This window comes from Camelina sativa, chromosome 3, assembly GCF_030686135.1.
Source record: "Camelina sativa cultivar CO46 ecotype springtype chromosome 3, ASM3068613v1".
Classification (NCBI taxonomy): Eukaryota; Viridiplantae; Streptophyta; class Magnoliopsida; order Brassicales; family Brassicaceae; genus Camelina; species Camelina sativa.
Genome location: NC_141882.1, coordinates 11,043,995 through 11,146,369, shown reverse-complemented (window position 1 = coordinate 11,146,369; position 102,375 = coordinate 11,043,995). Strand labels below are relative to the sequence as shown.

Below are 102,375 nucleotides of genomic sequence, written 5' to 3'. Positions count from 1 at the left end.
AATGTTCGATGTCCCAAATATCTGTTGTGTGCCTTTTTCTCTTTTCGAGGGATAATGCTTCTTCTCTTTTTTCTCAAGTAAGGTTGGTTTGGTTCTAACTTCTAAACCCTTTTTGTAAAAAAACTAATGGACATCGATAAGAAAAGTATATGAATTTTTAACACCCTATCCCTACTCATATTTTGGAATCCTATTCTTAAAAGATCACTTAAGATTAATATTAGCGTTAAGTTTGGAATAAAGAGCTATATGTATGACTTATTTTCATAAACATATTTTGTGTTTCAAACATACAATTTTTAAGTTCCTTAACAAAATAAATTGTTTTAAGTAATTGTAGTATAGTGGTGAATTGCAATGTGGATTGAATTTGAGTATTTTAGTTCGATTTTTTTTTCCTCTTTTTATTCTTTATCATACCATTTCTGATGTTGTATTGTATGAGTCTTGCATAAATAAAAACAGGGGGGGTTGTTATTTTGTTAAATCAAAATGGTTTTCTTAATAAATATACAAATATATAAAAACAGGATAATGTCTGAAACTTTTTCTTCAATTTTACAGAAAAAAAAAAGTAAAATAAAACTTTTGTCGTCCTTTTCCCCAGATAGAAGAAGTATACGTTAAGCAGCTTATACAATTTGATATTCCTCAGTCGGAAATTCTGCAATCTTACTTAACCGATAATTTTATTTAATTAGTATTCCGTACTCTCTCACATGCTTGGCATTACAACGAGACATGTCGATCAACTATATAGATCTATTAATATTATATATATATATATATATGGGTTTTACAATCCAAGGTAACGGACATAACGATCAGACTAATTATACGCGAGAAGCCTTGTTTTGTTATAAAGTATAATCACAATTTTGTGTACGTAATAATATGTAACTGGACACAATATACACAGATTAAATTTTTTTTAAAAAGAATACTTATAGCATCGTTACATATACTGATGATATACATAACCAAACGTGTGAATTTTTATGGCGTACGTGTGTAGTAGCTAAAATAACTAGCTGCACAGCCTGCACTGCACCGAACACATTATGACTCAAATACTGACATGTAGACTACTTTAGTACCATATGTTTTGGAAGGCTAAACTCGAGAGAGGTACACTTTCTTATGAATACAACATTTTAGGCATCATTTAGCTTAGGGAGAGAATGGGATGAACTCCATTACTCAAAATGAGAACTATTCTCTTACGTTTTAGAGACAGAAAATATTATAACACACTAAACTTAGTATAAACTAATCTTTTTAGTGTGATGGGTACGATTGCTAAATAGATGTCATGCATAATTTAGTGGTGGATTACGTACTTAGTTTTTGTATACCGCAGATTCGTTACTGTTTCTTGTAACCATTATTTTGTAGGTACGCAAACTATTTGTTAGATAGTAGTTAACAGATAAAAGCGGTCCATGTTTTACCGCGACGTCGTCACCAAATGATTTGAAAGGAAAGAATAAAATAAAGATGAAAAAGGGGGAAAAGGGGGGAAGCAAAGGGAAGAAAGCTGCGTGCACCCATGTGCCACTTCTTTGCTATGCCTTGAAGAATCAAACAATGAGTGGAGGCAGTCTTGTGAGACTTTGATCCTAATACCACTCACTCCTTAATATATGCCCATCATATTATAGATTTACTTTTGGTATATACTTTCTTAACTTTTGTTTTTAATATGTTTGTAACCTAATTTAGGAAAATCGGTAATTTCATATCCCAAGAGTATGTTCAATTCCTACGTGATGTTTAAACCTGTGTAAATCCATACATTAAGTTAAATAAAATTTAAATTCACAACCCCAACTCTTCAAACTGTGCTAATACATACCTAAGTCGTAACGGTGTTAAGAAATTGTTAACGGTATCTAACGTGGACGCCACATATGAATGACGTCGTTTAGAAAAACCAAAAAAAACTTCTTTTGGTCAAAACGATGTCGCTTCCTTCCTTCTTCTTCTTCTTTGTTCTTCTTCTTCCTTTTTTCGCTCGCTCGCTCCGAAAGCTCCTCCTCTGTTGCTTCAATTCCGATTAAAACCCCAAAGAAACGTCAAATCCGAGAAAAAGATTAGTGACAGTATGAACTTAGGGGTTTTATTTACCATTGCAAATCCAAGAGGAGGAGACATCGGTGATGGAGATATCAAAACAAGAGTGATGCCAAGAGCCTTTGACGAAAATTGGATCAGCGCCGGAGATTTCAAGGCGGAGAAGACAGTGCCGCTTCCGAGTTCAAAGTCACCAACGACGATTTCGGGAGTCAACTCCGACGATAATGATCTTAGGAAAAATTTAATAATTTCTCATTCACGCATAAAATTGGATTTGCAAAATTGAAACAAGAATCAAATCCCAAAGATTACAACCTATTCTAAATTCTAACGACAACCCTAGCGCACTCTGTGTTCTCCATCCTCTTCTTCTGCAGCCGGTTCAATCGCAGAAACCCAAATTCCTTGGGTATGGACTCAACAAAATCCCACCTCAATCAAAAACAAGAAAATGTAGATCCGAATATAGAAACGAAGGAGAGAGCTGGGTTAAATTCTCGAGAAAGAAATTCTCAGGTTTCTGATAAAATGAAAGAAACAAGAGTCGAGACTTGAACAAACGCGAGTGGGGAAAGAGAAAGAAGAAGAAGGAAGGAAACGACGTCATTTTGACCAAAAAAAGTTTTGTTTTTTTTTTCAAAACGACAACCTTTCATATCACCGTCAGAAGTTTTATTTCCAATTCAGAAGCCGTTAACGATTTCTTAACACCGTTATAACTTAGGTATGTATTAGCACAGTTTGAAGAGTTGGAGTTGTGAATTTTAATTTTATTTAACTTAATGTATGGATTCACGCAGGTTTAAACATCTTGTAGGAATTGAACATACCCCCTTAGCTGAGGTATGAAATTACCGATTTTCCACGTAACTTATAGGTTCCATTCTAATACCACTGTGATTAATTTATTTTGTCATGCATATGTAAGAATTCCCATTTTTATAAAAATATACTAGGATTTATTAATCTGGACAATTTGTTTTTGTATTTAGTGATATTTTTTATTATCAAGTTTTTTTTTGTTCATTTATTGTAAGATATATGTTTTTTTTTTAAATTACAGGTTTTGGTTGTTTGTTTCTTGTATTTGCAAATGAATTGTTATTATGTGTAAATTTGATTATTTTGAAATCAGTAGTTGTAAATATATAATCTACATAATACATTTTATATGAATATCGTTTTATATGGATTTCATAAATTGTATTACACAACTGTTTTCTTTTGTAGTCTTTATCTACAAATATAATCTGTCCTAACCGTATGTTAATTGTGTCATCAGAAAAACGAGTCACGTAAACAAAAGAAAGAGATGATTAGATCAGACAACAAGTCAATTTCTCAGTTTCGTTTCTATTAGTCAACTGATATCTAAAAATTGCTCCTGCCACATGTTCTTTTTATTCAATTGAGCATTGCACCTTCGACATGGGATGGGACTACCTTATTTGTTTCCTGTTCCCGGTTTAGAAGCTTACTCATACTTATTAATCCCGGTTTAGAAGCTTACTCATACTTATTAATCCGGTTTAGAACTCATACTTTACTTAAATAGTGATATCAATAATCCGGTTAAGTGAAGCTTACTCTTGATCCCGGTTTTAGCAGCTTACTGTACTTAACTTAAATGTTAAATCAATAATCCCTGGTTGGGTAACTGATCCGACGCCGAATCAATGAGACTCTCCGTCGCCGTCCGAGCCACTAAGCCGTCGTTTCTCAACACTTGGATCCGATTCTCCTCCTCCACCGCGTCGTCGTCGTCGTCGTCGCCGGCAGTCTCTTTGAATCCGGTACACCTCTCTCGCTAACGCTTTCATGTATAGACGACTTTTTTATATATCTATTGGAATCATTAAGAGTGTTTTTTTTTTTTACTTGTGGTTCGTTACTGTAGAGTGGACGATTACAGCAAACTCTCGCGGGATCTGTGGAGGTGAAAGGTAAAGCTCTGCATTCCGGTAAGATTTCGACGGTTAAGCTAATCCCGGAGATCGCCGGAGCTGGTAGATACTTCGAGTTTCGATCCAGAGTCATCCCTGCGTCGATTGAATTTGCTCAGGAGTCGCCTCTTTGCACTACGCTGTTGAAAGATGAGCTCAAAATCCGAACAGTTGAGCATTTGTTATCAGCTCTTGAGGCCAAGGGAGTTGATAATTGCAAGATTCAAATCGAAAGCCAAAGTTCAGATGATCAAGAAGTCGAGGTTTGTTACATGAATACACACATACATTTTGAGTAATCATAGGTTGACTTAATGTCTCCTGTTACTGCTTTGATTGGATTTGTATGCTATAGATTGGTTTAGAGACTTGGTCCATAAGATAGAGATGAGTGTAGGGAACACTAACCAAGTGAACAGGTCCCTATTTTTGATGGATCAGCTAAAGAGTGGGTCAATGCGATAGAAGGAGTTGGCATAAACGTGGCTCAAAACCATGTTGGGGAAAGTGTGGATAAGATGGTAGCACATGTGAACAAGCCTGTGTACGTTTTCAAGAACGATTCTTTTGTTACTGCATTTCCAGCTCTTGAGACTCGGATCACTTGTGTTATCGACTTCCCACAGGTTCGGTCTAATGGCATTTTTGAGGAATACAGAAGAACAGAATCTTCTATTTCTGCTTGTGCTTAGACTGTTATTGACTCGGTATGTTGTGTATGATGATGAACTTTATAGGTGCCTGCTATAGGCTGCCAATGGTTTTCTTGGAGACCTATCCATGAGTCTTCCTTTGCAAAGGATATCGCACCATCAAGAACCTTCTGTGTTTATGAAGAGGTAGGTTAGTTCCATTGTTGTTGCTTAGGAGCTTTAGAATCAGTAAACTGATGTTCCTTCTTCAACCATCTGTGTCTGGGTGTTCTTTTTTTTTTTTGCAGGTGGAGCGCATGCGTGAAGCAGGGCTCATTAAAGGAGGTTCTCTGGATAACGCCATCGTTTGTAGGTAAATAAGCTTGCATTTTGAATGGCCAAAGAGACAAAATTTTTAACTGAAGCCATCACTAATGCAGTGCCAAGCATGGATGGATGAACCCTCCTCTGCGGTTTGATAATGAAGCATGTCGACATAAGATCCTTGACTTAATTGGTGACCTCTCCCTTTTAGGACGAGACGGAAATGGAGGACTCCCCGTGGCTCACATAGTCGCATATAAGGCAAATAGTTTTTGTAAATTTTCTAGTTTTCTTGACATTCTAAAGAGATCAGTTTTCTAATAGAATATTCTCTTTCAAATGCAGGCGGGCCATACACTGCACACTGACTTAGCACGTCATCTCACCATTGACTGAAGAGTATGTGCTCGTTGTGAACCATAGTCTGCATAAGTTTTGATCCTTTCTGTTTAATTGTTTGTTAATCCTTTCGCAACCTTAGTTTGTTGGTTTGGGCTCTATTAAGCCTACTAGAATATGATCGTTGAATTTTGTTTTTTTTTTTTTTTTTTTTTTTTTTTTTTGTAATTTTTATTCAACCCACTTTATATATGGGTTTTCAAAGTTAGTCATTAACTGGATTATGACACGTGTCAAGTATACTGATGAGATGTTGATATTTGTCAAAAATTATTATTTTTTAAAAACAGCTAATTAAGATAAGAACATTAAAATATTATTTTCAAACAATTAATTAAGATAATAACATTAAATCTACATAAAATTTACATCATTGTATCTAAAAAAAATTCCTAAATCAAAAAGTAAAATTGAGAAAACTAATATATTTTCTATTGTATGCTAATTATACTACATATGTTTTCTCAATTAGATTTTGACATGTATAAACCAAAAAATAATTTATTAAGCATGTATATTATTATTAATAAAAAAATAGTGAATAACAAAATTAAAAAGAATAACATAAGTTATGTCAAAAGAATTATTATTTTTGAAACGTAATAGGAACACCTAATTAAGAAAATAACATTATATCTACATTAAATTTACATGTTTACATCAAAAGCTTTAATCTTTGATTTTTTTTTTCTGATATAATTTTGCTGATCTATTGTGGATCTTTTATTCGTGTGGGTTCTTTAATGGAAGCTATCAGATGCAATGAAATGAAATCAAAGTATATAAAGCCCGTTAAATTAATAGAGGATAGAGACACTGATGGAGGTTCCAAAAGTGATTGTATAGTTAGTAGCTTTATAAGTTTCAAAGATTAGTCGGTGGTTGATGTATTTGGTCAAAATCTAGAGTTTTATTTTCTAAATAATGTCAATGATTCTCGTAATGAAACAAGAGCTGCTTGATCGAGTAATTGAGAAGCAATTTTGAAATTTAGGAAGTTGGAAAGGTAAATCGTTTTAAAATTGGTTTTAAACCTGATTTATGTGGCTTTCTATCGAATTTGGTTCGTAAACCGTTTAAATCAAGGTATATAGAGAAATATATGAGAACTTTTGATTCAAGTAGAAATAAGTTGAGAACTTACTATTTGAGAATATTTGAGATGATGTCATAGTTATAAGTAATTTTGGTAAAATGCGATAAATAAGGCATCGATCTTTAACGTGATTATGACATATGTCATGTTTTAGATTGTTTATAAAGTCTTTATTTTGTATATCTGAATTATCTATGAATTTATATATACCATCATGATTATAATATTCAAAATTTTATTTCTATTATGTTATATATATTTTTTTTAATTTCTCAACTTTGATTGAGTTGGTCATAAAATCATTGTAATTGAGTAGATAATTTCACCAGTTGTTTATGGGCAGGATTTTGCAGCTGATGAAGATGTAGAGTTAACGGATATTGAAGATTTCTTTATCTTTTTTGATTTCACAACAGAGACATTTGGTCCGCGTATGTCTCTCCCGTTTCACTATAATATCAACGAGACTAGAAAATTCTACAATATGAGCTCTACAATATGAGCTCATATCATATCCGCATAGAAAATTATCAGCTGCTTGATTTCCACGACCCTCTGGGAAGAAAATCAAGAGGAAAAATAAATATATATTTACTTGAAAAATGTAAACACACAAAAAAAAACAAAAAAAAAATTCTTACGGATATTCATGTTATATATTCGGATGTCTTCATCCCATAACGCATTATGGATCCTAGAGGTGATGCGATCAGGTTCTAAGAAGCCTACAACTCCCAAGATGTAAAGGTCACCGAGCATTCCTCTTTGATGCAAAAAACGCATGAGTATTGGTTTAACGTGTTGACAGCTAAGACGTCTGGGAACTTGAACACCTTTGATATCCCAGAAAGTTAAATTATCATCAGGATCATCCTGAAAAAAAAACATTTAGAAAATATTTGGATTAAGAATCTGGATTACGAAAATCAAAAAAGATTCTATCAAGAAAGATCTCTATGCCTAATCTATCAACAAAGATCGCTATATCTAATCTGAATCTATAAGATTACGAAAATCACCAAAGATCTATAAAGATATAAGCTCTAGGAGAAAATTCAAAATACTAAACGATCCATTATTATAAAAGCATATATATATATATATATATGTAAATTTATATGATTATTAATTTATGATATTATTGGGATCATATTTCACATGAAATTTTTTTAAAAAATTATTAACGTATTACCTTCTTGAATTTTGTATTTTTTACATTAGAGGTTTTACTATAGACCTCTTTGATATTGTCTTATTGTTGCTTGTGATGCTTCTTTGATGATAATTCAAAGTTTTTTTTAGTTTATTGTGTTTTTCAATCTCAAATTGCACTACATTCACGCGCAATACAATGAAAATAGTCCAGATTAATGAATCCTAGTATATTTTTATATACACATGGAAATTCTTACATATGCATATGGAGAGAAAATAAATTAATCACAGTGGTATTGGAACCATAAATTACGTTACAACCTTTTGAAAAAAAAACTTATGAAAGTAAACCACGAGGTGGTGAGCTAGTAGTTTTATTTTGGAAGGAAGAGTCGCCCTGTTGGTCCAGGTCAGTGATCGATTATCCCTTTGGCCATATCAGTACGGGCCCATTGCTTACGATCCATTTGCAAACCTGGGGGACCCTACCTGTGGGATACCCTCTCCACATAGATTAGTCTTGGATCTTTCCATAGGTTTGGGCATTTACTCTGAGTTAACAAAAAAAAAAGTTATGAAAGTATATACCAAAAGTAAATAAAAAATATGCAATTGTGAAATAATGATGGGATGGATAGGCATATATTAAGGAAGGTTTTGGGGGCTTTGGTTTGGGCTTTATTAAGCCTGTTGGGTATGTTTATTTTTGATTGATTAAATGTTACCAAAAAACGAAAATACCTTTAAAATTTTAAAAATTACTAAAATAAAAACAAAAAATCAAATTCATAGGAATCGTTCCTCAGCGGGCACTGATGAACTAGAGAACATAACATGTATTGTTCTGTCTAAAGTCGGAGACTCTTGTCTTGTATAAGAGGATCAATCTAAATCAAGCAGACACTGATGAACTAGTGAAATCAATACTCTCTATATATAAATATATAAACATTCATAGTTTTCCCACACTTCTGTGTCCAGATAACATAATCTACATCATCTCACCAACCAATGTAACCGGTCGTCATTTTATACAAGGGGAAGTGGGTGAGGATTAAAATCTTGTGGAAAAATAATATTTTGACAAATTAAACGGTCACCTAAACCGATTTTTCTCACTCTTTTCCCTGTGAGACACGTGTACAAGATAGGTTATAGAGAATAGGTAGCTTTGGGGTCGTTGTATCTATAAGGATGTTATTGGAAGACGAAAACATATAACTAAAATGCAATTTTGATTTGATTTTCACTAATGATCTGCTCAGTCCATCTCTCTTCTGTCCACACGCTACGTTACAGATCTCGTCGACTATTCTCATCTCTCACTCTCGCCGATTTGATTTGATAAGATTTCTGTGAGTGAGATGATTTGATTAGAGTTATTGCTATTATTAACTTAAGAGAGTAAAGGTAGAAATACACAAAATCTAAGTCATGATGATATTTGACAGAAACACATAAAAATCTAATCGAGACATGCCACAAAAGACCATATAGACCTCTTTGATACTGTGTTATCGTTGCTTGCCTTGGTTGGGAGTGGTGCAACTGCACTAGATGAACTAGAAAATTGCTTTGATTTTACATTAAACTTGTTGGTAAATTAAGTGGTGTAGTGGTAATGAATGCACCACCTATTTGCACGTCACTTGTATATAAGTACTGTATGTTAATGTTAATGTTGCTCTGTCTTTAGATAAACATTTACATAAAATATCATTGTAACAAAGTTAATTATTGAAATCTAGATGCTAAGGAGTAAAGAAAAATGGAAAGAATTTGCATTTTTTTTTAAGTTGAATTTACACATACAAAAGTGAATAGAGTATATTTCGTTTTGAATACGAAACCTACTAAGTTAACATATATATATATATATATATATGTATATTGTCACCAAAAAAAAAAGACGAATCCCTAATTCATGTGTAGCTTCTTGTGTTCAGTCGAACAGTCGGAACAATGACGAGAGCCGGAAAAAAAGAATGAAAAGTATGCGCGATCTTCCACCGAAATTGGTATAGGAGAAGATACTCACTATTAGATTGTGGACTTCCAACTCAAAACCTTAATTAGCTATGAGTGGAGAGATCCATATCTTATATATACCACTTAAGATCATATGGATATTGTATCTCTAATACGCTCCCTCGAGATGATGGTTTTTCTAAGCATCAATCTCGGTATGTTCGGGCATGAATCGGCGGGCTCTGATACCATATTAGATTGTGGGCTTCCAACTCAAAACCTAGCTATGAGTGGAGAGACTCAGAGACCCATATCTTATATATACCACTTAAGATCCTATGGGATATTGTATCCCTAATACTCAAGAGGGTTTCGATAACATCTCTGAGAGCAGTCCGATCCACTTGCAAATTATGGAACGCTTTAAGCAAACAATGGATTTTGGGTAAAGCGTCAGTGGCAAGGCAAAGTTATTTAGGGTTCATGACGATGGATTCAAAGGTTTGTTCAATTAGATCCCATCTCTGCCGCAACAATGACAAGGAAGAGGAAGACTTGGTTGATATATCTATAAATCAGATATATTGGCTTAAACATGTGGAGATGTCTAAAGTGTATCACTGCAACGGGTTATTGTTATGCGTCACCAAGGACCACTCGAGGCTGGTGGTTTGGAACCCTTATTTGTTGCAACAATGGTGGATCAGCCCCAGAACAGATTTCCACAGGCTAGACAGCTATGCTCTCGGATACGACATGAAACGTAACCACAAAATCTTGAGGTTTTTGGATTGTTCGAGAAAGGCGTTTGCATGTACGAAATTTACGACTTTATGACGACCCGACCCATTTTTTAATAATAAAAAATAATTAATAATAATAAATAAACTACAACTAGTGGTCTCATATGCACTAGCCACCTAACCACAATCACAACCAACAACGGAAATAACCAATACCAATATCCAATTAAGATCCAATAATAAACCAATATTATAACATAAACAATATCCAATAATTCAACCAACAGGAAAGATAGAACCAGCAACCTAGCAATGTTTCTAATGACCCAACTCTAGCAACCTAGCAATGCCAGACAACAACCAATCGAGTCCCTAGAACATCCTCCTTTTCATCGTCTTGATTCCACGATCACACTTTGCATTTACCTGCACCATAAACACAAATTGAGATGCATAAGTATTTGATAAATACTCAGTGAGGCAATTCTCCCATCTACTGGGCTATACACGTAAGCAACAATGATTGCAATGTTCCAAACAAACAACAAACAAAACATACAAACCAGGAAAACAAATATCATCTCGCTGGAAGGGAGGTGTCGACCGACACTGGCATTGGTGTCGACCGACACTACCCCACAGTGTCGATCGATGCCATTTTGCTGGTGTCGATCGACACTCCACCTGCAACTGCGATCTGCTGTAAAGTCGAGAGTCGAATCTCGCTCCCAAACTCCACCAACTCGTCCAATACTCAAAACCTAAGCCGAAAACATCCTTAGAAACCTGTAGCAACCAATCCCCAACAAGAAAACATACAAGACAACAACAAACAAGCAAGAACAAGGAAATCAAAGGCTTAGATTAGCCATGGAAGTTTCTGACCAACAATGAACGAATACAAACTCCCAGCAAACTTCCCACACGTTTCTAGCCTTGAATCCTCACTCCCACAGCAAGATCTCTCCCAAAAAGCCTTAAAATCTCACAATCTCTCTCTAGAACCTCAAGAACAGATTTCTCTCTTTGTTTTCTCTCAAAGCGGCGTGAGACAAAACAAAACACGACCCTAGGTCGTTTTCTCCTTTTTAAACCTTGGTTCAATGGTTTCCTTAAACCAAACCGGTCCAAATCGATAATTAAATCAAACTGGTAAACCCAAAAAACTTTGGTGTCGACCGACACCACCATGAGTGTCGATCGACACCCACCCCCAAAACTCAGAGTTTTGGTTCGCGGGCATTACACTTTAGGTCATGGAGGGTTCTCGAGGTCATTCCCGACTGACAGATAGATCCTTTTCAAGGTGGTGTCTTTGTGAAGGGAAATACCTACTTTTATGCTCATGAGTCAACACGAGCACCTCGCTTTTCTGGTGGAGAGTACCTAGAAAATGGAGATTTTATGGTAGATGACTATGAGATTGAAGATTTCTTGCTCGGTTTTGATTTTACAAGAGAGATATTTGGACCGCGTCTGCCTCTTCCGTTTCACTCTTGGAGTTTAGAGGACACTGTGACCCTCTCATGTGTTAGAGAAGAGCAGCTCGCTGTGCTATATCAGGAGGATGAGGATTCTGGTATTCCATGTAACATAGTTCATATTTGGGTTACAACTAGCATTAAGCCCAACTCTGTGTCCTGGAGCAAGTTTTTGACTGTGGAAATGAGACCATTTGCCCGCACTGGTGTTCGCTTTGACCATTATATGGGTGGGACCTTCTTCATTGACGAGGAACAAAAAGTCGTTGTGGTGTTCGACATAGACGGATACCTACCCAGGGGTCCCAAGAGAGTTCATTACCATACTGCTTTTATCATTAAAGAAGATGGATACTTCAAATCTGTGAGTCTTGGAGTAGCTCCCAAAAACCCGTATAAACCTCCTTGTTCGGGGTATGTCCCAAAGATTTATCTTCCCCCACTTGTTTGCTCTTCTTCTTTTCTTCCAAGTTTAGTGCATCTCAACCAACAGCACAAAAGGAAAGAAAGAGATGCTTAGTCTTTGTTTCTTGCACATCTTAAAACTGCTCATCTGCAGATGAGTTAATCTCAGTTTCGTTTCTACTTAATTATCAGCTAATAAGTAAAACATTTCGGTTTTTGTCATGTATCTTTCTACCCCTTTTAATTGCTCGATCTTGCCACTTGTTCTTATCATGGTCGAAGATTCTTTCTTTTCGTACATGAGATGGTTAAGTGCCTTCTTTCTTCCTTAGCTTGTCCTCCTTCAAATCGTTAAGTACCTTATTTGTTTCTTCCCTAGCTTGTTCTAGTCACTTTGTTCACTTGCAAGATATACCATGTCGCATCCTCAAAAATATGAATTACTTTATAGCCGCTCTTATCTCAAAAATATGAATTACAAAATCATAACTCCTTATCTCGCCATACAATCCCAAACTCCAGGGTCCTGATTTGTGATGGTGATCAATTACTTTATAGCCGCTCACAAATGGATGATTTTTCAAAATTGTATAGTTTCAAATGCCTTGGTAGGTTAGGACATATAACAGATGTACAATATAAGTTAATAAATTTTACTAATCCCAAATGGTCAGTGTAAAAAATAACAAAATCGATAAAATAATAAGATAATAATTTTTTTGAAACCTATGTAAAATATTGATCCAATGATATTATAAATTAATAATCATGTAAATTTACATATTTATATATATATATTGATATAATAATGTATATTTCTTCTACAACTCATATCTATAAAACAATTGTTACGTTATATTTTCAAATTATAATAATATAAAATATTTTTTAACATGTCATAAAAAGAAATATTTGTTTTAAGTTGTTGTTGTTTGGAACCGCATTGTTGGTCTCCATGACCAGCATTGTAATTGCACGACGGAGGAGAGTGATATCTAAAATAAGTCCTTTATTAACCATAAAGCGAGCATAAACTATACTTCGCCATCCATAAGACGGCGAGTAAGATTTAATTTGACCCAAAGGATCAGAATACCGATAGTAACATCCTTTAAATACCCGTGCAAAAAGTGAATCCGGTAATGTGATCAAACGGCAAAGCTACTTCGCCAACAGAGCGGTGTTATAATCATCCAAACACCGGAAACTCAAACCCCCGACATCTTTACCATTACACAATTTATCTCATGCCACCGAGTGTAACCCTCTTGACTATGCAGACGAGCTCCACCAAAAATTAGAAATCGCACTAGTAACCTTCCACGTGAACTTCTTAGGTAGCCGAAAACACGACATTACAAAAGTAGGCACAGCCGTAGCAATGGATTTGATCATGACCTCCTTGCCGCCTCTTGATAACAGTCTAGCTGGCCACCCACTTGCCTTTGCTTGCAATTTTTCTTGAACAAACGAAAAAAATTTCGTCTTAGCCCCACCCATGGTTTCCGGGATCCCTAAGTAAGATCCCATCCCACCCAAATTTGTGATCCCCAAAACTCCTTTTAACTCCTCTCTCAACGCATTATCTAATGTGTGACCAAAGATTTCTGAAAATTGATTTGTTGGCCAGAAACCCGTTCATACTTCCTAAGAATCTCTAATACCACCTCGCATTGCTCCCTCGTGGCATGGCAGAAAAAAGACTATCATCTGAAAATAAGAGATGGTAGATGGTGGGACTAGCAGTCGAAACCATGATACCGGTGAGAAGTTTCATCTGTTATGCATTCCGAAAATGTGCGATAAGCACCACCGTGCAAAGAATGAAAAGATAGGGGGACAAATGATCCCCCTAACGCAGCCCCCGATAAGGAATAATGGAACTATATGCCTGACCATTGATTAAGACCTTGTATTGAACCCATGTGACACATCACATAATCCAGGATATCCACTTTTCACAAAAACCAAACCGCCATAGCAAATGTTCGATAAAAGACCACTCCACCCGGTCATAGGCCTTGCTCATATCCGTTTTTATAGCCATGAACTTCCCCTTACAAGAAGGGTTAGTCCGTAAGTCATGAAGCATTTCTTGAGCAATAAAGATGTTTTCCGAAATTAAACGACCCTTTACAAATGCTGATTGTGTTTCCAAGACGAGAGATGGTAAAATACAGCGGAGCCGCTAGCACAAGACCTTGGAGACAATTTTATCCCCGACATTGCATAGGCTAATAGGTCATAACTCCGTCATCCTAATCGGCTTATCCACTTTTGGAATAAGACATATGTTTGTCACATTTAACCGTTTTTCAAAATCCCCATTCTGCAAGAAGTAATTAACAACCAACACTAGATCTGCTTTAACCGTAGCCCATGCTTTATGGTAGAAAAGGGCAGTCACCCCATCCGGACCCGGAGCCTTATCCGGATGAATCATGGACAGTGCGTGTTTAATCTATTGTTCGGTAACCTCCCGAGTTAAAAATTCATTCGTTTCCAGAGTAATAGATGGTTGAACCTCTTCGAGCATCTCCACAAAATCCGAAGTGTCCAAGGAAGTAAATAAATCCTGAAAATAAGAGACTGCAATATTTTAGATATCACTCTCCTCCGTCGTGCAAGTACCATGCTGGTCATGGAGACCAACAATGCGGTTCCGAACTCTTCGTTGCTTTGTCTGAGCATGAAAATAGTTGGTATTATGGTCATCAAACCTCATCCACCGACTCCTGCTCTTTTGATACCAAGACACCTCCTCGTCCCTATACGCCTCCCGTAGCATCCAAGTAAGCTTCGCAACTTCATCAACCGAAGTAGCATCATTTTCCTTGAACACCGCTAATTTGGACTTAAAGTCCTCAATTGTCTCCCGCCTATAAGGTAATTGCTCTTTCCGCCAATGAGATATGGCTCGACGACATTTGGTAATTTTATCCACCAGAGTCGAAGCGGAGGCTTCCCATGGCGTAGACTCCCAACCCTCAGCAACCGCACCAAAGAAACTCTCCTTGTCCAGGCACCGTCTATCAAATCAAAAACCACTCTGACCCTGCCGAGTGTTATCCTCAATAACAGCCAAAAGGGGTTTATGATCCGACGCAATCATTGTTAGATGCTCCGTAAAAGAATCCTTAAACAAATCATGCCACTCCTCATTCGCCAAAAAAATTAGCGTTTAACGCTTTAATTGTCGTATTGTCAATTCCCTGAAAAACTAGAGAAGGAAAATAATTAGTTTTGTGTTAAAAAAAAAAAGAGAAAATATAGTGGTCTTTAAATTGTAGGGTTGTGAAAAGCAGGAAAAAGAAATAAGAAAAGTGGCATTGCCCAAAAAGTTTGGGACTGTAGATGGCAGTATTGATAAAATGGCTTCACTTGTGTAGGAGGTAGCAGCTTATACAGTTTATAGTTACTCTAATTCTAATTTGGGAGATGATTACGATTTAAGGGTGTTCATGTAATCTTATGTTACCTCCTTATCTCTCTCCGTACAATCCCAACCTCCAGGTTCTGATCTGTGATGGTGATCAGTTACTCTATACCCGCCAGAAAATGGACGATTAATTAGTTTCAAACGTGTATAGTTTTATATGCCTTGGTAGGAAAGGACATATAACAGATGTACTTTGTATTCGTTAATGCATTTGGAGCCAACCATTTTTTGGGACCTGGTTACATTACATTGCTTTCTTTGAAAAGACATACTGTATATAGTAATGTTTTGGTTTTCTAAAACACTAATACAGTAAAACCTATATAAATTAATAATGTTGGGATCAAGACATTTTATTAATTTATAGATATATTTTTAATAGTTTAACTTTTAAAAATTATGAATTGAGACAATTTTAACAATAATTTTGGATATTTAAGATTTTATGGTATTGAAATTGAATTTGTAATATTTTAGAAAACATTATTAACAATAAATTACAAATACAATTGACAAATTCACTTATATAGACATGACATACATAAAATTAAATGTATGAATAAGAATATAGATTGTTTTATTTTAATGGTCAATCAAACTATCAAAATGTAAATGATGGATATCTAAAAATTAAAAACTTAAAAAAATGTAGCTATATTTATGACATGTTACAAAATATTTTATATCATTATAGTTTGAAAATACAACATAATAGTTGTTTTGTAAATATGAGCTTCAGGAGAAACATACATTATTTTTTTCTTTACATACATATATATATATATATATGTAAATTTACATGATTATTAATTTATGATATTATGGGGACCATATTTTATATGAAGATTTCAGAAAAATTATTATGTTATTGAATTTTGTTATTTTTTACACTGGTCCGATTTGGGACTGACAGAATTTATTAATTTATAGTGTTTATTATTTTATAGAGTATTAAGTTTGGGTGGGGGGGACCTTCTTCATTGACGAGGAACAGAAACTCGCTGTGGTGTTTGACATAGACGGATACCTACCCGAGAGAGTTCGTTACCACACAGCTTTTATCAGTGGACAAGACGAATACTTCAAACCTGTGACTCTTGGAGTCGCTCCCAATCTCGGGGAACCTTTTCAGTCCGCATCCGGTCCTAGTTTTGCGAGTCGATATTGTCCCCCGGTTGTGTGCTCTTCTCCTTACCTTCCCAGTTTGGTGCAACTCAACTAATTAACTGCTCAAAAGGAAAGATAGATGTGTTTAGTTTCCTGTTTCTTTCATATCTCAACTCTCAAAACTGCTACTTCTCAGTTTCGTTAGCAAACGATTTCAGCTTTTTCATTATCTTTCTATTCTACCCTTTTTCATTCTTCCTTGTTCTTGTCATGGACCATGGTTGAAGTTTCTTGGTTAATTAATTTTTTTTTGTTTTCTCGCATTGTCTTCTGGTAGTCAATTTATCGTTCTACCCACTTTCTCACTTGCAATATTACTTTATATATACCACAACTTTGAATTATATTGCACCATCCCCACGCAAAGCATGACAGGGTTTTTAAGTATATATTGTCAGACCAATTTTGGGGTTAAACAACTTAAAATGTCTGTTTCTGCGTTTACTTACAAAGGGAATCCAGTTAGTATGTTATGTTTCCAACACCAGTGTATCAATACTATCGAGCCTTTTCAGGTCCGTCCTGAAGTGAAATTAGGTACTACTATACACATTCCAGGTAGGTTGCTGCTGAGCTAGGAACCAAATAAAAAACTGAAAGGCCCGTGGACATTTTTTTCACTATGCATGCTTGAAATCACCATAGTTTTCTCTTTTAAATTTCACAAATTAAGTAAAAAGTGGAGGAACAAATCGAATATTTATGATAGAAACAATGGGAGGCTGACCAAGCTTGTAGGAACATTTTGCATTGGCAAACATTTATTACAGGGGAGGCACTAATTCGAACAGCTGTAGATTTCCTCATTCAGGCTAAGTCCATGTCAGCTTCTCAGACTCCTTTTTCTCCACGAGTTTGATGAAATTGCGGACAATTGTCTTGCCTTCGGTTGTTATAATACTCTCCGGATGAAATTGAACTCCCTGTGGACAATTTTATAAAGACTTCAAGAATGTTCTGTTTTGAAATGGAGGAGGCAAGAAGAGATACATGAAAACACTGAGTGGGTTTCTTTTTACCTGTATATGCTTGTACTTCCTGTGACGGGCAGCCATAACCAGACCATCTTCTGTCCATGCAGTAACCTCGAGTTCATCATTGGGAAATGTATCTTTTTCGATCACGAGGCTGTGATATCTACCTACAAGGAAAGGGCTGAAAGCAAGAGACCAACAAGATTCGTTTTACTACACATTTACAGACTTATGATTAAACTTTTTAGCACAACACAGAAAATAATCTGATGATTACATTACTTGGATAATCCAGAGAACAAGCCTTCTTCTCCTTTCTCATCATAGTGAACCATTGAGCTTTTCCCATGCATAACACCAAACGGTGACCGCACAATCTTTCCTGATAAAAGTTCAAACAAAAATGTTGTGTGGATACATAACATAAAGAATAAAACCATGTTAGAACACCGACACGGGGAAATTAAGATGTCTTATTTATATGCAACTAACCTCCAAATGCTTCTCCTATACACTGCAAACCCATACAGACTCCAAATAAAGGAACACGAGGTCCGAGTTCCAAAACAGTTTGCAAGGAAATCCCAGAGTCTTGAGGGGCACCTATCAAATTCAAGAAAGGTGCTAACTTCTTCTCCAGGCATCTCAGAAAGATAGTCAGAAAAGAAATTTCAGAGGCCAAAAAACATACCAGGCCCAGGAGAAATCAATATCCCTCTTGGATTTTTACTGCAAAGAGAGGGAGAGTTATAATCAAGAAATCAACACCAGTTGAGTTAGTCAGATTACGTTATAAACAGAACACATATATAGTTTCCCTTTTCTTACCTTTTCAACTCCTCTACTGTAAGTTCATCATTGCGGTAAACTTCAAAATGGCATCCTAGCTCTCCCATATACTACAATAAAACGATACAACTCAAACTCTTGTTTGTACTAAAGCAGAAGAAACCACATCAAGCGAACTAGAACTAAGACATGAACACCAAATTGTATATTTGGGATCTAAGTGCATTATGTAAGATCTTTAACAACGAATAACCAAATCTAAAGTCAACATTAGCAACTCACACAGTCACCAATTCAAACTTTGAACAGGATTAAAAGATTCTACTTAAAAGACCAAGACTTTAGGCAGCAAAGAAAGTGATCACATAACAAGAGAGAATCTACATTACATTATAGTCTATTCTATGACCATGTCGAAACTAGATTGTATTGTGAAATAATGAGATTCTAACAATCAAATCAACATGCATACTTCAATACATTCCTATAGAATTGATTGGTTGACCAAAAACCAAAAACTATGAAATTGAGACTTGAGATAGTTGGAAAATGAAACCTGGCAGAGATTGTAAGTGAAGCTGTCGTAATTATCAATGACAATGATAGGACCATTTTGCTTAGAGGTATTGACAACAGCGGAAGGTGTGGTGGAGTTCGATGAAGCCATTTCAATCGAAGCTTTCGCAAAGACATCTCTACGACTCTTCCCCAAAACCGAAACTCCTAAAACAGAGGAAACAAAAAAATCGAAACTTTTTTTTTGATTCGGAATAAGGAACGCATCTATCCCGAAACAGCGAGAGAGAGAGAGAGAGAGAGAGAGACTTACTCGTCGGATTCGGAAGAGGGTTGAAGAGAGAAGGGTTTAATCGGCGAGTGGTGGAACCGGACTTGGGTTGAAGAAGACAAGACTTGTACAATGTAGTAGTAGTAGTAGCCGCCATTGTCTGAAAAAACAAAAGATTTTGGATTCCAAAAGAGAGAAAAGAGTCTTACGTTTTATATAAATTGCTCTGAGAGAGAGAGAGAGAGAGATTGGGGGAGTTTTTGACAGGTGAAACGGTGCGTTTTTGTTGGAACATGAACCACGTGCCTAATCAGTAGGTGAGTTTGATTAGTTTTGATTTCTTAAAGAATCTGTTTTTGGTTTGGTCAAAGTCAATATCTATATTTATCCAAATTGGCGTTTGGAATCAGTCTACTTCCAAAAAGGTACTATCGTCACTAACTACGATGGCTAACCTAACCTTAAATATAGTTTAGAGAACAAATTGTAAGCATTATTATAAATGTAATTCTTTTCTAAAATATATATAGGAAGTTGTTTCTTAATTTTAGATTTGTTTACCATCCTTACTTACGCTATTTTGTTTGCTGATGGCCTGGTTTCGTTTGTCATGTTGGTTTGAATTTTTTTTTTAAAACGACATCAAAATTGAATTTCTTTTTATCTTGACGATGGCCAAACATATTTATGGATCGAAAAAGAATTGCATTAAATTTACACCATGGTTTGGTTTAGCTAATTAAATCAGGTGTGATACATCCCATGATGAGGATGACCTCGTGCATAAATTCTCCATATTCTGCATGGACTTCAACGTATTCTCATAAGAGTCTTATTTATATGTAGAATATATATATGTGCTTCAATTGATTTTTTTCATGTGATTTACAAATGAGTTTATAATGGGAAATACAAATCAGTGTCTAACATTTTAGATGTGTCCCACTTGTGCAATATATTGCCGGAGACATCATAAAAAGCGATACCCATTTCGGTTCTAGTGATCGTAACTGACATGAAACCCTGTCCATCGTAGAAGAATTTCATATCCTCTGGTGTTGTCCAGTTGTAATAGCCTCTCCATGCCTTTGACCCACCACCACTCGTTAGAAACTGAATTGGACTGCAAGAAAGTAATACAAATATCATCCACAATTATCGGGCTTTATCCAAACACGCAACTGTAGTTTCTAATATATAACACATGATCGGTGTTACCTTTGAGATGTGCCAATATGTTGCAAGCAATGATCATGTCCGTTCATATAGAGATCAACTTTATTCGCCTGAAACAAATCCAAGAATCTTTACATGTTACTTTTATTTCTTTTCAGAACGAATTTACAACTTTAACTATTTTTTTTTCCATAAATTATTTGTTAATTGCAAAAATATTTAGTGGATTGAATAAAAATCTCAAAGTTTAGAAGTATTTTTTATATTAAAAACTAAAATTGTAAGTTCACTTTTTTCTTCTTTTAATTGCGTTTGAAACAGTGAAGATATAACTCTAATTATAAGAGTGAGAAGAAAATGAACCTCAAGAATGGGTAAGAGGAGAGATTCAAGCTCTTTTGTATTCCCATGAATAGAAGCACTCTTGATGGCATGATGACCCACCACGATTTTCCAGTTTGCTCTTGATTCTCTTAGACCCATTTCTAACTCCTACACATTATAATTAGTAACTGTACATGTGAGCGCCAACTTTATAATTAGTAGCTACAAAACTAATGGTTAAGACATATATGATGTATTCTCAAGTACCGTTAAAATGGTCTGGAGATAGGATTCTCGAGGTGATACTCCACTCCAGTCGTAAGTTTGACCATCTGGATTGAGGAAATAAGCGTCTACAAAAGGTGTTGTGTCGACAAAGAAGAGCTCTACGATCTCTGTCCGAATTTAGAGACAAGAAGTGAGAAATTAAACTCGTATATATGATTATGTAACAAAAACATGTAAGATATATATTCTACGTATTTATAAATGTAATGGCTAGTACCAGCGTCTACTATGAAAGATCTCATGCAAGTCCAACGGCTATCTATTGATTTGAGGACAGGACTCAACTGTGCTTCAACATCTCCTCTATAGTCGTGATTCCCCAACACTGAGTACCATGGCTTTTGCAAGCTAGGAGAAGTATATATATTGGTGAAGGAAAGTTGAAAGGCCGGATCGTCGATGCTTTTCATCCCACTATCGTAGATGTTATCACCCGTCGATACCACAAAATCGACATCCATCTTCTCTCCGATTCTACCCATCTATATATTTCCATCAAATTTACTAAGTATAACATATATGTATATATTATATTCTATATAGTATATGTAATTTAGTAGTACGTACGTACCTGGAGGGCAACTTGTGATTGGTTGTAGAGTCCACGCCTACCCCAATCTCCAATAACCAGAAAACCGACTGAGCCATCGGGGTTTGGTGCGTGGTCGACCGTTGTGAGCTCGGCCTCAAGTTTTGGAACCATAGATAATAATAAGAAACAGAGAAGCAGAGTCATTACTGTGCCGCCGATATCAAACTTAGATCCCATTCTGTTCTTTTGCACAACGAGCTTTATGTGATAAAAAAAGCAACGTATTTATATAAGTCGACTGTACATGTGAGTGCTAGTGGGTTTCTCGCTTGTAAGTCACATTTGGATAATATAGCGTCCACATGGTGGACCGAACAAGATTATTATAACGTATATGGCTATTTCTCTCTTCATATATTATTTATTCATCTTTCCTTTTTTGTTAAAGGGTTTAACTTATCTATATTGCTTTCCTACAACTTTAAACCAAAAAATATTCGGAAAATCTTGAACATTTTATAATTCGTTTATGGTCAGTAGTCACGCAATAATACACACATGCACAAGCTCAAAACTTGAACCCAATAGCCTTGTCATATAAAAAAAAAAATCTGACCAATTTGACCATATAATAATCTTGTTTATTTATAAATTTATTTGAATTCACCGTAAAAGAAAATACTTTATTGTTTTGATTTTTCAACCTTTGATTACAGTACTGCATGTTATATCAATCCACGTGAATCAATATATACAAGACAAAAACCTTTGAAATATAAGGAAGCTTGTGAAGTGTGATTGATTCTTAAATGCTAAGAATGCGTTTAGTATGTGAGTGATGAGTATGTTGTAGATTTATGTCTCGGAAAGAAAATTGAGAAATATAAGAAGATAAATTATGCCCATACGCAATCAGGGATGGTTTTACCTGTCATGTCTCTTAAAACAACTTGGCAGATATGCCAACTAAGCATATGTGGTCTAGCCGAATCAAACTCTCTACCAAAAGCAAAACAACAAAATAATTGCATCACCATATTATTTATATATCTTTATCTTTATTGCCTGATCTGTTATATCCAATCATATTGTTCAATTAATTCTTTCAAATATAATAATATGACCAAAGGAAAAATAAATCGTTACAAGCTTATAAAATTTAACATCCAGTTTTTTTTTTTTGTATATAAATGCACGTAAATAACATTATTTGTTTTCACTATCTTATGCTTCGGACTAGCTTGTAAACACTGAAAAAAAAAGAGTATAAGAATAAATGTAATATGCATTACTAAAATTTTGATATCACGAATTTTAAAAGCTTAAACTACCACAATGCATGATAATACAACGTACTATTTTGAGGTCGAATCTACGAAAATAAGATTGATACACACAAAAGATAGGGGAAATGGATTAAACGAAAACAAATAAATTTATGTATTTTAGGATTTCTGGATGTCAAACAAATCAAATTTTAAAAATATCTAATGAAAATCAGCAACGTCCCCCGTAAACTAAATACTAATTACGAAAACCATTTTCATATTTATCATAGATCAAATAATGTTATAAATAACTATGTTGTGTGGTCTAAACATCCGAGACATTGTGCTACAGATCCGAACTGACGGCTGCATTTTATCAAAGGTCTCAGTAAAAATGGGCTACTAGCTAGCTTGTTATAAAAAACCTGCCTAGTGCTTACAAATTATGGAATCAATTAAAATAACACGTTGACACGAATGACTAAACCTCCGGCCAAAAGGATCTCTCTTTTATTGTTTCGTGTGCCAAAAAGATTATGGTGGATAGTAGAAATAAAGATTATGATGAATAGTAGAGATGGATCCAGTGACTTTCGGAATCATTGTCGGGCTTATCATTCTCTTCTTCTGCTTAGTTTGCTTCATCACCATTGAAGCCACTTGCATGCGCCGCTCTTCATCTAGATAAGGTTTTCTTTTCTTATTGAATCTTTTTTTTTTCATCTAGCACACACATTCATTTATTGATGATCCAAATTTCCCAAAAAAATTTATATTTGAATCTGATGAGGTGTTTGTCTATTCTTGTTAGTTGTTACTAATCTGTTTGGAAAACGTCTTTGAGTTTACAGCTTTGTAACGAACAATGAACAATGTTTGAATCGAAGTAACCGGTGATCTCATATGTTCTATATGAAATTTGGATTTGAGAAATTTTCTAACGAATCTTTGGATGGATCTTGCCGTAGGTTGAGTTACATAACTTGTATGTAAATATCGTCATATGAATATAATTACATAGGATCTCTTTTATAGAAGTTGTGTATGATAATACTTTCTTAATTATTGTTAAATATAAAATTTGTCTTAAGAGGTTTATCATTTGAATTTTGTGATTGTGAATATATATACAACTTGTATGCTTTTTTTTTTCCTTTCTGCCATGCAACCTCATATTCTTTGAATCTCTATTTGAAACATAATACTTGATCAACGTGGATATGCAAATTCGATATGGCATTAGTTTTGTGAATTTATTAAATTAAGAGAAATTCCTTTAAATACCACTACAAAAGTTTTTTTTTTCCAAAAATACCATATTTTAGTTTTTTTTTCCAAAAATACCACAAATTTTTTTTTCCAAAACTATCACAAACACAAAAAATAATTTTTAAGAATCTAGAATATTTTTTTAGGTTAGGTTGACACATTTAGTTTTAGGGTATAGTTTTTAAGAGTAGGGTTTAGTATTTAGAATTTAAGAATTAGTTTTTAGTATTAAAAATTTAATTCAATTATGTGGTATTTTTGAAAAAAAAAGACTAAATTATGGTATTTTTGAAATAAAAACCTATTTAAAATAAGAAAGTTCATAAAAAGGTATGGGTGGTGTAGTCGGTTATCACGCTAGTCTCACGCACTAGAGGTCCCCGGTTCGAACTCGGGCTCAGACAAGTATTAGTTTTTCTAACGTTTTGACTTTTGACTTTATCCTTTCAACATGGTCCTGAGATTACTAAATAGCTCTCTCGGCCAACAGCTTTCCCACAACTCCCTTTTTCTATCATCAGTCTTCTTTCATTACAGTTCTAATTTGACCTCAGTTCGTTTTGTATAAAGGTTCTCTAGTAAAAAACATTAAAACAGTTTTGTACAGTAATGAAAGCTTCAGTTCTTAACTTTATCAGTTGTATATCATAAGATAAAAAGTGTATAATAATAAGGTGATGAAACCGTGTCTTCATGAGACCAGCCGACGTGCCCGAAACTAAGCAAAAACGTGTATTGATCACACGTGCCAGCTTTTTAATGTCTATACTTGTTTTAAAATTAAAAATAAACGAAAAACCGTTTACAACGGTCAAAAGCAAGGGTGGCAAAAGAATTAAAACTTAAAATAGAGACAACAAGGTAAAGCTTTTTTGGTTTGAGAGAAAGAGAATTTAGAGAGGAAAGGGCGAAAGAAGGAGGCTGATGATGAAGCTATGGAAACGGGCTTCTGGTGCTCTCAAAGACCGGAAAAGCTTGTTTTCCATCGGCTTCTCCCGGAAAACCTCCTTCCGCAACCCTGACCTTGACTCCGCTATCATCCACGCAACCTCTCACGATGACACATCCGTCGATTACCGCAATGCTCACCGTGTCTACAAATGGATCCGCTCCTCTCCCACAAATCTTAAGCCTCTTGTTCATTCCCTTTCCTCTCGTGTTAACCGCACAAGAAGCTGGATCGTTGCCTTGAAAGCCCTTATGCTTGTCCACGGTGTGCTTTGTTGCAAAGTTTCGTCCATTCAGGAGATTCGTCGCCTCCCTTTCGACCTCTCTGATTTCTCGGATGGCCATTCCCGTCCTAGCAAGACTTGGGGTTTCAATGCTTTTATTCGTGCCTACTTCTCGTTTCTTGACCAATACTCTTTCTTTATGTCCGATCAACTCCGTCGCCGCCACAGGAAACCTCAGGTTGAGTCGGTTAGCCAAGAGCTCGAAAGGATCCAGAAACTCCAGTCTCTTCTCCATATGCTACTCCAAATCCGTCCAATGGCTGATAACATGAAGAGGACGCTGATCCTTGAAGCCATGGACTGCGTGGTGATTGAGATCTTTGACATTTATGGAAAAATCTGCAGCGCTATCGCCAAGCTTCTCATCAAGATTCATCCAGCTGCTGGAAAAGCGGAAGCTGTGATGGCTCTTAAGATCGTAAAGAAGGCTACATCTCAAGGAGAAGACCTCGCACTGTACTTTGAGTTCTGCAAAGAATTTGGGGTCTCAAATGCGCACGAGATCCCTAAATTCGTTAGCATACCGGAAGAAGACATTAAAGCAATCGAGAAAGCTATCAATGGAGTCGAAGAAGAGGAAGAGGAGACAAAGAAGGAGGAGATGGAAGTAGAGGAAGAAAAAGGTATCATATTAGTGGAGAGACCGGAGTTGTTGCAGACAATCATAACCGATAAATGGGAAGTTTTCGAAGACGACTTGTGTTTCACATGTAAGGAGATTCCAGAAACTGATCAGCATAGAAAGTATAACGTGGATCCGAGTCCGCTGCCTCTTATAGTTATCGACGAGCCAGTTTCCTTCACTCACACGTTACCAGATCTGATTACCTTCTAATTTGCAATTTGATCAGATTCATTATTTTTTTTTGGGTTTATCTTTTTGTGCCTTTACTTCACTTTTGTTGAATTTGCGGATGATAATAAACATTAGCCAAACCTTAAGTTTTCTAAGATAATTTTTTAGTACACATTTTTTATTTATATTCGTATAGGCATTTGAGAATCAGTCTTTGAGATGTTAATATATGGATAAGATCGATTTGGCGGGTTTGTTTACAAAAAATAAAACTAAATTAAATCTCCTGAATTATTGTGGATCCGATATTTATAACAAATATGATACACAAGTTTTCTAATGGGTATAAATTATAAATAAATAGTTAAAAACGGCACAAAATAACTATATGAGAAACGGTACCAAAAACTGAAAATATCACTTCTAACATCGTTTATAATAACATTTTTATAATTGATAATTATCAGAGCAGTATACTCCCTACCATAGTAAAACAGGACTTATTAATTAAAAATTTTATATTAACAAATCATGATCTATAGTCTGCGCTCTATAAAGGACATAATTCTCCTTTTATATTAGCAAATTATGATCTGATATGAGCTCTTTAGAGGACATAAGTCTGCTCCTTCTTCTTCTTTAGTGCCGCTTTCTCAGCCACCGCATAAGTCAGCGGATCGGAAGTCCTAAACTTAATTATATATTCCATGTTTTCTTTGCAATGACAGATTCCATCTTTCCCTCCCACAAGTTAATACCAACCCATCCTTTTCTCCTCCTAAGTATTTTGGACCATTTGGTTATCACTTTTAGCTTGTGCTCTGCTAGGTTTTAATTTACTCAAAAAGTTTTTGTTTTGAAAAGTAATCAATCTATTTCTTATATAGTTAATAAGGCAATATAGTATTACATATATATATATATATATATATATGTTATGTAAAAAATAAATAAAAACGGCCAATATATATTTAAAGGTACATATTTGCAGCGCCTCTTTACCACTTTGCATGGTGAGTATTTTATTGTCTTTTGTTTGGTAGTAGAAAGTTAATCATTTTGATTTGACTTCTTTGATATGAAATGTTTTATAATTTGTAATGAAAGCAATAACGCAGATGATAAATCGCTATCGATCATATGAAATGGTATGGCCAAAGCAACGACTTTAAGAATAGATTATATAAATTTTATTAGTACTTTCTCATCACTAATAATTATAAACCCCAACTAAAATAACTGAAACATAAATATTTCCTAAAAATAATTTGTAAATGGTAAAAAAAAAAGGATTATACGGCAGAGAGACTAATTGGCTTCATCCACGGCTAGCTACCATTAACATCCAAAAATAGAAACATGGAGAGGGAGTGGATTCGGATTTGCAGATAATAGGATCGAGTATCGAGAGTAGGGTTAAAGGCTTTCCCCCCCATGTGGCTATGTGGGCATGCGATATAGTATAATGCTTTCTATGTAGATTAAGACGTAGAGACAATGTCAATTTTCTAAATTATATATCATATAAATTCTTTGAAGTTTCTTTTATTTTTGTTACTTTATGGGTTGTCGATAAAACTTTTCACCTCCTCCATCGTTACACCTTGAAAAGCAAAAAGCCGATGGGACCAAGTCCCATGTTATCATGACTCATCTTCGTTAAGTATCAACTAAATTAGATATAACAATGCAATGATACTTCTTATATCTTTTGTACTTCGTCTCTCATTTTTATGGATTGAAACAATTGGTACTTCTCATTTAATTTGAACAAATCATGATTGTAATAGTCTTACTTTATCGATCCAATTTTATTGTTCTTAGCAATATAGGTATATGCATGGCTGTCTCAAACTTTGTAGAGACTTAAGTTAAAAGATTTAGACTTAAGCACACTGGTGTAATTTTTTCTAGAATAATGTAATTTGAAAAAGAAAATAAACTTCTTGATTTTTAATTAAATCTCAAATTTATTTCTACATATAACTAGTAACATAATAATCTCATTATATTTTTCAAGATTTTTTTTTTTATTATAAATTATAGTCCGCTCATTTTTTAATATAACCATTTGATTGTAAATATATTTTGTCATATATATTTTCTATAAAACTTTTGGTGGAAAACGTATAATTTTTTTTTTAGTTCTTTAGCAAAGCGTATTCTATTAAATTGCAGGAGAAAATAAAACTTAAAGCATTCTGAACTTTTTGGAATGGACCATGCTCACTAAAGCTCATCATATGGATACCAATTTTCAGATCATGCTGATCTGTTTGGGCTGCAGGTTGAAACAAAAATTGTTATTTAGATTACTAGTAACTTTTGGCTACTCTCTACAAAATATAAATACTCCTGGTATAAGCCAATAAACTCTTAAAAATTAGAGACTTAATAGTCCATAGATTCTTATGAAGGTAATTAAAACATGGGAGTAGCATTTTTCTGGTTAGATAATTGGTAACTTTCTTTTTGCAAATTTAATATGCTATATAGAACAGAATGGCCTTGTTGTCAGCCGCAACTCAAACTCTGGCTGATGTGGAAATTACCTCCGGCAAGGTCAGGCTCTCAAGTCAACCTCAAAACCAAATAAACTTCAAAATCCAAAGGTGCTTGATATCAAGTTATAGAAATTAAAAACCTTTAACATGGAAAAATATATCTAATTAGCATGAGTAAAAGATTATGTGGTCAACTACGTAGTTAGTAAGATTAAGCCTCATGATACTTAAGATCCCGTTCAATTCGTTAGGCCTTGTATTTTTACTTTTGCACACCAATTCATAGCCAAGAGCTAGATTGTAAGGGTACCAACTAATCAAACTACAAGTCAATGTTAGAGAAATTTCGCCTCTTACGAGAAATAAATACTACTACTTACGAAAGACGGAATTAAAGAAAATCTTAATTGGAGAATATAAATAAAATCGTTGGGGCCAAACAAGAGTTAAAGTGAAGAGAGGAAGAGTCATATTTTCAATAGTTTCGATTTGGATCCGTGTTCCACCTTCGTTAGAACCGCGTTTATGGATCTGGTCATTGTACACTTTTTACAAAGTGGTTCTTTCGTGACAGTAAAGATCAGTCCAAGGGTCTTCATCCCGTTTAAAAAATTGTACTATAGATATGATGACACCACATTGTATGGATTCCCTTCTACGTTCCTCTCACACACACAGAGACATGAGTTGATTATGTGCACACATCACACGACATACGTAATAATAAGTAATGATTTGTCCGACTTCCAAAACATAAATTCTAACCCCTTTATATACTTGTGCTTCCTTTTGAGTAGTAAACAATAAAACAAAATATTCAAGTTTATAAGATCTCTTAATTAATTTGTTTTTCCTTGCTAAAAAAAAAACAACGGGAATAATTTGTAGTAGTTTGACAAGTATTTTTCAATTGTGGAGAAAAATATCGAGTGATATGAAATAATAATGACTTGTATTTGTTTTCTTGTGAAAGGGGATGTTCTTTTGTTTCTTGTCCAAAATATCTTTGTGGGCTCTAAGTTTCAACCCCGTTTCCTTTAGGTCACATGATGTATATGTATGCATACATAGAGAGAGAGAGAGAGAGAGAGAGAGAGAGAGAGAGAGAGAGAGAAAAGAGAAAAGAAGATGATGAGTGTATGTAAAGAAGAAGATTAAACAATCAGAGACCATACAATGCCTTCTCCAGGTAAGGTGCGAGGTCAATGAATCAATTAACAAAAAGAAGAAACTTTTCTCCAGGAAATATAAAAAGAGGATAGTAAAGGTGAAAAAAAAAAAAAAGTGAGCTGAAAACAAAAGTTGATTTCAGAAAGCAAAACCCTTTGTTTCTCCCTCTTAACTCATCTCTCTTTCTTCCTCTATTAGTAAAGCTGAGACAGCACTATCCACCAAATAAAAGTAGTAAAGAGCTCAAATCTCTATTCTTCACATGAAAAACAAAAGATTCTTCGATCTTGTTTTTCTTTTTCAGTAAGTCACACACACAGTATAATTGTACACTTTCTCCAATACCACCACCATATCGTTAAGGAAATAAAAACAAAAAGATCATCCGATGTTAGATTACGAGCACAACAATGACCACAGGAACCTTCCTACTTCATCTTCCAACGATCTTCTTCTTGGCATCAATGGAGCTGCCAAGAGAAAACGGAGACCCGCAGGGACACCAGGTTTTTAATCATTCCGCTTATGTTTTCTATATTTTTTCTACATATTGTCCATTAGGTTTTCAATAATTCAGCTAAGGAATATTTGGTTTCCGGTAAGTACTAAAAAGTGTTCTTGATATTCCAAATAAGTTATCAACAGAACTATATTCAATATTAATATTTTTAGATTGAACTTTTTTTATTCAAATAATTCAGCTAAAGATTTTATATGTGAGTTTTTTTTTTTCATATATTTCCAAATAGCTAGCTTTGATTTTCGAGCAATAATCTAAGTAAACATATCCGTGCTATAACAGATCCAGATGCAGAGGTGGTATCTTTATCACCAAGAACGTTGCTAGAGTCAGATCGGTACGTGTGTGAGATCTGCAACCAAGGTTTTCAGAGGGATCAGAATCTACAGATGCATAGAAGAAGGCATAAAGTGCCATGGAAGCTTCTGAAGAGAGAGAAGAAGGACGAGGAAGTGAGGAAGAGAGTCTACGTGTGTCCTGAGCCAACGTGTCTCCACCACAACCCGTTTCACGCACTTGGAGATCTGGTCGGAATCAAAAAGCACTTCCGCCGGAAACATAGTGTCCACAAGCAATGGGTTTGCGAGAGATGCTCCAAAGGCTATGCTGTTCAATCCGACTACAAAGCCCATCTCAAGACTTGCGGCTCACGCGGTCACTCTTGCGACTGCGGCCGAGTTTTCTCCAGGTTCTTCTTCCTTATCACATCTCCCTGTTGTTTTATTATTCCTTTATAATATGGTTTTCTTATATATATCTATATAGAAAAAGTGTGGTTAGCTTTTTAATGTTTTGTGGAAAAGCCCTAAATATTGTCTCTATGCCGATGATTTAATTTCTTAGCTTTCACATAGTTTGATTTCATTTTCTTGAAATTTTATTCATACAATTTAACTAGTGTACTTTAGGAACAATTATAATTGGGAATTTGGAATCCTTAAACTAAACCAAAGAATGCTTTCTCCGATGGCGAATAATGTTGTCACATTACAGGTGTGCTTATATATAATGAATTATATTTTCTTTAATGAGCATATAGATCTTGACAGAGCCTACCAATAGAAGTTCAGTGCTGACTGTAGCCAGATAAGTTTATTTTATATAATTCATTTAGTTTTCATATGTGAACTCACATTGACCCATTATGGATTTTCATTACCCAACACTTTGTTGTATTTATTAATACACAAGCTAAAAAGTCTTATAATCACATAATCCCTTTCCAAAGATACCTAAATCCATACCTCAGTTTTATATTATTGTCATCTTCTTTTGATTACGTACGTACTCCATCCAACATATTCGTTCCTCCTGTTTTAAACTCTAATTTATTTTAGACCATATTAACGCACTAATTTTCAAGTATATATTTAGGTCATCTAAACATACACTAATAAGTAACTTCTCTTGGTTTTTTTTTCTTTTTCTCAGGGTTGAGAGTTTCATAGAGCACCAAGATACTTGCACCATTCGGCATTCTCCACCCACTAACCACCGTCCTCTACAGCAGCACACGGACGGCACTGTGGCACCATCAAGAACCACTTCGACCACAAGCTTTGGCCCATTATTGCATGGTCTTCCTCTATTAAGGCCACCACCACCGTCCTATCAACATTCACAAGCTTTGGCATACCCTTTCAATGCTTTATCAGCAGCTCCTTTTGAAAGCCTCGAACTTCAACTATCAATAGGAATGGCAAGAACATCAGCACAAGCGAAGAGCACCGAAAAGGGAGAGACGAGTTTAACAAAGGAGAGACCGAACGAGGAGGCAAGAATGGCGGATAAAATGAGACAAGAAGCGAAGAGGCAGATAGAAATTGCCGAAACGGATTTTGAGAAGGCTAAGAGAATAAGGAAAGAAGCAAAGGCCGAGCTTGAGAAGGCTCAAATTGTTAGAGAAGAAGCAATCAAGAGGATTAATGCAACAATGATGGAGATAACTTGCCACTCTTGCAAGCATCTGTTTCAGCTGCCTGTTATGGCTGATGAGAGTACGTCATCTCTTGTTATGAGTTACGTTTCCTCGGCGACAACTGAAGGGGAATGCGAGTGATCCAATACGTTTTCATAGATATCCCCATATGAGTATGAGCAAAAGAAAACAAATAATTATTTTAAACTAAAAATGATGGTATTTTAGTGGTTACCATTTTGTGGATCTATAGATAAGAGAACAATTTTTACCACCAAAAAAAAAAAAAAAAAAAATTCTTTGTTTTCTATTGCCATTGCAGAATTCACATAAGGACTATATAAATTTTGAGAATCATCATTTTATTTGGTTTTTGGTAGCTTAACATTATAATTTGATTTTTTTTTCCACAAACAAAAAGAAGAGAAAAAAAAAAAAAAAGAAGAAGAAGAGGAAAGGTTATATGGTAGTTAATGGTGTGGGGTCCATTGATTGGTTGTAACTTTATTTGTAAAAGAAGCATAATGATAAGGTTTTAGAAAATGTTTTGTTCTCTCAGGACTAGTGGAGCATTCTATACAAAACAAAAATAATGAATGAGCATTGATTGAGGAGGGGAAGCTGTAGTAATTTGCATTAAATTCGATAGATAAAAATGATAAGAGGTCAAATTTTTTGTATAAGATTCTCAGATGGAAATGATTGATGTACACCTAATATAATATGATCACGAGTCGCTTCTTTCTCTTTCCCATCGTTACATTCTCGTAGTTGTAGCTTAGTCTCAATCCGACCAAACAAGAAATCATCTCTCTCGCATGAAGACGGAATCTTACAGTATGCCCATTTGGAAAAGAAAAAAAAAATGAATTTTTATATCAACAGAAAAGTTGCCTTTACAGTTGAAGAGGCAGATGAATTAGAAAAGCCAGATCTAGAAGAAAAAAAAAAGTCACCTAGTAATAAAAAAAGGGGCTCTTAGCTTAAATATGTACAAAGAATTAACGTGAAGCTCGGCAAGCATGTTCATCAAGATGAATAAATCATAGAATAGATGTGGAAGAAAAGAGATTTTAATTTCTATGTGGAGTTTGATACATGCAATAGTTTGATGTTATGTACAAATAGGATATAGAAAAGCTATATATACATAACATATTGTGATAAAACTACGTAAAAGAGATGAATCTTTGCATAGTTTCTTTATTGACACAAGATATTTGGTTTCCCGCTATAGTTAGATAGTTTTAGATAACACATTAGGTGATAGGTCAGTTGACCCATGTGATAAAGAAAAAAATTTAGCATTCTTAATATATGAAACTTGATACTTTTTTTAAAAAAAAATTCTCCTTTAAAAGTGGCCACTCCATCTAATATACAATAGAAACATGGAAGGCAATTTAAGTACGTCATTTTCTCTCTCAAAACTTTTTTGCTTTAAAGTAAAACCTGTTCTAATTAGAATAACGATTTCAAATGAAAAGATATATATGATCTAAACGAGCAGTACTGTAATGCGAATGAAAAAAGATTACCATCCCTTGATATAAGGTTCAAAATTGTGAGCTTAAGTGATTAACTAATTTTTTTTGGAGTTATTATAATTAAGAAACGCCGTCTCCTTTGTTTAAAACTAGTATAGCACATAAAAAAAACTATAGGAACCAGCACTAATTAATATTAGTAACATTTCTATATATCTTAGCAAATTATGAAATATGAGAGAAACCATGTGCAATAAAACGGGAGGAACAAATTCAAAGATGCCCACCCATCATGAAAAAGCCAAAGTCAGTGTCAAAAATAGAGAGAGAAAGAGAGATGTGTGTGTGTGTATTAGTGAATACATATATGTATGTACACACAAATACAATGATGTAAACACATAGGAGAGAGAGGAGTAAATGCTGATTTCAGAGCAGAAGTGGTTGTCGTTTCCTTTACAGGAAAAGGAACGACATGAATTTCAGTGCCAAAAGATTGTTGAAATGGTGGTTAGGAGTCAGGCTTCAGTCTCTCTCACACCTGACCCTTCACTCACTTCCATGATTTCCTTCTTCTTCTTCTCTCTCTCTCTCTCCTATGTGTTCACTTTTCTTACTCCTTTAAAGCCCCCACACAGTCTACTATCTCTGTCTCTCATCTCATGTCACTTCGTGATCTCCTTGATTTACAATCTTTTTTCATGTGTAAAAAACTAAAAAGTATGAATTATGAAAGAAGCAAATTATAAAGGATACTGTAATCAAGCATATGGGACTTGTTTCTTTAAAATTTAACGTATCTCTATATTTTTATAGAACCTTCATAAACCCAATAAAAGGCCCAAACATGAAGTAGATTTCTTTTTTGTTTGACAGCATGAAGTAGGTTGTTTATTTTGGTATTACAAAAAGTTGATATTAGTTTTTTCTTTTTCTTTTGGTCGACATTCGACAAAGTTGATATATATTAAACCACATCTCTGGGCTGAAAGTAAGGCTTGTGTGGATGCAAAGAGGGATAGTTCTGAAAGTAAGGCTTGTGTGGTAGATGGTAGTATTACAACAGAAAAGAGGTTAGGCATTTTATCACAGCTAGTAGAGAGGTACTCAATTAATGAACCGTAGCATTTGAATTTCAACTACTACAGAACTTTGAATAGAAGTGTAGGCAATTTTTTTGAGTAAGAAATTCGATAATGTGACTGAATAAGGATGATAGGCTGTTAAGATTAATTATGTAATTCAGTAACAAATACTAGAATATGGAAATCTTGAAGATAAGTTTGGTATTCTACAAACATGTAAAGCAACAAAACTTTGACATAAAAACATTCGAATGCAAACACAGTGCCACAGTTTAAGAATCCAGGTTGATAGTGCGATATTAAGAAAAAACTTTAAAGGAGTTCGAGTCATAAACTTGGCTTTCTAAGAGGTCTCTACGTCTGAGAGATCCAAACCTTCTTGGTAAAGCTCAAAGTCAATAGGGCTCCATCTGCAGACCAAGGTCAGCTTGAAAGTAGACAGTTTCTTTCCCAGCAGACGCTGCACAAACAAGTATAAGGAAAACATTTCAGAAAACAAACAAATTTAAAGGAAAGGGTGAAGGAATACAGACGTCTTATTACCAAAATGTGGGCTGATTCTGGCGAAAGAGGTTTTCCTTCTTCACAAACTACAAAGTCAGAGATCAACTCCACAGTACCTACATAATAATAAATCAGCAAAAAGAAATGAGTTTTTCGATTTAAGATAAATTGCAAAATAATGTGTATGAGAGAGAAGAATATTAAAGATGGTGTGACGAAAAACCTTTGTTTAGTCGAACGGGCATCTTCTGCTTCCGAAGAAACGGTTCCATATCATGTGTGAACTGTTCTAGAGGACCTTCCTTCAATTCAACCTGATCATTTCGGTGATACCAATACAGTAATTAAGCTGAAGAAACGTTTTTGAAATAACAGAGAGAAGCAGAGGCTGATCATAGTCAAGACTGTTTGCTGATCTAGAATAAAACAATATATAGAGATGGCACAAGTTTCTGTTCACAAACCGTTTCTGCTGCAATTCTTCCGGTCTTTGAAAAGTATGCATCCTCATAAGCATTAAATAAGCTGCAAAACAACAAGAAAAAAAAACATCGCAAAGAGTTAAAACAAAGAGACATGGATACAATTCAAGCCCCTACCTGTAGTTTTCACCAAAGCACAAGAGGGAAAAAGAGAGGTTTCAATAGAGATACCTTTCCACCTCTTCCTTTGGCATATCAGTAGCAAGAAGTCCAGCATTACCATTAATCAACTGAAACAACATACCACAACATATGTAAATCAATCTGACAAAAAAAAGGGCCATTTAACATAAAACAACCATTGTAAGAAGCAGGGGAGTAAACAAACCTTGGAGACTTTGTAGAGACCAGAACGGATTTCATCAGAAGCCGAGCGACCAAGAGCAACCTGCATAACTTTATTCGAACCAAGGAAGAACCTAGACAAAAAAAAAAAATAAGAACCAAGTCAGTCATATCACCAAAATCATAATCAAACACTAAAATGTAAAAAAAAGATACTTATGCTCTTCAATAACTATCTCAATAACATCCAAGTAAACACCAATCAACAAGAAGGAAGCTGACCTTCCATTGTGCTTAAACTGCTGTCTAAACTCATTGAATTTGATATTTCTCATGTTTTCAAAAGAGAAAACATAGACAGAGGAATACTTTTCGACAGACTCCCTAATTGCATTCACAATAGTCTCCTTATGATCTCTTCCTTTCTTCTTCGTCTTGGACAAAGTCACTGCAGCACAAAAAAATCAAGAACCACCCTTTAGTTAACCATACCATAAGAAACTATGAAAAAACATTAGAAAGTCCAAAACTTTAGAGTCTTTTTCAAAAGGGTTCATCTAAAAAAACCTAACAAAACCCTAAAACCCTTGACGGCGGCTACCAAAACAAGTATTAACAAAGAAGCAATGGTTCCGACAATAGAATCAAGAAAGAGTGAAGGAAGGAAGAAAGAGTTCAAACCTGGTCTGTCTCGCTTCGATTTAGGCATAGCTAAGGTTTCAAATGTTTGTTTGAATGTAAGTGAGAGGAACGAAAGGAAACGGCTTCTTTGTTTCTTAAGGCTCCTTTCACTTTTCTTCAGGGAGACTGAAACCCTCGTTCCCTTCTCTGCTTTTAATTCGCACCTCCTTTTCTTTTTAATCTGGACCCCTAAATTAACCCGACCCGGATCCGGCCCGTTTCAGGCCTTTATTGTTATCATAAATATGGGCCAAATTTTGTTTTTATTCGAGGGTGGTTCTTCTTGATACTTGATAGTCAATATAATTTGGAAAATAAACTTAAATTACAATGGATTATAACGCCAACCAAAAAAAAAAAAGAAGAATAAATCTAGATGAATTGTTAATCGACTTAGATGCAATATTGTTGTTGAATAGAATTGAATGAGAGAAACTGGCGTGGCGAATGCATGGTTTCATGGGTAACTTCATCACGCTATTTTCCAAAAGCGCAGCCCTATTGGGACGCTCGTAGTGTGTAGTGTAGACACTTGGTTCCCTAATTAAACACCAACATGCATGTTTATAATTATATATAGAGTGGCCGAGTTACACACACGGCGTATAGATAGATATTCATTTCTCTTAAGCATTCAACTTATTTTTTCTAGACTTCTGGTGAAAATGGTGCTTGCAGATGGGCTCAAACCGGTGGTACTGATGCTGGTGGTTCAGGTCGCTCAAGCCGGAGTCAACATTTTCTTCAAGTTGGCCATAAGCAGTGGCGTAAGCCTACCTATTCTCATCGCTTATCGTTTCCTCTTTTCCACCGCCGTTATGGTTCCTCTTGCTTTTCTCTTTAACCGGCAAGTTATTTCCTACACTAGCTAGTATGAATGACCATTTTAAATTATTGGAGGCCATATACAAATTTGGCTGTGTCCTATCTTCCCCCCCCCCCCCCCCCCCCCTTCTCTCTTCGATATCTATAGCATCCATCGAAAATCGAAAACAAAAATATATAATTCCAAAATATTAAGTAGAAGTAGATCATGTTATAATACTAAAAGTCTCAATTTCCTTTGTCTTTTTTTTTGTGTGTGTTTATTTTGTCTACTTGAATGACTTACATATATGGATGGACGTTTATGTTCATCAAGTTTTCATGCATGATTCGGATGTTAATTTTGCTATTCGGTTATTAAAAGTATATCAACTAATGTTTTATATACAGGGGGAAGAAGGTAAAAATGACAGGGATAACTATCTTCCAAGGCTTCCTGTGTGGCTTATTCGGGTAAATAATTTCGAGAAGCAAATACTATACTCTTGAATCCACTGTATTTTCCAATCATAAACTGATTAGACTACATACATATAATACATGCAGAGGATCATTAGCATACAACCTATATTCCGAAGGTATGGCACTAACGTCGGCTACGTTTATGTCTGCAGTGGGTAATCTTTTACCCGCCGTAACATTCATCGTTGGCATCTCTGTAAGGTATTTTAAAATTAAATATTCGTTATTGATTGAGAGATCAAAATTTTCTAAAACGTTCCGGGTTCATATAAAATGCAACTTTCGTAGCGATTAATAATGTACGTAGATGTATTTATCATATATGTATCATATAGGTTGGAGAGATTAGATTTAGGAACAATGGCAGGGAAAGCAAAGGTATTTGGGACATTAATGGGAATAGGTGGAGCAATGTTGTTCACCTTCTACAAAGGTTTTTCCATTGATTTCTTGAAGTCCAACATTAACCTTCTACCCAACACTAGAAGCAGTCATGTGGCTTTGTCGACGTCCCACCAAGTGTTGGGAGTCTGTTTAGCCTTCGCTGGTTGCATCTCTTATTCCATATGGATCATCATACAGGTGAGCAAATTAGCATGCATAAACACTAGGTTTGTTGTGATGGGCCGATCGACAGGTTAGGTTGGCTCGCGAAGATAACCCTATTTTATCAAAAAAAAAAAATCCGAGCCACTCCAAACCAAGTTCGGTCCAATTCAAGGCTACAGATGCCGAGCACAATCCGTCGAATCAACCACTTTTTATTCAATTTTTTTTCGGGTTAGCCAAATTTTAGGATCAAGCATGTATACCTGAAGGCTGAATCAACGCTCAATATGGGCTAGATATAAAACGTGCTTGACCATATACACATGTGCGCAGCATGCATTGCTAATAGGATTGTTGTGTTAGGCTGAACAGTCTTGTCTTTGATGGGTCGACTCGCGGATGTACTTGTTTTCTACTGAAATAAATCAGAGGTGGTCTGAACCGGGGGTCTAATTTAGGACTAAACATGTATATAAAAATCAAGGCCCAAATTGAGATGCATTTAAAGCGAACCTGATCTAGGCTGACATTTATGCTCATTACAATAACCCTTGATATTATAGTGATTACATGTCGTATCTAGACATTCATTAATACTAATATGAATCACTTGACTTGAATGGCATACACATTTTTTCAAAACATAATCTTGCGAGATACATTAGCATTCACAAAAACTTGAAAGAAATAATATTAAAACGTAAAAAAAAACAGAAAAATGGATCTTAGATGTATCTGCAAGTTTTAGAATTACAACTACATTATATAGGACTCAGTAACTTTATTCATCTACTAAATAAGTAAATAGTAGCTTTGAACCGTTATTTAAATTTATCCTTTTATTCAACTTAAAATTATTTTCGTTTTATTGATTATGCTATTCAGTTATTGATGTCCGGTACGTATACCCATCAATTTCATTATTTTCTTAAATTACCAAATTAAGAATTTCATTACATTACAGGCAAAGATGAGTGAAACATTGCCATGCCAATACACTAGTACAGGGTTGATGAGCGTAATGGGTTTCTTTCAGTCAACTATCTATGCGTTGTGCGTGGAGAAAGACTGGACGCAATGGAAGCTAGGGTGGGACATAAGGCTATGGACAGCTGCATTTTCGGTATCGATCCAATTTTTTTATGTCACTTTTTTGTATATGTTATTATAAACCTCCGAGTATTGACATATAAATTACTAACAAATGCATGGTTTGAATTAAAACAATGAAAACGATTAGGGAACAATAGGAACAGCTCTAATAGTAACACTAACGGCAATTTGTGCGAGGCTAAAGGGTCCACTCTTTGTAGCCGCTTTCAACCCTCTCATGCTCGTAATTGTAGCCCTGGCTGGTGCTTTGTTCTTGGACGAAATGCTTTATCTAGGAAGGTAAAAGACAATACATTTGTTAAGAGTTACATAATGTTTCACTTATAGTATTTTCAAAAGTTTCAGTGTATTGGGAGCAATATTGATTGTATGTGGGCTATATGTTGTGATATGGGGAAAATGTAAAGAGTTGAGTGGATTAGTTCCGTCTGGCGAAAGCAAAACACATAAATCGCTCGAGATTATTGTTGCTAGTGCTAACCATGGTGGCTCGATCTCTGGCTGAAATGAAAACGATAGAAAATGACACTAGTGAAAGAAAGGATGTTAATATGCCGTTGATATTATCAGTTTTATTTATTTTCAAATCGTACTATATAACATAGTGAAATCAATTTCTTATTTAGTTCAATTAATTTTCTGTGAAATGATATATAGTACATCAATATTTTCAATTAATTTTCTTTTTATGAAATTTTATTTAAATTTTGCAAACAGTCGTAACAGATCTACAATTTATATTTGGAGAGAGTTTTTCTTAGGTATAATGTTATCATTAATTTGGGTCAGTATGCAGAACTTTTTTAATTTTCGGTAATTCTTAAAATATGTACGTATCGCGATACTTGCTTTTTCATTTTTGGATGTATCATCTTTAAAACAATGCGCAAGTCACATGAATGGAGAGTAGGAACGGAAGAGAAATCCAAACCCAAAACTTCCAAATTTGGATATTTACCAAATGTATAGCTTTTTACGTACGCACGTTGCTTACTGACAATAATGAGTTAGGAGCCTTTAACTCTCTTCTGGATTTCTTATATGTGGCAAAGCAATCGTGGGGAAGCCACAAAGCATGCTTAGAACGTGTCAACGTCAACCTAATATGTTACTTTTATTTACATCTTGTTTAAATTCACATGTGTAGTATTATTTAAAAGTTAATAGCACCGAACAAGTTGCTGCATTGTGATTTTGGCTCAAATAGTAAAACGCATTATACCAGCGTACAAGAATGTTCGGCATCGAGTATCGATGTACTGTGTACATGTCCAATATATTTCTACTCCTTTTATAATAAGATGCTTTTTGCAAAAAGAAAAAAGAAAGAAGATTCGTTACTAGGAAACGCTCTTGATAGCTTGTGGAGGTAGTACTCGAACGATAATTAGTTTCTTCTTGTTTTTTTCTGCATTACGTCTTCACTTTGTATTCTGTTATCCCTTTGATCATGAATATATATTTCAACACATAATTTCTTTCTTTTTTATTTTATACACATTTAATAAGAAGGTTCAATCGTTTAGAACTTTGCTTATTAAGTCACAAGTTTCCATAAACATGCATTTGAATCTCACATTTTCTTATATCACTTAAATTGTTCACGGTCTCTACAACTAAAGTGGAGCACAATGAAAAAGGTATAGAGGTAGGACTAAATCCGAAAACACCTTGGCTAGATAAATAAGGCTGATCATGAGCTCAGGAGCACTGGATAGTTTATGGTTAGAGTGTGTATCAAAGTAAAAACCAGAAACTGTGGGGCGAATCAGCTAGAAAAATGAAGGGTGTAATTTCAATGGTGGCGGTTCAGTTTATGTTCGCAGGGATGTTCATCTTGTTTAAGATAACGGCCCATGATGGTACGAACCTCAAAATCCTTGTGGCTTATCGTCTCTCCTTCGCTACTCTTTTCATGTTTCCCCTCGCCCTCATCTTCCAAAGGTTTCCTATTATTATTTATTCTTACATTTTAATTGTTATTTATGTGCATTTTCAATCACATAAAGCTTACTAGGCGAAACGCCAAATTTAACATATTCGGACAAATTAAAGAAAAAACATATACTCGAAGGACCTTTGAATATTACCAATTTAAGCAAGTCATTTGTGTTCATTCATATTTGATTTAATTTTATTTTGGATTCCACGTGATCAGGAAGAAGCGGCCAGAATTTACATGGAGGCTGCTCTTACTAGCATCTCTTTCGGGGTTGCTTGGGTACTCAGAAACTAGTACTAACTATTCAATTTTTAGCCGAGATTTTGCGATTTTTATTTGTTTATCTATATATGGCGAGAATATACTGAAATATATATATCAAACTCCATAGACAAAACAGTGTTGCAGTGTGTATTTTTAATGAATGTTGGGCACTTGGGCTTCCCAAATTGCAACAAAAATCATTCATTTGAAGTTTTGAACCTAGAGCACCCATAGAATTATTTTTGCATGGTGATAAATTATAATAGTTTCAGGTTTTTTACTACTTTACAGAGCGGCGATACCAAATATTCTCTATTTGCCGGGTCTGGTTCGAACATCAGCGACGTTTTCAGCTGCGACCAGCATAATAGCCCCATTGATCACCTTGGTATTGGGTTTGGTATTTAGGTTAGAGTCGTTAGACACATCAAACTTTAATTCATCAATTTTTGAAGTAGTACAATCTATTATTCCCTTCATTTAATTATATTTTTTTTTTGAATACATAATTATCAAATTTTAATATATTTCGAAAGCCGAAGAATATTATCAATTCTTAACAAATTTTCACACTTGTTCCATTGGTTAAAGATTGGAAATATTTTTCAGCTGATGAAAACTTAAAGGCTATATGGTACTTTTTATTCTTACTTAACATCCGTTCGATTTGTCATTGGGCCAACAGGATGGAGACTCTACGGCTGAGATCGAACGAAGGGAGGGCTAAGCTGGTGGGGACGCTGCTTGGTGCCGGTGGAGTCCTCGTGTTTATATTCTATAAAGGTGGTGAGATTCATATCTGGTCAACACACGTTGACTTACTCAAAAGCTCGAATGCTGGTCAATCATATGGCCGAGCCACTACGAACCACCACGTCTCAATCCCAGGGGTTCTTATGGTTCTTGGCAGTAACGTTTCCACCTCACTTTGGTTACTATTGCAGGCAAGTGCTACTACTATACACTACTACCAAAAAAAAAGTAATCCTTGTTTACACATTAATATTCGAATAAAACATTGTATAAACTAGAATATAATTGACAAAACAGAGCTATTATATCGTTACATATGTATGTGCCATAATAAGATGTAAATTTTGCTAAGAATTGGGACATAAATTGACAAGTGTAGTTTAATGTAGAAGAGATAGTGGAATAATAAAAATTTTGAACGTTGATAAGAAGTTGTAAGACAACACAAAATCTTGGTTTCTAGGCAAAAATAGGCAAGGAACTTGGAGGGCTTTATTGGAACACAAGTCTGATGAATGCGGTTGGAAGTTTTGTGTGCGTGATTGTTGCTCTCTGTTCGGATTGTGACTGGAATCAATGGCGATTAGGATGGAACATTACCCTCTTAGCTACACTTTATTCGGTAAAACAATCTAACATATGATAAAGGATCGGTTAGAGATGCACCTATAATTGCGTATGTATATATTGTGTTACACGTTTTTATTTTGACTGTCCGTTTATGTGTAGGGAATCGTGGTTTCCGGAATGGTCGTGCCTCTGGTTGCATGGTGCATCGCAACAAAAGGAGCATTATTTGTTACGGTGTTTAGCCCTATAAGGCTGGTGATCGTAGCCCTGATCGGATCATTTGCTTTAGAGGAAACGCTGCATTTGGGAAGGTATATCAAACTCGATCCTGTGTCGACTAAACTATTTTGTGTGAATCTCTTATTCAATTTCATTCTTTTTATTTTGCGAAACTTACAGTATAATCGGTGCCATGATAATGGTGGGAGGAGTATACCTAGTGGTATGGTGTAAAGCGCAGGAAAAGAAGAATGGCTCTACGAAATCGAACCATATTGTAACAAATAAAAATATCAAAGAAATAGACCTTGTCAATCTCCCAGCTATAAATAGAGATGTCCCCTGAATCCACCATATGGTTACAGCATCATATATAATTTGAGTCCATAGAAAGTAGGATCGATATGTGAATATCCATCCATATGATTGCCTGAATTGGTGTTAATTAGCCTCTGTAGTATCTCTCCAATTTCAGAGTGACTTCGGTATTATAACACAATTATAACTTTATGGTTATTACCTCTAAAATGCTATGTTCTATTTCTAGTTTGTTTCATTGTCTAAGTTGTAGATTCGTCGTAAGAAATTATGACAACTAATCCTCCACAAGATTACATATCATATTTTATTTTTTTGAAGTGATTAGTCTTCATACATGTGGTTTCATCTACCGTTTAATTATTACTATTTTCTTCGGCTCGAGGCTGGAACTCAAAGCAAACATCATATATTTTTGCATGTGCGAAGTAACTATCAAATGATTAGTGAATTTATCTGTGTTTTCGTGCTATGTATAGTATACTGTGGATTTTCACTTTGATATACTGTAAATTATCCAATTAAGTTTCACAAAAAAAAAAAAAAAACTAAGTGCATGAGCATGACTTTATTAATTAGTCCACCGTTGTTGCCAAAAGAAAATTATTTATTTAGTCTACCGTCGAAGAAAAGAAATAGCAGTAGACAATTTTTGAAGTAAAATAAAAGGGATAGATAACGTTAGGAGAGGAATCATGACACGTGAACATGCACTATCGGTCAAACCTGGCAACGGGGACATTTCTTTAAATACCCACAAAATATCACTTTAGAAGAGAGAAGGAAAAAACAAAAACAAAGAAGATCTAAGAAGAAGAAAAGAGAATGATGAAGAAGCAAGTGACAATAGTGGCGGCTCTTATGATTCTGATGGCTTTATCTTCCAACTTGGATATGGTTGCTGAGGCTCAATTAGGTCCCGGAGACTGCTACGACGGTTGCTCCACCGCCTGCGTCCAACGTGACCGTGAGTACTCTCTTCTTTATTATGAATTGACCCCAAAAAGGTTTCTCTATTCTTTTGTATAATTCCTAGTCGATCTTCTCTTTTCTTCAGCGAGAAAGACGTCCCGGTGCGATCGCAAGTGCTCCATTCGTTGTGGCCCAGGTATATTTATGAAAACCGGATCCGTACCGGACCGGTCTGTTTAATTTGTAGCAACCCCTGATTAACCGGTCGGTTGAGGTTATAGAATATTTTGCCTGTAACAAGAGATTGAATTTTCTGACTTGTATCTGAATTGAAAAACCAAGAGGGGACTTGGAACTGATGTTGATGTACTTTGTAATTGCAGATGCTGTCAGGGCAAGAGAGACTGGTGTTTGAAACTCTTTTTATTTTACTATGATCCCAATAAATTAAATTATGTTGTAATATTTTTCTTTTAAACGTATCTCTGTAAAACATATTCTGTATTAGTTACGACTCACTATTTTAATTTGATAAAAATTTGTTTTCTATAGTAAATTAAATATTCGTTGTCAGTAATTTTATGATTTTAAAAGACTAGTGGCCGAGCCTGAAAAATTATTTATGGGTGTCATAATTTTTTTTTTTCAAAAGAAAAGGTTATATTAAAACAATGTTACTATAAAAGTTCATTATAAATATAAATTCTAAGCTCACTCATACTTTAAAAACATTCTAAAGATGATGATGAAAGAGGAAGAGTCCAAGTTTTTGAAAAATTATACTTTTGCCGTTTAATGATTTAATCAACTTATAGTTATGTTTAATTATACAAATATACAATCGATTAAAATTTTGTTAAAGTTAAACCCAATAGTTTGTCTAAAAAGCCTAATGATCATATGTTAATATCTTACAATTATAGAAAAAACTTAATAGAAAACGAGATATGAAAAAATCTATTTTTATTTGAAGGGTATCAACAAAATTTGAGAGAGGTGTCAACAGGTTTGCTTCAATATGTGCAATTAAAGTTTTTAATAAAAGCTAAACCAAAATTTATAATTTTATGGGTGTCATATGACACTCCTAATATTTCTCTACCTCCTCTAATATTCTATGTGTAATATTGTAAAGAAAATTTAAATACAAACTATGGTAATTTTTTCTTGTATTATATACATTTTTTTTAATAAATAGAAAATAGTAATATAAATTAGTTTTATTTTCAAAATATTGATAGCTTGAAAATAAATGTTGGGACTTAATTTATATATATATATATATATATATATACCTACTATTGATTTGTGTCCCATTTTCAAGATGTATAAGAAGCCTCTTATTTATTATGGTAAAACTTACAACTAAACAAAAAATAGATTGTTAGGTGAAATTATCTTTGAAATTAATTTAATCGATGTGAAATTTAGAATTCAAAATTTGATTGGATATAAGCTAACGTGTCAAAACAAAAATTGGTATTTAACACCCATCAATATTTATTCAATATATATTTCTTCACCAAGTGATGCTAGTTTGAGTTTCCTTCATAACACCCAAAAGTGGGTATCAAACACCGGCCAATATTTATTCACCAATAGGCCCGATGCCCGTTCCCTTCTATTTTTCTCATTGATAATATTATGATATAAAGTAAAAATGAGTCACTAGTCACTTACACATCACAATTTTGCCTTACGTAAACCTGTATTATGATTTAACCACTTGTTCTTTTTTTCAAAAGAGACATAACAAAGAAAAGCATAGACTCAAATCCCATTTAGTGTACATTTTCCCCACATGAATTCAAAATGAAAGAGATATCAATAAGAAAATAGATACTAACAAATATAGACATTCATTCAGACATTATGCTTACTCATGGATTTATAAGCTCAAATGTATGAGTAAAACGTAGTAGAGAAATACACACTCATTCTTTTCCTAAACTTTGTAATGTACCCTCCAAATATCACATCAACCTCCATGCTTGTGCGTGAAGACGACTGTATAGACTCTCATCAACAATTTAGGAAATCTCTCACGGTAACATTCCTCTATCATTGTTCCCCTATAAAGTGTCTGAGATATTATAAAATTCAAAATAAATCAATCAACGTTTGTGTGTATTATGATTTCAATGATTTTTAATTATTATGAGGCAAACCTTATGTTTGTAGGAAGTTGTATGAAGTGATTGTGTTAGTTCCTAATTAGTCATACCAAGCGGAAAACAATTGAATACATCAATTTATCAGTGTACCCCAGTCCATAGCAAGTCCTATAACATGTTGCTTTTAGACATTTATCGAACTTTTTATCATTTGTTCAGCTGATTTTTGTGTCTCTATTATTTCACTAACATTCTTAAATAAAACCAACTTCTTACCGAAACTCCAAAACACTAGATCCTGTAATGCATAAGTTACAATGATAAGGTTACAAAGCAAGAGGTCGATCAATTTGGTGATAAAAGCTTTAAATATCATAATAAACCATTAAACGAAAATAATTAGGTGTAATATGCAACAATGTGGCAAAAATAATACTAGCTTCTTCAGTTTTACAATGGTTGAGCGCGAGTTTATTTGAGGTATTGCGCTGTGAAGAGCTCCAAACGGATGCTCAACCAGAGTTAAGAAGTAAAATAATATGCAACCAAAACTAAAGAAATCCACTTTTGAAGTTTCCATAGCTCCAACAACACCATGGAGTTGCGTTAAATTATTGCACTTAATTTGTTTTTGAGGTTGAAAACCTGTTCTATAATGGCCTGCACAAAGAGACAAGTTAGCATATTCAACAAAACAAATTAACTTATATATTCATCTAAACAAATTAACTTACGTATTATTTTAATTTTAGATGTTTAATTTGATGCAAATAAGTTTGGTGAATGGTACATAAATCAGCAATCTTTGTAGTCATGGATTTGCTTCCATACACTATGACTACGTTATGTGGGTAATCATGTTCAAAAAATTGGCAATGAATTTCTGACAAATATTTCTAACAGATTTTCCACAAACTAAAAATAATAATTACAAAATATAATTAAATTGCATAAATTCATTAAAAATCAAAACATTTTAAATTCATAAAATTTAATTAAAATTCACAACTAATAATTTTGTCGTAAGAAATTTTGCAGAAAATTAAAAGGAATATGAAAGGAAAATTGTGGAAGGATTTTGGTAAAAAAGTTTCCGTCAGTTTTTTCTTACAAAGACAGAGTCGTCGGAATATTTCCAATAATAACAGCTACAATGATTGATTGATATATACTATAATACCGGTTTGTATTAGATTTAAATTGTCTTGAGAACCGCCGGTCTAACTGAAACCGGCTAATTCACAGACTTTTTTTTTCACATCAAAAATCCATTCGTTAGGATATTGGAAAAAAAAACCCCTCCTAGGTTGCTAATTCATACGTCTTGTCTTCGTCGTTAGATCCAGATCTTGGTAGATCAAGCAATACATACTCGTTGGCATGCATGGCCCATTCTCAAACTTATTTTATCATTCCAACAAAAAGGCCTAGCTAGAATTGTTTTACCTGTATTAAAGGATTTTCAAATAGTACGTGGAATACGATAAATTTCCGCGATTGAAGTTAAGCTAGACTGTGTTTGTATGCTTTTGTTGCAATAACTAAGCAACACAATAATATACTAGCTAGGTTAGTAAAAAACAAGTAGGAAGCAATGACAAATATTACGCGACTTATGCAATAAAGACTTAAAGCATTTGATTTAGGTTATTTTTCTTATACATATAGGACTGTCTATCTCTGAATGAATTTGTATATGTAATATGTTATACGTCGGTGATCTATTGTTTGTAGGTTTTAACAGGGTTGGATATTTAAAAGGATAGGAAACGTAGGGAGATAAATCATGACGCGTGTACATATGGACAAGCGGTCAAACATGGCAACATTCCCTTTTTCCTTAGTTCTTTTATAAACTCACAAACAGATGGCCTTCGAAGAGAGGGAGAAGGAAAAAACGAAAACAAAGAAGACTTAAGGGAAAGAAAAAGGAGAAAAGATCGAGAGAGAGAGAATGATGAAGAAGCAAGTGACGATAGTGGCTGCTCTTCTAATTCTGGTGGTTTTGTTTTCCAACATGGATATGGTGGCGGAGGCTAAATTAGGCCACGGACCATATAGAAAGTTAGGCGCAGAAAACTGCTATGACGCTTGCACCACCGGCTGCGTCAATCCTGATAGTGAGTAATACTCTCTTCTTTCTTAATTTATCCTCAGCTTCCATGTATGATGTATGTATCCGTTTTAATGTTCTCTCTTTGTCAGATAAAAAGCTGATCCGATGCCATCACAAATGCTACGTGTGGCGGTATAGGTAAAAAATATTAAATCCATCGTCTAGTAGAATAATTCATGGAAACCTGATTCTACCGGACCGATATCTAGAATTGTGTATGGATGAAACTTAATAGTTAATATACCATGTTCGTCTACTAGAATCGGATCATAAGTTGTGGGACGTTCAAGGATGAGATGGTTTTGTAACTCTACGAAACCAAAAGGGAACTTGGAACTGATGTTGGTGTACTTTGTGTTCGCAGGAGCTGAAAAAGCAAGAGAGACTCGTGCTTAAACTTTATATTTACTAAAGACCCATATACATGTATTTGCAGGAGCTGATGTACTTTGTAACCAACAATAACAACAACTATGGCAAGATTGTAATAATTAAGCTGTATATATGCGCAAAAAAAAATTATTGGAATAGAATAGATTTTCAGAAAAAAAAAGAATCTTCATTATTAAAAAGAGTTTCTAAATAATGCAAATTTGCATTGGTAGCATTACAAAAATGAAAAGAACCTTTTCGACCCCCGATTCTCTATTAGTAAAACTGGTTTGCACACACACTTGAACCTCTACGGCTCTACCACTTGCACTTCTTGATCTACTACATACCCGAAGGATTTACTCTATCTGAAAAAGGATAAAGTAGAGGGATGACGGCTTGCTGACCGATCCAATCATGGTCCATCTGAATCATCAGAATATAAAATCCGTTAAAGAATTATGGATTGATTTGATAAGAAGTCTGTAAACCACGGAATACGAAATTTTGTAGACCGGTAATCGATAAGAATCTAATATTGATAAACCATGCATAAACTTGTTCAAGGTTCAAATTTGAGAAATTCTATAAGAGTGTTAAAAATCCAAAATTCTATGCTTAGTACTTACATTAATAAATAACGTTTTCCCAAAATATAATTTTAACTTAAACCTTTAAAGATCTCAGCTAAACTTTTCCCGAAAAGTATTTAATAAAGTATCTTAAATCGTTTTGATTTTTTTTCTTCTAAAAGTTCATAATTAATAACATACTAAGGGTTGAATGGGGTTAGGTATTTTTATTATACGATTTCACTGTATCGTTTCTTGAGAGATCTACCCATCTTCCAACATATAATTAAAATTTATGATATACATATAAGTATATAACTAACAAAATTTGACTTATGAAAAAGAATTGATGTGATGAAACATGCAGTACAAATCAATATCGAAATGATTTGTAGTATTATTATTCAGTGATAAGACTCCAAGTTCAACGGTGTAAAAAATCTCTCTATCAGTGTATAACAACAAATTGGTTAAAAAAGGTTTTTAAAACTTTTTATTTATTTATTTTGGTTTTGTGTTAAAGTCAAAACTATGGTTGGGTCTTCGCTTGATGCGAGGCGTAGGTCATGCGGCCTCGTGGACAATAATGTTTCACAATGTCCACTTATTACAAATTCATTCTCTCTCTCTCTCTCTCTTCCGTAGACAAATTTATAGTAACTTAAAAAAATTTGTCATAAAAGTTCGATAGAAAAATCCAACAAGGAAGAGAATTAGAGTAAGAAGAAAAAAATAAGGCATTTTGATTTGTAGATTTTTTAAATTAATATTTACATCTTTCAATTAGTATTTTCTTGCTGTCTCGTGAATGAAACTATTAAAGTATAAAATCAAGAAAAGCTCCTGCTGAGTACTACTGGAAACAAAACAAAAAAAAAGCAGAGAAAAAAAAGAGAAGACGACTTTATCTTTTTTCTGGTTTTTGTTGTTCTTCTTTGACTTTATGGGGTTCTTTTGTTTTTAGATTTAAGGAGCTCTTATAGATCTGCTTAAATCTCTGTGATCTTGTCTTTAATTCTTCTGTTTATCCGTAATTTCCGGAGGATTCTTGAGTTTTTTTTTTGTAAGCAGAAGACCCCTCAGATTCTGTACGTTTTGTTGCTTTTTTGCTGAGCTTCTGGATTTGGTCGGAAACAGGAAGCCTTAAGTTAAAAAAAAGAGAAGATTCTGGGGGTTTCATCAGCTTGTCTGAAAGGTTCATTCTTTTAATAACCCCTTTCTCCTTCTGTCTTTGATCTTTATGTTATCCAAAATCCCAGGTTCTTGTTGTTCTTGTTCTTGAATCTTTTGTGATAACAAAAAAAAAAATCAAGATTTTGACTTTACAGCACAAGTAGTAGTAAATCAGATGAGTAAGTTTCCTTTTTCGTAAATGATTCGGTTTGAATTTGATGACCTGATTTTTGTGGAAACTGTTTAATGCTCTTGATTTTTTTCATGTTACAAATTCGATACGGCTCTGTTATTTCCTGTTTAAGTAAGAGTATTAGCTGACATTTCCCAGTTAAAATATCTGATCTTTTTGCTTCAGCAGCAAATTTTGAGTCCTGATTTTGCATCCTATGATCTCAATTTTGGGGGCAGTGAATTATTATCATCAGATTCTCTTTGGTTAATTATAGCCCCTAAGAAAAGAAAAGAAAAAAGCTATATTGGGGACGTGAGCTAGTTTCTTTATTGGGCATGCGATGCTTGTATTGGATGTCTTTTCTTTCCTAAGCTTTAGCCGAGCTTCTTTCTCTTTTAGGCTCCACTTTACTTTTTTTCTTTGTTGGCTCCTTTTTCTTTTATTTCTTACTTATTAAGAAGATGATGATGACTCAGAATTGCTAACCTGAATGACTTTTTCTTCTTTCTTATGGGGGCTTATGATAATGGACAGTGAGTGGAGTCCTCTCCTATCCCAGTGTGTAGGTCTTTATAGGAATTGGGCATTTCTGGTTTGTTCTTGTTATTGAGAAGAAGAATCCTTTTGAAGAAAAAGAAAGAGAAATGTCGTTTAGGAGCATTCTTCAAGATTTGAGAGATGGGTTTGGGAGCTTGTCAAGGAGGAGTTTTGATTTCAGGCTCTCTAGTCTTCATAATGGGAAATCTCAGGGCTCTTCTTTCCGTGAGTTTTCGTCTTCTCGTGATCTCTTGTCGCCTGTGATAGTTCAGACAAGCAGATGGGCTAATCTTCCTCCAGAGCTACTCTTTGATGTGATCAAAAGATTAGAGGAGAGTGAGAGTAATTGGCCTGCAAGAAAACATGTCGTGGCTTGTGCTTCGGTTTGTCGGTCTTGGAGAGCTATGTGCCAAGAGATTGTTTTATGTCCTGAAATCTGTGGGAAGCTCACTTTCCCAGTTTCCCTCAAACAGGTTTGGTTTTTCTCTCCTTACGGTTTTGCTAGTTTAATTTGATGTTGTTTGGTTCAAACTACTAATGAAGAAGCTTATTTGTTTTGTGTTGTTAAAAAATTTCAGCCAGGGCCGCGTGATGCAATGATTCAGTGTTTCATTAAAAGGGATAAATCAAAGCTAACATTTCATCTTTTTCTTTGTTTAAGTCCTGGTAAGCTTTGTTCACACTTTAGTAAGTTGTTTGTTTTCTTGATTCACTTAGCTTTTGGCTAAATACAAATTGAATTATGTTTTTTTTTTCAGCTCTACTAGTGGAGAATGGGAAGTTTCTTCTTTCGGCTAAAAGAACTCGTAGAACTACTCGGACCGAGTACATTATCTCCATGGATGCTGATAACATTTCAAGATCCAGCAACTCCTACCTAGGAAAACTCAGGTTCGTTTTCAGTCCTTGCATCTCTTACTGCTCAATACTAGTAGTTTGCTACTATTGAAATTTATGGTTGTTTATTTCATTTTTCGTATAATCTTTAGTGTGCTCATTGAGGTTTCTTTCTCTCTCAGATCAAACTTTCTTGGGACAAAGTTCTTGGTGTACGATACACAACCACCACCAAACACATCTTCAAGTGCGTTAATCACTGATAGAACAAGCCGGAGCAGATTCCACTCCAGAAGAGTATCTCCTAAAGTCCCATCCGGAAGCTACAACATTGCTCAAATCACCTACGAGCTCAACGTGTTAGGCACACGCGGGCCACGGAGAATGCACTGCATCATGAACTCCATCCCAATTTCATCGCTCGAACCAGGCGGTTCGGTTCCTAACCAACCAGATAAACTCATCCCAGCTCCATACTCTCTCGACGACTCATTCCGCAGTAACATCTCGTTCTCCAAATCATCACTGGACCACCGCTCCCTCGATTTCAACAGTTCAAGATTCTCGGAAATAGGAATATCCTGCGACGACAACAACGAAGAAGAAGCGAGTTTCAGACCGTTGGTATTAAAGAACAAGCAGCCGAGGTGGCACGAGCAGTTGCAATGCTGGTGTTTGAATTTCCGGGGACGAGTGACAGTTGCATCGGTTAAGAATTTCCAGCTTGTAGCAGCAAGACAGCCGCAGCAGCCTCAAGGAACAGGCGGAGCAGCAGCAGCGGCTGCACAGCCTCACCCGGAGCAAGACAAGGTGATTCTCCAGTTTGGTAAAGTGGGTAAAGATATGTTCACTATGGATTATAGGTATCCGTTATCTGCGTTTCAGGCGTTTGCGATTTGCTTAAGCAGCTTTGACACCAAGCTCGCTTGTGAATAGAAGGAAACCACTCATCATCATTCATGCTAATCCCTTGTCTCTCTTTTATCTTATATGCTTTTTGGTTTTTTTTTTTGGGCAAATCAAAATGTCTCCAATACTCAGTTACTACTAGTGTGAGAGTCAGACGTCTACTCTTAACCCTCTTCTCTATTCTAAATCAGTTGAACATTTTAATGAGTAGTCTTTACTAAAGCTAATTTACACATTACTTGCTTCCAAGAACTCACGTTAAGAGACAACCGTGTACGATGAAAACAAGAAAGAACACAGCATGTGAAAGTTGTAATCAAAGTCTCTAATCTTGAACAAGAAGTTGAACTAAACGATGATAACATTAGCAAACCAACACAGTGGAACAAAATACAGAAAAAGTGAAGAAAAGAGTAACGATTCATGGTTCAAAGTCCACAAAAAGAATAGGGGAAATAAAGTCCACATTTATGAATATTTTAGTTATTTATTCTTTAGGGAAAACATGAATTGAAATAACAGAGTTGTCCTTTTCTACAATCTTTTAGTAGTTAATACTTATCTAATTAACATGTTTTTGTTGACCTTATTAGTATAAGATTTTGTTGTTTTCCTTAAGAGCATTTATATGATTTGATCTCAAAAGTTCCATTTCACCTAATTTTACTAAAAATAAAGCAAATACTAAACGTAACTACACATTTGTACATAGACAAAATAAGTATTCTCTATATCTATTCATGGTGTAAACAAAAAAAAACATAATCAACTATTTTATAAACTAATTTTACAAATCCTAACTATAAAACTGAATAAAAAATAATTAATCATTAGGTCAATTTCGGTTAAACGGTTCGGTTTCCTATAATTCGAATTGGAATTGGGTTCGGTACAGGTAAACCGTAAACCAATGCAAGAAGCGAAAAAGGTGTAAAAATCAAAGGTCCCGTAGTTGGAAAAAGTCAGAGAAACGTGAAGGAGGAGGAGGAGGAGGAGATGGTATCATCATCACTGTCATTATCTCACCATAATCTCTGGCCACCGGAACCTGGATCTACGGCGTTTCGAGGTCTCGCAACCGTCGTATCCTTACACGCCTGCCACCATGTTACCCGTCACCTCCGCCTTAGCTCCCATCTTCGCTCTTCCTTTCAGGTTCACCTTACTTCGTCTCTTATCTCTTACCTCTCCCCAGTTCGAGATTAATTGTAGCTCTTTCTGTTAAAATTGCCTCCTCTGATGCTTTTGATTATATGGAAATTGTGAAATTGCACAAGCTTTGAAGGTTAAAATCTCATTCTGTTTGATTCGACAGAAACTGCAGCTTTTTTCTGAAGCAGCGAGGTTGGAGTTTGCAAGATACCAAAGAGTGATTCTATTCAATGGAGCAAATCTTCTCAAGTCTAGAGTTAAATTGTCACCGTCTTCATCGTTTGTATGTTTCTTTAATGGTGGAGAGAGTAGGATTAATAACCCTAGAGGAGGAGGTGAGGAAGGATCATCGAACCATAAGGAGGTTACCAAGAGAAACACAGTTAACGGACGGCGATGGACCAATGTCCTCCTTGCCATCAACGTAATGTAATGTCTTTTTTGGTTTGATAATGTTTTTGCTATTTGAGGAATGCTTTTTGATCAGGTTATGAGCTACAAAAGGCTTATTATGGATTTCATTTTGTGTTAATGATGTCAGAATGTATATTGCACAAGTTGCATCAGATGGGAGAGTGCTTACATGGGGAGCCAAGGTAAACATATACAGAGACTTGATTAAAAATGTTGAGACTGTTTGTTTTCTTGTTGCTGCAAATTGATATATGTGGACGTCTCTTGTTGCTGCAGATAAACAGTTTAATCGAAAGAGGTCAGCTATGGAGACTGGCTACAGCTTCTGTTCTTCATGCGAATCCTATGCATCTCATGGTCTGTTTCTAAACCAATCTTTCAGCATTTGTTATTTCTTATCAATGCTGCTTACTGTATGTATGGCTAAACTGTTTGTTTCCTCTTGGGTTTTAGATAAATTGCTATTCTTTGAATTCTATTGGACCGACTGCTGAGAGTTTAGGTGGCCCAAAGAGATTTCTTTCCGTTTACTTGACATCTGCGATTGCAAGTAATTAATGGCTCATAGTCTTTCTTTGATGTGGATGAGTATGTTCCTTTGTTTCGAGTTTCCTGACTCACAGAACTAGGGCTGGGCAAAATAACCGATAACCAAATAACCGACCGAAACCGAACCGAAAAAAACCAAACCGAACCGAACCGAAATTCTTCAAATACCCGAATGGTTAGTAAAAATCTATATCCAAACTAACTGAAACCGAACCGAACCGAACCGACAATTAAATGGTTAACCGAAATATCCGAAAACCTAGAAGATATCAAATATTATATACTTAATATTATGCAAAACTATAAAATAAACTTAAAATATAAATTATTTCTAGATTCAAAACAATTAAATATTTTAAATAATCAATATATGTAAATGTTATTATTTTGAATTTACAAAGTTAAATACTATTTTGTAAAATTGAATCCATATTTTTCCCTTTTTTGTATTTTTGTTATTGTATATTTGGTTAATTTTGGTTATATTCGGTTAGTTTTGGTTATATTTGGTTTATTTGGTTAATGTTAATATAATTTATGTTAGTTATGGTTATTTATTTAAATAACCAAACCAAAACCGAACCGAACCGAACCGAAATTTCAAAAATATCCAAATGGTTACTATATTACTATATCCAAAATAACCGAAACCGAATACAACCGAACCGAAACCGAATGGTTAACCGAATGCCCAGGCCTACACAGAACCCATCTTAAGAGTTCTAGGTTCTGCAATGAGCTACTGGTTCAACAAAGCGCCATCAGTTGGTGCTTCGGGTGCAATTTTCGGATTGGTAAGTCCCATAAAAACCATATGTCTTTGTTTCAGACTTCTCTCATACAGATGAAGTTTTGTTAAATGAATGTCCTGTTATCCTGGTAGGTTGGCTCGGTAGCTGTATTTGTTATAAGACACAAACAGATGGTCGGAGGTGGGAATGAAGATCTAATGCAGATAGCTCAAGTTATTGCTCTAAACATGGTAAAGAAAGAAAACTGCTACACCAGAATTATAAATTCGTATAATATCTCTCAAATTCTAACAAGCTTTGATCACTATGCAGACAATGGGTCTAATGTCCAGACGCATAGATAACTGGGGACATGTAAGTAATCCAATAGTTTTTTTTTGGATCAGTGACAGTGGTCTGACAAAAATATCTCTGATGAATTCAGATTGGTGGTTTACTTGGTGGAACTGCAATGGCATGGCTTCTAGGACCACAGTGGAAGTATGAATACACGACAAGAGATGGCCGGACAGTCTTCAAGGACAGCGCTCCTATTCCGCTTCTTTTGCGGTGGAGAAACGAACGGCGAGGACGGCTTTGATTCAAGACCAAAGGAAGCTGAACATTTCTCAGTGCCTAGTGAATATAAGGATGGATTGAATGATTTGATTCTTGGTTTAACGTATTCTATTGTAAAAGAATACTGTGGACCGGAAAGATCCTCTAGCATGATGAACTAATTACGAGTCCGAGCTTACGGCACACCTTGCATTCAAATAATTGATTAGTTCTTACGAAAGTTTGACTCCGATGGCAACCAAAACAAGGAAACAAAACATCTTTTCTCATTGACATGATTATTTTATCTAATTAACATCTTAAAGTTATAATTATTATTTAATGAAGAATACCAGTCTTAGACCTAGACCATCTCCAATGTATCTATTTTTTCCTCTAAAATAGAGTAACTCTATAATATAGCATGAGTTAGTGTAAAAAAATAGAGATGAGAATAGAGTTGGTTCTATATATAGAGTAACATGGAGCACAATATTGCTCTATAATAGACTTTCAACTCTAAAATAGAGTGGGGTTAGAAATATCTTAGAGTTATAGATAGTTAAGATACTAATAGGGATGTTGTTAGGGGTAAAAAAGTCCAGTCCAACCGGAACACCTATCAGTCAAAACCCCAAATTTCAAAAAATCCTATGGGAGCTCTAATGGGTAAACCCAAAAAAACCCCATTAAATTTCGGGTTATCCGTGGGTACCCACATTATATATTGAATTTTTTATTTCTTTGAGATTTATATGTATTTGTATAATATTATTAATTTCATACGTAATCAGATGCTATTAATTTTAAAACTTGCTTCCTACGGTCAGATTTTCACAAAGACAACTGTTGAACCTTTCCCTAGACTGTGTACTGGACAAAATACTGATTTTATGAAAATTTAGAGGCAGCTTTTTCACATACTACCAATGAGACCTCAAGTCTATGCTAGGAAAAATATCCTTCTAAAGACTAGGAGACTTCATTCTCGGATAAAAAAACTACTTGTGTAGTATGTGAAAAAGCTGCCTCTAGGGATGAATGTGAAAAAACTGTCTCTTGTGTAGTATGCGAAAAAACTACTTGTCAAAAACTCAATAAACATCTTGGGAAGAATAATCATTACTTTCATCGTATTAAAGCAACTAAGCAAGAAACATATGTCCATCCCAAAAACCAAGTAAACTTACACTAAACAGTGAATCCAAACTGGTATGTCCTTCAACAATTTCTTGATGAGCTTTCGCTCTAAATATACTTACACTTGTCAAGAAATCCAAAAACATATTGAATTCTTTTCCAGGTACATCCCCTAGGCTCTGAAAACACCCAAAGAATGTCATAAAGGGATAAGAAATGAAAGCCAGAAAAAATAGACAGAAACAAGAAAAACTCCATGTGATCAAAGATATGGTCTAACCTTTTTGATTAAATCGGTTGTATGTCTTTTTATTTCCTGTTTAGGCTTTAACAGTTCCCCTTCAAGAGGAAACACCTACATGAAAACACAAAATCTATTAAAATAGGATAAGATATACAAAACCTTTCCAAGGGATTCTCTCCGTTCACAATTTCCCATTAGCTTTGCATTATTAGAAAAAAATAATATTACATCTCGTTCTATAAGATATGTTTCCTCCAACAATCTAAAAATTCGAAAACAAGAACGAATCCTATAAACATGCGTTAGGTATCAGCACCAATACCTACTCGGGTAGATTTGGGACAGTATATATATCTCTTACCCGATCTTAGCAATAGAACTAAAAGATTACACGTGACACAAGTCTAGTTCATTGTTTAGATGGGCAAGCAAAAAGAACAATACAGATGGTGAAGACCAAATTTAACTAATTTTCATTAAGTAGCATCACGACTATAAGATGAATTAGAGTTCAGAAGAAATCAAATTTACCCTTTGTATCGTGCTGAATCAATGAGACAAAAGCCTGGTGCACAACATCATGCTCCACCAATTCCTCTATTTGGATTTAGAATTTTGTCATTTTATATTTGTTTGGGTTATTTTTAAAAATAGACACCATGAAAGGGTATTTTTGAAAAGTGACATAGAAAAATGGATATTTTTGAAAATTCCCCAAACAAATTAGGTAGATCAAGCTTAAATAACACAAAACTCAGAATTACCAGTATAAGAACACCAATTATCTTAGCTATCATCTCAGGTGTATCCTTGCAGAACAATGGAAGCCGTGTTAGAGGTAAATTCTTTTAGAAGTGGTGGAGAAAGTGTTTTGTGTATTCGATAGAGTAGTTTAGAAAAATAAAACTTGTATTACTTTGATGTTAACTTGGAACAACTTCACAACATCTTAGTTACAAATGAGAGTAGGAGAAGGTATTTATAGCCTCCAAATTACAAAATATCTAGAATATTTTAATCCTTAATCTAGATTATTCTATCACAATATCTAGATTATCATAATATAATTATCTAGATAATTCTAATTAAATATCTAGATTTTTTATGTTTAAGGAGGTGATACATTTTTCTAGAACTTTTAGATATTTTTTTAAGGAGGTGGAGATTTTGATATCTATACTAGTATTTTTGCAGCAGTTTTGGCTCAAAAATACTTTTTGGAAAGTTTTTGCATTTAATGCATTGACTTTAATATTAGTTACCAAAAATTTCAAATTAATTATAAGTAAGGTTTAAAAAAATAAGAAAATCTTTCTACCTCACTCAAACATAAATATATGATTCCTTTTCATTTTTATTTGAATTTATATTTAAATTATCTTAAATTATTCTATAATACAAGTTAATAAAAATTGTATTTTTTCCTGCATATGATGTAATACAAATTTTTAAAAACGGACATATATTACTCAATTTACAAGAAATGCTCAACCGTTTTAAGAATTCTAAGTATTATAAATATTTAAACTTTATAAGAAGCGTCAATCTTATAAAATATAAATGGTTACAATCTTAATAAATAACATAGCAACTCAAGCTAATATTTATAATACAAAACAATAAATACAAAACATTAACATGATATAGTGCGAGTTAAAATATCTCTGGACGAAATTATATAGCGGGACGGTTTTGTCGATATTTATATAGATTTAAAGTATCATTAATTTGGTGTGACACGGGTAAAACATCATTTCATTGTTTTGTTAACACTATCGGTATATCTAATTAAATTGATTAAATAAATATTATGTAAAAAACAAATTATATTATGGTATTATATAGTTTAAACTTTAAATCATAAAATTAAAAATTATTATACAATTATAACATATTTAACCAACAAATAAAATTTATAATTTAAATGTTTGAGTTATAAATAATTTGCACCGCGGTGTACCGTGGGTCCTAATCTAGTTTCTAGATAAAACTTGTCAATTTGTGTGTTCCAATCTCTTGTTTTAACCCATAAAGTGCCTTCTTTAACCTCAAAACTTTGTCTTCTTATCCTTTAACTATGTAGCCTTGAATGTAAACTTCTTCGTCAAGGTCTCCATTTAAGAAGGCTGACTTGACATCCATTTGATGTATTTTCCACTTGTTTTGAGCTACCAATGAAATAATTAGCCAAAGACGAGCAACAAGAGCAAATACTTCATGGTAGTCGATTATGGGTCTTTGACTATATCCTTTAGCCACCAATTTTGCCTTGTATCTTTCCACAATTCCTTTAGAATTTTTCTTTGCTTGGTACACCCACTTCACACCGATCGCATTGTGTGCATTTAGAAGTGAAGCTAACTCCCCCATATCATTCTTTTGTATAGCCTTTATCTCTTCATCCATGGCATTTCTCCAAGTATTTTTTTCAATAGCTTCTTGGAAGTTCAAGGGCTTGCACTCCGCAAATAAACAAAATAAAGTAAGGTTGTCTTGATTTTTGGTTACCTCGTAAAGCTCTTGTAGACTTCTAAAGCATGGTGTCCTTTCGCTCGTACTTTCTTCTCCTTGAGAACCCGTCGGTGAAGTTGGTGGTGTAGTAGGCTCTTCTCTTGGTGGCTCCGGGTCATCTTCTCCAAAGTGTGGAAAGAGGTTATAATCTTCATCATTTGACTTCCAATCCCATTCTCCTTCTTCGTCGAACACGACATTTCAAATTATAATAGCCTTCCTCGTATCGGGATTGTAAAGCTTGTAGCCTTTCGAGTTGTTGTCATAACCAATGAAGATGTACTTCTCACTTTTGTCATCTAGTTTGGTCCGCTTCTCATCTGGTACATGAGCATGAGCTATGCTTCCAAAGATTCTTAAATGAGAAACATCGGGCTTTCTTCCGCTCCAAGATTCTTGTGGTGTCTTACCCGAGACACTTCTTGTTGGAGATCGGTTTAATAAATACACTGCACATGCGACATCTCAAGAATTGTTCCTTTGGTAGTCTTTTACTCTTAAGCATGCTCCTTAGATGTGAACTCTCCTCCACGTTCAAATCTCATAGCTTTGATCACAAGACCACTTTCCTTTTCAACATGGGCTTAAATTTTTTTAAAGTTCTCGAATACCTTGGATTTTTATTTCAAGAAATAAACCCATGTTTTTGTTGAAAAATCATTAATAAAGAGAATGAAGTAGTTACTTTTACCAAGTGATTCTGGTTTGATTGGACCACACACATCAGTGTGTATTAACTCCAATGGCTTTTGTTCTCTTGTGCTTGACTCCTTTGGAAAACTCATTTTGAATTGTTTTCCAAGTAGACATCCTTCACACACCTGATTTGGATGATTGATCCAAGGTAGCCCCCTCACCATTTCTTTCTTCGAAAGTAACTCCAAACCTCCAAAATTTGAATGTCCGTATCGAAGATGCCAAAGCCAAGACTCCTCTTTGTGCGATGTCATTTTGAATGTTAAGAACAAACATTCTATTTTTAGACATCAACACTTTAGTAATGAGATTACTTGTGTGGTCTATTATATAAAGGTTATTATCTTTTAATCAAATATCATAACCTTTCTCTAAGAGTTACCCAAGGCTCAAGATGTTTGTCTTCATGGTTGGAATATAGTAAACGTTGTAAATAAATTGATGATCTCCATTCGTTAATCGAATGAGAATGTCTCCTTTGCCTTGTACCTCCATCTTCAATTCATCTCCTAAAGCGACGTTTCCTTTCACTCACTCATCAAGCTCCACGAACATGTTTTTTCTCGCGACATGTGATTTCTTGCACCAATATCAAGGTACCATTTATTATTTTCTTCTCGCTCATCCTTCTTGTAATTAGCCATTAATAACATGTCTTCTTCTTGAATTTTTTATTCAACGGAGTTGGCCTTCTCCTCGACTCTTTTGTTACTAGGAGCTTTACATTCGGAAGCATAATGTCCAAACTTTCAACAATTGTAGCATTTTACACTTGATTTATTGTACCTTGAATTTGAGCTTCCTCTCCCACGACCTCTTGAGGATTTTTCACCTCTTTGACTAGTGTTGTTTTCATATGGCCTCCAACCACGTCCATTTCCATATCCACAGCCTCGACCTCGTCCTCGTATATGACCACCACCTTTTCTTTGATAACTTTGTCCAATTTCTTCTTTAATGTTATTAATTTGCATTTTTTGTACTTGTTCGGCAATGTCTTCCTTCTTCTTCTTCTTTTCTTCATAAGCTTGTAATGATCCAAGAATTTGCTCCATTGTCATGGCCTCCAAATCTTTTGTCTCTTCAATAACGGTAACGATATGCTCAAATTTTGAGTCTAATGATCTAAGAACCTTCTCCATAGTTCTCACATCAACTAGCTTCTCGCCGTTTCTTTTGAGATTATTAGTAAACCAAAATTGTTATGTTGTGTTATTTCAAAAGATCTTATTATTATAGAATCCTCTTCATTTAACCACCAAAACTCTTGAAAAATAATCTGAGACGAGTTCACCTTCCTTTATTTGTAAAGCTTCAAATTCTCCTCTTAGAGTTTGAAAACGCACCTTCTTGACTTGATCGGCACCCTTGTAAGATGTTTGAAGCTTCTCCCATGCTTCTTTTGTTGACGTAGCTCCAACGACCTTCTCGAACGTATTCATCTAATCCTTGATAGATTAGACAGAGAGCCTTCTTGTCTATCTTTCTTGAGTCTCTCAAACTATCCTTTTGTGTTTGAGGGAGACTACCTTCATTCTCTGGTTCAACATACCTTTCTCAACTATCTCCCACACGTCATGTGCTCCTAGGATAGCCATCATTCGTAAACTCCAATTTTCATAGTTGCTCTTTGTGAGCACTAGGACTTGGAAGGGAACACATTTACTTGTCATCTTCAGGATCTTCAAGCTCTGATACCACTTCGTTGGAAATAAATTCTTTTAGAAGTGATGTAGAAAGTGTTTTGAGTATTTGAGAGAGTAGTTTAGAAAATAAAACTTTTATTACTTTGATTTTAACTTGGAACAACTTCACAACATCTTATTACAAATGAGAGTAGGAGGAGGTATTTATAGCCTCCGAATTATAAATATCTAGAATATTTTAATCCTTAATTTAGATTATTTTATCACAATATCTAGATTATAAGGACATCTCCAACCTACCTCTATATTTGCTTTTTAACTCTATTTTAGAGCAAAATATACTCCAACTCATCTCTATTTTTTCCTCTATATAGAGAGGAACTATATTTGTTCATCTATAATAGAATTGGACTTTTTTATTTATAAAATTGTCCTTGAAATTTTAACAATTTTATATTTATGATCAAAATAAATAAAATATATATTTAAATAGTTTAATAATAATTTAATGAAGTGGAGGTTTTGTATTAAACAACACAATACTGAAAGTTTGTAGTAAGATTTGGTTTGGTACAGAAGCATTACTCTTATGTTTCACAACTATAAGCGTTCAATTCGCAATCCAATCCGCAAAAGCTAAGATTTGCTTATACGACATAACATTTATAAATGTTAAAAATTTAAATAATATTATAATTTTATGAAAGTTTCACAAATACTAAAATAAATAGGTTAGTTTGAAGCTTTTGTAAGTAAAAGGTATTAATAGTAAAATAAAAAAGGAATCTCTACTGAATATTTTTTTTTAGAGGAAAAAATAGAGGTATCCGTTGGGGCAAAAGTCACCTCTATTATAAAGTTCCTCTATTTTAGAGGTAAAAATAGAGAAAACCATTTGGAGATGGTCTAATAATATAATTATCTAGATAATTGTAATTAAATATCTAGATTTTTTATGTTTAAGGAGGTGATACATTTTTCTAGAAATTTTAGATACTTTTTTTAAGTAGGTGGAGATTTTGATATTTTTAGAGAAAATTTTAGAACTTGGATTTAATTACAATCTTGATTAAAAATCAAGTTTAATTCTCAACAAGCCCGTGGATGGCTTGAACTCGGACCTACAAATAAGCAAATAATACTGTCTTTTTACAAAAGAACATATATCACAATTCACAACCAGAAAACTGAAAATTGGGTAAGACGAGGTCGTTTATCATCTATAAAATCAGAGAAAACTGGCCAAATATGTAGTATAAGTAGTGAGTTTTTAGATATTTCCAAACAGAAACTGCAAAATAGGAAACCGACCAAATGCTAGAAATATAACTCAACTTTGTCTCTTTTACCAAATTGTTTTAACTAAACACAAGCCGCATCATACCAGATGTCTAGATTGCAATACCTCCATCAATGGTGAATACCTGCAAACTAGTGATATTAACAATGCTTAGATCGCTAACATAAATCAGAAACCAAGGTTAATCATAACCTGTCCGGTTACTAGCTGGTTGCAGGACTGAAAGCCAAAAATTCTACCAAGCCAGTCATTTTTTCATGCCGTCCAGATCAACCAAACCGTTTTGCTTTCAATCAGAACATTTTTTATCTAACAAAATATTTCCGTCTTAGATGCATATCCTAATCCACATAAATTACCCTGCAACAAATGTAAAAGATAAAATCTACATTACATAACGGGATTGTTCCCAGGGTTTTCTTTTCCATGTCTTCTTCAAGCTCGGCAGTCATGTAAGATGCAATGAATCCGGGGAAAACCACGTTGACATGGAATAGAAAATATATATTGTCGACGGACCAAGTTTCAAAATCATGTCCAGGTTTTTTTTTGTTTTTTTTTTTAAAAAGACGAATTTGATGAGGGAGATACGCCACATACACTATATTCCTGCTCGCAACTTCTCTGACAATAGTCTTGGAAAAGGAAATGACTTCACTTTTAGCGGCAGCGTAGTTTGCTTGACCAACAACTGACGAGATATTGATGATTCTTCCCTGCAAGATCATATGCAGAAGTATACCATAAATTATGCTTGTCTTTATATCACTTCTTTATCTTATTAAAGAGCTCAAATGAAAACATATTTTTCTTTTTATATATCATTTCTTGTTATGCTGCAGGGAAGTGTTAAGGATACGTCCGTATCATCTCATTACCTCTGCAATATATTGTTTCCTTGTACAGAACTTTACATATCTAGCTAAACCTAGTCTCCTCTACTCGACTTATGTATATATACTAAGATGTAATCCCTTCTGTAAAATATGCAATACATACAAAGCTTACATGGTATCAGAGCTTATCGATACCCTTCTTAAATTTTTTTTTTAAATCTCTGCAGCCTCCTTCTCCTCTGTTTCTTCTTTCGTGTTTCTTCCTTCTGTTCTCATCTTTTCCATTCTTCTTCCTCTAATTTCAGTCTTCTCTCAGATCTAATATTCTCGTCATTTCTCCATGGCTGCAATAGCTGAAACAGTTGACACACAAGGTCTCCTCAACATCAACATGATGAACATCACTAAACTCACATCAACAAACTACATGACATGGAGCCTCCAGGTTCACTCCCTCCTTGACGACTACGATCTTGCTGGATATGTCGATGGCACTTCCGTCCCTCCAGATTCCATGCTCACTACCTCAGATCCGCCTACTCCAAATCCAGCCTATGCGACATGGAGACGACAAGATAAGCTCATCTTTAGTGGGCTTCTTGGTACCCTCTCTCCCGCCTTGCAGTCCCTGGTGTCTAAAACCAAATCTTCTGCTGAGATGTGGAAGAAAATCTCTGCCACCTATGCTAATCCAAGTTGGGGTCACATTCAACAACTTCGTCTCCAGATCAAGCAAGCTGTTAAAGGTGACAAAACCATTGATGAATATATGCAATCTCTCACGACTAGATTTGATCAACTTGCTCTCCTTGGTAAACCACTTGCACATGAAGAGCAACTCGAGTACATCTTTGGTGGTCTTCCAGAAGATTACAAGACTGTCATTGATCAAGTGGAGGGTCGTGAGACTCCACCATCGATTATTGAGGTTCATGAGAAACTCATCAACAAAGAAGCCAAGCTTCTTGCTGTTGCTCTGTCCGCTGTCACCACTGGACCCACTTCTGCTCATGTTGCCACCAATCGGTCATCTCACGCCTCCGGGAAGCAGTCTTATCGTCCTCACCAGCCATGGAACAACAACAACAACAACAACAAGTATCGTCATCAATACTCACGGCAAGATACTCGTATGACCAGAGGCTATCAAGGCAAGTGCCAAATCTGTGGTGTGTTTGGGCACAGTGCCAAACGGTGCTCTCAGCTTCAAAAACAGCCACACTTTGGCTCTCAAAGTGGTCTGCTTCCGTCTCCCTTCCGTCAGTGGCAACCACGTGCAAATCTGGCGGTCGGACATCAACAACCAACAACCTCATGGCTCCTTGATAGCGGTGCTACTCATCACATGACAAGTGATCTAGGCAATTTGGCGTTGCACCAAGCATACCATGGTGACGATGCCGTTCTCATCAGCGATGGTTCTGGACTCCCGATCTCTCACTCTGGTTCACTGTCTTTACCTTCTTCCTCCTCCTCTAAACCTTTATCCTTGACCAATGTTCTTTGTGTACCAAATATCCATAAAAACCTTATTTCCGTCTATCGTCTTTGCAACACTAACAAGGTCTCCGTTGAATTTTTCCCTGCTTATTTTCAGGTGAATGATCTGATCTCGGGAATCCCGTTACTCCTCGGCAGAACTAAAGGCGAGCTTTACGAGTGGCCGGTCTCACCATCTACCATCAAATCCTTTTTTGCTTCCTCTTCCACAAAAGCATCTCTCCAAGATTGGCACTCCCGTGTAGGCCATCCTTCTCATTCTATTCTCAAAACCGTTGTTTCAAATTTTTCACTTCCGCATTTACAATCAGATTCACAGACCATGTTGTGCACTTATTGTGCTATCAATAAAAGTCATAAACTCCCTTTTTCGTAATCCTCTCTTCTTACCACTTACCCTCTTCAAATCATCTTCTCTGATATATGGACCTCACCAGTTCTCTCAGTTGATAACTTCAAATACTACCTAGTGTTTATAGACCATTATACACGCTATACTTGGATATATCCTCTCAAACAAAAATCCCAAGTTTGCGACACCTTCATCAACTTCAAAGCTCTTGTTGAAAACAAATTTGGCACACGGATTGACACTTTCTACTCCGACAATGGCGGTGAGTTCTTAGCACTCCGACAATTCTTATCGAGCAATGGCGTCTCTCACCTCACCTCTCCACCACACACCCCAGAGCACAATGGAATCTCTGAGAGAAAACACCGTCACATTGTTGAAACTGGGCTATCTCTCCTCACTCATGCTGGACTACCACACAAGTACTGGACTTATGCATTCTCTACTGCTATCTATCTCATCAACCGCCTCCCCACTCCTGTTATCAACATGGAGAATCCGCTTCAGAAGCTGTTTGGCACGACACCAAATTATGACAAACTCCGCGTATTTGGGTGCTTGTGTTTCCCGTGGCTCCGTCCCTACACCAAACATAAACTTGAAAATCGTTCAACTCCGTGTATCTTCTTGGGATACTCTCTGACGCAAAGTGCTTACATATGTCTTCAGCCCACCTCTGGTCGTATATACATCTGTCGCCATGTCAAGTTTGTTGAACAGAGCTTCCCGTCGCGATCTCCGTCACAGTCACCAACAGCCTCCACACCACCAACCTCTCCAATTTCTCAACCCTCTGCTGTTCTCATACGATCTGACATTTCTCCATTGCCATCTACCCTCCATTCACCACAGCCACCGTCACCACTCGTAACGCCGCCGTCACCGCTGCCCGGATCTCCGACGTTAGACCATCACCAGCCGATAATCGAGGAAACCGTCAACAATACAGGTCGTGATAGTGTTGTCAACGCCGATCTCGCACCAACCCGACCAGTTACCCAAGCAGGCCAACTCAAACAATATCAACGTCGTAAACCCTCTTCAGGCCCAAACTCGAAGGCCCATTCAAATCCATCAACTTCAAACCCAAATCCAACCCCTCCTACTAACCCAACTCCAACCATACCTACTCAACCCGTCCAACAACCTCTCGCTGCTAATCAACACCCGATGACCACTCGCCGGAAAAATAATATCCAGAAACCAAAAACCAAACTCAATCTCTCTGTTGCTCTATCCCGACATATTCCTCCTGAACCAACTACAGTGAACCAGGCTCTAAAGGATCAAAAGTGGAGAGGAGCTATGTCAACTGAGATTGATGCCTTCGCACAAAATCAAACACTTGATCTTGTCCCTCGTCAGCCTCACTTTAATGTTGTTGGTTGTAAATGGCTGTTTAAGAATAAATTTCTCTCTAATGGTTCTCTTGGCAGGTGTAAGGCGCGATTGGTTGCAAAGGGTTACTCTCAACAACTTGGCCGAGACTATACTGAAACCTTTAGTCCCGTAATCAAATCCACAACGATTCGTTTGGTGCTCGATGTTGCAGTCTCAAAATCGTGACCAATCAAGCAGCTCGATGTGAAGAACGCCTTCCTTCAAGGTACTCTAGAGGATGAAGTGTATATGGAGCAGCCGCCTTGTTTTGTGAACTTGGATTTCCCTAATCATGTTTGCAGGCTTCGGAAAGCAATCTATGTATTAAAAGAAGCCCCCCGGGCATGGTACACTGAGTTGAAGAATTATTTGGTGAGCATCGGTTTTGTTAACTCTCTCGCCGACACATCATTGTTCGTTCTACAACATGGACAGGACTATGTCTATCTCCTTGTCTAAGTAGATGAAATCCTCGTCACAGGTAGCAACAACGCACATATTCAAAGGATCCTCAACCTCTTAGCTGAGCGCTTCTCTGTCAAAGACCCTGAGGATCTCAACTATTTTCTTGGACTTGAAGCACATCGCACAAGCAAAGGTCTCCATCTATCTCAGCGAAAATATATTGTGGATCTTCTTCACAACTATGACATGTCCACTGCTAATGCAGTTAGTTCTCCCATGGCGTCATCGCCAAAACTCACACTCACCTCTGGTACTGCTCTCTCGGATCCCACTACTTATCGTAAACTTGTTGGTAGTCTCGAGTATCTTGCTTTTACAAGGCTTGATATAGCATATGCGGTTAATAAGCTCTCTCAATTCATGCATCGCCCCACTGATGTTCACTGGCAAGCAGCCAAGAGAGTCCTCCGATACCTTGCTGGCACACCCACACACGGAATCTTCTTCTCCTCTACCAACCCACTCTCTTTACATGCGTTCTCTGACGCAGACTGGGCAGGGGACTCCCATGATTATGTGTCCACAAATGCCTACATAGTCTATCTTGGTCGAACTCCCATCTCTTGGTCTGCCAAGAAACAGAATGGTGTTGCTAGATCCTCAACTGAAGCTGAATATAGAGCCGTTGCAAACACCGCTGCCGAGATACGATGGATATGCAACCTTCTGACAGAGCTTGGGATCAAACGAAGTGCTCCTCCGGTGATATACTGTGACAATGTCGGAGCAACATTTCTCTGTGCTAACCCGGTATTCCACTCACGGATGAAACATATCGCTATTGACTATCACTTCATTAGAGATCAGGTTCAGAACGGTCTCCTACGCGTTGCTCATGTGCACACAACTGATCAGCTAGCTGATGCACTTACCAAACCTCTACCACGACACCAGTTCCTATTACTACGAGGCAAGATTGGAGTGACCCCCGCCCCTCCATCTTGAGGGGGAATGTTAAGGATACGTCCGTATCATCTCATTACCTCTGCAATATATTGTTTCCTTGTACAGAACTTTACATATCTAGCTAAACCTAGTCTCCTATACTCGACTTATGTATATATACTAAGATGTAATCCCTTCTGTAAAATATGCAATACATACAAAGCTTACAGGAAGGAGTAACATGTCGAAACCAATGACAATCAGTGCGAGGATATAGACGGGTGACACGACATATGACAAGTAATAAAACGTGGAGACAACTGCGAAAATATGTAGAAGGCGAAGAGAAGTATTGCCTTTCTCTTCTTCATCATGATCTTTGTTGCTGCCTGAAGAGATAAAGGAGTTTTAGTCCTTGAGAATCCGAGTATCAAAGTTTTAGCAGTTTGCAGGAGTACAAACCTGAGTACAGAGAATTACACAATTACTTCGTCCCATTGCGATTGCTTCATCCCTATTATCAAGGTAACCTGAGAAATTCCTGAAAATGCGTGGCCAAAGGTACTTGATAAAAGTCAATGGTAACCAAGGTTCTCATTTACCTGCATTGTTAACCACGACACCAATGGTTCCCCATTTATCAACAGCCTGCAGGAAAAAAAGACAAAAGAAACATGATAAGATGTATTAGGATTAAGGGATGTAAGGTGCTTTACAGTTGATCACTCACGGTTTTCATCATCCCATCCACATCAGCCGCTTTCGAGATATCACCCCCAAAAGTAATAGCCTGACCACCATATTCTTCAATCTACAGTTCCAAAAAGGATAAATGTCTGAGATGACATGCTCTGACATGGAATCGAGACGTTGCAGAATAAAGCACTATTTTTTTTTTTTTGAATGTATGTAAAAATATATTCAAATAAAAAAGTGTCCTCTTTACAAGTAAATGCTTCCGTGAGCCAAATTGTTTGTCAAAAGAGTTTAAAGGAAGTGAAAAGAATTTAAAAAACAAAACAAACTAGGTGTGAGAAGCCAACCAAAGCTGCAACCCATCCCCCCACTTCGGTGTTTGCGTCTACAGCGCAAGAAACTTGTTGCGAACCAGCCGATACCAATTCATTTGGTGTGAAGTGCAGCGTATGTCCCCATGTTGACGCTTGTTTCGTTCCAGCCAGATAGAGTGAACAGAGGTCTGAAAAAAAATACGCAGAAGGAAACAGAGGGTATCGTTCAGAGTTCCACCCGAAAGCAAACTCAAAATTTGAGTGAAGCAGGCAGATACATGGGCAGGTAGAAGTTTCAGAGACAGAGAGCCTGCCACACCCGCAAGGTGAAAGGACAGGTGAAAAAAAGATGAGACAGCGTCTCCATTGGAGATCGACAAAAAACACAAGAAGGATCAACCCTTTGTTCCATGAAACCATGCGATCCCCTGTTGCAAGTCGGTTCCGAGCCGGTAGCTAAAGCAAGAAAGAATGCTTAGGGATAGAGAAAGGAAACCAAACTCCCTCGTACCAAATTACTTGTAATCCAAGGTGACGTAGCTGCAACCAAGTCTTAGAAGTGGAAAATGTAGGCACGTACTGATTAGCTGAGTTTCTCCAAAGAGCTGTGTCGTTTGGACTAGTGTGAGTCCTGGTACAGACCTGATCAATTTCCTGTTCAATCTGATTAAGCACAACTGAGCGATGGCGGCGATTTGTATGAGACTGTAAAACGGTCAAGACCGAGGAAGCAGACGGAATACCAAGAGCGATAAACCCAGTATCCCCAACCAGATCATAGATACATCCCATGGGAGACCAATGATCATGCCAAAATGAGGTAGAAGCACCATCCCCCACAACCATCTGATGGAAATTTTTTGCTTGTGGTCTATATTTGATGAGCTTCCGCCACATCCAAGACCCTTTAGCAGGGGAATCTTTGACTGACCAAAAGGAAGCTGAGCGGAGTAACTCCCACTGAATCCAATTCACCCAAAGTGAGTTAGTGGCCGAGACAATTCGCCAGATAAGTTTAAAACAGCTCACCTTGTTCACCTCTACAAGGGACTTTAGCCCAAGACCACCTTCCGCTTTAGGTAAGCACACATCCTTCCATGTTAAGTTGTTTTTGGAGGCATCAAGATCAGGACCTGACCAAAGAAATGCGGCACAGATCCGCTCAATCTCTTGAACACAAGCACTCGGCAACCGAAAAGCAGAAATCCAGAAATTTTTAAGACTTGCAATAACTGAGCTCAGCAACTAGAGTCTCCCAGCAAATGATAGAAGTCAGTGCTTCCAAGAACCAATGTGTGATCGTATTCTTTCTAGAAGAGGGAGGCAGTCATGAATCGTCATCCTCTTTGTAAGAAGAGGCAGCCCCAAATAACGAACTGGGAGAGTGCCAGCAGCAAAAGAAAACTGAGTGAGTAACTCCTCACGAGAGCAACTAGAAACCCCAGCAAGGAATAGTATCGACTTCTCCAAGCTAATACACAATCCATAGTATGCAGCAAAATCCTTAAACACTTGGAGTATACCTTCCATAGAAGAGGCCCGACCATCCGAGAACACCATAATATCATCAGCAAAACAGAGATGAGTAAGGTGCAGACCTTTACCCCGAGGGTGGTAACCAAATTGCCGAGCAGCAGCGGCCCTATCAAGCATAGCTGATACAACATTCATACATATCACAAAAAGATATGGTGAGAGTGATCAACCTTGGCGAAGACTCTTTGCACTTCTGAAGAACCCTGCAAGTTCTCCATTGACTTGAACAGAAAAGAGGCCGTGGAGATACACAAATGAATCCAATGCACAAACTTATCTGGGAGGTTTAGCGTTGTGAGTACATTGAGAAGAAAAGGCCACTGCACGGAATCAAAAGCCTTTAAAATATCAATTTTCATTGCACATCTAGAGGATATTCCCTCTTTGTGGTAATCCTTCACAATTTCTGTTGCAAGCAAGAGGTTCTCCATCAAGAGCATATCCTTTGTAAACGCAGACTGGTTTGGTGCAATAAAGTCAGACAGGATCTCTTTAAGACGGTTCGCCAATATTTTTGAAATGATCTATAAAGAACATTGTAACAAGAAATTGGACGATAGTCCTTCATTTCCTTTGCTGTCGTTGTTTTGGGTATAAGAGCGATAATTGTAGTGTTCACATCCTTAGGCAAAAAACCGAACTGAAAGAAAGACTGGACCGCCTTTGTAAGATCAGCACCAAGTATAGACAAAGAACTCTTGAAGAACTCCACCGTAAAACCATCCGGTCCCGGTGATTTATTTGATGGCATTCAAAAAAAGACCTGCTTCACTTCCACCCTTGAAACCTCCATGAGTAGTGCATTATGCTGTGACAGGGAGAACCAAACGGTAACATGTCCTGCAATGCTTCCGTAGAAAGACTTGTGAACTCAGGTGACAGATGAGTGACCAAATTCGAAAAGAACCACACCCCCCCCTCCTCAGCCTTAATATTTTCCATATTTGTGAGGCTACGACCACAAGGATCAATGACCTCATTGATAAAGTTCAGAGATTTCCTCTCCTTGATGGCGTTATAGAAAGCCCGGTTGTTCTTATCTCCTACTTTCAGCCAATGCAATTTGGACCTTTGGTGCAAGAATCTCTCCTCCAAACCAGCTACGTGCCCCAGCTACTATTAGCAGAGGCCTGCTTTGCAATGTCATGAGGCGTAGGATGAGCATGAACATCTAACTTCTTAGCACAAAGATCCTCATAAGCAGCGGTAGCTCGACTTGAAATGTCAGACAGCTTGTTACAACTTAATTCTTTCAATAGCGGTTTTAACTGCTTTAGCTTCTTACTCAGTCGAAACAGAGCAGAAGTGGAAGGATATATCGCCTGAGTTCCACGCCAGAAGTCTCCAACAGTGGGCAAAAACTCTGGTTGAAGTCTTATAAGATTCGTAAATTTGAAAGGGCCTTTTTCCGCTGCAACCCCGCATCAAGGAAGATTTTCCCCCTCAGATGATCAGAACAGCCTCCAGCCTCCATCATATAGTATGAGTTAGGGAAGGAACGATCCCAAGCCATATTATGCAGGACTCTACCCAGCTTCTTACAGATAGGCCCACTCTCCTGATTGTTACACCATGTAAATATCGGACCCCTTGCCCGCAAATCCACCAATGAACAATATATCTAAGTGTCCTGGAAATCACGCATCTCCGAGGTGACCATTGGCGTTACTAAATAGTTAGAGTGTTCTTCAATGTCAAGCGTTTCATTGAAATCGCCCACTAAAATCCATGGTTTACCACATAAGGAAGGGAGATCATGTTTCTGCTGAATGTCACGCCAAAGCTCTTTGCGTTCCTCTGCTGTGTTACGAGCATAAATGAAAGAACACCAAAACTCCTTTGTTCCTCCACCAAGCTTCACAGAACACATTATCTATAGAGAGGAATGCTCAATTGTATTAGATGGTAGGGTTACAATATATATAGTGTGTACAATGGTGTTTATACAAATATTAATTACAACTATAGTCCTCAATATTCTAATGCTCTTACACGCCTCCTCAAGATGGAGGGGCATACGCAACTCCAATCTTGGATACTTGTTCAATAAATTGTGGTCGAGGCAGTGGTTTAGTCAGAGCATCCGCGAGCTGATCGTGAGTAGAGACATGAGTGACACGCAGATCTCCTGCTTGAACATACTGGCGAACAAAATGAAAGTCGAGAGCAATATGTTTCATCTTCGAATGGAAAACAGGATTGGCGGCGAGATATGTAGCACCCACATTATCACAATATATCACCAGAGGAGCTGGGAGAGTGATCCCAAGTTCAGTGAGTAGTGAGCAGACCCAACTCAGCTCTGAAGTCGTGTTAGCAACCGCCCGATACTCTGATTCAGTGGAGGATCGAGCAACACCTCACTGCTTGCGTGAGGACCAAGAAATCGGATTACCCCCAAGATATAAGATGTAAGCGTTGGTGGACACACCATCCTCTAAGTCTCAGGACCAGTCAGCGTCGGAATATGCATGCAACGTCATGGGTGTGTCTGAGCAGAGAAAAATACCAACGGTGGTAGTACCAGCCAGATAGCGTAGTATCCGTTTCGCGGCTTGCCAATGGAGTTCAGTCGGTGCATGCATAAACTGTGAGAGCCTGTTCACTACAAATGCTATATCCGGACGAGTGAAAGAGAGATTCTGAAGGCTCCCTAGTACAACACAAAACTCGGTCAGTGTTGCAAGCGGTGTACCAGAGGTCAGCGTGAGCTTTGGTGTCGGAGCCATTGGTGTGGAGACAGGCCGAGAATGTAACATGTTTGTCTTGGCAAGAAGATATGGGATATAGCGTTTTTGCATTAGATGGAGGCCTTTGGAGGTGCGAGTGGCTTCAATGCCCAAGAAATAGCTCATTTCACCAAGGTCCTTGAGAGAGAAACGTGCAGCAAGATGGGCAATAAAACTCGTGAGGAGAGCGATGTTGTTACCGGTGATGAGCATATCGTCGACGTAGACGAGCACATGGACAACATCTTGACCATTTTTTCTTGTGAACAACGACGTATCCGCAATTGAATTGGTGAAGCCAAGGGTGAGAAGATAGGAGCGTAATTCCTGATACCATGCACGCGGAGCTTGTTTCAACCCATATAAAGCTTTGCGAAGACGACATACATAGTGGGGACGGTCTTGGTCGATGAAGCCAGGCGGTTGTGTTACGTACACCTCATCCGTCAACGAGCCTTGAAGAAAGGCATTATTGACATCAATCTGCCGTATATTCCAGCCTTTGGAAACAGCAACATGAAGAACAGAGCGAACCGTCTTAGACTTGATCACCGGACTGAACGTCTATGTGAAATCATGACCATATTGTTGGTGAAAACCCTTTGCCACCAGCCTTGCTTTGTACCTATCAAGTTCACCATTAGGAAGATATTTGAGTGTAAAAACCCACTTACAACCAATAACATTTTGAGTTGGACTTGGTGGAACAAGCAGGTAGGTTCCATGTTTGATCTGAGCATTTATCTCATTGCACATCGCCTGACGCCAGTTTGGATCACGCAACGCTTCGACAACAGTTTTGGGTATTATTGGTCGTAGCTTGGTCGTGGTTGCAGTGAGGGGGAGTTTTGTTATTGGTTTGGTGATATGATTTTTCGAACGAGTCTGCATAGGATGGTTATTATGTGGTGGTGACGGCGGAGCTGGAATTGGTGAAGGTGATGGTGAGGGTGAAGGTGTGGAAGACGATGTAGACGTCGTAGGGCTATTGTTTGTTGGATGGCTTAATGGGCTTAATGGGTTGTTGATTGTAGATGGGCCTGTTGGACTTGGGTTTGAAGTTTGATCTGGTGGACTGGTGGTTGGATATGGGCCGGATGAGCTATTGTTTGGAGTTGGGCTAGGTGAAATAGTCTCGTTGGGAGATGGAGCTGGTGCGAGAAGCGTTGCGGATGTAGTGGGCATGGTGCCATGCGACGACGATGTTGGCGATGGTGCAACCGGGAGAGACGGTGACGGCATGGGGTGAGGAGCTGAGCACGAGGGAGACATAGATGGAGCTGTAGCGAGTGGGCGAGTCACAGGAATGATGGTGGAGGTGGAGTCATACGGCGTGTCGTGTGCCATTGCAGACAGCGGTGACGACGACGGTCGAGCAAATGGGAAGCTCGATTCCACAAATTGGACGTGTCGTGAAGTGTAAATACGACCAGTATCACGATCCAAGCAAAGATACGCACTCTGCGTAAGTGAATATCCAAGAAACACACACGGGACCGAGCGACGTTCCAACTTGTGAGAAGTGTATGGACGAGTCCAGGGAAAACACAAGCTTCCAAACACACGAAGCTTAAGATAGTTGGGATGCTGAGAGAAGAGCTTTACATATGGAGACTCATTGTTGAGAACTGGAGTGATCATTCGATTGATTAAGTACACGGCGGTCGCAAAGGCATAACTCCAGTAACAAGTAGGCATGGAGGCTTTGCTGAGAAGAGCTAGACCAGTCTCAACAATATGGCGGTGTTTCCGCTCAGAGGTCCCATTCAATTCTGGTGTGTGTGGCGGTGTGTAATGCCGTGAGTCACAAGGAAGGACTTCAACGCTACGAACTCACCGCCATTGTCCGAGTAGAGAGTGCCAATCTTACACTTGAATTTGTTCTCCACCAAGGCTTTAAATGCAATAAATGTGTCACGAACACTTGATTTCAGTTTCAAGGGATATAGCCAAGTATATCGAGTGAAATGATCTACAATGACCAAGTAGTACTTGAAATTGTCCACGGAGACAATCGGAGAAGACCAAACATCAGTATATAAATATTGGAGAGGATGGGTCGAGACGATTGTGTTTGAGTAAAAAGGTTGTTTGTGACTTTTATTCATAAGACAATCAGAACAAGACAGTGTTTGATTATGAGAATGGAATACGGGTAAGGAGAATTTAGAAATAAGAGTTTTCAAAACAGATAAAGAGGGATGGCCTAGTCTTGAATGCCAAGATGGTAGGTCTGTTTTTGGAGTAGGAGTGGCAAGATAGGTGGATGCAAAAAAAGGTGTGACTAGCCACTCATACAGCCCATTTCTAGTCTTGCCTTGGAGTAACCGCGCCCCCGTGCTGAGATCCTTCACCTGAAAATAAGCAGGAAATAATTCTACCGAGACACCATTAGTATTGCACAGTTGATAGACCGAGATCAGATTTTTCTGAACATTAGGAACATAAAAGACATCATTTAAAGCAAGAGAGCGAGTTGGTGTGGGTAATAAGGCAGAACCAGTGTGGGAAATAGGCATCCCTGAGCCATCAGCAGTAGTGACTTCTTCACCCCCAGTGTAAGGCTGATGAAGTGCGAGGTTGTTCAAGTCGGATGTGAGATGATGCGTAGCACCAGTATCCAGCAACCAATTCCCCGGATTGTACTGTTGAGTCATTGCTAAATGAGCCCGCGGCTGCCAAGGAGTGACAGACGACACGAACGACTGGTTGGAGCTGTATGGCATGGGCGGAAGCTGGAGTTGAGAACACCGACGAGCACTATGACCATAGACCCCACAGATTTGACATTTGCCTTGATATGGACGCGGTGAGTATTGTTGGCGTTGGTGTTGCGGATTAGGCGACCAGTTGTTGTTGGTGTGGTTGTTGCGATTGTTGTTGCAGCCATGAGGACGAGAGGAGTTGTTTCCACGGTAGGTCGCAACATTAGCAGTCGCTGGAAGAGACGACGTGAGTGCCGCCTTCGCAGCAAGTTTCGTCTCGTAGTTGAGCAGCTTCTCATGAAGTTCCGTCAAGGTAGGAGATGAATCACGACCCTCAATCTGATCAATTACGGTTTTGTAATCTTCAGAGAGACCTTCAAGGATGAACTCAATCTGAGCTTCATGTTCCACCGGTTTGCCAAGGAGAGCAAGTTGGTCAAAGCGGGTGGTAAAACCTTGAACATAAGCATCAATGGTCTTAGTTCCCTTCGTCCAGTGCTTGAGTTGTTGACGAAGCTGCTGAACATGACCATGGCTGGGGTTGGCATAAGTAGACGAGAGAGTGGTCCATATGTCTTGAGCCGTGACTGCCTTGGAGAGGATCGGCTGGACAGAGATGGAGATGGCGCCTAAAAGTGCACTGTAGATCAACCGATCTTGTCTCTTCCACACCACAAAGTCAGGATTGGCAGAGACAACATCAGCCGCAGTAACTGTCGGCGTCGGGACGGTGAGAGATCCGTCGATGTAACCGGCGAGATCATAACCATCGAGGAGTGCGTGAACTTGGCGGCTCCACATGAGAAAGTTGGATGACGTCAGTTTCGTAACATTCATCATGTTAACATTAACGAGTGTAGAGGAGGGAGAGACAACGATGGTCTCTGAAACAGAGGCAGGAGAGTTTGAACCAGACATGATGAGAGAGTGAGTATAAACGAAAGGAAAGAAGAAGAAGGAGGAGGAGGGAAGCGGCGAATTTTTTTTTTTTTTTTTTTTTTTTTTAGGTTAGGTATCGCAGCTCTGATACCATATAGAGAGGAATGCTCAATTGTATTAGATGGTAGGGTTACAATATATATAGTGTGTACACTGGTGTTTATACAAATATTAATTACAATTATAGTCCTCAATATTCTAATGCTCTTACATTATCATCTGTCCACTTTTAAAAACAACCTGAAGTGTTGTTTGACGGCTCCCGAGAACAGATACTCTGCCAATCCTACTGAATTCATAATTAGAAACAAAATTTCAGTCACCAAATGTTCTCCCCAACACCCTACTAACATTTGTTCTCCTGAACCTTAGTTTATAACAAACAACCAAACTGAAAATTATTCCGTCTAACCCAATCCCGAATTATATCTTGCTTACTTGTCTTATTCAAACATCTAATATACCAGAAGAAACCGGACATTAAGGTTTTTTATGGGGTGCCTTTCTTGTTAACATTGCTAGAGCTGTTGCCCGTAGCTTTTTGAGAGGAATCGGATAAGAATTTATGAGCATTCTTAGAATTGCGAGGCTGTTGCACACGAAGAGCAACCTGGTCCTTCGAATTCAAAGGCTTCCTGACAGTCGCTAGGACCGTCTCTTTCCCAGTCTCAGTAACAATAGGGATATCAAATTTTTCAACCTCCACATGATCAGTATCTGGCACAAACTCCCCCTCCTCAGAATCCCGTAAGGCGTCAAAACGTAAGGTTTCCTCTGTTCTCTCATCCACAATAGGAGGAACAACAGCGGCAGTCTCCACCACATGCATGATCGCAACCGCCGACGCAGGCGAAGTGACAGCTGCAGCAGGTGAGCTAACCTGAGCAGACAGAACAGCGGGCATGCCCATTGACTGCAAACTAGGTAGGACATTCGATTTGGCTAACTGTAGATGTTATTTCTCAGCTAAAGAGATGGGGGAACTAACTGTATATCTATTGATTTTCTTTAGCTGAAGTTTTCTCCATAGTAGATGTTATTTTCTACTAACTGTACAGCACAGTTAGACATTAACTATACATCTATTGATTTTCTTTCTAGGGAACTAAACACTATAACCCAAACCCAACTAGACAGAAGACTGATGGGTACCAACTACGGAGAAAATCTGTTAATGCCAAGGGATCCTGGCCCAAAATTTTCACAATTCAGAAACTGGAAGACGAGTGTTGTGTAAATTTAATGCTTCGAGAGTATAAATACAGATCAAATCTAACAATAATGATTTCAAACAAGACCCCCACTCCGATATGCAGATAAATAGTGTTAGTCCAAACCTATGCGCCTATGCAGAGAGATAGTGTTAGTCCTAACCTTACAGCCAACTTTACCCAAGGCCAGTGGCCCAGAGCAATAGCTTTACCAATCCCTCTAGAGGCAACCACACGTACATTATACTGATATATGAATTTTGTTTGCCCCAATATACATGATCACACGTACATTAAACATGTCCTCGTCATCTTTTCTCATTTCTTCCACTTGTACATAACACATTAACTACGATTTTGCTGATATGATAAACACTCTTCTAAAAAGAACATATACTGAGTCTAGTTCATTTTTCTTTGATATTTTTAATGCAGTCAACACTTTTGGTAACTTAAAATTATCTCGTGCACGGAAAACCACATATACATTAAATTATAATATTCATATCATATGTGACCTAACATTCAAAACCACATATACATTTAATTATAATATTCATATCATATGTGACCTAACATTCATCGCCCTTGCCCCTTGGCCCCTGCGCAAGGATGGCTCGAAAAAGAAAGACCTAACAGTCATCTACAACTACAACCAATACAACTGAGAGAGTAGAAACACCTTCGTAAAAATACGTATACGGCATACGTAAATCATTCATTCTTCCCATATAAATACCCCTTTCCATATGCTTCTTCAGTTCGTAGCCACACACATCAAAAACCATTCTTAAAACAAATCATATTAGAGTTTAAGAAAATGGTGAAATTAAATGGTGATCTCATCTTCATACTTATCATCATGGCTTCACTCCCATCTCCTTCCCACGGCCAAATCTCACTCCCTGGCATCAACATAACCCGTATCATAATTGAAGGTGTCGTGTATTGTTCACCTGTCGGAGATCCTAGAGCCCCAGCGATCTCGAATGCCACTGTTTACTTAACATGTGCCGGCGCAACCACTAGTCTCGGTCAAGCAGTGACCAATCCGGCCGGTGCATTTACCATCGTGTTCAACATTTTAAACAATGCTTTGTTCGACCCTAGTTTATGCGGTCTCGGAGTTAATCTTCCCGCAGGAAATTGCAATCTTGTTGTACCGGATGGCGCCCTCAATGCCACATTTAGTTTGGTGAACGTCATCCTGACTAGTTCCCTAAATACTGCTGTTTTCAGAGCCAGCCCATTTACCAGTCGCTGATGATGCAAGGAAGACTTTCGTGCATGCTGAATAATAACGGTTCTAATTAAGTTTTACGTACATTGAGATGTTGCGGAGAGAAGGAAGTGGCTGATGCTCCACGAAGCTTATGAGTAGCTCCCTCTTTGTTGACGTCATGTGTGATTATACATATATATAATGATATCATTTATATTATATACTTGAATAATTTGTATCCAGTTTGGGTTGGCTGGTCACATGTGGCTAACCATATTTGAAACAAATGTCTACAACTATTTTATTTTAAATTTTGTACGATTACGTTAATGAATGATATATACTTTTCTGTTAATAAACTTATATTGAATTTTCTTTTATTATATATAACAGTTTAATTTTAGATAAAGAAAATATTTAAGAAAAAACTTAATATATTAGGGGCTGATATGCTCAAATTTACCCTAGAACTACTCTCTCAAATTAAGAGGTCACTGTAATACTTAGGGGTCGAATTCCACAGAGACTCAAGATCAAATCCACTAAATTATAGAGTTTTGCTATTACGCTAAATAGGATGATTTAAATTAAAAAGGCAATGCAAAATATTAAATTAAACTGTTGTAAATTCAATAGATCAAAAAGTTAGGTCCAGAGAATTTCTCAGGAAATTACAAAATATTAAATCAATAATTAAATAGTATTCAAGCAATTAAAATCATATCTAGAACTCTAAACTCTTTTGTAAAATAAATCAGTTCTCACTGGAAATATTATCTAAATTTTGAACCAGAAAATCCAAATCTCTTTGTAAAATTCTAGGTTAAAAATCAGCTTTAAAAATAAGTTTAGATTGTTCACAAAGTTACTAAATCAAATCTCTTTGCAAAAAGTAATTTTGCTCGTCAAAAGGTTTTATCAGGAAAATCAATTATATTCTCATATCAATTTACTTTCTTAGGTTATTAATTCTAGATGGACAATCAAGTATTACTATGAAGAACAACCTATGATGAAGGTCTAGAAAGATAATGAATCCTAAATAAACAGATCTAATAAATCATAAAATCCCTGTGAAAATCTCTGAACCTAACAAGCAAACTACTCAGACGTATTCAATGAAGAACAAAACATAATTCTGAATAATAAACAATTGAGATTAAAAGAGTAAAAAAGGAGTTTAGGAATTCTTCTATCAAATTAGTTCAGATCTTTCTCTCCCAAAAGCTCTCAAAATCTCACAGGATTGCAGAAAAATAAAACTTTAGGGTTTTCTAAAACCCAAAAACACTATATATATATATAGATATGTCCTAAAACACGTCAGAGACTTGTGTTGCAAATATGAAAAACTTCGGGCAACTTTGTAAAACTTCCAAATTTGTGATTTTTCACCGGCTGAAGAGGGTGTCGACCGATGCTCCTTCAGTGTCGGTCGATGCTCCAACTCTGATCCGAGTCCAAATTTATTCTTCAAGATTTATGCTCCAAAATGATCCAGATTGCTCTACTTTGCTCTTTATGTGTCAAAGTTCTGGAAAACCTGCAAAGACTCAAAAACATCCTAGAAAACAAATCAAAAGACTCTAGAAAACTCCTTATATCATGGTTAAAAACCATGATATATAAGGGGCTAAAAAAAATTACCTTTATGTTAATTAGGCTTGGTAGTGGACATATGCATTTTCGATTTGAAGATCATTGAAATTTTATTTTTGGTTTAATTTTAACATTGCTTTGTTTGTAATTGTGTTGTATGTAGTAGCACATATAGACTATAGTTTGCATTGTCAATTTTAATATTTCTATTTGTGAGTTTTACGCAGATATAGATTGGCTCGGTAGCTGTATTATTTGTTATAAGGCTCAAACAGATGGTCAGCGAGGTGGCAATGAACATCTATAATGGAGATGCCCCTAACCATGGTACATAATACAATTTTTTTTTTCAATTGTATAGTCTCCCTTTAGTTTTAATAAGCTTTAACTATGCAGACAATGTGTCTAGTGTCTAGACGCATAGATAAACTGGTGACATGCATGTAAGTAATCAAAGTTACTGTAATAGTCCTATTTTCTCATATGGTTGTGTCATAAATCTCTGGTGAATTCAATTCAGATTGGTAGCTTGATTGGTTGAACCGCAGTGACATGGCTTCTAGGACCACTGCGGAAGTATAAGAACACGACAAGAGACGGTCGGAGGGTCTTCATGGACAAGTCCCGTATTCCGCTCCTTTGGCAGTAGAGAAATGAGCCTTGACGTCTTTGCTTACAAAAGTCTTATAAGAACCAGCTTAGGATTAATTGGTGAATTGGCAAATGGTTTATGCTAAATCACTTCAGTAAACGCTTGCTTTAGACATAGCCTAGGTCCATACAAAAATAATGGATTAGTTCTAAGTTCTAACGAAACTTTGAAGACGAAAAATATTTAAACAAATAAGCTTCACTTTAGCATTTTACTCTCCAAACAAAAAAAAACAAACTTCACATGATTTTAATCTAGACATCGTACCCTACCGTATTAATTCATATTAACTACGGTTTTGTTAAATTGATATAATTCTTCTAAAAAAGTACACGTACCGTATTTCAAATTAACTTTCCTTGGAGAATTTTTTATCCAATCAACACTTTTTATTAACTCAAAATTTCTCGTGCACGTAAAATACAAATTAAATACTTAAAAATATTCATATCAGATGTGACTAAATCATTCATTTCACCCATATAAATACACCCACTCCGAAATAGGCGTCTTTGCCCAACACAACCAAAATCTTTCTATAAAAGAAAGAGAAAAAATGGCGCAAACAAATGTTTTTATCATCCCCATATTTCTCATGGCCATAGCTTTACTTTCCTCTTCTTCACACGGTCTTTCACTCGGTGGCCTCCGCATAGGCCAAGGCGAGATTTTTGGAGTCTTGCGGTGTAACCTTACCGGAGACCCTGAAGCTCCTCCAGTATCCGGAGCCCCCGTTTACTTAAGATGTGGTAACTCAAGCACCAACATCGCTGAAACAGTAACAGATGCGGAAGGTACATTTAACATGGTGTTCAAACTCTCAAGAACGGTTCTCTTCGTCCCTAGTTCATGCGGTGTCTCTGTTAATCTTCCAGCGGGGAATTGCACTCTTTTCGTACCTGAAGGCGTCCTCACTGCTAGACTTAAACTGATCACTGTTCTCCTGACGGGTATAATAAATACCGCTATTTTTGAGGCAGGCCCATTCACCGATGAATGATCTTGTTGTTGCTTCCTTGAAGGGCCAAAAGACGACTTTCATGCATGCTATATAACAATAATGGTCTTACGATTATATATTTGATGTGTTATAGGGAGAAATAAGTGAGCTTACGCTACACAAAGTTTATAAGCAGCTCCCATTTTGATAGCTTTCCATGTGTGATTATCAAAATCTAGAATAATACTGGGGTACTTGTATATTTAGTATGGGTTCGCCGCCATACCTATGTGTTTGTGATATATGATACATACGTGCGTATATAAATCTTCTTTATTTTCGGTTATAAATATCAATCAAAATCCTTTGAATTTTTAGATTATTTTTTTTTTTGCAAATTATATCCTTTTATAATAATTTCATTTAGATAAATAAATATTTAACAAAGAACTTTAGATATTAGACTAGTAAATAAATTAGAATGAATGTATTTTGAAAATTTAGATCCTTTGTTCATTTTCGTTTTGTAAAAATGCACTTATTCGTACTACTGAAGTAGTGAAGTTTCCATTTTTGATGTCGCAAATGCTTATAAAAAGCCAACTTAGATGATATGTGAATATTAGTGATGATAGTTATGGTGGTGAGATATTGATAGCAATAGACCTGTTAAAATGGGCTGTCCGTGTCCATTTTGATCCGTCCAACATTGTCCAAATAATTGACCGTGTCCATTAACAACTGATCCATTAACGATCATGCCCATTAATGCCCATATTTTTGTTTGTAATTTTTTCTCCAAATCGATTTTGACCTAAAATTGTCTGACTAATAGATCGCCCAATGTCCAGATTGTCCACGCCTGTTTTGTCCATAGGCTTTGTTGTCCACGTCCACTTAAGCCCATTTCAATTATGGGTTTGTTCATGACTGGTCCATAATGAATTGGACATGGTCCGTTTATGGACAGCCCGCCTATTTTGACAGTTCTATATAGCAAGCTGATGATGATGGTACATATAATAATTGATAGTCACATATGATGATGAGGATGCTGGTTTATGATGTTAAAGCATGGTATGGTGCTAATGACGATCCTGATCATGATGATGATTATGATAATTGATAACGGCTTCCCACACTTTACGGGTATATTAAATATTACTGGTCCATGGCCTTGCGGTCCATTCTTATCTTTGTCATCTTCTGTCCTCAAATTGTTGAATAATAATGATTATGTATAAAAATATTCCTCTATGCATGGGAAATCACAATGGCTAACTTACCCACGTTGATTGCCAACACTATATGTGTGACATGTAATCTTTTATATATATTTTAAAGTTGTTGCAACATACATTGTATAGAAATATGAATGTAAATATTTTAGTAAAAACAAAGCAATAAAAATACTCAACTTACATCATTATTTATAGTTGAATTATCCCTTTAGTAAAAGCACTTTACCAGTAAATACGAATGTCTTAGCTAAATAAGATTGTATGTATATAATTCATTCTTTTTGGAAGTTTACTTTTCCGTAATTAAATTTCCCGTCTTAAAAGAAAAACAACTAATTAAATGTAGTGTTATAACACAAAACAACAGTTCTCCAATTCTATCTAACAAGCTAAAGAGAGAACCACATATAGTACGCCTTAGCCACATATAGCCACATATAGCCACATATAGAACCACATACAAATTAAATTCACACTACACGATTCATCAATTGTACGCCTTAGCCACATATAGAACCACATACAAATTAATTAGTAGGTTTCAAATTTTTATTTATTTATTTATACGTATATATATATATATATATATTGATGTTAATAAATTGTATTTCATTGTTTACATGTATATATTTTATATTTAATTATTATATCATAGATTTTCTTTTTGTTTTATTATATAAAGATGAAAATATTATTTGCAGAATATATTTATGAGATAGATTTTTGAAGCTCCATGTTTATCAAGCTTATTTATTATTAAAGATAAAACCGTTTTTAGAACAGGATAATCTTAATATTTAATTCCAAATCAATCTGGATGACGATAGAACTCAGATTAAGAAACAGAAAACCCTAACTCAAAAACCAAGTAGCTCCAAAATCAAATTTGTGTCATTTGACTCTCTAAATCGCTGCCACCGTCATGGAACCGCAAGCTCCGTCGTTAAATCCCAACCTCCGTCTGCTTTGTAGCTACGGTGGCCGTATAATGCCCCTCCCACCGGAAAAATCCCTCCACTACATCGGCGGAGAGACGCGGTTAGTCGTCGTTCCACGTGACATCTCCTTGATCGACTTCTTCAAGCTTCTCTCCGACAAGCTTCTCTTTAGTCGCTCCTTCTCTCTCAAGTACAAGCTCCCTGGCTGTGAACTCGACGCTCTCATCACCGTCTCTGACAACGATGATCTACAGAACATGATCGCCGAGTATGACTCCACTCGCTTCCGGCATATCCGTCTCTTCCTCTTCCCGTTAAATCAACCCGAGTCAACGCGACAGTCTGTGACGGTCAACCGGTTGCTAGGTCTCGAGTCACCGATCTTCACCTCTTCATCTTCCGTTCTTGCCAGTCCGATTTTCCCGCCAAGCAGTGGTCCGACGCAGTTTGTCCATGGCGACAAGTACCATGCAACAGCGGGGGAGGAGAATATGAGAAAGGATCACGAGGCGGCTCCTACAACCTCCGCCTCTATGTTGCTACCGGAAAATACCGCAGCCGCTGATGGTAACGGAGGAGTATCAGATAGAGAAACAGAGAGAGTAGAAATACAAGACCAGCCACGGCCAACCGTTCAAGAGCCTTTTCCCCCGCAGCAGCCAATGATGTTCTGCTATTTACCAGTCTGGCCGATGCAGCCACATATGGTTAATTATCCAGTTGCTGCTTATGCCTTGTCTCCGGCAACAGAGCATTCTTCTAGGTTAGATCCTGTGCCGGCGAATCAGGAAAACGCGACCTGAAAGGAGTTTTCTTTACGTCAAGGACAAGGTATCTTTCAATCCTTTTGAGTTTGGAAATTAAATTTTTTTAAAGAATATAGCGTATGGAACACGTTAGGTCGATCTCTTCTAGACTGATGTCGTTTGCACCTTGATCCCTTAAACAGGATCCGTTGTTATAGTATATGTGTAAGGCCTAAGTAGTCCTCTCTCAGCAAGGCTCGAATTTGAGATCAAAGGTTTCAACCGTTTTACAAGACCTTTCGACAACAACAAGAAACTATCTGCATTGGAATATGTAAAGTTTGGATTTTGATAAATTTGCTAACTACTTACGTAGGTGATTTTTGGATGTAGATTTAGAAAGTGTTTTAGTATTTAACTATCACGTACGTCGTTATTCCATTATAGTTTTTAACACTGTAATGTCAAAGAAAAAGAAATAAGTTACTAGTACTTTATTGCTGATCAGGCCATGATTTTTTTTTTTTTTTTTTGGTTTTAGATTTTGATCTTTTTTAGTTTTTGATTTTTATGCTGAAACTGATTATTTTTAAAAATACAAGTAATTCTAAAGTTATATTTTTTTTTTCCTGTGTATGTATTTTTTTTTTATCATCACTGCCACTCTAAAGGAAATAAACAATGTCAATATAAAACGTTATTTTATATCCGATTCAATATTTTTGGCATATATGTAATGATTTATGTTAGCGATTCATATACTAAAAATACGTTTTGAACAAAAATACAGACTCGGTTTGTTACATCCAACCTTAAGGCTCACAATATTTTTTCTAAAATAATTATAATTTTATAAGAAGTGGCCTCCCAAACGTTAGTAAAATTTCACAAAACCTCTTTTTTTTTAGCGTGTTAAACTTTGTAATACTTTTCTTCAAAAAAAATAAAACAAATGGTAGTATTTTAATACTTTCACATGATCATAAACACATATTTTTCTAGCCAAAATACTTATAAGATATCAGATATGTAAAGATCACACACTAGATCCAATTGATAAAATAAAAAAAATATATATATTTTTTTGATCTGTAAATAAGAAGAAAACAAAATTGCATCACTAAAACATATCATAAGGTTAAACAAAGAGAATTAAAAGGTGGACTGTTGCCGAAAAGTGGGCGTAGTGATCAGATCATATCTTAGGCAAGATCCTTAAGTTCTGAACGCAATTTAAAGATGGTATCGTATTACAACAAAACACGTACCATTAAACCAAAAACATACAATACCACTTTATTCTAACTAACAAACACATAAAGAACAACATCTGGGATAATAAGAACAACATAATAGAAACTCTTGAAGAGTATCAAAACAGCGCCAGCTTGAGTAAACGGTCTCCAGTCTCACATCTTATTGTTTCGTACGTATTCATGTAATGCTGCAAATGAAGAGATATTAACAACGAGAAAGATAAGCTTCAATGAAACTAATACAATTGACTATGGCCATATATATATAAATAATTTCTTACCAATAAAAAGAATTGCAAGCTGCAAGTGCCTCACGTACTCGATAGTACAATCAAGGATGCCGTTGATATCCGTCTACAAATTTATAAGAAAATAATATACAAAGAAAACTATCATCTCCCAATCGAAAAACAAAATCAAATAAGGAGGCAGAGGTTGTAAACCTGTGGGCAATTGGGTGTTACTGCCTTAAGTTCTTCAATTTTGGTTCTTATAAGTTCTCGCTTCATCTCCTAATTCAAAGAAGAAAAGGAAAAAAATATGAGGAAATCAAGAGTTTCTTGGGGAAGAAGCATCAATACCAAAACAATTATTATTCGTTACTTTCGCCAACAACTCATCAGGAGATTTTTCTGAAGATTTAGTCGCGCACTGTCTCTTAACTCGACTCTTCTTTCCGTCACTCTTTGACTCAGCTGGCCTCTTTTGCCTTGCATTTTCTTCACCTCCTTCGTTGTTGATCCTACGCACGTTACTATGGGCCTCGGGATCAGCCAGCGAGTTCACTCTCTCCAACCATAGCCGAAGAAACTCTTCATCGTTGTTCATTTCTTTTGATAGGTTTAAGTGATTATGTATTCGTAAGTTTGGTTGAGATCTTGAGTTTAACGCAGACACTTCAAGGGAGTACTTATAGATAGAAGAGGATAGATATGTAAAATACTCATGCCGAGAAACAACAACGTTTGCCGCACAAAAGCTACTCTTCGTCACTAAGTTACCAATTTTATTTAAATAAATTCATAAATTTTATAAGGTCATCTAAGCTACATAGATAAATAACCAAGAAATGCAATGTGTCCATTTGTTGACCTTTTGTCATAAATTTAAGAATAGAGATTTTGGATGCATGCGCATGCTATATACAGACAAGATACGACATTGAGACCTTACGACATCACGTGGCTTTTGTAGTCGTTTAGTCAGAACACCACACGCATGACGCATCAGGAGTTCTCTACGTTCAATACAAATATTAAAAAGTTGTCATTTTTTTTCTGTTAAAATGTTTTCTTATAGATAATAAAGTATTACATAAAGAGTCGCTAATATAAAAAAAAAAAAAAGGTAAAAAGCTAGCTGAAAACTAGATTATAGAAAATAAAAAAGATTTATAATAAAGAAAATAAGGGAAGATCAAGTCTAAAAGAGGAAGAGAACAAGACAAGAAAATGCTACAAGAGATTATAAAATTTTAGATTTCTCACGGAGGAGCAAAGGAGGAAGTCTGGGGCTCTGTCCAGCAATGGAGTAATGGAACTCGCCTCGAATTTAGAAAGACTAAACTTTGGGCTCTATTCCTGACGGCACTTAAGATTTTATGAAATACTGATTGAGAAGACAAAGTGGTGCCACAATGGTACCTACGATTTCTCTCTCTCCAGATTTCATAAATACACGCTTGCCATGCCTGAAGCAAGGCTAGAGAAATGTCTTTGTTTGAAGAAGCAGATGGTAGCCATTCCATAATCTCATTCCATGAAATAGGAGGGACTATAACCAACAACTTAGATACCATCTTTTTCCACACATCTTCTGAGAAGTGACAATTGAAGAACAGATGATCCCTAGTTTCATCTTCAACTCCACAAAGAAGACAAAGTCGTGCCCACATCGCAATCCTATTGAGAAATTCTATCCATAGTTGGATTACGGTTCAGAACAAACAACCAAACAGAAAAAGCATGTTTTGGAATTCTGGCCTTGTGCCACACCAAAGAGGACCAAGTAACCAAAATTTTTTTATCCCTAATATGATTCCAAACATGACGAGAACAAAAGGATGTCTGAACCCGCTCATCAAACAACCAAACTGCAGTATCATTATAAGCCGAAGGACAAATAGTTGTGATATGGGTATAAAGAAGGATTTGTTTTTCTGACCTTGCAGGAGAGAGATTCTAACATGTGGGAGTAAGCTGATCCTTGACTGTAGCAAACAGAGGAACGCCGAGAAGCATTGGCCCGTTGTTACCAAAAAAATGAATAAGTGGTCCGAACGGAGTCCATGGATCCCACCAGAAAAGAGTATTTTCACCATTTCCAATTTGAATCCTGAGAAGAGACCATGCCTTTGGTCTTAACTTCAGAAGATTGCGAAACATCCAAGAGTACCTATAGTTCCGTACATTTAGAGCCTAGAAAGAAGTGTGAGAAATATATTTACTCCTCACCCAAGCCTCCCATAAAGAACCAGCTTTAAAGTACAGCATCCAAATTGAGTTTTAGACCGCATGTTTCATTCCAAGCTGATAAGTTTCTCAAACCTAGACCACCTTCTTGCTTAGTGGTAGAGATGTTAAACCAAGCCACTTTTGCCCCTTTTGCTGTTTGAGCTGATCCATGCCAGAAAAACGCACTACAAAGAGTATTTATACGTCGAATGACCTGCTTTGGGAGAAAAAAGGCCGAACTCCAAAAACCAATGATCCCAAGAATGACAGAAGATAGAAGTGTAAACCTTCCCACTAAGCTTAAGTGACGATGAGTCCAACTATTAAGCTTCTTTCTAATTTGTGCTAGTAAGATATAATCTAGTGATGTCGATTTTAATATATATTTGAATGATTGAGAGAGAACCTTTCGAGTTGCTAGGAGAGTTTGTATACTCTTTGCTCATGAGTGTGTCCGGATTTAGGAATCTTTCTAGAAGTTAACTTTCTCGAATAAAAAACAAATACTAAAAAGGATGTAAAGAATTAACAGATAATAACGATGTGCTCCTCCTACATGTACCCCGGTTAGTTAATTTGTTCTCAAATCCGTTTTTTCATAACATAATATTCCAAATATTTTAAAGTCTAATATAAAACCTCAACATATATTTTAGGGATATTGGCGAGGAATGCCATTATTCTCCAAAATCTTGTCTAAAATGCCAGTTTCATTTTGTCTTATACGAAATGCCACTTTTACACATGAAGAAGAGATGTAATATGACCAAATTAGCCCTACCCTATTATCTGATAATCTGGTCGGTGGACCAAATACATAACCAAAGGTATATGTCCAGCCAATGTCAATTTTGTCTTCTTCATGGTGGACACGTTTAACTCATCCTCTCTATTGCAGGTCCGATCCCGGGTTGCCTCCGGTGGACCAAATCGAGAATCAAAGGTACATGTCCACCATTTGTTTTTCATGTTGTAGTGTTTTTTATGTCATTCATTGTCAATCTTGTCTTCTTCATGGTGGACAAGTTTCAATCATCCTCTCTATTACAGGTCCGATCACGTGTTGTCTTTGGTGGACCAAACGGAGAATCAAAGGTACATGTCCACCACTCTTTCATGTTTTTATGTTTTTATGCAATCCATTGTCAATCTTATCTTCTTCATAATTGTTTTATGATGGACAACTTTAACTCATCCTCTCCATTGCAGGCCCGATCCCGGTTTGCTTTCGGTGGACCAACTCGAAAATCAAAGGTAGATGTCCACCATTTGTTTTTCATGTTGTGATGTTTTTTATGTCATTCATTGTCAATCTTGTCTTCTTCATGGTGGACAAGTTTACTAATTATTTAAATCGAAAATCGCTTATTAAATTGAAACCATGAGTGAGGGCAAAATGGTATTTCGTTGAACAGCTTGTGATAGACAGAAAAAGGTTTCGACGAAACTGACATTGGAGAGGAAGAATATTACTATTTATAGCAGGGAAGACAACTAACCTTCAAGTAAACTATATATGTATGCATTGTATGTTTGATTAAAAGACTTTGTCGACTTCATCTAACAACTTAACGTTAATGACAATGATGCATACAGATTTAAGTTTTGAATCTTTGGTCCGTAAATTTTTTCGCTATCCGAGGTGAACCGTTGACAAATACCACGTTTGAAGCGTAAATTTCTTCTTTGAAATGAAGTTGAATTTGTGATTTTGAGTTTCACTTTTCAATCCCCACTAGACCACCATCCATTTAGTTCTTTTTCTTTTCTTTTAATTTTTTCTTTTGTTAAAACGTTTCATCCATTTAGTTAATAATTTAATATGACATTTGTTATTATTACACAGCTCTAGTGAGACCTTTTTCCCAGTAATAATATTTTTGCACCAGTTTTGTTAAAGTAATCTTGAAATTTGAAGGTATTTACAACCAATACCATTATCATTAAAACATTTTTAAAAAAAAATTAAAAGATAAAATCGAAATATGCATAAATAAAGTATGTACATTAAATATCCTCCTATCAATCAAGTAAAATGTTCCTAAATTATCTCCACCTCCGAGCCTAATTTTCTGCAAAACTAAACAAATTTTTTGACATTCCAATATAGGAAAATCTATATTCAATTACTTCAAAATTTTTAGTTTTGTCTAAAATTTTAATGTTATTATCTATATAGCTAATTAATTTTTATAAAAGGTTTAAAATATATTATTTAATAAACTTTACTAAATTTAAATTATTATGGGACGGGTTATGATCGATATTTTTATAAATTTAAAATGTCAATAATCTATCGCTACGATGATCGGTTTTATATATTAAAAAGTAATAAATTTCTATAGATATTATTTATATAGAAAATATCAGCCTGCAGTGTACCGTTAAAAGGCGGTCCTCACAACTAAGTCTATCGGGATTACAGATTTTAGCAAGGTACGACTGCTGTTGGTGGATTGTCCCGAAAACTACAAATATATGATTAAAATAAATATATTATATATAAGTAATATTTTTACATAGTTATGTATATATAATACGTGAAATATGTGATAATGTGAGGAAATTTCATGTATACCAATTAAGATATTTACAAAATATCAATATTATAAGTTATTTTAAAATTTCTTTTTTTTCTTTGCCACTAAATTTTTAAAAAATAATTAATATACAATTTAGGTCGGGGACATGTTTAGGCATAAGTTTAACGACTGCGGTTTTAGCGGGTTGACCCGCTGCGGTCCAACAAAAAAGAAATGTGAACCAACCTGTTTGACACCTCTATATACATGATTATTATAAACAAAGAGGTACAACTTAATAATATAAAAGGATATTAATACTATAAATTAATTTATAACAAAAATCAATTATTGTGTTGTATACCGCATATTAAATCATAGAATTAACAATCAAAATATAACTATACAATCTTAAACATCAAATAAAACGTATAAAATTAATTAACAATTACAACTTGAAATTTAATGATTTTAGCGAAAAAAATAATTCCGCGGTGTGCGGAAGTTAAAATCTAGTGTTTGGTTCAAAATTATAGTCAAAACATGTATCAATAATGTAAGTTCGTTTAGTAAAACATCTGTTAGTTGTTTTCGTAAGTATATTTAAAGACAGCTGTAAAGAAGAAAAAGCAATTCAGAAAAAGACCACGCTATTGCGTAATATATGGAATGCATAGTTGTGTAATGATACTCATGGTGCTCCATGGCAACGGCTAACTTCCCGACACAGACGCTCCTATTTTTCGCACGTGCAAAAGTCGGAGCCTACCATTGTCTTTCTCATATTTTGCTGCTCCATGCATTCATCGATCTCTCTTTACTAGGGGCACACTCTAAAGTCTAAAGTGCTTTTACTGAAAATAAATAGTAATCAGATTATTGTCAAAAAAAAAATAGTAATCAGATTATACTTTAAACGTTTTTACATTCTCTCGTAGTATTCTTTTGTGGAATCTAGTTATTTTTTCTTTAAAAACAAAACATTCAATTCATTTTCACTTATTTATATATGTATCGTGTTGGTGGTATGGATGAATGGTATGCTATGAAAGGAAAAGCATGTAACACAGGTCATGTCTGTTCAATGTATGATATCTCTTTTAGCAACACTTTTCTTCAATCCTATCGGAATTGCTATTACTTTTTTTGGTGACATTTATTTTCTTAAACTGTTTAGGAAAATTTTTAATTGCTATTACTTTTGTGGTTTTTTTGGTGTCAATATCTTCTAAAATGTAGGTTGGATATTTTTATTTTTTTGGATATTTGTAGTATATAGTAGTTGATATCGTCGCCCTGATCATCATCATCAGTCATAATTAAAGATTGTCTTAAAGCAGCTTATTTAAAACAATCTCGTACCTACAAAAACGCATTAAGTTATTATTACCGAGATTTATGAAATATAGCATTAAGTCATTCTTTCATCAACCGCTTATTCGCCTTCGAAGAAAATTGATATTCCATTTATGAAAATATAACATTAATTGATTTTGTATCATATACAATTTTCCTTTGGTGGATATCTCTAATGTAGATCCGGTATTAACAAATCTGAAGTTACTCATTTACATTACCCTCCTCCAGCTTGGTTGAGCAAACTCAAGAACTTCTGATTATTTTGTAACAAGAAACATTTAAATAGATTAACACTTGGGAAAAATTGATGTATTACTATTGGATTTTGGGTTAATAGGGAAAATGGTTCCAAAAGTTCAGCTGATTTGATCTTGCGAAAAACAGTCAGGATAGACTGCAACTGTGGAACATCATCTGTAAGCCATGCACTTCATACCACCATAATGGTCATAACCTGGGCGGAGGTACGTTGAGTGTTGTGGGTGCAATTGACACCAATACAATTTTAAAATTATTTTAATTTACATCAAAAGTTTAGATATATATCTGTTTGAACCCGACCAATTGTGAGTTTGAATCCATTTTGAACCCATCAAACAATTTAATTAAATGGAATGTTCAGATGGGTTAAATTAAAAACAGTTTAATTAAATGGATGATGGGTTAACAAATGAAATTGTTTTTTTACTTAAATGGATGTTCCACAAAGAGTATACTCATAAAATGTACTTAATAAATTTTGAAAATGCTGTTTTAGACTCCGATAAGGTCAAAATGTGAAGAATTGTGTCCATACGAGTTTGAGTTCATCTCAAAAGATTCGTTTCAATGATTTATTTTTCTACTCACAAATGCAACAAAACTGCGAAGATTAAAATACGTAGAATCTTCAATGTAATCAATATCGTCATCATCATCATCACAGCACCTATTATACAATTTGGGTGCTCTTTGAAATACTTAGAAAAAACACCTATTATACAATTTGGGTGCTCTCTAAAATACTTAGAAAATGGTATCGCACCTATTACACATATTGGGTGCTCCTTAAAATACTTAGAAAACAGTGCAAGAAGATAAGTCAGGGTAATAGTAAATCCAATTTTGACCACCGATCGTCTAACCTTCTTCCTCACTGTTGTTGTCTCCGTTGTTACTGTTGTTACCATTAATTCTAGACTGCCTAGCATGTATCTCATGAGAAAGAATCATGAAAAACCTAGATACATAGTACATGAGTGATGCTTGGAGGTCACTCAACACATAAAAAATAGCAAGTGTCAGTGGTATAGGCGACATATTCCAATCTGACAACTCGGATGAAGGAGATGAAAAGTTGAAAACAACTCTGGACGGAGGCACTAGATAGCCTGAATCCATCAGTGAAGCATAATAATCTTGTGCATCTAAAATAACCAAAATAAAAAACTAATATCATTATCAACACATGCGCATAAATACATTACAAGTTGCACTCAAGTATGTAAAACACTTACATCCTTGTATACACTAGAGAGAGTAGGATGAGAGTTAAATAAATCAAGGCTCCCACTTCAAACAAAATTAGCTTTATATCCAGATGTATAGTCTAGTAGACTTTAAAACAAAACAATGCAAATCAAATTTACATATATACCACGGCCAAGTAATAACGGCCACATTGTGAACATGCCAACTCAAATACTTCAAGAATATGAAGAGGCTGATGTTAGAATTCCTTACATCCACAAAAAGGACAAGATGATATATTCATTGGTAGAAAAAGAGAAAAAATAAGAATGACAATAAACAGAGGAGAACAAAAAAAGGAAATCAAATAAACCAAAGAGTGTAACAGCCTATGGGAAAACTGTCAAAAAAGCATCAACTTACATATTTTAGACAAAAAAATTATGAACTATCAAAATGTCATTTAAATTCTAAAGTTTTGTTTGACTTTCAAATATAATAGTAAAGGTTTGTTGACCTGGATATTTCAGACATGCTTCGTTATAAAAAAAAAACCATTGTGCTACCATGACTTTTCAATATTATGGCAAAAAAAAACGTATATATACATATATACATAATTAATTAAAATTAAAACTTAAAGAATATTAAAGGTTTAAATACAATAGTTACGATAAATTACAAAAATTTGAATTAAATATAAAACTAAAACAAATATAAAATACAAGAATTATTATTAAATAAAAAGTTAAGTGATATTATCCTACCAATAAACAAAATACTAAGTTAGATTACATTTGGTAAATGCCAAATATATATGTTATTGTTTCGAATGATTAATTTTTATATCTAATAATAATTTTGTATTCAATAGTAATTTTTCTTTAATTTTGTTGATAATTATTATTCTATTTAATTATAGTTTTTAATTTCATATTTATTTTAGTTTAGTTTTTAATCATAATTTTTGTATTTAAAATATTTGTTTTAGCTGTATATTTAATAATATTTTTTTATTTTAGCTCATAATTTTGTACTTAATAGTATTTGTTTTAGTTGTTTATATAATAACTATTTAGTATTAAAAGAATCAAATAAACTGTTAAGATTTTCTTATAGTTTTTAATTTTTAAACAATTGTGTATATATTTTATAGGTTTTGTTTGCTACAGTATTGAGATGTTACCTTGCGCAACGGTCCAATACATCTCTCTAATCACAATATGACAGAATACATCTTTTAGCAATACAAATCTTTGTGTATATATGATAGCTAGGGTACATTCCTAGTGAAATGCATGCGCAATGTCACACAGCTCTCACTAGGTTTCAGATAGGTACATAAGAGTATCACAGACTAAAGGGGTATTACATACACAAGCAGCTGCCAATCCATAAACAAAACTTAAGAAGGGGTTAAAGAGAGTGAAAAAAACAACTTCCCTGCTGCATATATTCTCACTAAAAGGAAAAAGATAGTGTCAAGATGTCGTCTGGTCCGACATTGTAATGTGCAAGTGACCTGTTGTCCTTTAACAACCCAAATTTTCCACTTAACTTCTGTTTGCTTGGTGGAATTAGGGTCTCCCCAGCTATTTTCTTCTTCAAAGTTGCCACGGTTTGCGATAGCGACTCCACTACGATGTCTTTGACATATACGTTTTCAACAAAAACCATAACTGTAGAAAAACCCTGCAAACGTACGTATGTTACTGCTAATCAGACACAAGTCAATTAAGTCGATCGGAAGGATTAAAAAAAAAAAAAAAAAAGGAAATGCAAGAGTCGGGAGAAAAAAATCACCGGATGTCGTGCAAGAAATTGGTCTTCTGGAACAAGGACTGACTCTGGTAGAGGTAGTGGTGGAAGAGGAGTCATTCCGGCTATACGTGAGGCATGTTGCACCATCTTGATTAAAAGGGGCGGATTCTCAATGTAAGGCTCCTCCATTGAAGGGGGTGGAAGCTGAACGTAAGGCTGAAGAAGAGCAAGCTGATATCGCAGTGACGGCATACGAGGCGGCAGTTTTTTTAGTTGAAAATACATTCTTCGTCAGCCAGGGGAGAAAAACCACCCAGATAAGCATGCATACCCAATTCCTCGAGACGAGGAAGAAGACGGAAAAAATCCCCAATAACATAGGGCATAGCAGGCAGGTCGTCGTTCTCTACGGATGGCTTTACTATACACGCATGCGAAACAACCTGCAGATCGAAATAATTAAACAAGCGATGACTTGGCTTCAAAAATTCAAACAGAGGGTTCTTCGTCGTCGTATCCTCCTCCATTCTCTTGTTCAAATCCAAGTAAAAACGATACCATACCGAATTACAAACTGCGCAGTGAGGTGAATAATATCAAGCTCCTTCTGAGTGACCCCTTCAGGGAGTCTATACGTTACCCCTTTAAGGAGTCTAAACGAGGTGGACTCCTGACTAGAGTAGGAGGACCCTTAAGAAGATCGGATGGTCCACACTCAGTCTCAGACTCAGGTTGAGTATCCTGAGCTCCTCCATCCTCCTGAGCACGGTATTCTCCATCCTCCGGATCTAGAGGAATCTCCATAATTGAGGCATCTGCCGCCGGATCTTGTTTTGAATCATTCTGCGACATTTTTGTTTTCTACAATTCAGAACCAAAAACACACTAAAATCAGATTCTAAGAAAAACATGAATTATCAAATCTTAAGAACAAAAAACAAACTATCAAATCTAACGGTTCAGGCGCAAGTACGTACTGAGAGATAAGAAAAAAAATATCCACATGGAAAAAGAAAAGAAAAATATTTTCAAGGAACAGCCCTTACCTCAGCAACTCGACAAGGAACAGCCCCGCCGCGAGAAAACAGCCTTAACTTGACGCACACGATTTCAAAACCTAAAGCTTAGAGCACACGATTCCAAAACCTAAGGCTTAGAGAAACCCTCCTTTTATATTTACGAACGAAACTCGTGTTCTTCTTCCGGTTTCCAATGGACCATTTACTAATTGGGCTTATATTTTCGATCCATAAAAATGTGTTAGACCACCGACTGAACTTGATAGAAAAAATAAAGCAAACATTTTTTTTCTTTACATGCAACCCCGCAAAGGAGATATATGATTCAAATAATGGCCACTTCTAATTAATCTTGGACACCATTAAAGCTGGCTGCTGGTACTAGCGATTATCAGTCTTTATAATGAAACTTCACGCATGCATGGGTCTACTCTACTTTTTGAAACGCTTCTCTCGCCATAATATTGCCCACATACAACAACCCCCTCACCTATCAACGCATTTGCTAATAAACCATCGCCAATCTGAAAGCCTTGTGTGATTCGAAATGATTGAAACTATTTCTAATACAATTTTTCATAGCCGTCTAACAACAACAACAACAACAAATTAGATTTTTCATGCCATTAATAAATAATAAGGGACTTTTCATGTTTAGACACAAAAGATCTAACATACATACATTCACTGCCAACTGAGAAATTTCACCTTCACTTAATGTATTTGGAAGACTTTAGTAATTTGTTTTAATTATTTTAAAAGATTTAAGTGAGATTTTAAAGATACCAGATGAATACCCGCGCTATGCGCGGGCTTATGGCTTATCGTTTTTTAAACAATTTTTACTACTAATTTGTTTTTTAATGTAGAGTTTATCTACTTTTTAACTGTTGAATCTTGAAAAATATAATTTTGATTTTGGTTTTTTTAATACTTCAAATAGGTTTTTTTATTTTGCAATTGAATTATTAGTGTAGAAACTAGGTTTCCACAATGAATTTGTTTAAGGGGGGAAACAAATTCAATAGAGTTATCTCTCTAGAAAGTAGATTTAAGCCTTAGAATAAAGAAGTAGAACTCAAAAGAATTAGGGTTTATTGCTAAGAACAAGAGGAGAACTCGATTATTGTATTCGATTTTGGATGCCTTACAATGGAGAAGTCTCCCCTTCTTTATACATGTTCTTAGATTGCATAATATATTAACTTTCCTTATCGGACGAAGTGAGATATGGAAAACTGCCTTATTGCTTGAGTCGGCCGCCATGCCGAAGTAGAGGTCGGTTTCTTCTTCTTCAAGGCTACGCTTTGTCCGAACTCACTTCTTGTTGACCTAATCAAGCCCTTAACCGGTTTCCCGGTTAACTAATCAATTAGTATTTCTGGTTTAGCTCGGTATGTCGGGGGTGCTGAATCCCGCACCAACAATTAGATACATGCATGGACAACTTTGTTTTGAGAGCTTAAACATTTTATAATTCTTGTTTAAAAAAATTTCCAAATTAAAGCTTGATCTAAGGATGCATATTTTGTAATAAAGAGTTTTTTTAGCTTCTCAGTTATATATTATGAAATACTAACATTTTAATTTATCAAGATTGCAGTTTGGTCAACTCTTTAATATATATAATTAAGATAGACAACTTCCTTTCATGTTAGCTCTTCAATCTCTTGAATATAACTGTAGAATTTTTATATATATAAGAATTTTATTCATTTTTTTTTTGACAACTTCTAAATATTAGAATATGAAAACCCCTTCTTCTTTGTCTCTGTATTTTGCTAAACCAACATTTTACAATCTTATTCAATTATCTTCCATTTGATAGTGAACAAAACACCAATCTTCTTCAAAAACATGTTTTTTTAGGGACAAACTTTCATAAATTTCTTTAAAATATTAACAAATATCTCTAACATTGGTGCAATTCTTCAAACTATTAACAAAATTGTAACTCCTAAACCATATATCCATAGATTCATGGTTTACGCCGAGAAGAAGAAGTGGCTCTTTGATTCAATCCCAATTTCTTTTTTTGTCTTTTGGTGATGCATCTACTTTTTTGGAACATGTTATAAACCTTTCTAAATTTCTTATGTAAATATTGAAACTGTTTTGTGATATAAAAAAGAATAAAATACATGAGTATGTATCTTTGCTTTTAATGAGGATAGACATGTGGCACTCTCTCCACTGCTGATGTGTCACTCAGATGGAGAAAGTTGGCCATCTTTCATAATATAGATTTAGTAGAATTCTTAGATTTTTTTTTATTTTAAATACAAACATATATATATATATATATAGTGATTTAATATTAGAAAAACCTTGGGTAGATACTATAAATCTACAACTATTTAAATCCGGTCTTACAAAATCCTGTATATATTGTGATTAATCTGGTCTTATAAATCTACAACTACACTCACTTTGACTTTCAGCGTTATAGACACAATTGAACTCGACTAGCTAGGAGCTTTATCTACAGAGTGACAACTACGGAGCTTATCCAGCGTTAAATAAATTATAACATAGTCTCTAAACATAAATGTTAATTAGATCATAGAAACAGCGTCACACTTAGTGTGGTTAAAATTTCCATTAATTTATGATTAACTGTTATGAGCATATTAGAGAAAATTGTAAAGAAAAAAAGTCATAAACACGAGTAATATATTTTTGGGGTCCAAAAAAAAAAAAAAATCATAACAAGAGCAAAGTGAGACCATGTAACGTAATATATGTGGACGCCAAACGCGTAGTTTGCTAATGATGTTCTATGCGCTCCATGGCAACGGGAGTAACTTAACTTCCCCCGACATACACGTACACGCTACTATTTTTCGCACGTGCCAAAGTCGGAGCCTACCATTGTTTTGGGTTAAATTCTTAGAACCTCTCTACTCTTCATAAATAATTCTGAACACTCTCCTTTAATCTGCTATACTCATTTACTCTTAATGACATTTCCAATCCCCAAACTTACCCTTACCAAACCAATTTAAAGTTTTAAACCAAATCACCAAACCGAATTTTAGTTGAACTGATTAATTAAAAAAAAAACAAATTCGACCAATGAGAAGGGAAATCTTCACCCA

At 35.9% G+C, this 102,375-nt stretch overlaps 16 protein-coding genes, 1 long non-coding RNA gene, 1 other non-coding gene and 3 pseudogenes across 28 annotated transcripts; 14 read left to right on the top strand and 7 right to left on the bottom strand.

Moving 5' to 3' along the window:
- The first annotated feature begins 3,663 nt into the window (after positions 1-3,663).
- LOC104776730 (putative UDP-3-O-acyl-N-acetylglucosamine deacetylase 1, mitochondrial) lies at positions 3,664-5,598 on the top strand. Of its 6 annotated transcripts, none has more exons than XR_015591520.1 (7): positions 3,664-3,869; positions 3,974-4,282; positions 4,439-4,645; positions 4,757-4,858; positions 4,960-5,020; positions 5,092-5,236; positions 5,321-5,530. XR_015591520.1 is itself a non-coding variant. In XM_010500839.3 (7 exons), exons 1-7 carry the CDS (start codon positions 3,753-3,755, stop codon positions 5,369-5,371), a joined length of 996 nt encoding a protein of 331 aa, XP_010499141.1. In that variant the 5' UTR covers positions 3,668-3,752; the 3' UTR covers positions 5,372-5,598. The 6 variants fall into 6 exon arrangements, 5 of the variants coding, with proteins under 5 accessions (XP_010499141.1, XP_087359009.1, XP_087359014.1 ...); XM_010500839.3 differs by having other exon boundaries at positions 3,668-3,869; positions 4,960-5,024; positions 5,321-5,598; XM_087502883.1 differs by having other exon boundaries at positions 3,683-3,869; positions 4,461-4,645; positions 4,960-5,024; positions 5,321-5,598.
- A 4,463-nt stretch (positions 5,599-10,061) lies between these two features.
- On the top strand, positions 10,062-12,672 carry LOC104778889 (F-box/kelch-repeat protein At1g24800-like; annotated as a pseudogene). The gene is made up of 2 exons (XR_015591515.1): positions 10,062-10,427; positions 11,583-12,672. The product of XR_015591515.1 is annotated as an F-box/kelch-repeat protein At1g24800-like (transcript).
- A 4,079-nt stretch (positions 12,673-16,751) lies between these two features.
- On the bottom strand, positions 16,752-19,693 carry LOC109124662 (anthranilate synthase beta subunit 1, chloroplastic). The gene is made up of 8 exons (XM_010500838.3): positions 19,421-19,693; positions 19,148-19,314; positions 18,631-18,701; positions 18,494-18,531; positions 18,295-18,405; positions 18,085-18,184; positions 17,848-17,983; positions 16,752-17,751 (listed from the first exon to the last, which is right to left on the bottom strand). The coding sequence occupies exons 1-8, from the start codon at positions 19,533-19,535 to the stop codon at positions 17,641-17,643; spliced, it is 849 nt and encodes a 282-aa protein (XP_010499140.2). The 5' UTR covers positions 19,536-19,693; the 3' UTR covers positions 16,752-17,640.
- Positions 19,694-20,213: 520 nt separating this feature from the next.
- Positions 20,214-22,110, bottom strand: LOC104776728 (Calcineurin-like metallo-phosphoesterase superfamily protein). Its single transcript, XM_010500837.3, has 6 exons — positions 21,738-22,110; positions 21,384-21,648; positions 21,146-21,273; positions 20,918-21,046; positions 20,597-20,664; positions 20,214-20,501 (listed from the first exon to the last, which is right to left on the bottom strand). Exons 1-6 carry the CDS (start codon positions 21,933-21,935, stop codon positions 20,276-20,278), a joined length of 1,014 nt encoding a protein of 337 aa, XP_010499139.1. The 5' UTR covers positions 21,936-22,110; the 3' UTR covers positions 20,214-20,275.
- Positions 22,111-24,565: 2,455 nt separating this feature from the next.
- Positions 24,566-24,639, top strand: TRNAV-CAC (transfer RNA valine (anticodon CAC)). Its single transcript has one exon. It is a non-coding gene; the product is annotated as a tRNA-Val (tRNA).
- Positions 24,640-25,044: 405 nt separating this feature from the next.
- LOC104776727 (ENTH/VHS/GAT family protein) lies at positions 25,045-26,423 on the top strand. The gene has a single exon (XM_010500836.3). The coding sequence runs from the start codon at positions 25,160-25,162 to the stop codon at positions 26,300-26,302; it is 1,143 nt and encodes a 380-aa protein (XP_010499138.2). The 5' UTR covers positions 25,045-25,159; the 3' UTR covers positions 26,303-26,423.
- A 3,374-nt stretch (positions 26,424-29,797) lies between these two features.
- LOC104741291 (protein indeterminate-domain 16) lies at positions 29,798-32,685 on the top strand. Its single transcript, XM_087502790.1, has 3 exons — positions 29,798-30,443; positions 30,740-31,145; positions 31,889-32,685. The coding sequence occupies exons 1-3, from the start codon at positions 30,326-30,328 to the stop codon at positions 32,514-32,516; spliced, it is 1,152 nt and encodes a 383-aa protein (XP_087358916.1). The 5' UTR covers positions 29,798-30,325; the 3' UTR covers positions 32,517-32,685.
- A 2,430-nt stretch (positions 32,686-35,115) lies between these two features.
- LOC104776725 (Ribosomal protein L10 family protein) lies at positions 35,116-37,100 on the bottom strand. Its single transcript, XM_010500833.3, has 8 exons — positions 36,900-37,100; positions 36,501-36,666; positions 36,262-36,352; positions 36,105-36,163; positions 35,916-35,976; positions 35,675-35,765; positions 35,491-35,567; positions 35,116-35,407 (listed from the first exon to the last, which is right to left on the bottom strand). Exons 1-8 carry the CDS (start codon positions 36,925-36,927, stop codon positions 35,291-35,293), a joined length of 690 nt encoding a protein of 229 aa, XP_010499135.2. The 5' UTR covers positions 36,928-37,100; the 3' UTR covers positions 35,116-35,290.
- A 397-nt stretch (positions 37,101-37,497) lies between these two features.
- On the top strand, positions 37,498-40,526 carry LOC104776723 (WAT1-related protein At1g68170-like). 3 transcript variants are annotated; one of them, XM_087502867.1, is made up of 7 exons: positions 37,498-37,666; positions 38,115-38,177; positions 38,271-38,387; positions 38,522-38,768; positions 39,700-39,858; positions 39,976-40,127; positions 40,194-40,526. In XM_087502867.1, the coding sequence occupies exons 2-7, from the start codon at positions 38,131-38,133 to the stop codon at positions 40,351-40,353; spliced, it is 882 nt and encodes a 293-aa protein (XP_087358993.1). In that variant the 5' UTR covers positions 37,498-37,666; positions 38,115-38,130; the 3' UTR covers positions 40,354-40,526. The 3 variants fall into 3 exon arrangements, with proteins under 3 accessions (XP_087358993.1, XP_010499133.1, XP_010499131.1); XM_010500831.3 differs by having other exon boundaries at positions 37,504-37,746; XM_010500829.3 differs by having other exon boundaries at positions 37,504-37,746; positions 40,176-40,526.
- Positions 40,527-41,028: 502 nt separating this feature from the next.
- LOC104776722 (WAT1-related protein At1g25270-like) lies at positions 41,029-44,124 on the top strand. The gene is made up of 7 exons (XM_087502787.1): positions 41,029-41,792; positions 42,007-42,069; positions 42,346-42,462; positions 42,740-42,998; positions 43,271-43,429; positions 43,537-43,688; positions 43,777-44,124. Exons 1-7 carry the CDS (start codon positions 41,629-41,631, stop codon positions 43,940-43,942), a joined length of 1,080 nt encoding a protein of 359 aa, XP_087358913.1. The 5' UTR covers positions 41,029-41,628; the 3' UTR covers positions 43,943-44,124.
- A 569-nt stretch (positions 44,125-44,693) lies between these two features.
- On the top strand, positions 44,694-45,382 carry LOC147946774 (thionin-like protein). Its single transcript, XM_087502848.1, has 3 exons — positions 44,694-44,881; positions 44,972-45,022; positions 45,210-45,382. The coding sequence occupies exons 1-3, from the start codon at positions 44,740-44,742 to the stop codon at positions 45,239-45,241; spliced, it is 225 nt and encodes a 74-aa protein (XP_087358974.1). The 5' UTR covers positions 44,694-44,739; the 3' UTR covers positions 45,242-45,382.
- A 3,344-nt stretch (positions 45,383-48,726) lies between these two features.
- Positions 48,727-49,692, top strand: LOC104776720 (uncharacterized). Its single transcript, XM_087507250.1, is given in 6 exon segments — positions 48,727-48,735; positions 48,785-48,853; positions 48,855-48,946; positions 48,948-49,060; positions 49,146-49,194; positions 49,317-49,692. Coding segments are annotated over 6 exon segments (345 nt in total). The 3' UTR covers positions 49,330-49,692.
- Positions 49,693-50,514: 822 nt separating this feature from the next.
- LOC104776719 (tubby-like F-box protein 10) lies at positions 50,515-53,853 on the top strand. Its single transcript, XM_010500827.2, has 5 exons — positions 50,515-51,195; positions 51,883-52,358; positions 52,464-52,551; positions 52,644-52,776; positions 52,905-53,853. Exons 2-5 carry the CDS (start codon positions 51,993-51,995, stop codon positions 53,656-53,658), a joined length of 1,341 nt encoding a protein of 446 aa, XP_010499129.1. The 5' UTR covers positions 50,515-51,195; positions 51,883-51,992; the 3' UTR covers positions 53,659-53,853.
- Positions 53,854-54,463: 610 nt separating this feature from the next.
- LOC104776718 (RHOMBOID-like protein 10, chloroplastic) lies at positions 54,464-57,276 on the top strand. 3 transcript variants are annotated; one of them, XM_010500826.3, is made up of 9 exons: positions 54,464-54,786; positions 54,947-55,212; positions 55,325-55,379; positions 55,474-55,554; positions 55,651-55,747; positions 56,473-56,540; positions 56,630-56,728; positions 56,811-56,852; positions 56,923-57,276. In XM_010500826.3, the coding sequence occupies exons 1-9, from the start codon at positions 54,628-54,630 to the stop codon at positions 57,076-57,078; spliced, it is 1,023 nt and encodes a 340-aa protein (XP_010499128.1). In that variant the 5' UTR covers positions 54,464-54,627; the 3' UTR covers positions 57,079-57,276. The 3 variants fall into 3 exon arrangements, 2 of the variants coding, with proteins under 2 accessions (XP_010499128.1, XP_087358953.1); XR_015591501.1 differs by having other exon boundaries at positions 54,573-54,786; positions 56,465-56,540; XM_087502827.1 differs by having other exon boundaries at positions 54,580-54,786; positions 54,947-55,207.
- On the bottom strand, positions 56,703-59,370 carry LOC147946773 (uncharacterized). Its single transcript, XR_015591504.1, has 5 exons — positions 59,184-59,370; positions 58,951-59,016; positions 58,456-58,530; positions 58,226-58,354; positions 56,703-57,242 (listed from the first exon to the last, which is right to left on the bottom strand). It is a non-coding gene; the product is annotated as an uncharacterized LOC147946773 (long non-coding RNA).
- A 3,005-nt stretch (positions 59,371-62,375) lies between these two features.
- On the bottom strand, positions 62,376-63,299 carry LOC147946772 (uncharacterized; annotated as a pseudogene).
- A 1,476-nt stretch (positions 63,300-64,775) lies between these two features.
- On the bottom strand, positions 64,776-80,466 carry LOC147946771 (3-oxoacyl-[acyl-carrier-protein] reductase, chloroplastic-like; annotated as a pseudogene).
- A 474-nt stretch (positions 80,467-80,940) lies between these two features.
- LOC147946770 (uncharacterized) lies at positions 80,941-81,384 on the top strand. Its single transcript, XM_087507249.1, has one exon. It carries the CDS (start codon positions 80,941-80,943, stop codon positions 81,382-81,384), a length of 444 nt encoding a protein of 147 aa, XP_087363375.1.
- Positions 81,385-84,149: 2,765 nt separating this feature from the next.
- On the top strand, positions 84,150-84,593 carry LOC147946769 (uncharacterized). Its single transcript, XM_087507248.1, has one exon. The coding sequence runs from the start codon at positions 84,150-84,152 to the stop codon at positions 84,591-84,593; it is 444 nt and encodes a 147-aa protein (XP_087363374.1).
- Positions 84,594-86,557: 1,964 nt separating this feature from the next.
- Positions 86,558-87,963, top strand: LOC104776717 (Octicosapeptide/Phox/Bem1p family protein). Its single transcript, XM_010500824.3, has 2 exons — positions 86,558-87,543; positions 87,662-87,963. The coding sequence occupies exon 1, from the start codon at positions 86,697-86,699 to the stop codon at positions 87,513-87,515; it is 819 nt and encodes a 272-aa protein (XP_010499126.2). The 5' UTR covers positions 86,558-86,696; the 3' UTR covers positions 87,516-87,543; positions 87,662-87,963.
- Positions 87,964-88,658: 695 nt separating this feature from the next.
- LOC104776716 (transcription factor MEE8-like) lies at positions 88,659-89,710 on the bottom strand. The gene is made up of 4 exons (XM_010500823.3): positions 89,318-89,710; positions 89,158-89,226; positions 88,996-89,068; positions 88,659-88,902 (listed from the first exon to the last, which is right to left on the bottom strand). Exons 1-4 carry the CDS (start codon positions 89,540-89,542, stop codon positions 88,868-88,870), a joined length of 402 nt encoding a protein of 133 aa, XP_010499125.1. The 5' UTR covers positions 89,543-89,710; the 3' UTR covers positions 88,659-88,867.
- Positions 89,711-102,375: the final 12,665 nt, after the last annotated feature.

Coding starts and splice junctions, on each gene's coding strand:
- LOC104776730 (XM_010500839.3), top strand. CDS start 3,753: ATGAGACTCTCCGTCGCCGTCCGAGCCACTAAGCCGTCGTTTCTCAAC. Junction 4,859..4,959: donor CCTTCTGTGTTTATGAAGAG/GTAGGTTAGTTC, acceptor TTTTTTTTGCAG/GTGGAGCGCATGCGTGAAGC. Junction 5,025..5,091: donor GATAACGCCATCGTTTGTAG/GTAAATAAGCTT, acceptor TCACTAATGCAG/TGCCAAGCATGGATGGATGA.
- LOC109124662 (XM_010500838.3), bottom strand. CDS start 19,535: ATGGCGGCTACTACTACTACTACATTGTACAAGTCTTGTCTTCTTCAA. Junction 19,315..19,420: donor CCCTCTTCCGAATCCGACGA/GTAAGTCTCTCT, acceptor CCTCTGTTTTAG/GAGTTTCGGTTTTGGGGAAG. Junction 18,185..18,294: donor TATAGGAGAAGCATTTGGAG/GTTAGTTGCATA, acceptor AACTTTTATCAG/GAAAGATTGTGCGGTCACCG.
- LOC104776728 (XM_010500837.3), bottom strand. CDS start 21,935: ATGGGATCTAAGTTTGATATCGGCGGCACAGTAATGACTCTGCTTCTC. Junction 21,047..21,145: donor ATCTCCAGACCATTTTAACG/GTACTTGAGAAT, acceptor TATAATGTGTAG/GAGTTAGAAATGGGTCTAAG. Junction 20,665..20,917: donor TCCTCTTACCCATTCTTGAG/GTTCATTTTCTT, acceptor GATTTGTTTCAG/GCGAATAAAGTTGATCTCTA.
- LOC104776727 (XM_010500836.3), top strand. CDS start 25,160: ATGATGAAGCTATGGAAACGGGCTTCTGGTGCTCTCAAAGACCGGAAA.
- LOC104741291 (XM_087502790.1), top strand. CDS start 30,326: ATGTTAGATTACGAGCACAACAATGACCACAGGAACCTTCCTACTTCA. Junction 30,444..30,739: donor GAGACCCGCAGGGACACCAG/GTTTTTAATCAT, acceptor GTGCTATAACAG/ATCCAGATGCAGAGGTGGTA. Junction 31,146..31,888: donor TGCGGCCGAGTTTTCTCCAG/GTTCTTCTTCCT, acceptor TCTTTTTCTCAG/GGTTGAGAGTTTCATAGAGC.
- LOC104776725 (XM_010500833.3), bottom strand. CDS start 36,927: ATGCCTAAATCGAAGCGAGACAGACCAG. Junction 36,667..36,899: donor ATCGAAGCGAGACAGACCAG/GTTTGAACTCTT, acceptor TTTGTGCTGCAG/TGACTTTGTCCAAGACGAAG. Junction 35,977..36,104: donor CCAAAGGAAGAGGTGGAAAG/GTATCTCTATTG, acceptor GTTGTTTTGCAG/CTTATTTAATGCTTATGAGG.
- LOC104776723 (XM_010500829.3), top strand. CDS start 37,565: ATGGTGCTTGCAGATGGGCTCAAACCGGTGGTACTGATGCTGGTGGTT. Junction 37,747..38,114: donor CTTGCTTTTCTCTTTAACCG/GCAAGTTATTTC, acceptor TTTTATATACAG/GGGGAAGAAGGTAAAAATGA. Junction 38,388..38,521: donor ATCGTTGGCATCTCTGTAAG/GTATTTTAAAAT, acceptor TGTATCATATAG/GTTGGAGAGATTAGATTTAG.
- LOC104776722 (XM_087502787.1), top strand. CDS start 41,629: ATGAAGGGTGTAATTTCAATGGTGGCGGTTCAGTTTATGTTCGCAGGG. Junction 42,999..43,270: donor CACTTTGGTTACTATTGCAG/GCAAGTGCTACT, acceptor CTTGGTTTCTAG/GCAAAAATAGGCAAGGAACT. Junction 43,689..43,776: donor GAAACGCTGCATTTGGGAAG/GTATATCAAACT, acceptor CGAAACTTACAG/TATAATCGGTGCCATGATAA.
- LOC147946774 (XM_087502848.1), top strand. CDS start 44,740: ATGATGAAGAAGCAAGTGACAATAGTGGCGGCTCTTATGATTCTGATG. Junction 44,882..44,971: donor CGCCTGCGTCCAACGTGACC/GTGAGTACTCTC, acceptor TCTTTTCTTCAG/CGAGAAAGACGTCCCGGTGC. Junction 45,023..45,209: donor CTCCATTCGTTGTGGCCCAG/GTATATTTATGA, acceptor TTGTAATTGCAG/ATGCTGTCAGGGCAAGAGAG.
- LOC104776719 (XM_010500827.2), top strand. CDS start 51,993: ATGTCGTTTAGGAGCATTCTTCAAGATTTGAGAGATGGGTTTGGGAGC. Junction 52,359..52,463: donor TCCCAGTTTCCCTCAAACAG/GTTTGGTTTTTC, acceptor AAAAAATTTCAG/CCAGGGCCGCGTGATGCAAT. Junction 52,777..52,904: donor TCCTACCTAGGAAAACTCAG/GTTCGTTTTCAG, acceptor TTTCTCTCTCAG/ATCAAACTTTCTTGGGACAA.
- LOC104776718 (XM_010500826.3), top strand. CDS start 54,628: ATGGTATCATCATCACTGTCATTATCTCACCATAATCTCTGGCCACCG. Junction 55,555..55,650: donor CGAATCCTATGCATCTCATG/GTCTGTTTCTAA, acceptor CTTGGGTTTTAG/ATAAATTGCTATTCTTTGAA. Junction 56,729..56,810: donor AAGTTATTGCTCTAAACATG/GTAAAGAAAGAA, acceptor ATCACTATGCAG/ACAATGGGTCTAATGTCCAG.
- LOC147946770 (XM_087507249.1), top strand. CDS start 80,941: ATGGTGAAATTAAATGGTGATCTCATCTTCATACTTATCATCATGGCT.
- LOC147946769 (XM_087507248.1), top strand. CDS start 84,150: ATGGCGCAAACAAATGTTTTTATCATCCCCATATTTCTCATGGCCATA.
- LOC104776717 (XM_010500824.3), top strand. CDS start 86,697: ATGGAACCGCAAGCTCCGTCGTTAAATCCCAACCTCCGTCTGCTTTGT.
- LOC104776716 (XM_010500823.3), bottom strand. CDS start 89,542: ATGAACAACGATGAAGAGTTTCTTCGGCTATGGTTGGAGAGAGTGAAC. Junction 89,227..89,317: donor CTGATGAGTTGTTGGCGAAA/GTAACGAATAAT, acceptor TCTTTGAATTAG/GAGATGAAGCGAGAACTTAT. Junction 89,069..89,157: donor TAACACCCAATTGCCCACAG/GTTTACAACCTC, acceptor ATAAATTTGTAG/ACGGATATCAACGGCATCCT.